Source organism: Phascolarctos cinereus, unplaced genomic scaffold (genome assembly GCF_003287225.1).
Source record: "Phascolarctos cinereus isolate Bilbo 61053 unplaced genomic scaffold, phaCin_HiC Scaffold_5;HRSCAF=322, whole genome shotgun sequence".
Lineage (NCBI taxonomy): Eukaryota > Metazoa > Chordata > Mammalia > Diprotodontia > Phascolarctidae > Phascolarctos > Phascolarctos cinereus.
In genome coordinates this window covers 135,436,724-135,580,902 of record NW_027555958.1, presented here as the reverse complement: position 1 = coordinate 135,580,902, position 144,179 = coordinate 135,436,724, and the positions used below count along the sequence as shown (strand labels likewise).

The 144,179-nt window shown below is 36.5% G+C and overlaps 1 protein-coding gene across 1 annotated transcript; it reads left to right on the top strand.

Moving 5' to 3' along the window:
* The first annotated feature begins 31,741 nt into the window (after positions 1-31,741).
* CLVS2 (clavesin 2) lies at positions 31,742-133,916 on the top strand. Its single transcript, XM_020986971.2, has 5 exons — positions 31,742-33,674; positions 66,074-66,248; positions 118,525-118,635; positions 122,552-122,772; positions 127,358-133,916. The coding sequence occupies exons 1-5, from the start codon at positions 33,286-33,288 to the stop codon at positions 127,443-127,445; spliced, it is 984 nt and encodes a 327-aa protein (XP_020842630.1). The 5' UTR covers positions 31,742-33,285; the 3' UTR covers positions 127,446-133,916.
* The last annotated feature ends 10,263 nt before the right edge of the window (positions 133,917-144,179 follow it).

Here is a 144,179-nt window from a genome sequence, read left to right as displayed (position 1 = left end):
ACATATAAGATCAAGAGAAATATAAAGACTCAGGGACTCAGTAAGGACAAATTATTTACTTTTTATATGTGGAACACCACATGTCTAAAATTGTTATTAGTAATTGGGTAGTTTGAAAGGAAGAGTGGGTAAGGCCAAGTATGATATGATTCTAAAAATCAAAAATGATGTAGGAAAAGGTAAAAAGAGTAATTGTCTCATACAAATGAGGTGCCAGAGGAAAAACTGATACAGAGGAATTAGGTAGGGGAGAAGGGTGGATAGTTCTGGAACCATACTTTCATTGGGAATGGGTTAAAGAGGGAATAATACATATATATCTAGAAGGGTATAAAAGTTTTCTAAATTCAGAAAGAAATAAGAGGGTAAGGCAATAGGGAGAGGGGAGGGGATAAAGGAGGGATAGGGAATAGCATAAAGGCGGGGTAGGAGAGCAAGGTAGTGGGTAGAAGTAAAGTAGAGGAGTGAGGAGGGATAAGAATAGGATGAGAAGGATAGTGAGGAAAAGAGGACGAAGGAAAATATACAAGTAATTATAGTTTAAAATGTGAATGGGATAAATTTACTCATAAAATAGAAACTGATAGCAGATTAAAATTTTGAATTCAACAATATGTTACATTCAGGAAAAGCTATAAAAATAAGAAATGGACACAAACATCAAATAAAGGTCAGGAGTAGAATATTATGTAAAAAAGCAGGAATAGTAATAATGATCTCATACAAAGTAAAAACTAAAATAGATTTAATCAAAAGATAAAAATAGGGAAACTACACTGTGTCAGCCATATTAATCAATAGCCTTACACCATACAAAATAATAAAACAGTATAAAAAAATGAGAATATATTTACCAAAACAGATACTTTGTAGGAACTATATGAAAATAAACACAAAATACTTTTATACAAAATTAGATCTAAATAATTGAAGTAATATTTATTGTGCATGGATAGGTAAAACTAATATAATAAAATGACAATTTTACCTTATCTATTTATATAATGTCATCCTAATTAAAGTATTAAAAAATTGATCTTACTGAGTCAGAAAAAAATAATAACAGGATTCATTTGGAAGAGCAGAGGGTCAGGAGTCTCAAAGAAACCAGAGAAAAAGATGTGAAGGAACTAGATTTAGTAGTATCAGACCTTAAACTATATTATAAGATGACAGCAGTGTTAAAATGTAAAATGGATAATTTTGATTATTTTAAATTAACATTACTTTATATAAATAAAACCTGTGTAGCCAAGAATAGAGGGAATGCAGAGAATTTAGAAAAAAACTCTCATAGACAATCTCTTAGATAGAATGTGATTGTATTGGAATATTGTTGTGGTGTAGGAAATGATGAGATGTTGGCTTTAGAAAAATATTGAAAGACTTGGACTTATGAAGGAAGATGCCATCCATTTTCAGAAAAACAGATGACAAGTGGAAGTAAGCATAATACGGTCTTATATATATGCATTTGAGTGTATATATGTATAAACATGTATGTTTGTGGATATCTATATATATGTATGCATATATGTATGTAGTTGTGTATATACAAACACACACACACAGATATATTCACCTGTGCTTAATTGTAACCTTCTGAGTAGGGGAGGAAGGAGAAAAATAAAGTAAAAATGCACAGTAAAGGACAAAAAGAAAATCTACAAGATAGCAAAGAAAAGATGGACAGCTTTGAAAATAATGTATAGTATTTATTATATAGGTTTTCTTGAATTGGAAATTTATTGCTTTATATTGAATCCTCTCATGTTCTGTTGTGTACATGGCATTTTTTTTTCTTTTCCTATTTTGTATTTAAGTTTAAAATAAATTTAAAAACTTAAAAAGATGTGGTGGGGAGAGAATAGTCAACAAACTTTAGGTGAGTGAGTTTAGCTTCAATCCTAGAAAGTTCTAGAACATATTAAGAATGGCTTTATTAAGAACAGATTATAACAAACCAACCTGATTTTCTTTTAGAAAATAGTTAACTTGGATTTTTATTAAAGTATTTCATAAAGTCTCTCAAGATATTCTTACAAGGATATGTGAAAGACATGGGCTTCTCTCAACATGTTGACCAGAAAAGGTACTTTTTTTTAAATTTATGTTTTATATTTTTTTAGGCAATTGGGGTTAAATGACTTTCCCAGGGTCACACAGCTAGTAAGTGTCAAGTGTTTGGTCTGAGGCTGGATTTGAACTCAGGTCCTCCTGACTTCAGGGCTGGTGCTCTCTCCACTGCACCACCTAGCTGCCTCAGAAAAGGTATTTTTTACATTAGAATATATTCAAAACCATACCTCCACAGATCTTACAGACCTCCTTCCTAGGCTTCCTTTTTAAATCAAACCAGCTTTGAAACTCACACCTTCATATTTGTCCCTGCCCTTGGGCTCCTCTCTGCCTCTGATTGCAAAAAGTAGAAGGTGGACATAGGAGAGCTCCTCCTCCTAGATCCTTCATTTAAAGAGGATACTAGGGCAGATACCTCATGATATACCACTTGACTATAATATTTCATCATGCCAGAGTACTAGGTACCCTGCCTTCTCTTCCTCAATCCTCTTCTTATTCCCCATCTCAGCTTCTTTTGATATGTTCTTTTCCCGTTAGAACACCTTGTGGGTAGGGATTATCTTTTGCCTTTCTTGTATCATCAGTGCTTAGTATAGTGCCTGGCATATAGTGGGTACTTCATAAATGCTTATGGATTGACTAACTTTTATCAGACCAAGGCAGCCAGAGGACATACTAACTGAAAAGACATTTTATTGACAGAAAAGCGAGATATATAGGGAAGAATCTTCCTTTCTAATCTACCAGAATCTGGACAGGCTTCCACAGACTCCCATGCTTCTGTTGGGAGAGGAAATACTCATAACTTGAATAAAGCCCACTTTTAGGGTTTCTTAATAGTTGTAACACCATTTTCTGGAGCTATTGCTTGCTACTTTTCTTCAAAGCTGCTGATGTCATCAGCTGGGCTGCTTTCTTCACTGAGCTTCCATCTATGACTTTGGACTGAATTGTTGCTAGGCTATTTCTTTCTTCCCTTCCTTTCTACCTCTTGCCTTTTGTCCCTTCTTCCCTTTATTTCCAGACTCTTTCTCTTTTTTTTCTTTCTGCTCTCCCTTCTATTCAGTACATTTTAAAAGGACTTGTCCTTAGGACAGCAGACTCTATGGAAAAAGAGGAGAAAAACAATAATGGCAACCAAACACATGAAGTTAAACTTGGGAGAGGAAAATACAGTTAAACAAAATGACATTTTCAAACTACAAAACAATGTTTCCTTATTTGGACAAATTGCTAGGAAGATCAGTTTTAATTTGGCTAAATGTTTGACTTACAGAATATTCATTACAGAAATGTAATATTTTCCAAGTATGCAGAGTAACAAGTTAAGCTAACAAAGTGTTTCCTAGTGGAGGCCATTGGGGGCTACATTAATTAATACATTATAGCGTATAATAATAACAATTTGTATAATAAATGAATGCTTGAAAACAATTTGTTCTAAGTAATTTTTCCCTCAGTGTTTACACCATTTATTTACCTAGCAAACACCCTTACATTTTTTAAAAATAATTTTATTAATGCCTTTTATTTTTACCTCACATTTGTTTCTGAATATATTCATTTTATTTTTCTGAATCAGTAACTCACCTCTTACATCATATTTTAAAGGATGAGTAAAAAGCAGTTCAGCAAGAGCAGTGAAGTGTCCATATTTAACAGCATATACTGTATTCTACAACTGTACTTCTCACCTCTTTAATGAAGGAAGAGAAGTATTTTTTCTCAATTTTTATCCTAATGGTAATTATAATTATATAGGACTCAAGTGGGCTTTCAGTCTCTTTTTTCCCTGGGCACAGATACTCTTTTACCTCTCCAGCTGGCTGTTTGTTGTTTTGAACCCTTTCCCCAAATCATTTGTTCTTCCTTTGTTTCTTTGACTAGGTAGATTTAGCATCTGCTTCCCCTTGTAGGTAAGAAGAACTTTGGGCTTATTTACTACCATTGGCAAACCAGGTAGGGACTGTCATAGCCATATTCAAAAGTATAAGACTATGAGATTGCCTGTACTTGCTACACTTGGCATGTAGAACTGGTTGGGAAATAGGAACATAAAGTGTGATTTCTGTAAATTTTCATATCATTTAATTTTTAAACCTACTTTCTGTTGTGAATTCAGCTTTAATTACTCGTTTCTGGTATACAATTTCTTTTTCTGTGATTTTTGGGCCAGAGAGTTTTGAGGAAATTGACTCTTCTGCTATCTTGCTGCTTTTCACTGGAAGAGGAATATTTACAGATTTTAAAAATTTCAAATTGTTGGTGAGACCTTCTATAGATAGGCTTTGAGTATTTTCAGCACTTTTGTGAGTCAGACCCATAGCTGCTCTCTACCAACACAAAGAAGAGTTCAAAAGGACATTTTCATTTTTAATGACTTGCTTACTTCTCAATGGGAACTCTTTTAGACCTAACTGACATTTGGTTTGAGGTGAGTAAATCCTTTCTGCTGTTATCATACCCCTGGTCACTAGTGCCAGGGTCAAACAGATTAACTTGAATTTTAATTTACCCAAACTGGAGAAGTGGGGTATCTTGCAAATGCACTTAAATTATTGTCTTCCATACACTCTCCTTTAAGTAACATATTTATAGGCCCCACAAATCACATTCTGTTGTACAGGTACAGTTTATAATTGTATATCATAAATGTTAATCAATTGATGGATAACATGGGCACAGGAAATTACATAAAACATATGCAACATATGTAGGTAAAGATCAGATAACATACATTAAAGTTGCATTTAAAAAACTGGAAAATGCAGTTATATACAGTTATATACTGTATACTGAATATGTAATTCACACAAAATAATGTATAGCAAAGTAGCATATTATAAACCAATTGCAAAGGAGCTCCTCTCCCCAATCCCTTAGTGCCAAAGCAAGCTTGTCTAATTTCTCTGACTACCCAGAAAGATAGCAGAACACAATTTTCTCTTCATACAAATGAGTTCCTAGATATGGCCCACATGAGACATTTTTTCCCCCACCAATAGTTTCTCTGTGAATGGTAAATGGGAACTTTTTAACATCTGTGTATATAATTCCAGATAATTTCTGTTCTTCTGACTACCAAAACATTTGGTAGCAAATGGCTGTAATATATTGGGTTTTTTTTAGGCAATTGGGGTTAAGTGACTTGCCCAGGGTCACACAGCTAGTGTCAAGTGTTTGGTCTGAGGCCGGATTTGAACTCAGGTCCTCCTGACTTCAGGGCCAGTGCTTTATCCACTGGGCCACCTAGCTGCCAGATATATTGTTTTAATAAGTTCATGACTGTTTTCCATGACTATTTTGTAGAGTTTGGGCAGAATACATTGTGACTGTCATCTTCTTATACTGGGAATCTTTGCTTATTTTATTTTATTTTACTTGGTTGTGCTTTTCTATTACTATTATTTTCAATCTTCTTGGAAATGTTTACAAACAAGGGCATTTTGTTTTTGAAAAAAGGACAATGGGGCAATACTGCTGGCCCAAGTGCTCCCCAGAAGGCACCTCCTACCCCTGTAGAAGTGAGGGATCACACAATGCTTCCTCTCACCTCTCCCTCCTCAAAAGTATTTTGTTTCTCACATCTCCCCTCCCCCAATCTTCCCTCCCTTTTTTGACTCCTCTCCTTCTCTTATCCCCTTCCCCTTTAACTCTCCTGTTGGGTAAGATAGATTTTTATACCCAATTGGGTGTGTATTTTATTCCCTCTTTGAGCCAATTCTAATGAGAGTAAAGTTCACTCACTCCCACTTACCTCTTCCCTCTTCCCCTCTACTATAAAAGCTTTTTCTTGCCTCTTTTATGTGAGATAATTTATCTCATTCTACCTCTTCCTTTCCCTTTCTCCCAGTACATTCTTATCTCACCCCTTAATTTTATTTTTTTTAGACATCATGCATTCATATTCAACTCACACCTGTGCCTTCTGTCAGATTTTCTATTCATATCTGGTCTTTTCCTCAAGAATGCTTGAAAATCTTCTGTTTCTTTGAATGTCTATTCCACCCCACCCTCCCACCCCCACCAAGGATTATACTCAGTTTTGCTGGGTAGGTGTTTCTTGGTTGTAATCCTAGCTTCTTTCCCCTATGGAATATCATATTCCAAGCCCCGCCCCATCCTTTAAGGTACAAGTTGTGCTATCCTTATTGTTTCCACAATACGGAATTGTTTCTTTCTGACTGCTTGCAATACTTTTTCCTTGACCTGAGAGGTCTGGAATTTGGCTATAATATTCCTCGGAATTTTTGTTTTGGGATCTCTTTCAGGAGGTGATCAGTGGATTCTTTCAATTTCTATTTTACCCTCTTGTTCTAGAATATCAGGGAAGTTTCCCTCAATTTCTTGAAAGGTGATGTCTAGGTTCTTTTTTTTGGATCATGTCTTTCAAGTAGTCCAATAATTTTAAAATTACTTCTCCTGGATCTATTTTCCAAATCAGTTGTTTTTCCAATGAGATATTTCACATTATTTTCTATTTTTTTCATTCTTTTGGCTTTGTTTAATTGTTTTTTGATTTTTCATAAAGTCATTAGCTTTCATTTGCTTTATTCTAATTTTTAAGGAATTATTTTCTTCAGTGAGCTTTTGTACCTCCTTTTCCATTTGGCCAATTCTTTTTAAGACATTCTTCTCCTCATTTGCTTTTTGAACCTCTTTTACCATTTGGCCTAGTCTGTTTGTTTTTTTTTTTTTGTTGTTGTTGTTGTTGTTGTTGTTTTTGTTTTTCACTTTTTGCTGATGCCGTCAGGGTTAAGTGAGTTGCCCAGGGTCACACAGCTAGTTAAGTGTCAAGTGTCTGAGATCAGATTTGAACTCAGGTCCTCCTGACTCCAAGGCTGGAGCTCTATGCACTTCGACACCTAGCTGCCGTAATCTGTTTTTTAAGGTGTTATTTTCTTTGGTATTTATGTGTGTATATCTCCTTTACCAAGCTGTTGGCTCATTTTTCATGATTTTCTTACATCACTCTCATTTATCTTCCCAATTTTTCTTCTGCCTCTTTTACTTGTTTCTCAAAATCCTTTCTGAGCTCTTCCAGGGCCTGAGACCAATGCATATTTTTTCTTAGAGGCTTTGGATGTAGGAACTTTGATTTTGTTATCTTCTTCTGGTTGTATATTTTGATCTTCCTTGTCGCCATAGTAACTTTTTATGGTCAGAATTTTTTTTTTCAGTTGTTTGTTCATTTTCCCAGACTATGTCTTGAATTTTAACTCTTTGTTAACGTTGGGCTCTGCTTCCAGGGTGGAAGGTGTACTATCCCAAGCTTCAGGGGTTTTATGCAGCTATTTTCAGAGACACTTCTAGGCTGTATGTTTTCAGCTCTTCCAAGGTGGTATGAACAAGCACTCTTTTGTGCCCTGGAACTGTGATAAGGGTCTCCACTCTACTGTGCCTACAAATTTTTGTGTGCTAGTGTCTTCCTGACCCTGGGACTGCCACCCAGTACTGGGACCCTGATCCAAGTAAGGGCAAAGCAACAGAGTCCTGCCTCAGTGCTAGCAAAGAGATCCCTGTAATCTCCTTCTGATCAGTTGTTTGATCCCCTTACCATCTGTGGGCTGAGTTCCAGAAGTAGCTGCTGCCACTGCTAATTCCTTGGCTCCCAAGGCCTGCTCCTGGTTTGTTTTGTCTGTGTCTGTGCTGGCCAGGCTTGCACCGGACTGTGCTCCACCCTCACCCAGGTGTGACAGACCTTTAATGCTGACCTTATAAGTTGTCTTTGGCTGGAAAAATATTTCATCCCATCCTTCTGTGGGTTTTGCTGCTCCAGGAATTTTTTATGATATTATATAACATGAACTCAAGGGCCTTTACCATTACAATTGTCTCTCTTTGGACCAGTTCCAGTTTATCAAAGTCCTTCCTAAATGTGGCACCCAAAACCAAACACATTATTCGTTATATAGCTTGGCCAGAGCAGAATACAATGGAATCAGCACCTTCTTATTCCTGGAAGGAATGCATACTTTACTTTAAATCAATTCTTCCTACTGTTTTCTGAATTTATTATATTCATCCTTTCTTACAACACAGTAATAGTCCATTACATTTTTGTACCACAAACTGTTTAGCCATTCCCCATTCTGTGGACATCTACTTTGTTTCAATTTCTTAGCTACTTAAAAAAATACTGCTTTGAACATTTTTGGTAAATATGGGCCTTTCTTTTTATTGTTGATTACTTTGTGCTATATGGTTAGTAGTGAAATCTTTATGTTACAGGATAAAAATGTTTTAATCACTTAAGAAAATATTCTAAACTACTTTCCAGAATGGTTTGACCAACTCATAGCTTTATTAACGATGCATTATTGTGCATCTCTAGCTCTTGTTTGATGAAGAACTAACCCTCTAGGTTGAGCTATGAATAGTATCTTCTCTGGTTCTTTTCTAATGGTTTATGATTTTTAATATTCAGGTCACATATCTACATTGAGTTCATTGTGGCATTTCAGGTAAGATGGTCTAATTTCTGCCAATTTTCCCAGCAAATCTTGTTGAATATGGAATTATTTCCTAGGTAGTTTGTGTTTTCAACTTTATTGAATGCTGTATTAATGAATACAGTCATTTCTGATTCTTCCTTGTCCAATCTGTTCTATTAATCTGCTTTTCTATTTTTTTAACCATTACCACAAAGTCTTAATGATTGCTGCCTTATTACTGCTTTAGTTTGAAATCTGGAATGTGTAATTCTCTCTCCATTTCTACTTTCTTGATTATTTTCTTTGATATACTAAATCTTTGTTCCTCCAAATGAATTTTGTTATTCTTTTGTCTAGCTTTATCAATATCCTCTTGGTAGTTCATTGTGATAGCACTAGATCTGTAAATTAATTTTGGAAGCATTGTCATTTTAATTATATTGGCCTGGGTCAAGCAGATGCATTGAATATTCCTGCAATTATTTAAGTTGTTCCTTACTTTTTTAAGGAAAATTTTATAATTGTATGTATACCGGTATTGAATGTGTTTGAGAGAGTGCATCTCAGATATTTTATACATTTTTAGTTACCTTGAAGACTTACATTTCTATTTTTTACTCTGAGATTTTACTATTGGTATATAGGAACACTGATTACTTTTGTAGGGTTATTTTTTTATTCTGCTACTTTATTACACTCAGACCAATAATTATTGATGAAGGTCAAGTTCACCACTGAGTGTTCTCTAATAACTGAAAGCCCATTATCACTTTTAAAAAAGGGCAATGTACAATGACAGTTTCAAGAAAAAAAAACTCCCAACAACAACAACCCCAATAACTCTTTAATGACATTTTGGCACAAAACAATGTAATAGCTATTTTTAAATAATTTATCTGGCCTTTAAAAGTAACATTACTTTCCAATCATAATCTAAGAAAATACAAAATAAGAAAAAAAATTCAATTAATCCCTGAAATAATGGGATCTAAAAAAACCTATAAAAATCTGGAATAAACAAATCTGGTCCCCCTGATTATCCCCAGGGAAGGATATGAAACATTATCCTCAGAAAGCTATACTCAATTTGAAGGCACTGTATAGATTAGTATCTATTTAAAAGCAGAGCTTGAGCCTCCATCCAATATTTATCTTTTATCAGTCTAACAAGAGTACAAATAACCTCAAAGTAAAATCACTTAATCAGAATACCAATATAAAATAAGAAAGGTAAAATCTTATTTTTTTTCTACCCCAACAATCAAGATCACATTTTAAAATATATTCTCTCGTCGCTGGTGAGAGAAGGAATATTTGTAGTCCAGATAATCCATATTTCTAGGATTGTATATCACTTAGAAAATCTCTCTGTTTCTGGAGTTTCCATCTACTACTTTTCCAAAGAACTTTCATTCCTATCTGTTGCTTCTCCACTGAATTGCTATTAGGCTCCTTCTTCCTCACTACCTTATTTTGTGAGCCAAAAAGCCCTATTGACAAGGGAATTTTAAAAATCTCTTTTGTGCATTTGACACACAGATGCACTCAGCCAGCAGAATCAGTTCAAATTTATTTAACTACTTTGCTTTCCCCTCACTAGTCATTCCCACAGGCCCCTTTAATATTTGTGTTAAAGTGGAGAAATTCCTTTTAATTTCCTTCATATACTATTGACTAGAGTCAGGGACATGAACTTTATTTCAGTGTTTTGTTTAGGTAAACTGGAAAGCTAGGATGGAGTTTGTGATTTTTGTCCCACTTTTTTTTACAGGACATCTAAATTAATTCCTTCTCCATAAATAATAAAATCAGGCAGATTGAGAATTGGTGGAATAAACCCCAGTGGCTCCCCATTGACTCCAGGATGGAATATAAACTGCTTTGTTTAGCATTCAAAGACCTTCATAACTTATTCCCCTCCTAATTTTCTATTCTTCCCATACCTTACTCTTCATAACATACTCTTCAATCCAGTGACACTAGTCTCCTATCTATTCCACCAATATGACACTCTCTGGTTGTCCTCCATGCCTGTAACACTTTCTCTTTTCAGCTCTGCCTACTGACTTCCCTGATTTCCTTTAAATACCAACTAAAATACTATTTTTTTTTACTGGAAGCCTTCCCAAACCTCTCTTAATTCTAGTGCTTTTTTGTTGTTGATTATTTCCTATTTATTTTGTATATAGGTTGTTTTAGACATATTTGTTTTTATGTTGTCTCCCTGATTTGATTGCAAGCTCCTTGAGGGCAGGGACTGCCTTTTTCCTGTTTTTGTATCCTTAGGACTTAGCACAGTGCTGGACACATGGCAGATGCTTTATAAATGTTTGTTGGTTGTTTAATTGGATGAATAAATGGCTGGAGTCAAATACTATTGGAGATGACACAAAGTTGGAAAGGCTAACTAATGCCATGGATAACACTCAGGATCCCCAGCAAACGCCACAAGCTAGAAAATTAGGCCAAATCTAATAAGATAACATTTACTAGGGATAAATGTTAAGCCTTACATTTGGGCTATAAGATTCAATTTCATGAACGCAAGATGGGGGAGGCATGCTTAGACAGCAATTTGTTTGAAAAGAATCTGGGTATTTTAGTGTACTGTAAGCTCAATATGACTTAGTGATAGGCTATTTAAACCAGAGAAGCAAATGCTGCTCAGCAGAGGTCAAGGTAATGAGTGGTATAGATAAATAGCAGTTTTCACATCCTTCCCTTCGGGGAAATGAGTAGAATTGACCAATCTATCTTCCACTCATGGTGAGAGGCTAAAAATGTGACCCCTTGAGATCTCTACTTCTCCTTCCCATTTTCTTCAGAAAGTAGAGAAAAACCTAAATACTGCCAGAGTGAAGTATCCTATCTGCTTAGAGATCAAGAGAGTGGTTTTTAAGACTTTTAAAGGACCTCATATAAAAGGACAACATTTGAGCTGGGATTTGAAGAAAGCCAGGGAAACCAATAGAGAGAGGTGAGGGAACAGAGCATTCTAGGTATGGGGGAAATGTCATGGGAAGGCATGAACAGTGCTTATGTAAAGCTACTATACCTGTGTGGACCCAAAGTATAAGCAAATTGGAACTGTTGAGGAAGGGCCAGGTTATAAAAAAGCTTTATATACCAGAGCACTCTATATTTGATCCTGGAGATGATATGGTACCACTAGAGTCAATGGAATAGAGGGGGTGACACATTTGGGCCTATAAGTGGCTTCCATTCTCTGCAAAGATAAAAAAAAACAAACTTAAAAAATATAAATTGTCAATAGATTTGGCAAAATGCTCACAATAAATTTTACAAAAAATCTGTTTCTTAATTGCAAAGTGGGAGGAGGTAATCTCCTAGTTACATTAATTTAGAGTAATCACTTTTCCACAGATTTCTCTTTTCTCACACACTCTACAGCATGATGCAGTTAAACATGTCATTTTTATCTAGGAAATCATTGTTAAAATGCAAATAACTAATCAACCAAAGTTTTGAATAGTTGTGAAATCATTAGTAATGAACGCTTTTCTCTCCCATCCCCTAGCAATTAATCAAAAAGGAGAATAGAGAGTACATTCACCAATTTTTCCAGTTGTTTCTCTTGAGAAGACAAAATTCAGTCCTTTTCTGCTGGTTTTTCTTAATAAAGATTGCGGAAAAGAAAAGGCTTATAATAGTCTCCTGGGATGAGTCCTTCATCTGCTGCTGCCACTGCTACTGCTACCTGTCACTACATTTTCTCTCCAGCTCTTCTTTCCAAATTTTTTACCATGGTCCTCTCCAGAGAGATTTTTAAAAGTGCCGCTATAGCAGAAAACTCAACCTTCCTTTCCCAGTCCCAGGATAGAGCCTTCTTTTTCCAAGTTGAGAAGAAATACAACTCCTGGAACCTTTAGCAACTATACAGTATGGTTAATGTAAGTATTATTATCCTAATTTTATAGATGAGGAAACTGAGGCTCAGAGTGTTTCAGTGATATACATATGATCACACAGCTAGTACATGTCAGAGGTAAGATCAAACCCATGTTTGCTGACTTCAGGGCCAATACTCTATCCATAAATAATATGTTACCTATCAGCCAATAATCAAGCAAAGTGAACTTCCAGATCAAAAACTTAAGGCTATGATTGTCTTTTCTGGTCATTTTAAAGGAATTAGGTCTATCTTTTCTATGAATGGTTCTTGATGAAAAAGTTAATATGCTATTGTTTCTCACACATACCACAAAGAAAGCATACATACATGCATATATATGCACACACACATATATATATATATAATATATATATACACATATATAAACATGCATACACTTGTAATCTTATGTTCTATATACATACCTAATTTGTATACATTTTGCACACATGCTTAATACCCTTACAGGGTTTTTGTAAGGCTTGCTTAAATGAAATAATTTACATAAAGTATTTTGCATGTTTTAAAGTGCTTATGTAATTGAAGATTATTATTATTAATGGCATATTAGTTTTAGGTGATGCCCAAGTTGTTACAGATAGATTAATTCTGGCCTAAGCTAGACAATCTAGAATTTTTAGTAAATAAATTAAACTTTTGAGATGAGCTAACACTTCTGCCTTGTGTGATGTACCCAATCCTTCCATTTCTTGATTTTTTAAAGGCTAATAATCTCTGATATTCATAATGTGAATTCATTTGTAGGTTATTCTTTTGTACTGGAACACTTGTCTTGCTTGTGAATTGGACAATTAGTTGTTTGGAGAAGCACACAGAATGATTAAGATGAGTCTAAAAATTACATTGGTCATGCTTATGAGGTAGTGAATTTCCTGTCCTTTCCAGTCACCTCACCTGATTTTCTGGACTTTGTTCACCACTCTACCAAAGCCTCTCCATGCTGGAAGTACTCTCTACCCCTGAAGTCTCTTTCTCTAATTGGTCTATGGATCCAAGATCCTCCATTTTAAAGAAAGTTCCCAGGCTAGACATTTCTTTATTCCTTTCTGAGTCTGGACTTTGTCCATTCAGATAGATAAATTTTCCCTCCTCTCCTCCCTTTTCAATCTCCCTTTGTGTGTTGTCTTTCCTCATTAGACTGCAGGCTCCTTAAAGGCAAGGACTGTCCTTCCTACTTGTATTTGTATTTCCAGAGCTATCAGCACAGTGTCTTGCATATAAGAAGTCTTTAATAAATTCTTGAGGGGATTCTCATTCTGTGATTTAGGTAGGTCTGACACATTTATTTTTTTAAAGAGTGCTACATGATTAGCTGTAGAACATTAAAAGCCCTATAGTAGGGGTTCGTAACCTGGGATCTATGAGCTTGTTTTAAAAATGTCTTGGTGACTATTTCAGTAGAATTCCTTTGCAGTCTAATGAAATTTATTTTATAAACTTAAAAACATTATTCTGAGAAAGGCCTGTAGACTTCACTAGACTGCCAAAGGTGTCCGTGACACCAAAAAAGATTAAGACCCTCTAACCTAGAAGAAGGCCTCCCTCCAGTATACTAAGTTGATCTTATATGGAAGATTTATGAGTAGCTATGGGCAAGAATTGCACAGATTGCAGTGTGAAAGATTTGCATTCTGCCATTTCTAGAAGTACCATCATAAATAAGATCACAATCCATTGAAGAAATAATAAATAACAATATCTAACATCTCTATAATGTTTAAAGGTTTGGACATCCTTTTGTTTATATTTTTTCATTTTAATTATAAATGAGGTAGGATCACAGTAGGATTTGAATACATTTGGCACCATTTAAATTCACTGGAATTCAACAAACATTTATTCAGTGCTTACTATGTGCAAGGCTTTGTTCCAGGTCTCTTAAATGGATACCATCAAGACTGTCCTCACACTCCTATGGGGAGACAACACATATGCAAATAAACTCACCAAAAGGTACCTTTAGGAGAGAGAGAGAGAGAGAGAGAGAGAGAGAGAGAGAGAGAGAGAGAGAGAGAGAGCTTCAACAATTGCAAATATCAAGGAAGACTTCATGGAGGAGGTGTCCCCTCAAACTGATCCTTGAATGCAAGGATTCTAAAAGGCAGAAAGGAGGAGAGAAGATTTTTGGTCATGGGAAAATTCTTGGAGGTGGAAGATGGATTATCATATTTAGGGAACATTTGGGTTGGAATATAGAGGTCATGATGGAAAGTAAAATTTGGTTAGAAAGAGTGGAAGGAGCCTGTTTATGCAGGACCACAAATGCTAGGTGAGAGAAATGACTATTAATAACCAATGATTTGGAGAGATCCAGAGTTCCCCCATTTTCAAAAGTCCTCATTTCAAAAATTCAGTCTCTGTAGGACATTGGTGATAATGAGATTGAGTTGACTTTCTTAATGATCTTGTTCAGACCCCACCCAAGTTTGGGTGGAGATAAATTCTTTGAATAGATTGCCCAAGGCTGGGCAATTTAGAAGTAAATGACATAATAAAAATTCATTAGAATGTGTCCAGCTCCTCATTGTAATATTTATTTTGTCATTAATTGTTAACCAATCAGAGTTGATTATCACCCTAAGAACACCCCTCTTCCAAGGGCATACAAGCCTTGAGCCTACCACCATGAGGGTCTTTGGCATTCAAGTGTGCCATTGATATCTTTTTATTAATAACATATCAACCTTACTAATAAAATGATTAAATTACCCAGAAACTGTTTCCCAAACTTTTTAAATGTCACATAGGCTGAAGTTTGTATTTTATCATATAGGCCATGGGGAATCTGCTGAAGGTTTTTGAGTAGAATGACAGGATTATACTTGGGCCTTAGGAAAATTATTTTTTAAAGCTGTGTGGAAAGCAGGTTGGAGAGGGAAGAGACTAGGATCTGGGATGCCAATTAGGAGGCAGTCTATGTTAACAAGATTAGGGCCTGAATAACGATGGTGACTATGTGAATAAAGAGAAGGATATTGGTATGAGAGATTCTGTAGATGAATTATCAACAAGGCTTAGCAACTAATCAGAAGTGGGAGGGGAGGAGGAAGAGGGAAAAGTCAAAGATGACTTGAAGATTGCAAACTTGAATAATTTCTATTCCTTCAACTGCCACAGGTAAATTTGGATAAAAGGAATTCCAGAGGGGAAAGACAATGAGTTCTCTTCTGGACATATTGAGTCTGAGATACTTCAGGACATTCAGATAACTACTAGGCAGTTGCTGATGTAGGTCTAGCATTCAGGAAAGAGATTGGAGGTGAAAACATATATGCTTAGACATGGGCACTTGAATCCCTACGAGTATATGGGATCATCAAGAGATGGTCTAGGATGGAGCCCTTAGGTTATTGATACTAAAGAGGCAAGAGATGGATGTTGATTTAGTGTAGTAGATGTTGAAAAGAGCATTTCCCCAATATCTTTCACATCCAACTTCTGCATCTTTGCACAGCTACCACTTTCATTCATACCCTAAACATCTCTCCTCTTTACTTTTGTAATGGCCTTCCAATTGTTCTTCTTGCCCCAAAACTCTTTCCATTCTACTCTATCCTTCATAAAATTTTGAAAATAATTTTATCTAAATGCAAATCTGACTATGTCACATTTCTATTTAATAAACAATAGGGGTTCCATATTGCCTCTAGGATAAAATATAAACTCCTCTGTTTAGCTTTTAAAGGCTTTCATTACCTGGCCCCAATCTACTTGTCCATTATATATTATTCCCCTATTGTACTCAGAAATTCATTCAAACTGGCCTTCCCCCTGTCCCTCGCACACAGCATCTCATTTCTTTTGGCATTTCTCTCATACATGGAATTCTCATCTCTGCTTCACAAAATTTCTCTTCTTTCATGATGCAGCTCAAGCATTACTTTCCAATCTAAATAAAACCTTTTCTGAACCCCCAAACACAACTGCTCTCTTCAATAAATGCTTGTTGACATTAATTTATGGAAAGATAATTGTTCATAATCATTCCCATTTTTACCAACAAAGATTTATTGAGTACATATTGTGTACAGGGCACTGTGCTAGTTAAGAGGAATATGAAGACCATGGATTCCATACCCTTAGGAAGCTTACAGTCTAACCTGGAATGTAGGTTATATAAATACAAAAAAAAAATGACAGCAACAACACAGAGCAAAACATGGTAAGTGCCAAATAAGTCAGAAAAGCAACAAACATTATAGAATGTTTATATATGGCAGTGAGCTGGGCTAGTTAGGAAATATACCAGAAGGACTTGAGCTGAATTTTGAAGAAGAGGAGGGTTGTTCAGTCATTCAGTTGTCTGACTCTCTGTGATCTCAAGGACAAAGTCCATGGAGTTTTCTTGACAAAGATACTGGAATGATTTGCCATTTTCTTCTCCAGAATGTCCCTCTTTTACAGATGAGGAACTGAGGCAAGTAGGAGTGAAGTAATTTACCCAGGGTCACACAGCTAGTAAGTCTCTGAGGTCAGATTTGAACTCAGGTCTTCCTGATTCCAGGCCTGGTTCTCTATACACTGCACCACCTAGTTGCCCCAAAGGGGAGAAGTAGCACTTGCCCCAGCGGGGGAAGGGAATTGCCAGCAGAGGAAATGGAGTGACCAATGATGTGGAGGTAGAAATGTCTGTTTCAGGGACCTTGAGAAATTCAATCTGGCTAGAGTGAAAGGTATTCCTCATTTTGATACCCTGAAAAAGCCAGTTTCTCCATCAATTAAACTTAATCAATTCTTTCTTTTCTTCTCCATTGAGAATATCTGACTCTTTTCATATTGTTCTATAACTTGTATTGTGAGAATTTGCAACTATTATTATTGTCTTGTTTTTAAGTTTCTCAAGGACCATGGGATCAAGAAAACAGAAAAAAGGGCATTGTTTTCTACAATTAGTGTTCTGGCAGTAAACCATTTGTAAACTCAAGTAGGAGAAAATTGCTTCCAGGAGTTCATTGGTGATATTTTCTTAGTGATCTTTGTAACCTATTCTACCTTACCATCCTTAACATCTGAGGAAATACCTGTGCATAACTTGTTCCACATTCATTCAGCAAGAGTGTGCTGAAAAAATTTCCTGCAATATGAACAAGTTATTTTTATGAAATGTATTTATATGAAATGCTTTTACACCTGAGCGCTGTGAAACATGCCACAATAGTAGACTCCATGGAAGCATTGGTTGCCACTTTGTTAAATAATAAAATATCCTGGATTGAATGTTACGGATGACTCTCCATATGTTAAACTTCAGGGTTTCAAGTCAGACATGGTGGCACACACCAGTAATCTCTGCTGCCAAGGATGCCAAAGCTGACAGATCTCTTGAGTTAGGGAATTCTAAGCTTTAGTGGTTTAAACCAATTGGGTGTCTGCATGAAGATGAGCTTTAATATGGTGAGTCCTTAGAAATGGGGTAAGGAGGGGGCCAAGTTGCCGTAAGGAGGGGAGAACAGGCCCAGGTCAGAAACAGAGCAAATCAAGTCTTGTAAGCCAATCAGATTGGACTAGGCTCTTGAGCAGTTCTTGAATTTCTAGCTTAGGTGATATAGAAAAATCTAGTCTTCAAAAAACATTAAAAAACCGAACCAAACAAAACCCCATAAGACTCTTAATCAATTAATTAGTTAATCCATTAATTAAACATTTACCAAGTACTTACTTCCTGCAGAGCACTGATCTAGGCGTTAGGAGAAATGAAGAGTTTAGATAAGACATGGTCTCTAACTTCAAGGAAATTTTAGTGTAGTAGGGGGATAAACCATAAAGGATTGCTACAATAAACAGTATTCCAAAATAATTACAGAGGAAAGACACCATTCTCTGAGTAGGGAACAGTAAGAGCCAATGTAGAAGAGAAAAAAGCATAGGATTTGATTGTTGGGGGAGGAAGGAGAGAGTGTCTAGAGCAGAATTTTATTTGTGTCATAGATCCGTTTGGTAGTCTGGTGACATTTATAGACCTCCTTTGTAAAATAATGTTTTAAAATAATTGAAGGAAAAAGTTTAGAAATTTGATTTTATTACTTCACCCAAGAGTGAGCAGTTCCTAGGAAACCAGTTCATGATAGTCAAACTAACAAGAGACTGATTTATAAAATTCAGAGCCAATTTATTATTTTACAATGGTGCTACACCTGGCAAAAGAACTAGCTTTGTTTATTAGCAGAGGTCACTCCTTTCTGGTGAGTAAGTTGGCTCAGGTGAATAAATTACCAAAATCAAAAGATTGGTTAGAAATAAAAGAACTAGAGCAAAGAGGAGTTGGTTATTTTTTAAGAGATATTTTCTTTAACCTGAAATAGTGTGTAATGAGTGTGTTATTTTTAAGAGTCTCCCGAATTTTCTAGCTGACGCATTCTGTAAGTCATGAGGGCCTCAGTAGCAAAAATCTCTGAAGCAAGTATTTCCTTTTTTATTTCATATATTAAATTTCTAGGTTTTTTTTCCTTCTCAAAACAATAATTTGAAGGAGGAGCTTTCAGTTGCCTTTTTTCATGCTCTGAGGTAATCATTTGAGGGAATACCTCTCAGTTGTTTTTCTTCCTTCTATAACAATAATTTGAGGGGGAGACAGCAACTGCACTCTATAAAGCATAGATACTTGTTAGCAAGTAAAAATACATTTTTGTATTAGCCTAATGCTTATAAGTCAATAATGATATATGCCTACACACACACACACACACACACAAACACACAAATCCCTGCTTTAGTTAAGAGTTTTCTTTTGGAAAATTGCCTAAAAATTCAAATGCACTCAGAAAAGAACTTTTAAGGAGATCTCTTTGCTTTTCTGTTAACCAGACTAATCTAAACTTTGAGTAAAGCTTTCCTCTTTTAGAGATTTTGTTTTTACTAGCCATCACTAAAAATAGGTAAGCACTTTGCTAAGTATACTAGTTAATTTTGTTTGTCCCTTATATACATATGATATGTGTCATATATGATCTCGAGCAGACTTTGACTTCTGTAGTATTCCAGATCTTGATGTCATCGGTGGAATGCCAACCCTCCAAAAGAACCAAAAAGAGAATCTCACCATTTATCAAGAAAGGTTCTCCATTTGAACATCAACTATTCTTCTTCTTCTTCTTCTTCTTCTTCTTCTTCTTCTTCTTCTTCTTCTTCTTCTTCTTCTGCTTCTTCCTCTTCTTCTTTCCTCTTCTCCTTCTCCTCCTCCTTCTTCTCCTCATTCTTGTTCTTGTTTTTGTCCTTGCTCTTGTTCCTATTTCTTCTTGTTGTTCTTTTTCTTATTCTTTTTGTTCTTGCTCTTCTAGCAGAAGCCCCAGACCCCTTGTTGAGATTTAGAAATGTCCCTTAATGTTATTAGCAACACATTTACAAACGTCTCTTAGGGTTGGTTCCATCTTCAGTTATCTGATCTCTATTTTATGTTGATTCTTACTAGTTTCAGTTTCAGAGGGTGAAATTTTCTAACCTGGTCCCCAAACTCTGGACATTCATTCTACTATAAGCCTGCAGTTCTTTTTACTTATGGATCATAATAGGCAATGAATATCCATGTCAATCTCTGCTTCTAAGTTAAAATTTTTTTTTCATTATTTCATCATGATTATTGTGTACCTTGGTATAAAATTAATCAATTAATCAATAACTTTGTAGCATAATAATTAAAAAAAAACTTTTGTAACACTATCTAAGAATGTTATCTTGTTAATTCATTCATATCCAGCCGGGTATCTTTCAACAGCAATCCCTTATCACATAATCCTCTTTAGTAAACCAGAAGATAAATAGTTTTGAAGATTACAGACAAGGATGCCTGTAACTATAGCCAGAGATTGCATGTACCCAAGGAAATCTAATTAAAGATGAAAGCAAGAACTTAACCCAAGTGGCAGAAGAAAATAAAACAAATTCAAAGGATAGGGGGTTATATGGCTAGAACAATGATTATTCAGAGTTTGAATGTATGCATTTGGACTCTGTCTTCTGAGTTGGCTTGCTGAGCTGAAGCAGAGTATCTATCACAACAGTTTAATAATAACTTCATTCTATTTCCTTGCTTGGCTGAGAGTAGAGCTCCTACTTTGACCTTAATGAAAAACCACTGCAAGTGAGAATGACAAGATGTACACAGACTAGGGTTTCTGTTGCCCTATTTGAAGAGGTTTGATTTTAGTTCCAATAATTTACTCAAACACGATACCTAAAAAATAAATCCAGGCCAAATGAGAATCTAGATATAAAACTGGGCATGCCAAATTACCAGTGTGGATACAAAGAGGGAATTGTTCCTGAGAAAATGAAATAGAGTGAAGTTTGAGCAGTTGGCCTGAAAATATGTTATGACTGCATATCTGTGCCTCAAAACTAGAGCAATGAGGCAAAGCTGAATTCATTTTTACCCACTGATAAGCCATTATGAACAGGATAACATTTTAGTCATAGACTGTTTCCAGGACATTGATAAGCAAGTCTGGCTGCGTCTGCATTTATGTAAGAGAAAACCACGCTAGGGGATTCAGAAAAATAAAAATGATAGCTTTCCAAGTGTTAGTCAATTGCAGTCTCTAATTAAAAACAGAGCCATCTCTAGACTACTACTCTAGTTGGATGGTAGTTTAAGACTCAAAATATTACTATTAGATTGGTCCTAATACTGGAAGATTTGAATAGGTCCCCTGCAGTCACAGGGTGCACTCTGATCAAGAAAATCCCTTGAAGAGTCCATAAGATTCATTTGTTTAGATGCTGTACTGTAGCCAGCAATTTGAGAAAACTTTGCTTTATATAGCCACAAAACTCACATTGTGGAGATCTTATCTCACAGAAAAAGAAATCTGAACTTTTACCTGCTTGGAAATATTCCTAAAAAAGTACCATTCTGAATAAGTTTTCCCAAGGCCATGTGATCTGTGAAGGTACCATTCAGTAAGAAAGGCTATGATCAGTTAAAAGGCTGAAAGATCACACAACTCAGATGTAGAACCAAGAAGTGGAAATACCACCTTGTCTACATATCACTGCAAACACAATAAGGTCCAAAATGTATTATAGATGAAGAAGTAGCATTCAGATATAATTTTTTTTCTCCCAGAAGGAAGTATAAAATATCAGAGAAGGGTAGTTAGATGCAACTCTTCTCTATTCATGGATTTGACTCAGATGCCAGCAAAAAACTATATACAGGCTTCAGAAATATGGCCCCGGGGAAATGAATTGGAACTTATGAAAAGACCAAAGGCAGCTGTGTCTGATTCATCCTGGGATCAGTCAGTTGTGAAATGGGTAAGTGTGAGTATCACTGGATGTACAAATGTGTATGTGTGGTGGTATTTCAGTGCTTTGAGGAACCCAGAATTTAGCTAGAAGTAGATTCAAGGGTGGGGGGTGGAGGTCACCCCTTTCACCTTGACTTAGCTTGACATAGTTCTTGACCTTTGCCTAATTGCTATGAACTAGTCTGTCACTCCTCAAATACTACCTGCTCAATCTGCAACCTCCATTGTCTAATGGAAGGAAAACAATACCTTAAGAGCAGAGTGTCTAGTCTAGTATAAGCTTCAGTTTTTCTGGTGGTGCTGTGTTGACTGTCCTATTCTTTAGTAAGAGATTTCCCTCTTGTTTACCAATGTTCTTTACTCAATGGAACCACCTCAAATCAAGTTCTCATTTATTTTCACTTGAAGTATAACAATCACATAAGAATAGGTGTGGTTACTCTGAAAAGTGCTGGAATTTCGTTTTCCATCAGCAGCTCTGCTTCACTTGACTCCAGAGAATGATATACAGCTCCCCAGGATAAGCTGATCACACAAAATTTCATCATCACAAAGATTGACCCACGTTTTGATTCTCAACATCTTCTCAACTTACCCTCAGTTGCCTCTCCACTTTGATTAGAAGGCTGTAGGGTGGAGAACTAAAATTTCCCCAAAACTTTCCTTTACAGAGGGCTCACAACCTTTTCACTCCATTTGCCATCAGCAGCTCTGCTTGGCATCCACTTCAGTGAACAACTTGCCACCTGTTGCCCCTCCACTTCCCTTCCCTCTTTTATGCTTCCTTTTGTAAGTTGTCTTACCCCATTAGATTGTAGGCAAGGACTATTTACCTTTTTTTTAAAATTTGCATTACCAGAGTTTAGCACAGTATGTGGCATATAGCAGGAGTTAATTAATGTTTATTAACTTGAATTGGATGTGGGGATAAAGGATTTGGGTTTGGATCCCATTTCTTCTACTTGGATACTATGTGATCATAGGAAGATCACCTCAACCCTCTGGGCCTCAGTTTCCTCATCTGTAAAGTGAATGGAGGCAGATGAGATGAAATCTAAGCCCCTTCTAGCTCTTAATCTCAGATTCTATGATTATCTAAACAGTCTTCTTCTCTGTTCCTTCCAAAGCTTCTTACCCCCCACTTTCTGATTAATGTTCCTAATATTAATTCCTCAGTGTCCCTGTATTATTTAATATGGTCAAAACTCCTTATCCTTACATTTCCTTGCTCCATTCTGTCCCTCTAGTTTTATCTCACTTGATTTCCTTTACACTACATTCTCAAGATGACTTAGGCTACTTTTTTCAATCTAAGGATCATAGCTTTAGAGCTGGAAACATCCTTAGAAGTTATCTAGCCCAACTCTCTCATTTTGCAGATAAGGCAGCTGACACCCATAGAGATTAAGTGACTGGTCCAAGATCATAGAGATAATAACTATCAGAACCAGGGTTCAAACCCAGGCCCTCTGCCTCCAAATTTAGCATATTTTCCACTGCACCATGATGCCCCACCTCTGAACACATTTTATATTTTCTTGACTTTGTTTTCACAGTTCATTGAACTTATAATGCCTCCTCCTAATCTTGGCAGTGAGATTCTTAAAGAAAGACTCCAAGCCCCAAAAGAAGGACCCTAAATGAAAGAGTCTGATCCCAGATTACAAAAGTGCAAATTGTCTGAGAAGAACTTGTGTAGTAGAGCTTGAAAGGGAGCAGAAAAGGAGCAAGAGTTCTCAGCTGCTCAAAGAGGGTGTAGAAAAGTGGTGAGATATTAATAGTTTCTACAGGCTTTCCAGCAGGGAGTAGGGGAATGGGTGTTAAGGGAAAGGGAATGTCTGTAGACACAATAAGCAGAATGTTTAGAAAGTCCTGAGAAAGGTTTTGAGTCTGTACCTGCTGCAATCTTGAGCTGGAAAATAGATCTGAGAGATAATTTAAAAATTATTGGACTACCTGAAATCCATGATAAAAAAGGAGCCTAGATGTCACGTTTCTAGAAATTATCAAGGAAAACTGCCCTGATATTCTAGGAACCAGAAGGTAAAATAGAATCTCAAAGAATCCACCAATCATCCTCTGAAAGAGATCCCAAAATAAAGACTCCCAGGAATATTATAGCCATATTCCATAACTCCTAGGTCAGGGAGAAAATATTGCAAGCACCCAGAAAGAAACAACTCAAGTATCATGGAACCACAGTCAAGATAATACAAGATTTAGTAGGTTCTATATTAAAGGATCAGAGGGCTTAGAATATGACATTCTGGAGGGCGAAGGAGCTAGGATTACAACCAAGAATCACCTACCCAGCAAAACTAATGTTGGAGTGGTTGTGGTAAAAAGGAAACACTAATACACTGTTGGTGGAGCTGTGAACCAATTCAACCATTCTGTAGAGCAATTTGGAACTATGCCCAAAGGGCTGTAAAACCATGCATGGCTTTTGACCTAGCAATACTAGGTCTATATCCCAAAAGAGATTAAAAAAAACAAAACAAAACAAAGGAAAAAGAACTATCTGTACAAACATATTTATAGCAGCTCTTTTCTGGTGACAAATAATTGGAAATTGAGGGAGGCCCATTAATTGGGGAATGGCTGAACAAACTATGGTAGGTGATTATAATGGAATACTCTTGTACTATAAGAAATGATGATCAGAATGCTTTCAGAAAAACCAGGAACGACACACATGAGCTGGTGCAAAGTGAAATATACTGTGTACAAAGTAGCAACAATATTGTAAGATGCTCAGCTGTGGATGATTTAGTTATTCTTAGCAATACAATAATCCAAGACAATTCTGAAGCACTTATGATGAAAAATGCTCTCCATCCCAAGAGAAAGAACTGATGGAGTTTGAATGTAGATTGAAACATACTTTTAAAAAACTTTTCTTATTTTCCTTTTCAAAAAAATTTTAATTAATTTATTTTTAGTTTTCAACAAACATTTCCATAAGCTTTTGAGTTTTAAATTTTCTCCCCCTCCCTCACAACCTCTCTCCAAGACAGTGTGCAATCTGATAAAGGTTCTACATATACGTTCCTATTAAACATATTTTCACATTAGTCATGTTGTAAAGAAGAATTAGAACCAAAGGAGGAACCACAAGAAAAGAAGCAAAACAAAACAGAAGAAAAAAAGAGCAAATGGTATACTTCTATCTGCAGTTAAACTCCATAGTTCTTTCTCTAGATGTGGATAGCATTTTCCATCATGAGACTTTTGGAAATGTCTTAAATTCTTGTGTTGCTGAGAAGAGCTAAGTCTATCAAAGTCTATCATGTCATTGCACAACATGGCTGTTACTGTGTACAACATTCTTCTGGTTCGGCTCACTTCACTCAGCATCAGTCCACACAAGTCTTTCCAGGTTTTTCCTGAAGTCCACCTGCTCATCATTTCTTATAGCACAATAGTATTCTATTATATTCATATATCACAACTTACTCAGCCATTCCTCAATTGATGGGCATCCTCTCAATTTCCAATTCTTTGCCACTACAGAAAGAGCTGCTGTAAATATTTTTGTACATGTGGGTCCTTTTCCCATTAGCATGATCTCTTTTGGATACAGCCCTAGAAGTGGTATTGCTAGGTCCAAGGGTATGCACATTTTTATAGCCCTTTGGGCATAGTTCCAAATTGTTCTCCAAAGTGGTTGGATCATTTCACAACTCCACCAACATTTTCCCACCTCTTCTCCCACATTTATCATTTTCCTGTTTTGTCATGTTACCCAATCCGATAGGTGTGATGTGGTACCTCAGAGTTGTTTTGATTTGCATTTCTCTAATCAATAGTGATTTATAACATTTTTTCATATGACTATAGATGGCTTTAATTTCTTCATCTGAAAACTGCCTGTTCATATTCTTTGACTGGGGAATGATTTGTATTCTTATAAGTTTGACTTAGTTCTCTATATATTTTAGAAATGAGGCCCTTATCAAAGACACTGGTTGTAAAAATTATTTCCCAGTTTTCTGCTTCCCTCTTAATCTTGGTTGCATTGGCTTTGTTTGTGCAAAAACTTTTCAATTTAATGTAACCAAAATTATCCACTTTGAATTTCATAATGTTCTCTATCTCTTGTTTGATCATAAATTCTTCTGTTCTCCATAGATCTGATAGGTAAACTATTCCTTGCTCTCCCAGTTTGCTTATAGTATCAGCCTTTATATCTAAATCATGAACCCATTTTGACTTTATTTTGGCATATGGTGTGAAATTTTGGTCTATGCCTAGTTTCTGCCATACTCTTTTCCAGTTTTCCCAGCAGTTTTTGTCAAATAGTGAGTTCTTATCCCAGGAAGCTGAGGTCTTTGGGTTTATTAAACAGTAGATTACTATAATCATTGACTACTGTGTCTTGTGTACCTAACCTATTCCACTGATTCACTACTCTATTTCCTAGTCAGTACCAAGTAGTTTTGATGATTGCTGCTTTGTAATACTTTTATGATCTGGAAGGGCTAGGCCACCTTCCCTTGTATTTCTTTTCATTAATTCCCTTGATTATTTGGAAGAACAAAAGGTCCAGGCACTGAATAAGTTAATTAGGTAGAACTGTTCATTTTTATTATATTAGCTCAACCTACCCGTGAGGAACTGATGTTTTTCCAATTATTTAGATATGACTTTATTTGTGTGAAAAGTGTTTTGTACTTGTGGTCATATTAGTTCCTGGGTTTGTTTTGGCAGGTAGACTCCTAAATATTTTATAATGTCTACAGTAACTTTAAATGGAATTTCTTTTTCTATCTCTTGCTGTTGGGCTTTGTTGGTAATATGTAGAAATGCCAATGATTTATGTGGGTTTATTTTATATCCTGCAACTTCACTAAAGTTGTTTATTATTTCAAGTAGTTTTTTAATTGATTCTCTAGGATTCTCTAAGTATATCATCATATCATTTGCAAATAGTGATAGTTTTGTTTCTTCTTTGTCTATTCCAATGCCTTCACTTTCTTTTTCTTCTCTTATTGCTAAAGCTAACATTTCTAGTACCATATTGAACAACAGTGGTTATAACGGACATCCTTGTTTCACCCCTGATCTTATTGGAAATGCTTCTAGCTTATCCCCATTACATGTAATGCTTGCTGAAGATTTTAGGTAGATGTTACTTGTCATTTTAAGGAAGATTGCATTTATTCCTATGCTCTCTAGTGTTTTTTAATAGGAATAGGTGCTGTATTTTGTCAAAAGCTTTTTCTGCATCTATTGAGATAATCATGTGCTCTCTGTTGGTTTTGTCATTGATATGATCAATATGCTGATAGTTTTCCTAATGTTGAACCAGTCCTGCATTCCTGGTATAAATCCTACCTGGTCATAGTGTATTGTTCTCATAATAAGTTGTTGTAATCTTTTTGCTAATATTTTATTTTAAAATTGTTGCATCTATATTCATTAGGGAAATTGGTCTATAATTTTCTTTCTCTGTTTTGACTCTTCCTGGTTTAGGTGTCAGTATCATATTTGTATCATAAAAAGAATTTGGTAAGATTCCTTCTTTGCCTATTTTCCCAAATAGTCTACATGGTATTAATTAATAGTCTATATAGTATTGGAATTAATCCCCACCCTAATTAATTTGATAGAATTAATTGGTAATTAATATTTCAATTCATTTGATAGAATTTGATGAAATTCACTTGTAAATCCATCTGGCTTTGGAGATTTTTTCCTAGAGAGTTCATTGATGGTCTGTTCAATTTCTTTTTCTGAGATGGGGTTATTTAAGAATTTTACCTCCTCTTCTGTTAATCTGGGCAATTTATATTTTGTAAGTATTCTTCCATTCACTAAGATTTTCAAATTTATGGGCATACAATTGGGGAAATGTTTTGCATGACTGCACATGTATAACCTATATAGAATGACTTGCTTTCTCAATGATGGCTGGGGGTGGGGAAGGAGGAAGAGAGAGAATTGGGAACTCAGAGTTTTGAAAACAAATGTTAAAAATTGTTTTTATGTGGAACTGGGGAAAAATAAAATACTAAATAAATAAGGAAAAAAAAAAGAAAACCCCATAGACAGTACAGTCCATGTCATGAAGGTAACATGTGGCCCTCCAGGTTCTCAAGTGTGGCCCTTTGACTGAATCCACACTTCATAGAACAAATCCCCTTAATAAAAGGATTTGTTTTGTAAAAGTTGGACTCAGTCAAAAAGCCACACCCAACAACATAGGAGGCCACATGTGCCCTCAAGGCTACAGGTACCCTACCCCTGGATGGAATACAAAGACCATGAGACAGAAACCTCTGCTTTCAAAACCTTAACATTGTAGTTTGACTGGGGTGGGGTGGAGGGATATGGAGGGGGGAGAAGATAGGCGGAGATAACACTTGGATAAATGAGAAAACAATGAAGTGTTAAATTTTATTGTGTGGATATCTAACTATAGTAGTTTAGAGAAGCTCAAAAGCAACTGGAATAGTTAAAAAGGGCTTCCTGTTTTTTACCCAGATAAGATGTAAGGTTTATGAGGGCAGGGACTTTTTTTAAATTTGTATCCCCATCACCTAGCACAGTCTCATACTTAAATGATTTTCTGGTGGCTGGTTGATTGATTGAAGTGGAACTTGACCTCAGCCTTTACAAATTTGTGTAGGCAAAGAACAGGAATAAGGACTTTCCAGGCAGGAGGGCTAGCATGAACTGAGGCACTGATTGGGGAACAAGGGTATTGCATTCAAGGCATGTTGAGGAGACTTGTTATCATGAATTGTAGGGTACGGTTTGGGGATTGGTGAAAAAGAAGTGTGGTCATATAAGGTGAGACCAAATTGTAGAGGACCTCAAAAGATAGGCAGAAGAATTACAAAAAATAATTCATATTTTTAATAATTTTTTAAAGTGTTATGAAGCATTTCCCTCACATAGTGCCAGTATTATCTCTCTTATTTTACAGATGAGGAAACTGATCCCAGAGACTGACATGTCATACAGCTAAGAGGTGTGAGAGCTGAGATTTGTACACAGTTTCCACAGTCTAAGTGGGATATTCTTTCCACTAAACCATGTTGCCATTGTAGGCTCTTAAACTGGGAAACCACACAGAGAAAACAGTATTTTAGAGAGGTAATTTTATTTTTTACAACCCAGATATGAAAAAGTAGAAAGCTGTGTATCAAGGCAATATCACTTAGCCAGGTTATCTTTGAATAATAGAACCAATAGATTAAAAAAAAAGATTAAAAATACTTCATGAAATAGTTGCAGACTTGTTTTTGCAGAGATGCTAATTTGTATGGAGAAAGATTTTTGTATTCTGAGAGATGTTGAATTGATAGCTCTGCAGATACCTGAGATGGCTTTGTTATAATGTAGTTTTGATGAATCCAATTTACATATGGTAGTTCTTCTGATGCAGGTTTACTGGGCTCGATTTTAAAGTTCTTCCTCTGTCGATAACAAAAATGAATAAAATCAAATTTTGCCTGAGTAGAAACTGTATAGTCAGACTTAAAAAGCAATTGGCTAATGAATATTTCATCAATACCTATATAGCAAGGTAGAACTACAATTGTTGAAAGTTATTTTAATTTTCATATGAGTCTTCTCTAATTAGATATGAAAAATTTGAGTTATGTTACTTTAAATAATTTGTGCTTGTCAATAACATGGGAATTTGGAATTGAGTTCAAATGACTTTGCACATTTAACTTTTCCTTTAAATTTGCATTAATTATTCTCTCCATTTCCAATAGAGACATGAGTCAACATTCAGGTTATATGGTGTCACTAAAAACTTTGGTTTTTAATTACTTTTACATATGTTTTTAATTAAAGCTTTGTTTTTGTTAATGAATTCTTATATTCCAGTTCTAACATTATTGTGTTATCTTTGGGAAATAAATTAATATAAAATAAGAACTAAGTACTCTGATGGCATCTTGGTAACTACATTGGCTTAATTTTTTCACATATTTTTGTGCTCATTCCAGTTTTGGAACTGATTTTCTAATGTACAAAATGCAGATGAAAGTAAAGATAAGGACATCTAAGTAAAGCACAACAGTGTATAAGTGAAGTGAAAAATATTCTTAGATTTACATAATGGATTTACTCTACCACCCCTACTGTTTCATAGAGCAAAATCCGTGTGCACAATAAATAATTTATACAACACCATCAGTATCCTACATTTAACTGCATTGGAAGCAATCCTTTTCATTGCTATTAAGATAGAGGAAAAAATTTAAGTTATATGGTTTATCAAGATGGCTCTGGATACATAAATCTAATTTTCCCAGAAACTCCATTTTTAAAGTGTTGAATTCATTTTTTTTAAAAGAAAGAGTGCTTTACTGCTTTATAGATGATAAGGATCCAATAAAGCAATTTGTAATTAAATGAAGATGCTGTACCAACTGATGGAAGGGAAGAGTCTTTCTGGAGCTCTATTTTGGAAATATCTGGAATTGAATTAAATTTAATAAGTATTTTAAGTGCCTATTATGTGCAAGACTTTATGCTATGTATTGGGGACATATAGAGACACATTATTCATATTTTATTAAATGAGAGTCAAATTCTTGAAACTTCATTATCTGGCTGCATGCAGAATGTTATTTGGGATATAATTACATTAGGAGGATCATACACATATCTGCAATTTCTCCTTTCTCCCAGCTCCAGCCTGTTTGAAAAGACAGAACCTCTCTCTTTCTCTGCCTTCCTACATTCCAACCACCAGCATCACTATCACTTTATAAAACCCAGAAATTTCAATGCCTAAAATCAGGGATTTATAATGGAATTTTAAAAATAATAATTAAAAACTCTCTTCTTCAACTCCACATTTTATTGTATCACCCTGTTAATTTGCCTATGATGGTTAATAATAATGCTTATGCACTCTAAATTGTGCTTTTAAAATAAACAACCCCCCCCCTTGGCTTATTTTAATTAAACATCAGTGCTCATTGACGTCCTGGTTACTTGCCATTATTCCCACTAGACAGATTTGTCAAGTTGAGGCAAAGATTGAGGTGTCTCATAGCTTTGCCAATCCTATAGGTTGGCTATGAAATAAATATAAGGTAAACTAATGATAAATCCATGAGTTTGAGGCTGGTCTTTCTCAAAACACTCACTATTTTCCCCGTGCCCTATTTCCATCTCCTTAAAAAACAGGTTAGCAGTCAGGCCATATGGTTGAAATATTGGCTATTTATACAGCTTTTGTGTTTTTTTTTTTTTGGCAACTGTGTATCGTAATATATTTTGAGAGGCAGCATTGTGGTAATGAAAAGTGCTGAGGTTGTGTGTGGAAAACCTAGGTTTGAATCCAGACTCAGACACTTATTACTGTGTGACCCTTGGCAAATCACTTATCTGTCTCCTTATCTATAAAGGGGGGTTACTGTATAATATTTGCATTTCCCTCTACTTGGTGTTGTTGTGGGACTTAAGGCTTTATAGAAATGTCAGCTATTACCTTGGTTAGTACTAAATTAAATAGTTCCAACCATAATGGCACTGAGGGGCTGAAGGTACTTAACTCTCTCCCCCCTACCCCTGCCCCCGGCCCAATCAACTCCAACAGGAACTAAGAAATATGTGTCAAGAAATATGATTTCTCATCTACACACCAAGTCACTCCCCTAAGCTTGAGCTCTAGCACACAAAGGGTAGGGAAGAAGGGAGGGGAAGTAGCTGATAGGCGACCCTCGCTTGCCCGAGGGCTATTGCAAGTGGCCTACTGGCGTGCAGAGGGAAGCAGGTGCATGATTAAAGTTGGGGGCTAGGAATTTGTGAATGCTTCTTAAAATTCTTCTGTCTTCTGGAGAAAAACAACAACAACACTGTAGTGCGTGTGTGTGTGTGTGTGTGTGTGTGTGTGTGTGTGTGTGTGTGTGTTGTGGTTTGGTGGGAGGAGGGGGAAGGAAAGGACTATGTGCCAGAGTGAGTGCGTATGTTGCAGCAACAGCAGTACTGGGCAAGGAGAGTTGGGCTGAGTCGGAGTCTTGTTTTAGAAGCAGCAGTTGCCAGCAGCAGAAGCAGGACCAGGAGCCCAGTCTGACGCAAACCTGCCAGCAAGTAGCAGCGCCCGGAACACGAGGCAGGCGCCCCGGCGCGCGCGGTCGCAGCTTTCTCTCCACCCCAGAAGCCCCGGGTTGGTCCAGGAGAGGGAGCACAAAGGAGGCGGCGGCGGCACAGAGCGGACCACTCGATCTCTGGTGCCACAGATGCGCTGCTCCTTCCCAGCGCCCCACCTGAGAGCGCGCCTGGCTGGGCTGAGAGAGGACGGCAGCATCAGCAGCAGTAGCATCAGCAGCAGTAGCATCAGCATCCTTAGCACTGCTCCTCGAGAGCCCCTCCCCCGCCCTCTTCGCCACCCACCCGCTGTCTCCGAGAGGCAGCCGGGCTGCAAGGGAACCCATCGAGGGTAATATGTTCCCGCGGCGACTCCTCCCGTGCGTGTCCTTGGCCCCGGCTTCGGCGCCGCAGCTCCTCCTCGTTTCTTCTGCTCCTGCCGCCGCCGCTTCTATCCCTAGCTCTCTCCATCTCCATCCCTGCCGCTGCCGCTGCTCCTGATGGATGCCGGGGAGTGCTGCATTGCTTAAGCGCTTCTCCCCCACCTCCCCTTTTTGCTGGTAGGGTAGAGGCCCTGGGTGCTGCTCTTTCCCCTCTTTTCATTTTTTTGGGGGGTTTATTGCCTAGCCATATTCATTTCTGTTTTCTTTTTCCCCTTTCATTCCTTTTCTTCTTTCTCCTCCACCCTGAGACCATGTAGATTCACTGGGGAGAGATCCCACCTAGGCGGGAGTGGGGGATAGGCGGCTTAGATAAAAGGCTGAGAGGAGGAGGTAGTGGAGGGGGAACCCACGCTGCTGCTGCTGCCACCGCCACCACCACCGAAATTTTGCTGGTACCGTATGAGATCACTGTATACCAAAGGGAGAGGGGGAGATAATCAGCTTTACCGGATCCCTCTACTTGGATCAAAGGAATTTTAAAATACAAACCTATAGCTTTTTTTTTAAATGAAATGACAAAAAAGATATATCTTTGAATAAGCAAAGAGATAAGTAGGCTCCCTCCCCCTCCTCTTTTTTTTCCTTTTTTTTTTCACCCTCTAAAGATTCTCTCTCCCCGCCCCGGAACTCTGCTGAAAAGCCACTTTATTATTAATCAGAATTCCCATCTTTATCTAGGGCTCTTCCTTCTGTGGGGACTGCAGCAGCACCAGAGTACTGGGTCTGAGATGTGCGTGGGGGTTGTTTTTATTATGTCTTAGAAGAGAAGAGAGAGGAAGACAGCAGCAAGATAGCAAGGTCTGTTTAGAATAGTCGGAGGGAGTAGAAGAGTGCTGGAAACTACAGGGGGACACATCCCCTAAAGGGAAGGGAGCAGGAGTGGGACTTTTTTTGGGGGGGGCGGAGTGTGGTGGAAGATAAGCTGGAGCAACAGGGTACCACATTTGATAGGAAGACAAATTGTTTCCCGTAAAGAAAAGGGAGGCAGCAGTAGTAGCAGCCAGGGTTCAAGGGTGTAGGTAGGGTGTGTGGCAGAGGCCAGACTGGTCAACAAGGAACAAGGGGAGACAAGGAACTGGAGCACAATGACTCATTTACAAGCTGGACTATCTCCAGAGACACTGGAAAAAGCCCGACTGGAGCTGAATGAGAACCCAGACACCTTGCACCAGGACATTCAGGAGGTGCGGGATATGGTCATCACCAGGCCAGATATTGGTTTCCTTCGCACGGATGATGCCTTCATCTTACGCTTCCTGCGGGCCAGGAAGTTTCATCACTTTGAGGCTTTCCGCCTCCTGGCCCAGTACTTTGAATACAGACAGCAGAATCTGGACATGTTTAAAAGCTTTAAGGCTACTGATCCTGGCATCAAGCAGGCTCTGAAAGATGGCTTTCCTGGAGGACTAGCCAATCTTGACCACTATGGCAGGAAGATCCTAGTCCTCTTCGCAGCCAACTGGGACCAGAGCAGGTAAATCTTAAATCCGGTCCTTGCTGTAGGCCAAACTTTTCAAGGGAACTGGGAGAAAGTCTCTTACTAACCCGTTTCCTGGGGCTTAAATTGAACAGAGAACATAGGTTCCGAGATCTGATAACTTTTTTTATGTAGGCACCAGAAGCTGGGGTTAGGAAAGAAGCTTCCTGAAGTCACAGGGGGAAAAAGAGCCAACTCCTTTGCCAATTCAATTTAACAAATATTTATTAAGAACCTACTATTTGCAGAGCACCCTGGCAAGAAATATGTGTATGGGGGAGGAAAGATACCACATTTAGATAAGATATGGTGTCTGCCCCTGACATGATTACTAGCGAGTCCCTATTGGTCAGTAGGATTATGGCCACGCTTGCATAACCATATTGTTGAGGGGTAGCCAAGTAGGACCACAGAGGATATCCTTATCCCTATCTTCTATTTCATAACCTCCTAAGAAAGTTCACTATGCTCTTGAAAAATGAGAATAGAAACATACTTTTGCTTCCTTACCATCTGTTTCTAAAATGTCTTTAAGAGAGATTCTTTATATATCTTGTGTGCTTAAGCATTTTGCTTTTAAGGAAATATTCAGCCAGATGCAGGTAGTTTCATTACTTGGGGACATTTCTGCTTAGTGATGTGTAGATGAAGGGATAATATGGTGTATCACTTGAAAAAACATACCTTTTGTATGCTAAGGATGCCTTAAAAACATTGAAAATGAAACGTGATTGGTGTGCTTATTCCTCCATCTGTCACTAATATTAAACAACAAAACAATGTGCTTCCTGTTCAGTGATGTTGTTCAGAGAGGTGGGGGAAAAAAAGCAGAAAACATTCAGATGAATTCATGGGGAAATTTGTTAAATATTTGGGTGTTTTAAAAAAAGAGTGATGTATCACCACACTATTTAGATTTTGATGCTACCCAAAAGAATGCAAACCACTTCTTTTTTACTTTCTTATTCTGAAGTGTTTTCCCAGGTGAAAAATGTGTAAAGTTCAAAAAGACTCAGCTAATCTTCAGAGTTGAATGGGAGACTTATATGCTATACTCAGTACTGTTATTTATAATGATTTTTTTTCTGTATACAAAGATGTATTTTAATTTTTTGACAGGTGCTTTTTAGACAGCTTAAATCTATCTTTGACTTTTATGAAATATTTTTCACATTAAGAGTTCTTATAGATAACCTTTTTTAGTCCTGAAATTTTAGAATATAAACTTTCATTTTCGAGAACAACTGATTTTCAGCATGGGTGTGTGTGTGTGTGTGTGTGTGTGTGTGTGTGTGTGTATGAATCTGTATTATTAAGATGTGGTAGTTTGTACCTGTTATGTCAAAGTAAACTCTGATTGTTTTTCTTAGATAAACATGGTGACAAACTCATACCTGAAGAGAGTCAAGAATCATTGGGTAGTTGGTGAGGTGGATTGTGAAGCATGTCTGGGAAAGTGATTTAGGATGAAAAAGTTCTGCTCAAATACGAGGCACATATATGTGAAGGTTTGGGGTTAAGATGACAGTCTTCAAATGGCATTAGTTACTTTTCTATCTCTTTTCTTTTTAATGAGGAAAGAAAGCTTAAGGTGATCTATTGGATGCCCTATTTTGAATTCTATTTCTTTCAAAAGTACCATAGCTACTATACTTGAAGAAGCAAGTTGTGGGAATATGTAAGCCATTAATTGGACAAATCAAAATGTAAAGAATTTGCTTAGCAAGAAATTTAGCATTTTATGTGCCAGTTCAATGGAGAATATGGGTTTTATTTACCTACAAGAAATGGGAAATGGGAAAATTTTTAATTTAAACGCCATACAAGGTGAGCTGTAGGCAATATTCTAAAAAGAATTTCATTCACAGTAACACAAATACGTAAGAAACTTACTTTCTATTAATTCTATGTGTGACCTAATGTTCTTCCACTGATTTATAGATTAATCTGAGATGGCATTACGGTTTAGTACAAAGAGCAAGGGATGTAGAATCAGTATAGCTGAGTTGTAGTTTTACCTGTGCTGTTAATTAACTCTGTGACCATGGGTAGGTCCCTATAACTTCTCAGGGCTTAGTTTGTTCATTAGTAAAAGGATATTGTATTTAATTCTCTTTTAAGAGCTTTCCAAACTTTGGATTTTTATGAACATAATTTCAGTTTTACATGAGAAGGTAGCAACTCTGAAATGCTTCAAAAAACTTATATTCTGTTAATTTTCTTTCACTGTATAAATAAAAAGGGCACAAGTTGTAATTGTCAAAATAGAGATTTTTTTTGGTGATAGAAAGTGATTTGTTGATTAACATGAAAATTGGTTTCATCTAATTAACCCAATGTATTAATACTTTTTCATTTGAGTGAAAGTAGAAAGATTACAACATATAATTATATAAATTATAGAATTCATTCAATAGAGCTTTTTTTGAGAGCTGATTATATGCAAGGCCCTTTGGAAGTTTAGAATTGGAAGAAACCTGAATTCTAAATAAGAAAAACAACTTTGGGACAAGCAAGAAAGTCTGGAATATTAAGGTCAGTTGGTGTGCTATATTAGATATTAGATCATAGATTTCGAGTTGGATGAGACTTCAGATGTCATCATTTTACAGATAAAGAATTTGAGGCCCAAAGAGATCGTAGAATCATAAATCATACATAGACATAGAGCTGGAAGGGATCTCAAAGTTTTTTTAGTCCCATTCCATTTTATAGCTGAGGAAACTGGAGTGTGAAACGGGGAAGTGAAGTAAGTTTCCCATATCATACAAGTAGTAAGTCACTTGGTGGAGCTACAGTTTAAACTTACATCCTCTGACTCTATGTCCTGCTCATCCTACTATACCATGCTGCCTTAGTTATGTCTATAAGATGGAAGTGATTTAATCCGAACTACAGTTTTACTCAAATTTTTTCTCTCACTTCCCTCTAGTCCACATGTAAATCTGCTGGGGAGAGGTGACATTGATCAGTAGGTATTTGGTGTTCAGTTGTGTAGCAGTGTCTGACTCTTCGTGACCCTATGGACCATAGCACACCAGACCCTTCTGTCCACTACTATCTCTCTAAGTCTGTGCAGTTTCATTTCATTGTTTCCATGGCACTGTCTATATATTTCATCCTCTGACATCCCCTTTTCCTTTTGCCTTCAATCTTTCCCAACATCAGGGTCTATCCCATCTTCTCATTATGTGACCAAAGTGTTTAGCTTCAGCTTAATTGAAGGCATTGCTTCCATAGTGTTCAGCTTTCCTTATAGTTCAACTCTCATAGCCATACATTGCTACTAGAAAAACCATAACTTTGACTATATGGACCTTTGTTGGGAAGGTGATGTCTCTGCTTTTTAGTATGCTATCCATTTTTGATATAGTTTTTCTTCCAACGATCAAATACCTTTTAATTTCATGGCTGCAGTTGTCTTCTGCAGTGATCTTTGAGACCAAGAATATAAATCTTCTCCCTCTGTTTGCCAAGAAGTGATGGGACCGGTTGCTAAGATCTAGTTCTTTTGATGTTGAGCTTCAAGCCAGCTTTGACACTCACCTCTTTCACCCTCATCAAGAGGCTTCTTAATTCCTCTTCACTTTCTGCCATCAGAGTATAGGCAAATAGTTTATTTAGGGGTCTGAATGTATAGCAAAACTAATTCACTTAAATACTTGTACCCTAGACACGTTTTTTCTGGTCTAGGAATTGTGAAGAACACCTTCCCTTCAGTTCATCTCATTCTCATCACCAGGCCCACCTCATTGCCTCTAACCTTCAGCTTTTTCCCCAGCCTGTTGCACCTGACCTTTTATACATTTACCATAGCCTTCAGCCCTTTAAAGTTTCAGTGTTTCCATTGGATGCCCAATATTTCTAATTCTGCTTACCACCTTCTTCCTCTTTCCCTACCTCCCCTCCAAAAACTCTTTACTTTCCTATTATTGTTTCAACTCACCAGAAAAATTCTCTACCCTGCTCTTCTCTCCCCTTATTCAGTTCTTTGCCTGTCTCATGTCTTTGTCTAAGTCTCATGTAACTGGTCAAACCTTCTACCCAAGTAAAACTTGACCATGAATCTCTTACCTTGACCAAGGATAAAGCCAGCATCCTGGTTGGACATTAGGAGCTCTCCTTATGGTAGCTTTCATGGATTTCTTTAAGTTATAAGGAAGCTGGGTGATTGGTAGATGTAGATGAGAATCAAGAAGCAGAGTGGAATAAAGGATTCTTCTACTCCCCTGCCTACCCCAGTCCCTGTAATGTATTGCTTGCATCCTTTGTTATGTTTTCTAAGAGGTTTGTCAAACCAGACTCATTGAAGAATTGATCTGCTTAACAGGTCAGGAACAGTGTCATATGTTTCTTTTGTATCCTCCACAGCTCCTAACACAGTGCTAGCATTTTGCTCAATAAGAACTGGCTGAATTCAGCTGGTTTACATATGAGTAGGAAGTTAGCTGACACCCATTTTCTTGAATTTTAGATTTGGAGAATTAGCTGGTGTAGCTGCACAGGAGACTGTTGGACAAAAGTAAATATGGGGGAGGGGACACCAACCATCCATAAATGAAATAGGATTTGTTTCTGCAGTAGAATGATGCAAAGCCAAATCCAGTTATTGTGAAACACTGGCGTGCTTCCAGAGGCACTGGAGGACACTTTTGATAGGTTTTTTCCCACAACAATACCAAGGTAAAAGTACAATATTCACACTATCCCCCTTTTCCTCCCCATAACTGGAATGCTCAAAGGCATTCTTGTCAAAATGCCTTTCTGTGTGGTCTCTGAGGGTGTTTTTTCTTTTCCAAAAGGAACAGGCACATGTGATTTATTACATTTATTGAGCAGACTGTAACTTGGAAAAGATCAATAACATTTTTGCTTTTTTTATTTGAGATTGACTAACATAATTTTTAAAAACAGGAAGAAAACTGAAGAATGAAAAACAAGTTATCTGACTTCATATCATTCTTTCATTGTCAAATTATATGTACACCATACAGTTAAATATATACATGCATATACATATATAAATATGTATGTGTATATATGTGTAGATATACATATATACATGTATATGTGTGTGTATATACATATATATATGTATATCTAGAGAAAGAGAAATTTGCTTCATAAACTCTGAACAACTCTGTTGTTGTTGCTATTCAGCTGTTTTACTTGTGTCTGACTCTTCATGACCCCATTTGGAATTTGCTTGGCAAGGAAACTGGAATGATTTGCCATTTCCTTCTCCAGTTCATTTTATAGACGAGGAACTGAGGCAAACAGGGTTAAGTGACTTACTTAGAGTCACACAGCTAAGTAAGAATCTGAGGCTAGATTTGAACTGATGAGTCTTCCTGACTCCAGGCCTGATACTCTATACACTGTGCTGTGTATTCTTTGTGACCCCCTATGGACCTTAGCCCACCAACACCCTCCATGGGGTTTTCTTGGCAAAGGTACTAGAATGCTTTGCAATTTCCATCTTCAGTGGATTGAGGCAAACAGAGGTCAAGTGATTTGCTGAGGGTCATAAAGGTAATAAGTGTCTAAGGATTTGAACTCAGTTCTTCCTGACTCCAGGCCTAACACTCAGCATCAGACCGTGTAAATCTTTCCAGTTTTTTCTGAATTCTGCCTGCTCATCATTTCTTATAGCCCAATAGTATTCCATTACATTCATATACCACAATTTGTTCAGCCATTCCCAAATTGATGGGTATCCTCTCAATTTCCAAATCTTTTATAGGCTATAATTTAATGTAATTAAAATATTTAAGATCATGATTCCCATGATGAAAGTGATAGATGACCAATCGACAATTCATGTACTTTATTGGATTCCTTGAAATGTTAAGAAAAAGCAAGTAAGGCCCCTGAACAATTAACTGGGTCCCCTTTGCCAGTGTTATAGGAGGATGAGGAGAAGAATTACATGGGAGAAATAGGCATGGAAGCATCTTCATCACTGGAAGGAGTAACCATATTGATAAGACTACAGATCCAGTTGAATGAGTAATTCCATATATATGTACCCTAATACACACTAATTAAAAAGAAAATCCTTGATATCCATTTATGTGTAACATCTCTTTTCCATAAAAATTAAGATAATAGTCAAAGTTCAACTGTTTGAGCTTTCTGGGCATTTGAATTTTGTTTTAGCCAGAATTTACTGAAATAGCCAACAGTCCTAATTCTTTTCTTTTCTTCTTTTTTTTTTGGGTGGGCTATTAGGTTAAGTGACTTGCCCATGGTCACACAGCTAGTAAGTGTTATGTGTCTGAGGCTGAATTTGAACTCAGGGCCTCCTGAATCCAGGGCCGGTGCTCTATCCACCGCACCACTTAGCTGCCTCCCTAATTCTTTTCTACAGGTTTACTGAGAGACATACTAAGCAAGGATTAAAAGAGAATTAGGCAGTCATCTGGACAACTAAAAGAAAAAAAATAGTTTGAAAGTCGCAGAAAAGTAAAAAAAGGTTTTTTTGAGTTTTTTTTTGGTTGCGTTTTGTTTTGTGGAGAAGGGGGACTGATTTTCCGTGTTCTATAGTGATTCAAATAATTTCTCAAATGTCCACTTTGTTATAAACAGATGAAAAGGAACTCATAATTAAAGGGCCACGAAGTTTACCCACCAAGATTTGGGGAAGAGGAGGATGATAACTATATATGTATGGATCTTGGGCCAGATTGAAGCATGAATTCATTGTCACCTGGGGCTCCATCCCAGTGCAGCTGCCAGACTTTTCCCAATTGGATTGCCTTTTCTGCAAATACAGTGGGGATTATTGCTTGTCAGAGCTTTGCAGTTCATTCCTAGACTTGGCCTTTAGTTCATTCCATGAAGAAGAAGAAAAAAAAATAGATCTAATAAGTGTCCTGAGAGTTGCTCTTAGAATCCTGAAACAAATTCTTGAAAAAAATGGGAAGGTCTCTTGAAAAGGGTTGCTGCTGGATATGTTGCTAGGACCTGAAGGGGCTTTGTACAATCATCAGGTAAATCAATTGATGCTGAAAACAATAGGCACCCAGGGGAGCAATTAATAGGAAATGGGCTAGGTATTAAGCAAGGTGCTAAGGCAACATATACCTCCTCACCTAGCCTAGCAATTGATGCCTCTAAACTAGGGCAGTGGCTGACAGCTATGAACTGGGACTTTCCTCCAACCCTCAGCTGGAGACCAGAATTCACAGGGCAGTATAGGGAAGGGGAGGTAGGAGATTCAATCAGGGATACATCAATCAGTCCATAAGAATTTATCAAACTTCTGCTTGATGGAGGGGAGGGGCAGGTAGGTGGGTCAGTGGCTAAAACACTCTTCCTAAGTTCAAATCCCACCTCAGATACTTGCTAGCTTTATTCTCAGATACTAGCTGTATGACCCTGGCCAAGTCACTTAACCCTGTTTTTACCCCTGTTTTCCTCAGTTCGTCAACTACAAAATGAGTTGGAGAAGGAAATGGCAAACTACTCCAGTATCTTTGCCAAGAAAACCCTAAAACAGGGCCACAGAGAGTCAGCCACGACTGAAATGACTGAACAATACCAACAAAAATGTGCCAGGCACTGTGCTAAGCACCAGGGATACAAAGTCCTTTCTCTCAAGGAGCTTACAATCTAATGGGGGAAACAGTATACAAACAACTATGTACAAAGAGATATATACAGAATACATTTGGATGGAAGGGAGACATGGAAGAATTGGAAATAGCTTCCTACAGAATATGGGACTTTAGCTGAGATTTGAAGGAAGCCAGGGAGGCTAGGAGGTAGAGAAGAGGAGGGAGAGTATTCTAGGCTTAGGGGACAGACAGCAAAAATGCTCAGAGAGGAGATGGAGTGTGCTGTGTGAGTAACAACAAGGAGTCCAATGGCACTGGATTGCAAAGAATATGGAGGCGAGCAAGGCTTAAGAAGATTGAAAAGGTAGGAGGGGGTCAGATTTTGAATGGCTTTGAAAGCAAAAGTGTAGGTGTTGCCAGGAATCCTTGGAAACAATGAGTTTAAAAAGTGTCAGAAGTGATTTTCTCATGATCTTGTGAGAATTTGGTGCTCTTGTGGAGGCTTTGGGGTCCATCTTCACTGCATCCTTCAGGGCAGTTCAGGCATCATGGTAGCTGAGGTGTTTAATAGGGAAGAATCAGTCAGTTCTGAATGGTCTCCCATCTCAAAGGTCATAGGCAGGCAGGAATAAATCATATATAAAACTTTCCAAGAATAGAAGAATCTGAATATTGAGGGATTGGGCAAAGATCCCAGAAAAGGGGCAGGGCAAAAAGAAATGAGTATCAAGTAGGAAGAGGGCATGTGGCTAGAACATATACATCTTGTTTGATAGAGCAGTACTAGATCCTGCCAAAACAAAGGTTTTTTTACCAGCCCTTTATAAAACAACTGATGGGATAACAATAAAAATCAAGAATGTCAACGTTCAGTGGCCCATCATTTAGTATTTGCTAGGATCAGGATGTTTCCAGGTTCACATGGAACATTCTCAGACCTAACAGAAGATCATAAGATTATCCATTTATAGCTAGAAGGGACCTTAGAGACAATCTGGTCCAACCCCTTTATTTTACAGATGAGGAAACTAAGAACCAGGGAGGTTAAGTGATTTGCCCAAGGTCAAATGAATGTCAGGTATTACAGGTAGGACTTGAGCCCAAAGTCTTTGACTCCATAGCAAATACTTTTTCTACTGTACTGCATCCCCACAAAGGATTTGTTGGGCAAGACTGACCAAGATACAATTACCCACCAAAGAAATACATCTTAATATTTCAAGGTATTTTAAAATATGTAGTGTGGAACTTAGTAACTAAACTTTACCTGGAAATCTAGATTAAACAATTTAGGAATGGTTTTAGTTCTTTAAGTCCCAAGGGTAGATATATTTTACGGACACTACAGTTATTTGAATTACTCTACTAGTCTCAAAGAGCCAGTGGCTCTTGATGCTAGGTCTTTATGGCACCAATCAACCAGCTGAAGAATGAAACACTCAAGTCAATTTGGTTATTCATTATAAAAATCTTGTTTCCCACCTTCTCTGTTGATAGCATTAGGCATGAACTCAGTTCCTGATCTCAAGGAATTTACAGTGTGACTTGTGAGAAAATCTGTGAAGAGCTGAATAACAGCATAAAACACTGCATATTCATCACAAGGCAATGTGATGCCAAAGGTGCCATGCAAGTGCTGTAGATGAGAAATGCCAGAAGTGAAGTCACTGTGCTTGATTTAGAGTCATTTAGACAAAGAGGGATGCTAGCAGAGCTGGCCTTAAAGCCAAGAAGACCTGGATTCAAGTCTTGCCTTTGTCACATATTGTCTGTGTCTCCTTGGGCCAATTACTTTACCTTGCAATGCTCTCGGCAACTCTGTAAGGATATTAATTTCAAAGTGATGATTTGTTTCATATAGAGTGTTTCCTCATCTGAGACTTCTCTGTGCCTTTCGTCTGATTCCTGTCATTACCTGGAAAAACAAAAAAGCTCAAATGCACTATTTAGGTATATTCAACTTTCCTCCTGCTGAATTCATTGAATTGTTTACATGGTCAGTGCCTAACTTAATGGGGAGAGCATAATCTTAAATATAATTAAAGCATCTTGGGTTTTATCACCATGATATACCCGCAAGAAATTCCCATCTCACTGCACCTTGATACGTAGTCCTTAAGTGTTTCTGTGCCTGAAGAATTAATCTCTTTGTGAGCAAATATTTTCAGACTTTGTGACTTGGGGAGGAGGGGAGGAGAACAAGCATTCATTAAGCATCTACTATGTGCCAGTCACACTGCTAAACACTTTACAAATATTGTTTCATTTGATCCTCATGCCAAGCCTAGGAGGTTAGGTGCTGTTATTATTCCCTTTTTACAGTTAGGAAACTGAGACAGATAGAAGTTAGTGACTTACCAGTGTGGTCACTGAGTAATGACCTGCCCAGGGTCATACCTGGTAAATGTTGCAAGTAGATTTGAACTCAGAGCACTCTGTCTCTAGGCTTAGCACTGTACACAGGTCCTCTGGTCCTCAGACCATCAATGTGCAGTCTGTTGACAAGCCTATGCTGAGAGCCTTTTCAGCTTGCTGTAACCTTATAGGGCCTGTGCCACAGACATAGATTTTGAGAACCTAGGGTCGACCTCCATGCCATAATAAAAATCATTGCAAGAGGGCACTATTTCTGTTAGTGGAATGTATGCTTCAACATAGGGCAGCTAGGTGGCACAGTAGATAGAGTGCTGAGCTGTCAGTAAGGAAGACTCATCATTATGAGTTCAAATCTGGCCTCAGACACTAGCTGCATGACCTTGGGCAAGTCACTTAACCCTGTTTGCCTCAGTTTCCTTATCTGTAAAATGAGCTAGAGAAAGAAATAGCAAATCACTCCAGTATCTTTGCCAAGAAAACCCCAAATGCAATCATGAAGAGTTGTGTAGGACTGAAAAATTACTAAACAATAACATATTTTAATGTAATGTAAAAAAAATTCTATGTTTGAGGGAATTTCCTCAACTGAGAGTTCCCCATACCAATGAAATCACAGGTCCAGTCCCAGTCACTGACCCTTATAGAAAAACAAAACAAAACACTTCCCCTAAAGTTCTTTTCTTAAGAATTATTGTGACCTTAAGAGTTGAGGGACCTTGAATTCTCAAAGGCCATAAAGCTGAACGTGTGGTTTAGCAGGGCCTGACAATATGAAAAATTCTTTGAGCCTGGGCCAGATTGCAGATGTCTGTCATCTGAGGACTAGTCTAGGTATCTTCAAAAAGTCCCATGACCAGGTTGGCCACAGGGTGACAGATTTTTTCCACTGTAGCTGCTCTTAAAGATCATTCTTGTATAAATTAATACAGAGTGAAGTGAACAGAACAAAGAGAATGATTTATACAAAAACAACATTGAAAAAAGAACTTCCAAAGCCTTAAGAACAGTCATCAACACAATGACCAACCAAAATTTCGGAGGTCCATGAAGCATGTTACTTATCTCCTGACAAAGAGACGGCTTCTAGATACAGAAAGTTGCATACATTTTTGGTCATAGTCACCATGGAATTTATTTTCCTTAACTGTTTGTATTTGTTACAAGGGTTCGGCTGTTTTTATTTCTTTCTCAGTTGTCAAGGAGAGTATTAAGAGAAAATAAATGCTTTATTATTTGAAAAAAATTTTAAAGTTTCATTTAATTTCAACTATTAAAAATTATCTTGCAGGGTTGATGTGAGAATCAAATGAGGTAATGTCTGTAAAGTGATTTGCAAGCCTTAAAACATCATCTACATGCCATCTATTCTTTTTATCTTCACCTATTAAGACACAGAGTAGATGCTGTTTATTTGGGTGAATAGAGCACCCATACTGATGAAATCATGGATCCATGCAGTGTTGAAAGATAAGTATGAAAACATGCAAACCTGTGTCAGGCAGAGTGAGACTTCTGGTTTATTTGACAAGAACACTGGGAGACATCTCAACTGGTAATCAACCTTGAGAAGAATTCAAAGGGTAAAACACAAGTAATATTTTCTTTGGTACACAGGTAGTGCTAGTGTACCAAAGCATACACAGATCCTTTAATATGATAAGGTTTGAAGTTTATCAGAAGTAATAGCAAACAATTTAAATAGCAATTACTTGAGTAATTTTCAATCATTAATGTCTTTAGAGATATAGACTGGTAATGGTGTGTGTGTGTGTATGTGTGTGTGTATGTGTTTGGAGGGTGGACAAGGAATAAATAGATTAAAGGGAAAGATATTAGACAGACATTTGCTTCAAGGAATTTTGTGTTCCATCTCAATAATAGAGGGATAGAGTTTTCTTGCATATGGTTGTATTTTTCCACCATTATAGAAGGTTCCTTCTGGCCACAGTGGCACTCATTGTCTACATTTTCTTCGAAGAAAGATGATTTTCTTTCCATGTTTCATCTCTGACATTTCCTTCAGTTGTATTCATCTTCATTCCCACAAAAATAATAGCTCAGATAGCTAATATGCTAAGCTTGGTGATAGGAACCAGATTTTTAAAAAAGTGCACACTTTCATCATTGTTTTTGCAGTAGATTTCTTCCTTTCCCATCCTGCCCCAAATGTATGTATGACTTTGCTATTTCTTTTCTTCCAAAATTCTCCCTGCTGTGACCAGCCAGGTCTGAAGAGTTCAGTAAGACATGCCATCTGGGCTCAATTTTATGTCAGTATTGACTTTATAATCTGTCTTGTGAAACACACGTAATGCCTGTGAGAGATAGAAAGGCATGTTCTATTTCTCCTCATATCTAAAGTCTCTTCTAGGAAGAAGTGTGCATTGGTGTGTAAAGAGCATTGGATTAGGAGCCAAAGGACTTGGGTTGGAGTCTTGGTTTATTATCTATGTGCTTCTGGAAAAGGCACTTAACCTCTTTCAGGTTTAGTGTTTTATTCTGTAAAATGAGAGGATTGGACTTGACAATTTCTGAGGTCTCTTTTAACACAAAAAAAATATGATCTAACATAATTACATCTAAGAGACTGAAAGAGTTAATGTTCTTTCTAATGGCTAGGTGATGCAGTGAATAGAGTGATGAGCCTGAAGTCAGGGAGACCTGAGTTCAAATTCTAGTTGTGTTACTAGTTGTGTAACCCTAGGCAAGCACTTAATCACTGTCTCCTTCAGTTTATTCAACTGTAAAATGGGGGTAAAAGTAGTATCTACCTTTCAGAGTTGTCTCATTGAAGACAGAACAGTGCCTGTCAATGCTAAGCACTTAATAAATATTTTATTCCTTCCTTCCTTCCTTCCTTCCTTCCTTCCTTCCTTCCTTCCTTCCTTCCTTCCTTCCTTCCTTCCTTCCTTCTTCCTTCCTTCTCCATAGTGGACAGAGTACTGGATTTGAAGTCAGGAAGAAGTAGGTTTGAAACATACTTTGAACAATTACTAGATCTAGTATGATCTTTGGTGAATTATGTCACCCTTCTCATTCCAATCTGTAAAATGGGGATAATAATACATGACAAAGTTTTTGTGTGGATCAAGTAAGATAATGCATATAACGTTTTTTGGTACACTTTAAGTGATGTATGTGAAATGATGATGATGATGATAATGATAACAGTGATGGTAATAATAAAATAATAAAGCAAAATACTCAGGCAGTAGGAGTGTCCAGTTTATTGGAAGCAAAAGATTAATATGATCTTGCAAAATGTAATGAGAAATGAACTAGCAGTTGAATTGATCTGGAGAAAAAGAGCATTTCAGCCTTTTTAGCTGTTTATTAAAATCAATCTCTCTGAACCTCAGCATCCTTAGCCGTAAAATGAAGTGCTTGGATTAGATGACCTCTGAGGTTCTTTGCATCTTTAAATCCCATGACTCCATGAATCTTATCCTTACCATTTCAGAAAGGAGGGATGGCAGGAGGTTAGAGACAGCACTAAATAAAGAAGGGCATGAACATCAGATTTTGGGCAGACAGCATTACTTCAGAGATTTCAGGAGGGAAAGACAGGATGTCTCCTTTACACATTACTAAAGCCCCTGAAAGAAAGCCTAATGAGAATTCCTTTAAATAGGGAAAAAGAGGGGACCAACGGCCAATGTACTTGCCAATCTGATATTTCTTGGGGCTGTGCTTGATGATCCTACCTGTCTGTACGAGGCTTTCAGGGTGAATTGGTTTGGTTTTGGGGTTTTGGTCTTAAAGTGGACTACAAACTTTTTTACCAGCAGCTTTCCAGAGTTGTGTAGATTCTGAGTAGGTTGTGGATGGCTAATTCTGGTGAGTGATTTTCTATGAGCTTGCAAGCGGTAATCAGTCTGGTAAGGGTCCTGAGGGGTGGGGTCTTGCCCACCTCTCTAGTCCAGAAGGAATATTGCAATGTTAGTCTGAGAGCAGAGAAGAGAGTTGATCTAAATCTTGCTCTCAGATACTATTTCCTGTAATTTTGCAACATTGTGCTTCTTTCCTTGGTCAAGTTACCAAACATGCCTGATGGACCAGCTGGCCTCTGAAATCCCTTTCAGCTCTAGCTTTATGATCTTCTGTGTGTATCATTAAGTTGGAGAGATCAGATGTGTGCATACACACATTTGCTAATGATATCACATTTATGTAGAGTTTCCAAAGCACTTTTTCATAATAACCCAGTGAGGTCAATAGAACAAGTACCCCTAGTTTACAGATGAGAAAACAGGAAGTTAGAAAGGTCTAATAATTTGACTAATATCAGGAAACAAGTAAGGATCAGAGCCAGTATTGAGAGGAAGATTTTTGGACTCTAGGTCTGGTGTTTTTACACTTTTTTACACCGCATTTTGTCTGAAAAGACAAATAACATTATAAAATAACAAGCTAATGTCAAATGAGTAGTATAGGTGATGCATTCAGTTGACATTCAGAGTCCTCAAGTCAACAAGCATTTATTATGGGCTAGGCATTGTTCTAAATCCTGGGAATGCAAATGCAAGCAGGAAGAAGGACAGCCTCTCCCCTCAAGGAGTTTACATTCTAACGTGGGAATGTAACAGATAAGTGGAAGCTTAAAAGCCAGTAGGATGGGGGAGAAGGGGAAGAAATGAAAATACACAAGTATTTGGCATGAGGGCATGGCAGAGAAAGTCCAGAAAGTTAGAAATGCAGCCTACAGAGTAATGAAGGTAGGACCGGCCTAATCTTCCTCCTTAAAATGGAGGTTCTGAGAGGAAGCAGCAAATCAGAGGCAGAGGACTCAGGAATTGAGGGTACTTCCAATGTGTGAAGTCCGGGGGTGGAATGATCTTCTGAGTTGAAGAGGTGTCTGAGGCATAGTACAGTAAGGGTGGAGAGTCAGGAGGGCAGTTTGGGAAAGGACGTGATTACTGAGGGGTAATTGAAGGAAGGCAAGACAAATAAGTGGAGAGGACAAGAAGAGTAATCCAGGTAGAGCAACTGGTGAGCAAAGGTGTGGTGGTGGTAATATAAATAGGATATTAAGGGAATACTAAGGAGATTGGACTAGTCAAGTAGAAATTTTATGTAATGGGGTAATGGGAGATAAGACCAGAAATGTAGGTTGTTGTTGTTCAGTTGTGTCTGACTCTTTGTGACCCGTTACAGGGTTTTGTTGGCAAAGATACTGGATTGGTTTGTCCTTCCCTTCTCCAGGGATTAGGCAGAAGATTCTTTAAATTCAAACAGGCACATTTTCAAAAGCTGTATAATGTCAATTATTGCTACATCCTCATTTATTTAAAGGAAGAAGTGGAGCCAGAGAGGCAAAGTAGGAGTTGCCAGAGAAGTAGGAGAAGTAGGGAAATAAATATCATGGAACTCAAGAAAGGACAACATTTCAAGAAGGAAGTTGTGATTTACAATATCGAATGCCTCAGCTAGGTCAAGGGAATTGAGGACTCAGAAAGACGTCCTGGTTTGGGGTGTGAAAGTTCTCTGATAACTTGAAAAAAAGCATTTTCAGTACAGAGTTCTGAATACAAGTGCACTAAAATGGATGGTAAGAAAGCAGAAGCAGCAAGTATGGACCGCAAAATTTGTGTTCACCCATGTTTAATATTTAAGTGCTTTGATTTCTCCAGAAAAAACACCAAAACAAAACATTGGTCTAATAGCCATGGTTATTAATTTATTAATACACACAACAATTCTGCAACAAAAACTAGATTTTTTTATGGTCACTTTATACAGGAAAATACTTCAGGAGGATCAGGTTGTTTTCCCCAGGTTCCTCAGGAAGCAAATAGGATAGAAGGAAATTTGTCTGGATATCCTACTTCACCTCTTTTATATATTAGAACATCTGTGATTTCTCTCAAGGAAAACCTTTTAGCAGTTTCATGCCAAAGTGGTAAGATGCCTTACCAAAGCCATTATTGCCTCTCACAGATACGTAAAGTGGTCTTTCTGCTACTAATCTTAAAGTCAACAATCACTGTCAATATTTTTAAGATGTACAAATTGGGGTTCAAGAATTCTTTAAATGTGATAACTCCTTCCTTGCAGCTTTTCCTCTATGTATAAGAGAAGGGTAGTTATAGAGATGGGTCATAGAGTGATCTTGGTGTGAACTCCAAATATAATGATTATTTCTTTGAAAATATCTCTGATTTATTAATAATAATAACTAGCATTTATGTAGCACTTTCAAGTTTTCAATGCACTTTATGAACATTATCTCATGAGGAAACTGAGCCATGTGCAGCTAGATGGCACAGTGGATAGAATGCTGGGCCTGGGGTCAAGAAGACTCAAAGTGAAGACATTGTACAGAATGTGTTAAATTTCTTGAACAAAATTGTTTATTTGTCTTATCATTGTCTGTAACTTATCTGTAAAAGGATATACATGTGTAGTAATTAGGTTGTCTTGAAACTTTATTTTGGAAAATTGATCAAGTAAAATATGTCGTATGTGGTTTACTCTGGATATATCTAAGTCCTTCTGCACATCTAAACTTAGATGGAGTTGGTCAAATGAAGGAACATTTGAGTTTTTCTTTTCTTTTCTTTTCTTTCTTTCTTTTTTTTTTTTTAAAGAAGTAGTTTTCATTAGGAGCTGTCAGCATGTTATTGTTGATGAATTGTAACTCTGTGTGGGCTATGGACAATTAACAATATCTACTTAAAGTTGTATTATTGCAAACCAAGTGTATTATCCAGGTACTTATACACTATTTTTTGCAGTGCTGGTCTTGTCCCAGAAAAATATTTTCTTCTATTGTTACTTGCTTTTAAAACTTTGTTTAGCCACTTATTAAAACAGCAGCAACAACAAAAACAAAACATCTGCATATGGCACAATTCACCTTAAATCCACTCCAAGTTGCATATTTGTTTTCCAATAAAAAAATATTTAGAATTTAAAAAAAGATCAAAGCTGGTCTCAGGAACTTACTAGCTGTGTGACAGGGGGCAAGTCACCTTGGTTGCCTTAGTTTCCTCATCTGTAAAATGAGCTGGAGAAAAAAATGGCAAACTACTCTAGTACCTTTGCCAAGAAAACCCCAAATGGGGTCATGAAGAGTCAGACAGGATATAAAGAAGTGAACAACAACAAACTTAGCCGGACGGAGGTGAAGTGACTTGCACAGGGGTACAAAGCTAGTAAATGTCTGAGGTCACATTTGAACTCGACTCTTCCCAACTTCAGATCTGACACTATAGCCACTGTGCCACTTAAGCTGTCTCTAGCTGATTTCTAGGTTTTAACTATTAAAAGAGCTTTCAAGGCAGAGAATGGTAAAAGGAATCTGGGGGAAGTAAAATGAGCCAAAATTCCATAATAGTAGCTTATAATTGTGTGCCTTTCCATAAATTATGTCATTTGAACTTATAATAACCATGTGAGCTAGTGCAAGTATTATAATGGCCATTTTATATATGAGGAAACTGAGATTTAGAGAGATCAAGTAACTAACCCAGTGCAACATAGCTAATTAATCGTGGTACTGGCATTAAAACCCAGGGCTTCTGATTTCCACGCCTATGCTCATTCCATGACACTAGACATTCTTATTGCCATGGAAGATACCTTTCAGGCTTATTCAAGATTCTGGGTAATGATGTTCAATTTACAAATATCCTGCTGTGCTGCTAATAGTCATAAAGTGACATGTTTGACAACAGAGGACTGGAGTGAGTCAAGATCAATTTTGACCTCATGGAGAATAATTAACCTGCAAAGTCTCTTCTGAATTATAGTCTACAGAGATTTATTCATTTCCTCTTTTAAAACTGGAGAACTAACATGATCCATCTGAGAACAAGGCCATCTTTGTGATTAAAAAAGTAAACTTATTTTTAATATTAACCTTGCAATTCTGCTTTTCTTTTTCTTCAAGATAATGGTTCTACCTGTCTTTTAATTTTCCTTCAGAAATAGGGATGACTCATACACTGGAATTTTTTTCTATTTGTGGGTACATCTAAGAAAAGCGTTCTATATGGTTGAATCTTAGAACAAGTCAGGCAGTTTCCTTCAAGAATACTTAGCATGCTCCAACAGGAAGTTCTTCTAAAACCTTTCCTATTCACATTGTCATATGGATTCAGTCATTTCAGTCGTGTTCTAGTCTCCATAACCCTATTTGGGGTTTTCTTGGCAAGGTACTGGAGTGGTTTGCCATTTCCTTCTCCAGCTCATTTTACAGATGAGGAAAATGAGGCAAACAGGGTTAAGTGACTTGCCCACTGGGATCACACAGCTAGTGTCTGAGGTCAAATTTGAACTCAAATCTTCTTGACTCCAGTGTTCTATCCACTGCACCATCTAGCTGCCCTTCCCTTTTATTAGGATTATAGATATCTTTGGAGTTTCATCTTCCTTGATCCCTTGGTATTTGACACTGAATCAGTATTTGACACTGTTCACCCCTACTTCTTGTTGGATTCTCCTTTGACTTCAGAGATACCATACTTTCTTCCTACCTCTCTGATTATATTTCTCTTTGTTTTACTGACTTCTCTTCCTCATTTTTAAAACAACCCTATAAGGTACCTTTGTTACACATCTGTCATTGGCCTCTTTTCTTCTCTCTCCATGTTTTCCCACTTGGCATTCATTCCCACTGCTTCACTTGCTCTTTCCATATCAAATGATCTCACTCTGTATTTTCAGGCCTGACCTTTCTTCTGAATTCCAGAGTTTGATTTCTGATTGGCCTCAGCATAGCATATCTCCATTTCATACCTCATCTTGCTCATCTAGTTCAATGTTGCTAAAGCTGAGCTTATTATCTTTTTCCATTAACCTGCTACTTTTTCTAACCTAATTATTTCTGTTGTTAGCAACACTATATACTCAGTCTTCCATACTTGAAACTCTGTGGTTCTCTATGACTTTTTTTCTCCCTCTCACCTCATATATAGGTTTTCACAAATTCATGTTTATTACACCTCCTTAATATCACTTATATCCAGATTTTTTTCTCTACTGCCACTTAGTAGAATCCACCTTAGTACAACCCCATATTACTTTCAGCCTGAACTGTTATAATAGCCTTCTAATGGATCATTCCTTTTCCATTCTCCCTGACCTCCTTTCCATCCTTCTCATTGTGAGGTTAATCTGTTTGTGGGATAAAATTTGTAAAGCACTTAACACAGGGCCTGACACATAATAGATACTCAATAAATACTTATTTCCTTCCTTCTTCATGTATTGATCTAATTATGTCACTATTCTGCTCCAAAATTTTCAGTTATTTCTTCTCATTGCCTACCAAATAAAGTTCACATTTCTTTGCCTGACATTCAAGAGTCTCCACAATCTGCTGCCATATTCCCTCTCAAAGTTTATTTCATCTGATTTGGCTTCCAAGTACTCTATGTTCTATCTAAATTGTAGGCCACTTTGTTCACTGAACATGTCCTTTGTACCTCTGCTCATGCTGTTCCCTGTGTTTGGAAAGTCTCCCTCCTTCTCTTTGCCTACTGAAATCTTGCCCCTCCTTTTAAAACACAAGTCCAAAGATATCTTCCACATGACACTTTCCTGATTCCCTTCTGTCATTTTATTTCTTTGCAAACTTCACATAACAGTTAATATATTCATTATACAATATTTTTACTATAATTTTATGTTTATGTCTTATCCTACTTAATCTAGACTATTTGCTCCATGAAGGTAGGAGTTTTCTTATCTGAACATTGCATCTGCCTTAGTACCTAGTTCAGATCTTCATATATAGTAAGTACTTAATTAATGACCATTGAATAAATGAGTGTCATAGAATCTTAGAGCTGAAAAGGAACTTAAAGACTATAGTGCAGTGTTGCTTTACAAGTGAGAATCCTAGACATTTAGAGATTTAATGACTTGCCCAAAGTTAGATAATTGTCATCATAAGAGCCTATGATAACAGATTTAGAGCTGGAAGGCACCTTAGAGGCCATTTAGTCCAATCTCTTCATTTTACAGATGAGGAAATTGAGGTTCAGAGAAGTTACATGACTTGCCCAGAGTTAGCCAGGTTGAAAGTGTCAGAGGTGTATTTGAACTCATGATTTCCTGAAAGCAAGTCAAGCCTTCTGGTGTAGTGAAAGAGCACTGGACTTAGAAATGGAAGACCAGAGCTTGAGTCTTGGACCTGCCACTTTGTCAAGGGAATCCTCTCACCTTATCTCTCTAGGACTTAGTTTGCTCGTCTGTGGGAGGAGAGAGTTGAATTAGATTCCAAGTTCCTTTTAAACCCTAGCATTCTGTGATTGTAGGCACCAGTAAAAGCATTTCTACAGTGATTTTTCCCCCATCCGTCTTGTGTGGCCTGAAGAAATCCCCATTCTCATTCAGAAAGAGAAATTGTGGTCTGGTGACTTTCATAATGACATGACAATGAAGGCCTAATGACAGATTCTATGCCTATCATATAAGGACCAGCCTAGCTAAATTCTGAGCCACTTATCAACAGGTTAGCAACAGGGTTATGGCTTTTCCTTCCTGCCACAGTAGGATGATCTTAAAGACTATCTACTAAGTTGTAGAAGGATTGTGATATGAATCAGTAAGAGAGTACTTATATTGATGAAATCATGGATCTTTGAAATTATGATGTCTAGTGGTGTCAGTATAATGATAGAGGCTAGATCTGTCAGGAAAGTTCATGACTGGGAGGGGAAAAAACAAAACAAAACAAAACAAAAAACCTCTCAAGGTATGCACATGAATACTTTCTTTGCAACCTCAAGCCATCGGAGAATGGCATGGGACACTGAGAAATTAAGCAACTTGTCCAGGCTCACAAAGCCAGTATATGCTAAGAGTGAGACTTGAACTCATGTCTTCCTGTCTCTAAAGCCCGGTAGGTCTCTTTCCACTACATACCATGTTGCCATGAACTTTAGAAACTGTAGATGATATTTGGGGATAATAGGAATAAGAAATGCTTATGGTTTTCTGTATTGTCTATAATATACCTAGGTAACTGTCAATATTATTGGAATGTCCAGTGGCTATTCCAATAGTGAAGCATGTCATCCTTGAAATGACTAAAGCAAAGTAGTCAGTCAGGCCCAATTGGAATTTCCAAAGGTAAATGCTCGTTGAAAAATATGAAAAGGGTTCCTGGGACATGTTCCATGAAATTATTTTTCTCATACATTGCCTTTAACTCAGACAACTTGTATAATTTCTGAAAGTTATCAAGTATATTGCAACACTGATCCTAGTAGCACACATGAACTACCATAGGGATCACTGTTTATGCTGTTAGCAAAATACTCCTGTGTTCAAACACAAACACAGTACCACTTCTATTTCTACCTCCATTATTCCTTACCCAAGTGTCCTCTGTCTTGCTTTCCCACTCTGTTTCCTGGATTTCATAATAGTAAGTATCCTTTTTAAATATACTATGTTAATGCCTATTCCTCTCTTAACCATTCTTACATATCCTGTGATTTTTGCATAAGCTATGCTTTTCCATAACCATATATCAGTGATAGGTTTATTTTACCAAACGTCAGTTTATATATATAATGTACATATATTTATACACATACATACATACATATATACATATATATACACACACACATGCATATATATATATAGTCACATTTCACCACTGTGTTAAGATTTCAAATTCACCTGGTTTCTTTCCCATACTTTGTGTGTTTGAATACAGCTATCCAAAATCGGAATCTTTTAAAAATAATTTTTATTCATGTATGTTGTATTTACATCACCTTTATTTCCTTTTTAAACACATTTTGTTTTTTCCCAATTGCATGTAAAACAAGTTTTAACATTCATTTTTTTTAAAAAAAATTGAGTTCCAAACACTGTCTTTCCCTCTCTGCTTCTCTGAGACAATAAGCAATTTGATATAGGTTATACATGTACAATCATGCAAAACATTTCCATTTTAGTCCGATTGTGAAAGAAAACACAGACCAAAAAATAAAATGAAAAATAGCGTTCTTCAATCAGCATTCAGACTACAACAGTTCTTTCTCTGGAGGTGGATTGCATTTTTCATTGTGGTCCTTTGGAATTGTCTTGGATCATTGTATTGCTGAGAATAGCTAAGTCATTCACATTTGATCATCATACAATATTGCTGTTACTGTGTACATTGTTCTTCTGGTCCTGCTCATTTCACTGAATCAGGTCATGTAAATCTTTCCAGACTTTTCTGAAGTCATCCTGATTGTTATTTCTTATAGCACAATAGTATTCCATTACAATCATAAACCACAACTTGTTCAGCCATTTCCCAATTGATGAGCATCCTCTCAATTCTTTGCCACCCCAAAAAAGAGCTACTATAAAATTTTTTAATACAAATAGATCCCCACCCACCATTTTTTATCTCTGGGATATAGACTTAGTAATGGTATTGCCAGGTCAAAAGGTATGCAATTTAATAGCTTTTGGACATAGTTCCAAATTCCTCTACAGAATGGTTGGGTCAGTTCACAACTCCACCAACAGTACATTAATGTCCCAATTTGACCACATCCCCTCCAACATTTGTCACTTTCATTTTCTGTCATATTAGCCAATCTGATAGGTGTGAAGTGGTGGTACCTCAGAGTTTTAATTTGCATTTCTCTAATCAATAGCATCACCTTCATTTTCCAATATATTACTCCCCTCCCATGTATCTCTTGCATTAGAGAATAAAAGAGAACCAAAAAAAGTTCCATAAAACTAACCAAAACATCAGATAAGTCTGATATTATATGTAAATGTTCTACCTATAGTTCTCTGCCTCTGCAAAGAAAGGAAGGAGAACATGTTCTCATTTTCATTTATTTTGTATTTACAGTATTATGATCATTATATATACAGTTTGCCTAATTTTTAATTCCTTCTGAATCAATTCATGTAATACTTTCTATGCATTATAAATTCTTCATAGTTATTGTTTTTTCCAGGCAATTAGGGTTAAGTGACTTGCCCAGGGTCACATAGCTAGGAAATGTCAAGTGTCTGGTCTGAGGCTGGATTTGAACTCAGGTCCTCCTGTCCCCAGGGCTGGTGCTGTATCCAGTGTACCACTTAGCTGCCCTTCATAGTCATCATTTTAAAAAATGCACTTCTTATCTTTTGTTTTTACATTACCTTTTCTTCCCAACTCACTCTTTTTCCCCATCCCCAGAGATCTGGCCCTTATGGCAAAGAGTAAAAACAGAAGGGAATGAAGTAGTTCAATAAAACAAACTACACATAACTGATTTGGACACTGTGCTTTATTCCATACCCACAATCCCTCACTTCTGCAAAGAAGTGAGGGAGGTGCATTTTCTACCACTTTCCAAGCTGGATTTGATTGTTCATTATAATTACATATAGTTAAATACCTTCCCTTGCTCATTCCTCTTTCCTTCCTTCCTTCCTTCCTTCCTTCCTTCCTTCCTTCCTTCCTTCCTTCCTTCCTTCCTTCCTTCCTTCCTTCTTTCTTTCCTTCCTTCTGTATTTCCCTCCCTCTTTCCCTCTCTCCCTTCTTCCCTCCCCTTTTCAGTCCCTCCCTTTTTCTCCCTACTTTTGTCTTAGCTATGTGACCTACATACTTTCTTGACAACTTCTTTCTCCTTTAGACCCCTACTACCTCTAATCCTTCTTTTTACCTTGTCTTGTTCCTCCTTCTCCTCAGGTCCATCTACTTTAGGACTCCTTTACTCAGAGCCTTCCATCTCTTTCTCTTCCTTGAAATTGTTGTTTTCTCAAATTTCCCTTCTTCAAAATCAATATCTGGACTTTTACAGTTTCCAAACCCTTCAGATCTCTTTCACAATTCCTTTCTTTCTTCTCCTTTTCTTTCTTCAGGCAAGGCCCTTCTTTTGCTCCATTTTCCTCACAGCCTCCTCCCACCAAAGTTAGTTAAAGTAAACAAAAAATTATTTTTTTGGATTAGAGTTTTCTGAATAATTGACTGACTTCTATAGCATACATTCTGAACCAGCCTTATTGCTTTCCTTTTATTTGACATTTAATATTTTAAAAATTGAAAGGGCAACTATATTTGTAGAGAGTTTTTGCCTCTCATGTAGCTTAATGTCTCTGACATTCTAGGCACTGCATTTAAATATATTTTCTTAACTGATGAATTTTTTTGTCTAATAATAATGCTAAAACCTGCCATATGCTGTTTATACCTTTTCCCTGAAATATTTCAATTTTGTTACAGTATACATATGTGTATATGTATGTATACATATGTATATATGTTTATATTTGTATATGTGCATATATTAGAGTGATAGAGTGGAAAGAGGACTGGTTGAGACATCCAGAGACCTTGATTCTGGTTCTAATCTGATCCTAATTAGCTGTCATTTTGGACATGTCACTTAACCTCGGAGTCTTAGTTTCCCCATAATATTAAGTTGAAGTAGATAATATTAGCCTAATAATAGCTAGCATTTACATAGCACTTGAAGGTTTGTGAAGCACTTTCCAAGTCATTTCATTTTGCCTTATGACAATCCTGTGAAGTAGGTACTACTGTTACCCTCCACTTTACAGATGAAAAAACAAAAATGAGGAGAATTCAAGTGACATACCCACAGTCAGTGTCTGAGGGTAGAGTTGAACTCTTGTCTTTCTGACTTAGGTGTAGCACTCTACCTACTCTGCCACCTAATTGCCAATTGGTTTCTTCTAACTCTAAGATTCTAGGATGGTATGATTCTATATTTTGCTTGTTACACTCTGCTCCTTTGAATGTGTCAAAGTATGATGCCTTATTTGGATTTGTTATTTTAGTAATTGATAATTGACACTACTACTTAACAGAGAATCAAAACAGAATCCAGAAAAATAAACAGCAGATGTCTAAAGTATATACCACCAAAAATATTTAGTTCCAAGAGATGTATAGTCAGAAAAACAGAGGACAGGATTTCCTACATTTATATGATTGCTCTCATTCTTCATTGTTTAGAAAATTAATTATAATTACTGACATATATTGGCTTTAAAGTTTACCAAGCACTATAAGTATGTGTATACATATTATATATATGAAAATCATATATATATATATACATATATACTATATGCTTATATACACACATATTTCACATTTTGAAATTTTATACAATATATTCCTATATGAAATTCCGATGTCTGTACTTTATATAGTATATATGCATATATATATATAATATATATTTCATATGTGTGTATACACACATACATATGGCAGTTAAGTGATGCAGTGGATAAAGTGTTATGTCTAAAGTCAGGAAAACTCATCTTCTTGAGTTCAAATCTGGTCTCAGACACTTACAAGCTGGGTGACCCTGGGCAAGTCACTTAACCCTGTTTGCCTCAGTTTCCTCATCTGTAAAATGAGATGGAGAATGAAATGGTAAACCGCTCCAGTATCTTTGGTAAGAAAAGCCTAAATGGGATCACAAGGAGTCAGACTCTACTGAAAAATGACTAAGTAACAACATACCACATGATACCATTCTGCTTTTTTAGAGTATGGCATAGTTAGATAGGACCAAACTTAACCAACTTGATGAAGACATGGAGTATGGTTGAGGAACTTAACAGGAATTGTGGGAGTACGTGGTTCTGTTTCTTTGCCACTTAGTTGTTCTAAGTCCTGAGTCTTTTCTTTCTTCCTTCCTTCCTTCCTTCCTTCCTTCCTTCCTTCCTTCCTTCCTTCCTTCCTTCCTTCCTTCTTCCTTCCTTCCTTCCTTCCTTCCTTCCTTCCCTCCTCCCTCCCTCCCTCCCTCCCTTCTTTCTTCTTTCTTTCTTTCTTCTTTCTTTCTTTCTTTCTTTCTTTCTTCTCTTCTTTCTTTCTTTCTTTCTTTCTTTTCTTTCTTCTCTCTCTCTCTCTCTCTCTCTCTCTCTCTCTCTCTCTCTCTCTCTCTCTCTCATTCCAGTTCTCAGCAGCTGCCACAATGACAATTCACACAGGATATACTAAATACAAGATACTAAAGAGAATTCATAAAATAATCCATGCAGCATTTAGATGTATGTCTCAGTAACAGTAGACAAAAGCCTCTGGCCAAACTGTATGCAAGCCTTTTCCCCTTAATACTTTGTGTCATTTTACTGAGAAGAAAGAGATGGTTACAAAATTCCTTACGTTTCAGTTTTGCTCTGCTGGAAAAAGGATGAAGTAGAGAGCAGGACAGGACACAAAAGGCAAATGTGGAGCAATGAAATTGATAGTTTGATTTGGGAAAGTGGATTGGTTTGGTAGAAAAGAATAAAAGGGAGAAAAAGATGGGGCAGTGAGGATGGGGATCATAAGATCATAGGCCATGGGGTCATGGATTTAGAACTAGAACAGAACTTAGAAGTTATGGATTATACCCCCCTCATTGTACAGGCAAAGAAACTGAGTCCCAGTGAGGTTAAATGATTTGCCTTGAGTCACATAGCTCATCAGTGTCTGGGGTAACATTGGAAACCAGATCTTTATGAGTTCTAAGTCCAGTACCATGTTATAAAATAATTTTTAAAAGATGAAGTCCTATTCTTTTTTCTTTGAAATTATATTTTTACATTTGAAGTTGCTAATATTTTGGTTGAGTATATTAGATACTCATATAGATATCTAAACTCACTGATATGACTGCTCCCTCTGACAACACGGATCCATATTGTAACCCATACAGGTCCTTCCCTCTTGTTGCATTCTTGTTCATGTCCACCGATAAGTTAATCACAGGGGTGCACCAGATATGCTACTATTAAGTTACTGTTGTATGTTTCTCAGTCCTTTATTCTAGCTCTGCTTCATTTTTTCCATCACCAAACACTTAAGTCACTCAGGATAGAGTTCTTTTAATTGCATGCTACAATTTTTCTTTCTTGTTTCTCCCCTTTATTCTAGACAGATAATTGTATTACCAGAATCTATTAAGTGCTATTAAGGTACAGTGCTAAGAAAGGAAAAATAAAATAGTTTCTGACCTCAAGGACTTCACATTATATTGGGAGGTGACTATCATGAAAACAAAACATGTAGGTAATACAAAATACATCTAGAGAGAGTAGATGGAAGGTAATCTCAGAGGAGAAAGCAGTTGATGGAGATCAGAAAAGGCCTGGAAAAGGTGGTTTTTGAGCTGAGTCTTGAAGAAAGCCAGGGAAATTAAGAGGCAGAAATGAAGAGAGAGCAGCATGGGGGATAGCCCATATGAACATTCAGAATTGGGAGTTGTAGTGTCATGCTCATAAACCAGCAAGGAGGCTAGCATGGCTGGATTATAGAATGCATGGAAGGAGGTAAAGCAGAATCAGATTAGAAAGGTGGGAACTTTAATGTCAAATAGAGGTGCTCATATTTGATCCTATAGGCAACAGGGAGCTATTGAAATTTGCTGAGTAGAAGGTATATATGGCAGTGTCAGGCCTACGTTTTTAGGAAAATAATTTTGGCAGTGGAGGTTGGATTAGAGTTAAAAGAGATATGACACAGGGAGACTCATGAGAAGGCTATTGCAATAATCCTGGTGAAAGGTGATGGGGGCCTGAACTAGGGTGTAGACTGTGTGAGTGAAAAGAAGGGGACATAGAAGAGAGATGCTGTGAAGGTAGAAATGATAGAATTTAAACACAGATTGGATATGTGGGTAAGAGTGAGGTATTTTTCATTTTAAAATTGATTTTATTTTTAATTTATGGAATCAAACAAGCATTTCCATAACATAGTATAATTAAAAAGATGGTTGCACATGAAACTGCAAATCTATTATGTATAATTTGTTATTCCTTTTAAATATATGATAAAATTATCATGCAAACTTTTTTCTTTCTTTCTACCCCCCCACCCTAGAGATGGCTATCATTAGACACACATATGTATGTGTATGTATGTATGTATGTATGTATGTATGTATGTATGTATGTAAAGGTACTGAGGATAAGAAATTTGCTAACAACTGTGCCTTGGAAGGATGACAGGATCCCAAACATCAGTAATAAAATTTGTAAAAAAGGAGATTTTTGAAGAAAGATGTATTCTGCTTTGGCCAGGTCAAGTTGATATTTGCTTTAACAAGAGAGTAGTCTGACTCTTTACAGACTGCTGATTCTGGAGTGACTTTTATGTCAATAATGAGCCATTTCCTATCTGTTAAAATAATTAAATTCTTTGTGATGTTATTCATCATGTCTAGTACCTTTCATCTTTTTTTTCTTAAATATTCATGAACTTGAAGCAGGAGTGTTCTTTGGTCTCTCATGTTCTTTATTACTGATCCATTACTCTTTTTTCAACTTTTGTGTTGAAGAGACAGTGTGGAATAGTGGATGGAACACTGGGCTTGGAATCAGGAGGACCCAGGTTCATTGCATATTCTATACTGCCTCAAGATACTTACTATCTGTGGGAACCTAGGTAAACCCCTTAACCTTTCTGTGCTGTAGTTTCCTCATATATAAAAATGAGGAAGTTGGACTCAGTGATCTCCAAAGTTCCTTCTAATTTTAAATCTATGATGCCAAAAGTTACCAGGCATGAGAGGGATACTGATTGGACCTGTGACTTTCTAGAGATTTATGGAATTACTAGATGAGGAAAACTCTTCCACCAACCCAGGTCAGAGTTGTCTAAACACTGAGAGGTTAAATGACTTTGCCAAAGGCCACATAACTAGTATATGCCAGAAGTAGGTCTTCCTGCTTCTAAGGCCAACCCTGTGTATTATTCCACTGCTGACTCTAAGCTTTAATTTTTTTGGGGGGGGGGAATGGGGGTTAAGTGACTTGCCCAGGGTTACACAGCTAGTAAGTGTTATGTGTCCGAGGCACTCAGGTCCTCCTGACTCCAGGGCCAGTTCTCTATCTCTATCCTCCACCTAGCTGCCCCTCTGAGCTTTAATTTGGAGGATTTTACTAGTTTCTTTGGGCAGATAGATGGCAAAATGGGTATAGTGCTGCACCTAAAGTCAGAAAAACTCATCCTCTTGACTTCAAATCTGGCCTCAGATACTGACTAGCCATGTGACCCAGGGCAAGTCACTTAACCTTGTTTCCCTCAGTTCCTTCATCTGTAAAATGAGCTGGAGAATGAAATGGCAAACCACTCCAGTATCTTTGCCAAGAAAACTCCAAATGGGTCATAAAGTCAGACACAACTGAAAAATGACTAAATAACAACACTGACTTCTTTGAAGAATTTATGTATCTCTGCATATTTTACAGAATGTGTTTTATATAAATTAAGATATTTTTGATCACAAGCTTCTCCAAAAACTTACCATGAGCACTAGGATTTGAGATGAGTAAATGCCCCATAAAATGAAATTTCTTTTTGCTTTGGGTAGCACAGGATACAACCAACCCCATAAACTCTTTTATGTTGTTTTTCAAGGAGAACCTGACACTCATCTTTTCAGTAACTTTTTTCTTCTGGTTGTTTATTCTGAGAATGTCTAGTTAATATAATTCAGTTCTTCCATTGGTAAAAACAGCAATACACTTGCAAAGCAATTTACATGTATAACCTCATTTGATGAGTGAATCTATTTATTACTCACTGGATGTGGATTTCACAGAGTACCAGTGTGTGTGTGTGTGTGTGTGTGTGTGTGTGTGGTGTGTGTGCATGCACCCACGAGTACACAGTTGTTTTTCAGTAGTGTCCAACTCTTACTGACCCCATTTGGAATTTTCTTGGTAAGGATACTGGAGTGGTTTGCATTTCCTTCTCATTTTATAGATGAGGAAACTGAGGCAAGAAGGGTTAAGTGATTTGCCCAGGGTCACAAAGCTAGTAAGTTTCTGAGATAAAATTTGAACTCAATTCTTCCTGACTCGAGGCCTGGCACTCTATCTATTGCATCATCTAGGTGCCCCTACACCCACAACTAAGTTAATATTTATAGAAAATATGAGGTTCCTAGATCTCTCTGCTCTCATTTCCTTTACTCTACCACCATCACTATAGATGGGTAAGGGACTTGTGGGTATTGAGGGCCATTTTGGATTTGTCTTTATTACATGGTCTGCCATAGCCAATGTATTCATCACCAAGTAACCAGCTTACTAGTGATGAACCTCTCCATTTATAGCCAGGCTGGCCTTCTGAAATTATATCCAATCTGTTGATAGGGCCATGCTCAAAGCTCTTCCACTGTAGTAGAACTTGACAGAACTTTCATTCAGTCAACAATCTTGGAGAACCTAGGGTGATAAAGCAGGCACCAGTGTAGCAAGTTGTAGATGCATAAAATATCCAATAGAAACCATCTATTTACAGCAACTGTCTGGTAAATCACAACTCCAAAGCATGACACATTCTGATTTAATGAAGTTCATTTATTATGCTTTCCTATTTGATCCATTAATTTTCAGACATTTTTATTTTGTTTTATTATTTTTTTTACTTTTGCTTTGATTTTTTTCAGGTCAGAAATTCAGGAAAAGAATGATGAAAATAATAATAATTATAATAAAAATTGCTGACATTTACATAACCCTTTAAGGTTTGCAAAGTGCGTGCATGTGTGTGTGTGTGTGTGTGTGTGTGTAACTCATACATTATCTCATTTTAATACAACAATCCTGTGAGGTAGGCACTATTATTATCCCAATTTTATAGATGAGGAAACTGAACTAAGAGGTTTTAACGTCTCTGCACTTAATGGGACTAAAACCTAATAAGTTACATAACTAAGAAGTGTCTGAGGCAGCATTAGAACTCAGTCTTCCTGACTCAGAGTTCATCTGCTATGCCACCTAGTTTTCTCTGGCATGGAATTATTCTGTGATATTTTACTGCTTTTTTCTCCTAAATCTTTTCCCCTTTTTTCTTTTCTTTCTTTTTCTAAAAATTTTACTGTTTTTAAAAAGAATTCTTCCTGTTCATATAATTTATTCATATATCTCACATTTTCATGTTATGTAACATAATTGTAGTGTCTCTTTTCCCTGTGTTCAAGGTTAAAATGCATTGTTCTAATGATATTTAAGGATTCCTAGGGTAGCTTTACACTTACTCCTTGGGAGGGAAAACCAGTTCTTTCTTCCTGTAAAAGTGACATATGCCATGATGACTAATGCTATCTCCTGGCTGTAAAATCTATAGAATCTCACTAGGTTATCTTAGAAGGAGGATAGCAGAAATCCCTTCAATATTACTACCATGTTTCACTAGTTCTGGTGGTAGGTGGTTACTGATGGTTCCCCAGAGGGCAATTCAAAATACAAACAGCAACGAGCAAAGTTGAGCTCTTTTTCAAGGCCATTGTGTTAGTAGTATGAGCTGAGATAGGATGGCTGCTATGACTGTAAGGAAAGGACAGAGGAAGGAGGGGAATAAACAATTGGCTTACCTTTAATTCGTGCCCTGTAGTGCCCACTCCAGTTCCTTGCACATAGTATGTATTTTGTGAATTCTTATTGATCACATGCTTACAAGATTGCTTAGTTTATAGTGCCCCTCTGGTATGAAGGGAGAAATAGAACCCAACAACTATTAAGTAATTATGTAGGGTGTTTTCTTAAAGTTCAATATGCTCAAATATTAGAAGAAAACATGGTCTCCACAATTAGAATATAATTATATTAAAGAAGGTTGAATTTTGTATTAAAAGTTCATATTTATTAGTTTTCTCTCTCTTTATTCCCCCCTCCCCTTTTTTAATTTTTTAAGAGAAAAGAGAAAGTCAGTTTAGGCAATAAATTCAACCTCAGTAAATATTACCTTTACCACAGATATTTCTGTGTGATGGTCTTATCGTTTATAGAGGTGTCCCTCTTACTCTGCATGAGGAGATTCTAGAACATGGAGTCAGGAAACATCTTCTGTGAGAATGATGGGATTCTTTTAGAAGTAGCATCCTCAAGCAGGTTGTGGTAGTAAAACAGAGAACTACCAAAGATGAGTGGGCAGTCAAGTGGTTTGGTGGATAGAGTGCTGGGCCCGAAGTCAGGAAGACTCATCTTCCTGAGTTCAAATGTGGCCTCAGACACACTTATTAGCTGCGTGATTCTAAGTAAATCGCTTAACCCTGTTTGCCTCAATTCCTCATCTGTAAAATGAGCTGGAGAAGGAAGCAGCAAACTTTTCCAGTATCTTTGCCAAGAAAACACTAAATGAGGTCGTCAAGAGTAGAAAATGACTAACAACAACACGGTAGCTAAAGACTGAAAGGTTTGCACAATATATGTAGATTATTCTATAATTGTAATTAAATAGATTATATAGTGTGCAAACCTAGTAATTTAAAGATAATTCATATTTTGCAATGTAACCAATTATGGCTTTTTCTAGCTTGTCATAGATTTTTTTTTTGTCAGATGTATTGTGGAAATGTAATATTTCCCTTGAGAATGTATCCACCAGACATATTTTAATGGCTTTTTAAAAGCAAAGCCTTCCAAATTTGTTGAGGCATTTAAAAGGAACATTTCAAGGTATGTTGTTGACTTTCTGAGGCTTCTGTTGTAATAGTGCTCTGACTTAATTAGTACTTTTTCTGTTGCCTGTAGGTACACCTTAGTGGATATTTTGCGTGCCATACTTCTTTCTTTGGAAGCCATGATTGAAGATCCAGAACTACAAGTGAATGGATTTGTTCTGATCATAGACTGGAGTAACTTCACCTTCAAGCAGGCCTCTAAACTCACACCGAGCATGCTGAGATTAGCAATAGAGGGCCTCCAGGTAACAATTTATGAAACACACACTCCCTAGTGCTTTCAACTCACTGATTCTGTGCTTCACATCTGTAGTCAAACCTAAGGAGGAAGTACAATGTTCTCATCTAATCCTACAGCTAGATTCTCAGTCTGTGTAACTCAATAATGTAATTCCCTGTGGAAGTCTTTGATAGACTTAGATTGAAAATATGGAGCTCAATTTATCATTGAATGTAGTTAGCTCCATGGGAAGGAAGTATGGGGGAACAAATAGCATTTGGAGTTCCTGTGGCAAAGAACCTTAAAATTTGGGCTGCATTTTTCCTTTTATTATGTTAAGTGTTATGTTTGGTTCTGCTTGTATAGAATCAATACAGAGCTCACCAATTTACATGATGGTCATCAAATATGAATTGGTAAGGCAGCTAAATCACAGAATGTCTTAAAATGAATTCTTCTGTAATTCTCACATACAAATTAACATCCCCTTGAACATCTTTGTACACAGATAAAAAAAGGTAAATGCCATCATATTTTCAGTCCAGATATTGTTTAAAGTAGTGGTTCTCTACTGTTTTAAAATGTTTCTGCACGGAAACTTGACTTATTTTTCTGGTTAACCTGATGTTTGTTAGGCACTATCAGCTGTGTTTTGGCACTTCCTAAATGGATGACTATTAAATCAGACTTTAAGAAAACTTAAAACCTCTTAAAACTGAATATTTACCTTTGTGATTCCCAAGCAATTTGACAAGCTACTTTTAGTTATGTGGAGAAAGCCTTCCTCAATGTTTACATAGGCATGGCTGCTTACTTAGGAGTAAGATCAATTTTGCCTGATCGGGAAATTATAAAAAAATTATTGGTTAATATCCAGCAAATATCTGTTAATATCAGGCTTTTTCATTTGTATAATGTCTCTTTGATTTTTAGAAAAGCTGTTCCTTCTTAGCATAAACTTTTTTCTAGTTGAGATGATCAACTCTTTTGAACATTTGTAAAGTGTTGTGAATATGTAGAGTGCCTTATAAATATTTAATATAAGAGCAAAGTTTTAGTCATGAAAGTGATTTTAACAATAGCATTCTGCATTTATTCTCTGTATTTTACAACTTAAATTTACCCATTTGAAAGTTGTTTAGCTTCCTAACCTTTGCCACTGCAGAAGCCAGTTTTTTTAAACTAGTCAGTCTTTCTGACACACTGACACCACTAAAATATGTTAAGCTTTTTTTTCATATTATATGAACCAAAGAATAAACCAAGAAGAATTAAGATTACTGCTCCACAGCAATCAGAGACTGTCTCTAGGATATTAAATAGATGTTTAGAGACCTCTGAGAGGGGTCAGTTCTGACTGTGGAGAATCTTCTTTGAATAAAATTTACCCCTTGGTTTGATGACCCAGAGTTAGTCAAATAAGTTGATTCTTTTTGCTCCTGAGGGGATTTTTCCAGACTCAGTTCTCCTTATTGGTTTTCCAGTGAGTCGGGCTTGTAACTTGCCTTAGCACCCTTTTTAATTTTGAGGAGACAGACAATGGTGTAAAAATTGAGAGAAGGTAATACTTATCCTTAAATCTGCCCTCTTGCTAGCAAGGTGAAAATCCTCTTCCGTCACCAAAACAAATTGTCTTTATCTTTTGGAATTATATGTGATTCATTATGGAATTACACAGGATGATAAATGACCTATCATTCTTGTTATAACTCAGCTTGATTCCCTACCCTTACATCAGAAAGAATACCAACAATGTGTCTGTAGCTGCAGATAAGAAACTTTGATTTTCTTCTTTAGCTTTTCTTTTTTCCCATGCAAACTTAAAACCTCTTTCAAGAAGAGATCTAGCTAGTAGGTTCTGGCTGCTAGTATGATCTCTCACAGAGATGCTACCAGATGGCGTTTCACAGGTGAAAGGAAATTGTCACAAGACAGCCAAGAAACAACTGTGATATGGTTGGAAGATTGCCAGCTGGGTAAGGCCACAGCCATGACAGTAGCTCATTGGAAGACTGAGGATGGTACATAACAGGAATAGCCTCAGTGTTCAGAAGCCATGCTTATGCTCTCAGAGAGGAAGTGATTCAACCCCCATCCAGAGATTTACACGGGCTCTTGAGCTTGTATGTTGGGAATGACATCACTATCTGACTTCAACAGCTCTTCAGGGAATAGTAGTAGTCTGAGTGAGAGTATACCTAGCCATTGTGTGACTTACTTTGATGTCTCTCATAGTCCAATTCAGTCCTTCTCTAGTTTAGAGTTTGTTTGCTTAAATGCAGCTTAACTTTGGGAGAGTGAGGAATTGACTTTCACGGTAGATAGTCAAGGAGTTGCCCAAGTGACCTTAGCTGCTAATCCCGTAGAGCTAAGAACTAAAGTTAAGTCAGGTCCCTCATGGTAACAGATAAATGCTGAACAAATTACCTGTCCTACACATTTCTTCCAGGGCTACCCCTTCTCTTTGGTCTGCATTACCCTAGTTGGGATCTTACAGCATAAAAAACCCTTAGAAATTATTTACTTCAGCCACACTTATTTTTATTTATAACCCACCAGCTCCTACCGCTTCAAGGATTACACATACATGTGAACAAGTGATCTTGTCCCTGTCCTTGCCCTACATGCCCACACCTCTAAGCTCATACCTCTAAGAATTATGCAGGAGAGCTTACTTACCTGTGGGAAAGACATGCTGTTCCCCAGCAGACCAGAAGTACTTAGCCTTTTGGTAAGAGTAAAACTTCTTCCTGCTCTGGTTAATAGAAACTGACTTCTCTTTCTAAGCTGCTGATGTGTTTGGTGCCGCACAGAGATCTATTAGAACTTGGGAAGCAGCATACATAGTATAGGAGGAATACCATAGTTTCAGGACTCAGAGAACCTGGATTTGAATGCTACTTCTTACTACTGGCTTAATCTAGAATAGGCCCCTTAACATCTCTTGCCCCTAGTTTCTTCATTGGGAAAATGAAGGGTTAGAAATCACCTCTGAGGTTCCTTTCAGCTCTAAATCTATAACTCTATGCACAGATTGAATATTTTATAGTTCCGCCCCCCACTTGGTCATCATCTCCCTTGGTGAGGCAGTGAGCCTCTAATGACATCCGTGCCTTTCTAACCAAATACAGCCGTTCTAATCTCATTATCATCATACATGGGGTTTGATACAAACAAATAATATATATGATCAGGTTTGTCTTTGAGCTCCCAATTGTCTCTGTCCTAATGATCATGAGCCTTTTAAAATTATTAATGGGTGCTGTTGTTGGTCTGTATTTATAAATTCTGCAGATTATAGCTATTTTGTTAGTGACCAACAGAGGCCCTTTCACCTTTTCCCCCCTTCACCTACTGGGCCAATAATTAATGTGTCATTCATTTAGCTCTTTTTTTCCCCCATGACACTCTCAGGTCACCATGGAGTCCCCTTGCAGCATCTGGGTCCCTTTATTACTCCTCTTTATATTGTCCTGGTCTTAGCTTACTCTCTTTAGTATCATTAGAAATTTTTATCTTTTTTCTTTCCCGTCTCCTCAACCTCTTTCTCCACCTCGATGTGCATTGACAGGGAAATGAACCTGGGTCAACTTCTTGCAAGTCAATTAAGTTCACCAATATACCACGCTGTGCCCACAGGATATTCTAACAAATGCTGAAAGAAATGTCACTCTAATGGAAACACTGAGTATTCTCAAAATTGAAAGAAGTGGACATCATAGGTCATGAAAGTGTTCCAATGTGATATCTATATCTATATCTATATCTATATCTATATCTATATCTATATCTATATCTATATCTATATCTATATCTATGTCTATGTCTATGTCTATGTCTATGTCTATGTCTATGTCTATGTCTATGTCTATGCCATCTATATCTATATCTATATCTATATCTATATCTATATCTATATCTATATCTATATCTATATCTATATCTATATCTATATCTATATCTATATCTATATCTATATCTATATCTATATCTATAATCTATCTATATCTATAATCTATCTATATCTATATCTATATCTATATCTAGGAAGAAAAGTATGAAATTTCAGTTTGCTTTCATCTACAAATTTTGAGAAAATTATGTATGGCTTAGTAGATAGAGTCCTGGACGTGGTCAGGACATCCTAGGTTCTTCTACTCTTGCCTCTGATTTTATTTGCTGTATGATCCTAGTCAAGTCAATCTCTTTGTGCCTCAACTTCCTTTTTTTTTAATAGGCATAATAACTTACATGGTTGTTGTAAGGATCAAATGAAATAACAGCATTTTATGTTATTAGACAGAGATTTACTAAAATGTCCCAAAGTTAGCTCCATAATCATAATTTATCGTCAGTAAAAAATATGCTATTACTATTGGGTGACACTTGTATTTTGGGGAAAAAAAGGCTAGATTATTAAGGGAATTGCATTAAAGAATTGAAACAGTAGTCAAGAAAGACTGCCAGTAGGATGGAGAAGAGGGGCCATCACTCCAGCACTCATGGTATTGGGCTGTTCATTTTCTAAATATGTTATTATGCAGAATATATACTGCTTTTGTGAAAGTATAATGATACAATTAGAAAATTATCATTATCAATTATACTTTAGTTTAATAAGGTGGGGATTTAGTATCTTCCCCAACATAGCTCCAGTAATTCCCCCCCCCATAACTCCATACATTGCCATAGGGAGTCGCACAAGTAGGGATGGAATTTAATTCATAGCCTTAGGGGTACAGAAGTGCAATGACAGGGAAATGAATGTGAGTCAATGGCTTGGAATTAAGATCACTGGTATACTGCACTAGACCTGTAAGATATTTCAACAAATGCAGGAAGACATTTGATTTATTATCTGTGATATTTTATTTGTATATAACATAGAGCCACATAATATAAACACAAAATCCTTTTAAAAAGTCAATGCCATGAAGTGTGAGGCTTTTAATTAGGGCATTCCCGGTATCTGTGGGACATAATTAAGGAACCAGCATCTGAGATTGTGATTGGAGAATATGAGAAGAAGCAGGGAGTCTTGAGGCAAACTTTGCCTTTTTCACAATATTGCCTGTGGTTAGTCTTGGCAACAGCTTCTTACTTCCCAGCACCATGAAGTTCCTGGGATTTCTTTATCTCTGTACCCAAGGCTGTTTTTCACATCATCCTATATTAATATTTGCTAACATAACAGTTAGAATTTATGTAGGACTTTAAAGTTTTCAAAGTGTTTTTTAAAAATAGTCTATCACCTTATCCTCTTGACAACCCTGGGAAATACGTGATGTTATTCTCATTTTATAGATAGGAGAAGGGACCAGACAGAGGTCAGATGACTTGCCTAAGGTCATATAGTTTGTAAGTAGCTAAGGCCGGCCTGTGAATTCCTGACTCCAGGTCTAGCACTCTATCCACCATAAAACCTAGGAATTTCAGTTTTTGGCAAAATGAAATCAATTCCTGAGGCTCTTTTCCCATCACCTCACTGTGTAATCTTGGTGAAATCACTTAACTCCTTAGAGTTTCAATTTCCCTGAGAAGTAGCCTGTATGAATGAAAAGAGCATTGGATTTGGAAAGATATATGCAAATGCACATATAGATATTTGTGTAGGTATGTGCGTCTGTATGGGGAAACTAGGTGGCACAGTGGATAGAATATCAGACTTGGAGTCATGAAGATTCTTCTTTGTAAGTTCAAATCTGCCCTTAGACACTTATTAGCTATGTGATCCTGGGCAAGTCACTTAACCCTTTTTGCCTCAATTCCTCATCTGCGAAATGCGCTGGAAAAGGAAATGGCAAACCACTCTACTATCTTTTCAAAGAAAACCTCAAGAAGAGTTGGATATGACTGAAATAACTCAACAACAATAAAATATGTACATGTATATATGCATATGCATATATGTATGTGTCTGCATATATGTGCATATATGCACACACATGCACACACATGTATCCAGGAAATATTAGATCAGTCTCTCTGTCTCTCTCCATAAACACACACACACACACACACACACACACACACACACACACACACACACACCCAAAGATGATAGAGTGCTTTCCAGGTGTGGCACCTCTCACAATTACACTTTATTGTAAACATATCCATTTGCTTAATAAGAAGTCAAAAGAAATTATAATATCTGTACTAATATATTAAATATATGTATACATACACATCTGTGTGCATATACACACAATACAAACACATGCAAATATATACACATATACCTGTCTATATGTGTATGTGTGCATGAATGTGTACACATGCATACATGTGTATATATGTATGTGTGAAAACACACATTTGTACACATATGCATTTACGTATGATTTAATATATTCATAGCAATATTATTATTTCTTTTGACTTCTTGCTAAGTACATGTTTATGCTTAAGATAAAAAAGTATCATGAGAAGTGTCACCTGGAATGTATTTTATCATCTTTGCCCCTAAGATTCCTTGTCTTTTTTTGATATTCATTGCAGGTATAGTTTCTTCACAAAACCTTCCCTCATCCTTCCATTTCTTAGTTCTCTTTGTCTCAATTTGCTTCATACTATAATTACTCATATACATATAATATCTCCTTAGTAGAATGTAAGCTTCTTGAAGACAATGACTATTTAATCATTTTTCTTTATTCCTGTAGAGTCTAGAACACTGCTTTGTACATAGTAGGTACTTATTAAGTGTTTATTAAATTGAATTGAATGAAATATAGGTCTCCCATGTGCTGCTTTTGGTGCTCTGCATCAAATTTGTTTCATGCATGTATTTGGATAATGACAATGCTAATGTTCACAGTCACTGACTCACTGTGAAACATTCTTCAGAGAACCAAATTTGTCATGTTCACCGCTGTCACTGGGGTTGCCCTTGGGTGACATCAGGCCCAGGGCCTTCAAAAGGTCTGTGATTTAATTTATGAGGATTCTTCCTTCATTAATGCAATGAGATCTCAAATTACAGTCTCTCCATGGTCTTAAGTTGCCAGTTTAAATGAATTGCTGTAGATCATCTACACATACACATTATATATATATATATATATATATTATATATATATATATATATAATATATATATATATATATATATATATATATATATGTGTGTGTGTGTGTGTGTGTGTGTACAAAAGCATATATATAATATATAAATACATACATATATACACTGTGTATATATGTCTGTATACATACACACAATACACACACATGCATATATCCTATATGTTAATGGGACAGTCTGTATATCAATTCCATTGTTTAGAACCTTGGGTTCAGATTTGTACTCTGATCAAGGCAGAATTCTGTGGGATAGGAAGCAACTTTCTTAATTCCTTTGACTCTCTCTTTCCTCCCTATAAAATGGGAAAAAATAATACCTGACAATGTTGTTGAGAGGATCAAAAGAAACTATGTATGTAAAATACTTTTAATAATAAAAGCAATAAAATAAAAAGTAAAAAAATAAAAAAATAAGGCAAACCTTAAAACATAATATTATATATCAGGTATTAACCTTATTCCCCATTGGTTTGCTGGCAAATCCATCTCCTTCCCAAAAGGTACCTCCTTTGATTAGAATCACAGAATCAACTTGAGAATAGTATAATTTGAGACCTGGATTAGCCCTGTGCTTTAGGAAGATTATCTTGGCAACTGTGAGGAGGATGGACTAGAGAAAGTATAGACTAGAAACAGGGAAACTATTTAGGAACCTAGTGCAATATTTCTGAGAAGTGATCAAAGACTGAACTTAGATGGTGCCTGTGTAAAAGGAGAGAAGGGGATAGTTGTGTAATTTACTGCACAGCTTCTGGGTTGCCCCAGCAGAATGGAATCTGGGTGTAGAGCAATTACTTCAATTTATTAGAAGAACAATTTTGGTTTTCCCAATCAAAAATTGATATCAATACTTTGAAGCTGTGTGGGGTGTCTCACCAAAGAATATCAGGAGGTTTTAGCAGGTCATTTTAACTAATGTAACTTAGCTCCGTGTTTGTGGAAAGAATATTGAGCTTCAATAGAAAGAGAAGAGAAAAAAAAATCCAAAACACCATTGATATTTGTCACATTTGTTTGATTAGGGTAACCATGGGAACTGGAAACATCTAAGAATGTCAGTATAAGCAAGGATTGTGTTTTCTTTTTATTCATTTGGGGAGAATTTTTTGGAAGAGGAGAGTGGAGCTAATGATAGTGTTGTCTCCCCCCTGCAAAAAAAAAGGAAAGAAAGAAAAGGTCAGTGAAGAATTTACATAAATGAACAGAAGAGAATAGAAAGAAATTCAGATTCAAAAGATAATGAGCAGTAGGTAATAAAGATATGTGGTTCCATATAAAATCCTCTTTTTCTGTTTTTTTCATATGAAAATGTTCTTTTTTATTTGTGAAATTCAGAATTAAGAAAAAAAAGAAAAAAGAAAGCCCATCAGGATGTCAAACAGTTGTAATTAGCACACTTAATTATAAGTTAAATCCTTGTGAATAAAAATTTCAATGATAAATTTTTAAAAAGTCAACACAAGATTAAGTAAATATGACTTTTTGATCCTTTATGAAAATAAGTCTGTGAAGCTAAGTAGAACAAGAAATATTTGCTGATGCCTAGAATAGCTATGACTGGGTTTTATTTATAGTGAGTACAAGGTTAAAAATCAAAGCCTAAGGAGGAGACTTCTAATTTTTGATCCCTATTAGTATTATTTTCTTTGAGAGTTGTCATATTCTTTTTCAGAATTCTTTAACAGCCTCCAGTTCCTGATCCAAAACTCTAACTATGAATTTTAAAATTTATGACCTTTTCCTATCACCACCCTAACTTTTCTGCACTCAGATATGTTTATTTATTGGTCTCTGATTATTTTCCTGACCCGTTCTCTGTTTTGACTTGTACCACTTTGCATGATTCCCTAAACTCCAGCTGCCCCAAAGTACCCAATATGGAGATAGCATGGTCGCTACTGGCAGAAGATTTGACTGGAATGAAACTAGCTTTGGGAACGTAATGAGTTGGCTTTTTAACAGGCTGTATACAGGCTCTCTGTCATGCTTCCATTTCCAACTGCCTAAAACAGCACCAGATACTGTCAGCACCTCAAATGAATGAACAAAGGGATACAGCCATCAGCAGGGAGATTTTGCTTAAGAGCAAATCTTTCCCTTTACAGAAGGCCCCAGAACCAAGCTGTTGGATGTGGTTACATAGAATGCAGCACCCTCTGCAGGGCCTCACTTCTCACTTGGCTGGCTCCGTTGAACTGATCTTCAATGACATCAAGGGAGAGTGTGTGCCAAGGACTTAAGAGCATGGCCACGACTTGGGATACTGTTTTCTAGACCAAGTGGTGAAAAGCTCCATCCTCTTCAATACCTGCCTAAACTTCTTAAGGCTCGTTTTCTTACTTACAGTTTTTGCCATGTTTGAATAAAAACTCAAATCATTATAGTGCTTTCAAGCCTCCAATGTGCTTTCCCAACAATATCGCTATGAGGGAGGTAGCATATGTGGTTAAGGAGCAGTGTGGAATAATGGATAGAGTGAAGGACTTGGTTTTAGTAAGGAAGACCTAGTGTCAAATCTAACCTCATATATTTACCACCTATGTGTGTCATCCATAAACATTTATTAAGCTCTTACTGTGTACCAGGCACTGGTTTAAGCTCTGGGTACACAAAGAGGAAAAAGACAGTCTCAGATCTCAAAAAGCTCACAATCTAGGGGTAGCTAGGTGGTGCAATGGATAGAGCACCAGCCTTGGAGTCAGGAAGATCTGAGCTCAAATTTGGCCTCAGACATTTACTAGCTGTGTGACCTTAAGCAGGTAACAAAAAAAAAAAAGCTCACAGTTTGATGGATCTATATGACCTTGGGCAAATCATTAACCTCCTTGAGCTTCAGATTTCTCATTTGTGAGCTGGAGACAATGATCACATGAAGTACCTCATAGGGATGCTGTGGTCTTCAAATGAGATACGGTGTGTAATATATGATCTCTGCTCTTATTACTAACACCTCCATTTTGCAGTTCAGTCAATCTGTCAATCAACAAATGGTTGTTGAGTACCTACTATATGTTAGGTACTGGGGGCACAAAGGAAAAATAGGAGTTTAATTCTAATTAGGATGGAGGAAGAAACATGCAAATATCAGGATATACAAAATCAATGCGAGGTAATGTTGGGGAGGAGGAAGGCACTAGCAACTGGAGGAATCAGAAAAGGCTTCATATAGAAGGTAGTATTTAAGCCGAGTTTTATTATTTGGGGTTTTTTTTGGAGATGATCAGGGTTAAATGACTTGCCCAGGGTCACACAGCTAGTTAAGTGTCTGTCCCAGACAAGATTTGAACTCAGGTCCTCCTAATTTCAGGGCCAGTGCTCCTTGTGCTGAGTTTTAAAGAAAATAAGGGATTCTAAGTGTTCGAAGTAAAGAAAGAATACTTTCCAAGCATTGGGGGACAGTGTAAAAGCAAGCATTGAAGGTGGAATGTTTGTGTGAGGAACAACAGTAAGGTCAATTGGCTGGCATGTAGAATATGGAAATGTGTTACAAGGTCAGAAAGATAGGCTGGGACCAGGTTGCAAATGGCTTTCAAAAACAAACATAGAATTAGTATTTGATCCAAATGGCAATAGGGACCCACTGGAGTTTTTTTGAGTAGGCAAATGACATGGGCATGCCTAGGCAGCTAGGTTGTGCACTGGGTAGATTATAGGACTTTCAGTCAGGAAGACCTGAATTCAAGTCCTGTCCCAGACACTTATTAGCTACATGGCCTTTGGCAAGTCATTTAACGTGTCAACTTCATTTTCCTCACTGGTGAAACAAGGATAATAATAACATCAACCTCACAGGGTTGGGGGGAGTATTACATAAGATATTTGCCAAGTGCTTTGCCAACCTCTGTAAAGTACTTAGTTATATGGACAGATGTGTGCTTGAGGAAAATCAACTTTAGTGGCTATATGGAGGATGGATTGTAGTGTAATGGGATTTGAGGCAGAGAGACCAAATTAAAGGCTAATGCAAAAGTCCAGACAAGATGTGATAAGGGCCTGAAACAGGGTGGTAAGTCTCAGTCCAGGAAAGTAAGGCTGATTTAGGCTTATTTTGCCAGCAACGAGATGCCAGCATCCAGATTTGAATCCAACCTTGCTGATTCTATGTCCATTGTTCTTTCCAGCAGACCACAATGCTGCCTGTGCTGTGTGCATTATTTGGGGAAGAGGGAGGGAGGGCAGTGAGCAGTGAGACAAGGCTCATTGAGGCACAGAATGGAGAAGAGATTAATAGGAAAGTGAAGGAAGGCTGTGCCTCACAACAGTCCTCTTTTTGATGTCTGCTCGCCTGCCAATGGTTTTTGGCTTTTTATATTTTGGACAAGCAGTAGCAACGTAGAGCATAAAAGATACTGTGTGAGTCCACAAGTAGCATTATGGTGCCTAGATGGTGGTTTGCGCTAACAATGAGCATCTTTTCTTTTGAAAATGAGCACACAGGCTCATGAACTGTATTCATTCAGACAGCCTGGAGGCAGGTGCTTTTGTTTCCACCTTGTATATGCACAGATAGAACCTTATTTCAGAAACAGTGACAAGGGCAGTGTGTTTAAAAAAAAAGTGGCATTTTGTTCATCACATGCAGAGCTGGCTGAGCTAAGTGTGCTTCCTTTCCCATGCAGCTTAAATAGCTTACAATAAAATGGGTGAAAACTCCAAAATTGCTTCGTTTATTACATGGGGCCAGAGATCTACTTGAGTTTATCTCCCCTGAAATAGACTTATTCGTATCTTTCCTAAAAGCTACCAACAGATGTGCTATTGCAGAGGAGAGCCATAAAAACACTTTTCAGTAGGCAGACAGTGGATACAGGAACTTTGGTAATGGGATAAATTAATTCTGCCATGGCTACATTTGTTTAATGCCATTTAGAAACAATTTTGGTTACATTAAAATTGCTCTTCATTCTCTCATTCAACTCACTTAACAGTCAAAGTCAATAAACATTCATTAAGTTCTACTCTATGTTAGGTGTCAGGGATACAATAATGAAAAGTGATAGCCCTGTCCTCAAGGAGCTTGTAGTCTAATAAGAGCAGTAAAGTATCTGTACGAGTGCTATACAAGGTAGAATATGATAATGGCAAAGGAGAGTTCTAGACAAAGTGCTATGAGACACTTGAGACTTGTCAGTTTTGCCTTTGTAACACTTCTTGACTCCCTCTTCTCTCCTCTGACACTGCTGGTACCCTGGTGCAGGCCCTCATGACCTCATGAGTGGACTATTGTAATAACATGCTGGTTTATCTGTCTGCCACAAGGATCTCCCCACTCAAGGCCATCCTTTGTTCATCTGTCAAAGTAAGCTTCCTAAAGCATAGGTCTGACCATATTACCTCCTACCCCATTTAATAAAATTCAGTGGGTTCACATCACCTCCAGGTTTAAACAAATATAAAATCCTCTGTTTGATGATCATAATTCTTCATAATATCCTCCTTCTCTCCTCCCCTTCACCATTCTCCTTTCTGGTCTTCTTATACCTTACACAGTCTTCCCATGTGCTTTGTGATCCAGTAACATTGAACTCTTTGCTATTCCTCATATGAGACATTCCATCTCTTGACTAAAGTCATTTTCTCTGGTTGTGCCCCATGAATGGAATGCTTTCTTTCCTTATCCCTGCCTCCTGGATTCTTTCAAGTCCCAGCTAAAATCCTACCTTTTACAGGAAGCCTTTCTCAACCTCCCTCACTACTAGCACCTTCCCCGCTAATTATTTATACTTTATCCTGTATATAACTTGTTTGTACATAGTTACTTGCATATTATTTTACCCATTAGGTTGTATGCTCCTTGACAGCAGAGTCCATCTTTTACCTTTCTTTGTGTCCCAGCACTTAGCACAGTGCCCTGCACGTAGTAAGGGCTTAATAAATGCTTATGAACTGACTGACTTAGTTGAGAGAGCATCGCATTATAATGGAAAGAGAATTGGTCTTGGAACTCAAAGACCCTGAGTCAGAAACCTGGCTTTCACACTTAATATGTGATGGTGGTGAAATCATTTAACCTATCTGAGCTTCATCTTCATGTGTAAAATGAGGACAAAAGTACTCACTTGTTCTATTTGCCTTGGTGGGCCATTTTCGGTCTTTGTAACCGAAAAGTGCTTTGTCAACGTGAAATACTGTGGTGGAGAAGGTGATTCTTGAGCTAGCACTTGAAGAAAGAAGAGGAATGGAGTTTGGGAGGCGTTGCATTCTAGGAAAAGAGACCAACTTAAATAAAGAAAAGCAGGCAAGAGAGTGTAGGGAGGGAGCCCATGGATTTTGGTTGGAATGGAGAAGAAGTGAAAGACTATAGAGTGAGACAAATCTGGAAAGGTAATAACACAGAGCTAAACCTGGAAGGGACCTCAAAGGTCATTTAGTCTGACCCCTTCACAACTGAGGAAACTGAGGCCCAGAGAGGTTACATGACTTTCCCAAAGTCACACAAGTAATGTAAGTTTGAGCCAAATTGCAGGTTGAATGATTAGTTAGGGGGGATTTATAGTTTATCCTCTAGGCAATGAGGAGCACCTGAAGATTTTGAGGTCAGACTTTTACATTAGGAAAATTAATCTGGCAACTGTATGAAAGGTCAATCAGAAAAAAGAGATACCAGAGGCAGGAAGAGGATGTTATGATGATAATAAAGAGGGCCTAAACTAGGATGTAAGTGGAAATAAGGAGACATATTTAAGATATTTTAGCATTTGGTTCAACATGATTTGGTAACTGACTAGATATGGGTGGTGAGGAAGTCAGAGATGAATTTGGTTTTGATTAAGAGGATGATAGTATAATTCATAGAAATAATTGTTAGTGTTTTCTTCTTTAAATAATGACATATTTGTTTATATACTGTATTTATCTCTTTATATATTGTATTGTTTCAGTAGACTGTAAGTTCCTTGAGCCCAGGGTCTGTATTTTGCTTTGTTTTTATATAACTAGCTCTAGGACAGTGACTTACACATAAAAAATCCTTAATACATGCTTGTTGGATTGAATTACCTTGGAAGTTGAGAGAAGGGAAAGGTTTAGGGTAGAAGATGTTGCATTCAGATTGGAATATGTTTTGGTTGAATTGTCAGCTAGACGTTCCAATGGGGAGGTGCCCAGAAGGTAAAAGGCAATGTAGGCCTGGAGTTCTCTGCCAAGAAATTGTGGGTGTTGGGGGGAGGGAGTTTGGAGATGTAAATTTAGGATTCACCTGCATTTTCAGAGGCCATGGGACTGAGTGAGATTCTAAGAAAAGAGTGTAGAGGCACGAGAGAGTCCTAAGGACAGAATCTAAATTTGAGGGACAGGTGGAAGGACAGGAACTAGCAAATTGAGTAAGGAGTAAGTAGGCATGTAACTCCTACTCATTAGCCACTGGAACTACGAGGTGCATATGTAGTATGTAATGTGAATTCTCTTTCTGGTGATGTCAGCACAGATAAGGAAAAATATAGGATATAAAGGAGATGCTCAGTACTTACAATTCTGGATTTTAGCATTGCAAGGGACATTAAAGATCATGTCCAACCTCTCCTTTTATAGCTTAAAAATGACAACAACAAAGGCCCCAAGAGGGGAATTGACTTGCCCAGAGCCAACTATTTGAAGTGGCAATTTGAAGCAACTATACAAATAATTTATAAGCCACCCTCCACATGGCTCAAGCAACACATTTTCCCCACAATATTTACCTAAGTAAGGAAAAGTGTGTTTTTATGCCTTTTGAATTATTTGGAGTATAACTTATTTTTCAATCATATCAGTCATGTCTGACTCCTCATGACCTCATTTGGGGTTTTCCTGGTAGAGATGCTGGAGTGGTTTGCTATTTCTTTCTCCAGCTCTTTTTACAGATGAGGAACTCAAGCAAACAGGGTTAAGTGACTTGCCCAGGGTCACATAGCTAGTAAGTGTCTGAGCCAGATTTAAACTCAAGAAAATGAATCTTTCTGACCCAGGCCTGGTAATCTATTCACTGCACTACTGAGCAGCCCTAGACTGTTACTTTACTTTTCCACTAATTTTTGCCTGTATAGACATAGCCTGACAAGAGAAGTCACTGTACAAATTATAACCTTCTGTGATTTGCTGCAAAATGTTAACATGTTAGGGAGGCTATGTGGAAGAGGGACCAGATTTATTTGGTACAGTTGCAGAGGGCAGATCCAGGGTGGTAGCTACAGTGAAGATTTTATCTCATTCGGGAATGACAGTCAGAGTTGTCCAACAGTGGAAATTGCTATACTGTGAAACAGTAAGTTCCCCATGCCTTGTGCCATTCAGATGGAACCTAGCTACCCATTTGCCAGGATTAGTGAGTATTCCTGCAAGGGGAGGGAGATTAGACTAGATGATCTTTGTGTTTTCTTCAAGTTATGAGTCCAGGATCCTGTGATCTTATAAACACCATAATTCATAAAGCACTTTGCATCTCTTTAGGAAGAGCTGGAAGGGAACACATTACTTAAGTGAAGTTTGAAGAAATATAATGAAATGTAACAAGGCCTAAAAACCAATAACCCCCACATTCCAGATTTTCTATAATTCTTTGATACACAGACTGAGTGTTCCACTGATATCTTCCCGATGTCAAAAGAAAGGGTGGAAGGACCTAGCCCTTAAGTGAATTTACTTGAGAACATGGACTGGGGTCCAACAAGATGGGTAGAGATGAATGAAGAGGTATTCTGGAATCAGCTCAAACTGACTTTGGAGAGTCAGTTGTTAAATCTTCAGTGTGAGAATTTACATCCCAGAAATTAGCAAATACTACAAATCAAGGCTTGATTAATTGCTTTATTGATTGCCTAGACTTAAGAAAATGATGGTAAAAATGTTAATAATGCAGATTTAACTTAAAAGAGTGATATGCATAGTTTTTTTTTCCTGGAGAGTTGATTGTTAAACATTTATCAGCACACTATTGGATGGCTGAATTGCAATCTGCATTGTGGGAAGGAATACCCACATTGATGATATAGATCTTGTAGGCGTATTTGATTGTACCAGACTTGCATACACAAACAGGTATTGTCTATCAAAGTAATCAGTTTGAAAGATTTTTTTATTTGTAAAGGCTCAAAACAATTTTGGAATTCATTAGAACTTGCCTTCAGAGGTTTTAAAAAGTAGCAAAGTTTCATTCTTTGAGACCAGATGTAAGTTTTGGAAGTAGTCCAAAGGTAAGCCTAATAAATAAGACTGATGATCAAGCTGAGCAATATCATTTTTAGTCAAAAAATGAGCTAAGCAGTAAAGTAGATTCAATTTATATTATAATAGCTTATAAATAGCTCTGCTAGTAATTTCAGAAGATTTACAAAAATATTTTGAATAATGGCAGCATCCTTGTAATTAATATATAACCTCTCTAAGGACAAAACTTTTTATATGAAAAAATTCTGTTTGTTGAGTACCCCCTTCCTCCGGTGTTTCATTGTAGGAGTACTCCACCTGCTGTTGAATTAATCAGAATTATATTGCAATAATGTCACCGGTATATTTTGCCCAAATCCAACCAAACTCTACTGAGAAAATTTAGACCTTTAGATATGAGTTTTTTCTTCTCCCCTTCTGTTCATCTCCTAACTCCTTGACATCAACCCACTCTTTTCCGTTCCTTAAGTCTCTGATAATGAAGTGGCTTTATCATTGCCAAGTCCAACTCTTCCACATGTGCCTTTGAACACAATCCCTCCCATCTTCTCTGGCAGATTGGCCTTTCAATCAACTCTCCTCCTCCATCTTATCTTGAACCTTTCCCAGTCTATTTGTTCCTTCCTTACATTCTTCAAAAATGCTTATGTCTCCTTTCCTTTAAAAACCTTCTTAGATCCTACCATGCCTTCAAACTATTGTCAAGTTTTCTTTTTCAGCTAAGCTCCTAGAAAAATCTTTCTACAATCATTGCCCCCACTATCTTTTATTTCTTCTAACTATATGAGCCCTACTCCCTTCTCTCATTCCCTTCTGCATAGGTTTGAGGATTCCCTATTTATTCTGGGCTCTACCTTCCCATACCTGAGAGTTGAGCATTCTTAGAGGCTTTGGGGACTGTGGAAACTTGCAGGGAGGAGTTTGTAAAAATTGATGAGGGAATAAGCATATAACCTTTTATTTATCTATTTTTTCAAGAACTATTATTTTATGGAATTTAGGGCTGCAAGGAACCTTAGATGTCATCTAATTTAACATCCTCATTTTATAGATCATAGGGATGATAAATTTAGAAGTAGAAATGGTATTTTAAAAGCATCTAAACCATCACCTTCATTTTACAGATCATAAAATTGAGTCCTAGAGGTGTTAGGTGACTTGTCCAAGGTCACAAATGTAGTTAAGTGTCAGAACCAGGATGCAAATGATTTCAGGGCCAGCACTCTGTCAACTGCTCTATACCATCCACACCCATACAAATGGGTATACAAGTGAGAAAATAGCCTGTGATTTATAATATGAGAGCAGTACTTGGGGCATCCAGAAGCTGTGACTTGCTAGCAGTTACATAACTAGTATGAGTGTAAGGCTGAATTTGAGCCTAGGCCTACCTGACAGTCTGTTAATGCCTCACTCCCTCTTTGAAGTTATTTTGCAAGTACTTTAAAGGTTAAACAGTTTGAAATCTCTGTTAAAACCTATTTTCAGCTTCTACAGTCTGAATTTTGGATAACCAGGAAGGTATTCCCATTCATAAAATTATTCTTATGGAGCTGCTCCTGCAGCATTATTTTGTCTCATGACCTGTTATTGCTGGATATTAGGGATGGAATACCATGGGCTTTCTGGTCACCCTTGGTAGTTTGCCAGTGCTAAGCTGGATTTGATTACTCATCAAGAGCTTCCATGATATCCTCTGACCTATTTTTGCCATTCTACAGTTGATCTCAAATGTTGACAAGTACAGACATGTATAGACATGTATTGAAACATAAACTTGACTACTTAAAAAACAAAACATTATGCTTATATGTGAAAATTCTTTCATGATTGCTTTCTCCAATCAAGTACTGCTCTTTAATGGAGATGAATCTTGTTAGCCAGTGGTTCTCTCCTCTGGGAACTCTCATTTTCTGCAAGTACAGAGCATGAACATTCACTTCCTCATTTTTAAAATTTAATCAAGGTTCTGGTGGCTAATTATTTTTTTTTAAATTCTTACTCTGGGGCTCTGGTATTTTTCTTTGTCACCTGCATGGTGGTTTCACTTTCATAAATGTCACCTCGTAGATGTTGAATCACATATCCTGTGGAATCCCAGTATGAGAGTTTTCACTTCCTTACATTTTCAAATTCTGGAACCAATATCTTTCTCAACAGAGGAAAGCAACAGAACCTTTGTTTCATTCATAAACTTTAAAGTTTATGAAGTGCTTTAAAATATGATTTCACTTGTAGATGGCTTCTGAGGTCTCTTCCAGCTCAAGACCTAGGATTCTAAAGTGTTACGTCTTCTCCATGGTATGATCTTCACAGAGGTAGCTATGGATGTCATTATACCCATTTTATAAGTTAGAACACTAAGGTTCATACATGTCTGATGTCTTTTCTATGGCTACACAGCTAATAAGTCCCAGAGATGGAATTGGAAACTAGGACACTCCTAGAAGCATTGTGTTCTGGCAGTAAGAACATGAGGGTTAGAGGACTTGAATGTGATTCTCAGCTCTGCCAACTTAATATTGTCTTGGGTTTTGGTAAGTCACTTACCAAAGTGTCTATATATTGTCCTCATCTATTAATGAAGCGTTTAGGCCAGCTGACTGCTAAGGTAGCTTGGAGTGCTAAGACTTTGACATTTTGGCTCCTTTCCAGGATATCACAGAAGAACTGCATAGTGGATAGAGCACTGGGTCTATGATCAGAAGAAAAGACTTGAGTTGAAATTTGGTTTCAGATGCTTTCTAGCTGTGTCACACTGGGCATGTCACTTAACTTCTCTGTACCTCAGTTTCCTCAACTGCAAAATGGGGATAATAGCAGCACCTACTTCTTAGGATTGTTTTGAAGATCAAATGAAATAGTATTTGTGAAGCATTCAGCTTAGTGACTAGCACATAGTAAGTGCTATATAAATGCTTATTCCCTTCTCTACTTCTAAATGAAACATATTCATTTTGTTGACTTTTCTGAAGATTTTTCTGCAAATTGAATTATTCTGCCTCAAAAGCATCAATAGTAATTCCACATTTCTAAAGATGCATTCATATTTTATCGCATCTCTTCATACAGTAGACAACACATTTGTTGAATGGGATAGAATAGAGTAGAATAAAATGCAAAAAAAAATCACTCCTTGTAGCCTTTTACTATCTATATTTGGCCAAATTCTCCTATCAGTACATAAATTCTGATACATATCCCCTTATGGACTTATATTACCTTGGTCTCTAATTTTTAGATTGTAGAAGAAACATTAGTAGTTTTTTTTTTTTTATTAAGACCCACAGATTTTGCCATTAATACACTATTGACTCATTCACTGACTGACTGAATGCTTATTATGTGCCCAGCATTAGGAATAAAATACAATAGTAAGGCCTTGTCTTTAAAGAATTTACATTTTATTAAAGGGAGACATAAGATAGCAGTGCCCCATGACCTAGAAAGTCTAGAAGTATCACCTTTGGAATTGTTTCTCATAACAAGATAGATCCCTATTCCCTAACTATTGTATGTGAAAACATTCCTTTGCTTACTGGGTAGATTTCCCTTCAATAGTGTTTTACATTTAGTCGTTTCTAAAGGAAGAGAGGCCCTGATTTCATTCAGTGTGATGATGCTTAGGGCAGGAAGTAAAAGAGAAGCCACATATTGTTCAGTCATTCCAGTCACGTCCAGCTCTTGGGGTTTTTCTTGGCAAAGATATTGGCGTGGTTGCCATTTCCTTCTCCAGATCTTTACAGATGAGGAAACTGAGGCAAACAGGCAAAAATGACTTGCCCAGGCTCACACAGCTAATAAGTACCTAAGGCCAGATTTGAACTCAGATTTTCCTAACTCCAGGCCTGGTACTCTATCCACTGAGCTACCTAGCTCCCCTATCTAGGGGACCAAAGTTTGGCTCCCAGATCAAATACTAGATGTATGAGTGTGGACAAGGGAACTCAGTGTGACTCAGTGGTTAAAGCATTTGTTTGGACTCAGAGCTCCTGGACTCACATTGGCACTCACACATTTACTACTCATGTAACTTAGCTCAGGTCAAGTAATAACAACAGGCATTAAGTTCCTACAATGTGCCCAGCACTGTGCTAAGCACAAATCCTTTTGCCCCTTTGATCCTTAGCTTCCCTCATCTGTAAAATAGGGAAACTCTAAACTTGTGATCCTTTATTACTTAACTTTTTAGAGCCTCAGTTTTCCCAGCTATAGAATGGGGAAGGAGGAGAAGGACCCCATTCTAGTCTGTGATTCTCTTATTTAAGAGCACAAAAGGATATGCCAGGCCACTTGTTGGTCCTACAGTTCATTATCCAAACAGTCGCCTTGGCTCCCTTTCCTATAATACAAAACTGCAACCTTTCCTTATGATATTCTTTCTAATTAACAGGCCATCCCTAATCACTTTCATTCCTGACTATTCTATAATCGATTCACTTATGTAATATAAAAAGTGCTTCCTATCTATGTTGTGGCCAACACAGTTTTAGGGAATAAATGGCATATTTATATTATCTAATTCTGAAAGACTATGCCTGGTAATTTGCATCTCATTCTTATCTTAGTTGTGATGTTGTGGCAATATTTATTACTGGATACAAAGGATCATAGATTTGGAACGGATGTTGTGGCAATATTTATTACTGGATACAAAGGATCATAGATTTGGAACTGGAAGGGACCTTAGATAAATCAATGTCTCAATCAATATGCAATTATTGGTATTCCAGCTTAGGACCTGCAGCCATTGATCTTTGGAACCACTAACAGCAACCTGAGCCTAGATGCCACTGATGGTCAGGTAACCCCAAGAACCAAGAATAGCATTCCCACACATACACACATCATAATCCTTCAAAACCACCCACTCTGCTTCTAGCACAGCTCAAGGGGAAATTTGATCTGAAAACTATCCCTTTAGATGCCAAAGTCCTGCCTCCTTAGTAGCCACAATTAGTAAAAACTCAACAAAGAAAGTTCTTAACATTAAAGTTCTTGACACTATCAAATGGATCGTTATCAGAATGGATACAGTTTTATCAATGGGATTGTATTAAAGAAGATGCATTATTATCTGCTTTGCCACTGTACCTTAAGGACCATTGGGCTTTTCCACCTCACTTGAGCTAGAACTTTTTATATGTGCCAGAGCCAGGATTCCAACCTAGTTCCCCTGACTCCAAATCTAGCATATTTCCCACCCTACCATGTTTTCTACCTCAATTTTCAGATAGACATTTGGTTCACTGACATAAAAATGACATTTTGTTCTTGAAATTTTTTTCAAAGTTTGATGGTTTTCTAGTAATTTGGATTTTAGGCTTTATATCTTCCAGTATCCAAAATAAAACTAGGTGGAAATATCAACTCCCACCAGGACATTATGAGGAAACCACTTTTTTTTAATTGCTCTCATGTGAACATGCAGATGAGTCTGTATAGACCTTTGTTCTACCTATTCTTTTTATTTAAGAATTATTTAATATAGTTTAGATTTCTTCTTTGTCATGGTGCTGTAAATGGGCAATTTTGTGCCTTTTATAATGTGGACTGTCAGAGAGGGTGAGGATCAGAAAATGGTTGAGATATTTTTAGAAACAATGAATAAAAAAGCAAGAAGCATGTTCTTCTTACATTATAAATTTGTGGGGTGAATTAGAAGAAAAGCTTGGAATAAATCAAACAGAAACTCAGTTAAATATTTGGTGTCTTGAGTAACAAATCTTTCCCAATGAAGCCTGCCAGCCATATGCTTCAGAAAAAAAATATATATATGAATTAATAATTAGAATATATTACTTGTCATCTAAACCTAGGAATTTCTTTTATCAACTAATTTTATTTTTCTGTGATTTGAAGTTTATATGAGGCAAGCAATCTAAATTTGTCACTCTTACAAATATTCCTCAGTGTTAAGATAGACAGCTGTAATAGTTCAGGGATATGTCAAGATCATATAGGAAATTCATATCAAGATTCAAGGAATAAGAAATAGTAGAGGTCTAAGTATGCACTAGAGAGATGGTAAAAGACCTTGAAAAAAAAATAATGAAGCCGTCAAGCTGGGCCAAGTAGAAAAATGATAAAAAAAAATACTGCAAACAGTGGCAAAAAGAGAATGTGGAGTAGGGGCTGAAGGACAGGAATAAATTCAGTTTAATAACTAGCTGATAAATGTCTTTTAAAAAATTTGTTTTAATGTGTAATAAGATAGCCACATATAAGATAGAGAAGATACCAAAAGAAAAATAATAAATTAAAATAACCTCAATCTATATAGTCAATCCCCTTCAATAAACATCCATCAAGTTCCTATTATGTAGATGCTGGGAATGAAAGGACAAAAATGAAATCAGTCCCCACTTTCAAGAAACTCTCTCTCTGTCTCACTGTGTGAAACAATAGGTACACATATAAAGAAGAACAAAATTAAAGTGTTTTGACAAGAGGAAAAGTGGTATTTTCAAAGGATTAATCTGGTGTCAGTATAGAGTACAAATTGCAGGGTAGGGAAACAAAGAGATAAAGATGGAAGACTAATAATAATGATGGGGCTCACCATCAATATCATCAACCCCATTTATGTATTAGGTGTGGGCAAGTCCTTTATTCTAAGATGGTGTCAGTGAAAATAGAAAGGAAAAGATAGATGGATGGGAAATGTTTCATAATTAACTTTGGTGTTTTGAATTATAGGCAGTCAAATGTATCTTAGATAATTAATTTATTAGTTTTTAAGTGGATTTGAGTCTGACTTGTTATTAATAACTTCCACTATCAAGGTGAATGAGGCAGCTAAGGTGAGAAAGAAGTGAGAATACTGGAATTGGAAACAAAGGACCTGGGTTTGAATTATAGGTTCCACAATTACCTTCTGTGTGTCATTGAGCAAATCACTCCCTTGCTCAGAACCTTGGGTACTTCATTTAAAAAGTAATGGGGTTAGAGTAAATGATCTCAAAGATTTTCAAGTTCTAAAAATCAAATTAATTCCCTACTAGGGATATTATTTCACTTTAGATGTCTCCAAATTGCTTGCATCTAATTTATGTATATCATTGCTTTACAAACACAGGAATATAAGCTACATTGAGTGTAAAGTGATTGAAAACAGTGTAATACTTTTAGTCAACACGCATGTTTTTAAACTAATTTCTTTACAAACTTATTTTTCTTTTCAAATTAATTTCCAAAGCTACCCCCTTTTAAATCACACAATTTGAGGAGCTTAACAAGCTCTGAAATTTAAAAACAAGATTAAAAAAACACCCAAAAAACTTCTGCTAACCTTTCCTTTTCTGCAGTCTACAGGCACACCCAGGTGTGTCTTAAAAAAACCTTCAGCTAGGGGGAGCTAGGTGGTGCAGTAGATAGAGCTCTGGCCTTGAAGTCAGGAGGATCTGAGTTCAAATCTGGTCTTCAGACACATAACACGTATTAGCTGTGTGACCCTGCAAGTCACTTAACCCCAATTGCCTGGCCAAAAAAAAAAAAAAAGACAAAGAAAACCCTTCAGCTGACCCTGCCATTCTATCACATGTATGATGTGCTGTCTTTCACTGCTATAATTCTAGATTCATTTGCACTCACTTCCTTATTTGCTACTCATTTCTCAAACCCTTGAAATCTGGCTTCCCAGGTCACCACTTTACTGAAGGTGGAATCTCAATGGTTAAAAATCTCTCAGCTGTTACACTTGGTAGTTTTTCTTGGTTCTCATTTAACCTCTTTGACCTTTCTGCAGCTTTTGATATTGTTGACCCCTTCCCTTCTGTCTTCCATTAGATTATAACATCCTAGCTCTCCTTCTATTTGGCTGCTCCTTGCTCATGTAACCAAGCATTTGATATAAGCACCTCCCTATTATGCAGATGATGCAGTAGAGAGAGCCCCCGGCCTGAAGTCAGAAAGACTCATCTTTCTGAGTTCAAATCTGGCCTCAGACACTTACTTAGCTAACTTACTAACTCAAACACTTACTAACCCTGGACAAGTCACTTAATCCTGTTTCCCTCAGTTCCTCACCTGTAAAATGAGCTGGAGAAGGAAATGACAAACAACTCTGCTATCTTTGCCAAGAAAACCCCAAATGGGGTCAGGAAGAGTCAGACACAACTGAAAAATTACTGAACCACAACAAATTCTTCAGACACTGTGGTAGGGATTGAGGATACAAATTAAAGTCTCTACTTCTGTGCTTCATTACTATACATATCTTGTCTCCTATTTATGGGTGTAATGAACTCTCTTCTTTTTTATCTTCATACTCTTGCTTAGTGATCTTAGCTGCTTCCGTGGCATTATTTATTACCATTGTGAAGAGGACTTTCAAATCTCTCCTGATCCCTAGCATCAAACCTGTAACCACTGGACTTTCCAGCCTGAATGTTCCAGTGACATCTTAAGCATCACATATTCAAAATGGAACCAACCATTTTCTCCCTTTAAATAGCCTCTCTTCCAAACTTTCCTTTTTTGTCAAGTATACGACTATCCTCCCAGTTAATAAAATCTCCTCATGTCTGTCTCTCACAATCCTCAACTTCCTTCAAAATTTACCTGTGGAGCTAACTCCTCAAGGTTCCATTTAAAGTTGCCTCTAAATAATGCAATTTGCTTTTGCCAGTTAAACATGGCCTTTATGTAATCTTTTCCCTGAGCCACCACATCAGCAACTAAATCATAAGATTACAGATTTCATGCCAGAAGGGATATAAGAGACCATCTAACCCCCTCATCTATAAGATGAAGAAGCTGAGGCCTAAAAGGATTAAGCTACTTGTTCTTAATTTTTTGCACCCTTTTGTAAAGTGCTTTCACATATGTTACCTTTTTAAAATCTTTACAACAACTTTGTGAGGATGGCGCCATGGGGAGTATTATCTCCATTATAAAGATGAGGAAACTGATGACTCAGTTGCTAATTTTTTTCTCCTTTGCATCTTATTGTATTGTTTATCTAAATGCATACTGTATTCATCCACTAGAATATAAGTTAATTAAAGGAAGGAACAGTTTTATACTATTAACACATAGCACAGGACCTCTCATATAATAGGTGCTTAATAACAATTTGACTAATGGAATTTAATTGACAGTATGATGTAGTATGGTTGAAAGATGGTTGGGTTTGGAGTCAGAGGTCTGGGTTCAAATCCTAACTTTGTAATTAGTTATAAGGTAGGTCTTGGGCATAGAATATTACCTTTCTGGGCCTAAGCTTCTTCATCTGTGAAATGATGGGATTAAGCTGATTATTACTAATGTCTCTTGCAACTCAAAAATGTATAATTTTATGAATTATTCCCTGAAATGATGTTTGGTCATAAGATTCAGTAAAGACCTCTTTTAAATTAGAAAAAATAATTATATTATTAAAGAAATTCAAAGCTATGTTTATATGACTTCAAAATAAATTGTTCTATCCAGTCATTTCAATCTAATAGCCAGTTCAGTAAATAAAAGCCGTTTAAATCTGCCATTTAACTGTAGTTTACAGCTGTTTGGTTCAGCTGGTCATTAGTACAGTAAAAAATGTCCTGGTTTAGAACTGAAATCCCTGAGCTCAAAGCCTAATTCTGCCATTTTATCAGTTGTATGATAATCCCACCTGCTACAGGAAGCCTTCTTAATTCCAATGCCTTCCTTCTGTTAATTATTTTCTATTTATCCTCTGTATAGCTTGTTTGTATATATTTGTTTGCATGTTGTTTCCCCAATTACATTGTAATTGACAGCAGGGACTTGTCATTTGCTATTTTTGTATTCCTCGTGCTTAGCACACTGCCCAGCACATAGAAGGCACTTAATAAAATGTTTATTGAATTGAATTAAATTGAATATTAGTATATACATTGAACTTAAGTTTACTCATCTGAAAAAAGGAGATAATAATCTTTGTACTATGTGGCACAGTGGATAGAGCACTGGGCTTGGTATCAGATAGACTCATCTTCATGAGTCCAAATCCAGCCTCAGACACTTACTAGCTGTGAGACCCTGGGCAAAGTCACTTAACCCCTTTTCCTTCAGTTTGTCATCTGTAAAATGAGCTAGAGAAGGCAATGGCAAACCGCTCTAATATCATTGTCAAGAAAACCCCAAATGAGGTCATGAAGACTGGGACATGACTGAAAAAATGATTGAAAAACAACTCTTCGCCTCATAGGGTTGTTCTGAGAAATAAATGAGCGTATATGAAAGAACTTTGTAAATATTAAGAACTGTAAATATGTAAGTGTAGTGCCCTCTTGGGGGTATGTTCCAAACTGTAGTGTGGGTTTCCTGGCAGATGGCTTTCCCAGGTATAGGTAACCCTCTGAGTCTGCACTTCTAAAACTATAGCTCTTAAGCTCCCACAGCTGAGAATATCTCTTGTTCGTTAGCCAAAGTTAACTGAAAATACAAGAATTTACTGAACCATCATAGTAAGAAAAGATTCCCTGTCATAAATTTAGGGCACATTCTCTTGCAAACATATACACCATCAATGAGGAAAGGAAGCAATTATAGATGTTGCAGATGCATGAGGAGCCTATATGTGATGAATGTATATGAATGGGCAGCATACACATCTCTAATACTACTGGATCTCTGGTATTCCTGTGCTTCTAAATGGGTGAGGGATCTTTACTAAGTGTGTTTCTCTGAGTTCTCTTGTTCTCATTTGAATGTGTTACTTGACTGGAGTGACAGGGCCTAATCTTTTCAAGGAACACTGATCTGCTGGTTTACTACTATGTTTAAAGCCTCCATTTTTTGCTTAAATTGAAATCTGTGGTTAGGGCATTGCTAATTTTTTTTTTCCAGAAATCACCAAGAACACTTTCAGAAAGAACCACTGAAAAACTACCCAGTTCAGCTTCCTTAAAATCTTGGTTTTGGAGCTTGCTGTCTCATAAGCTGTAGAATCCTTGATCCAAGCAACAGCCCTTTGTCTGTGAACCTTTCAACACAGAAATTTGAGGTTTAGGAATCAATGTCCTTGAACTACTCCTAAGGTTGTGTGCAATTACTGTTTCCGAAAATCCTATGTTTCTGCCACAGAATTCCATTCTGTGGCTGAAGGGGAAGAGAGGAACCTTCTCCATTCTCCTCTTTATTGCAAGAGGAATAATCTGGTCCTTAAGCATTTATATGTCCTCAAGAGATTTGTACTTCTTCCAGAGCTGACTTCTAAAGCTGACTGTTTTCCTGATTCTCTCCTTAGCCAACTTGACCAGGTCCTCATTCCTAAATTCCATCTCTTTTGCTTGCCCACAAAAATAAGTGGGAGGAAAAAAGTTTAATTTAAGGCACATTTTGAAAAAAGGTCCTTTTAAAATAAGTCATCAACAGCTAACTTCTGGTGGTGAAATCTCTTGAGGAAAAGATTTGCTTGAGAACATTTTCATCTGCTGCTCAGTATATGATGCTGAACTAACTTTATATTTTTAATGTCTACACAGATCTCTGAAGGGAACATAGATATTTTAATAATAAAACATTTAATATGAATGATTTTTATATATACATGTATATAAATACATCTCGTATCATAACATACAGACAGCTATATTTACAATTAAACTTGTGGTCAACTACTAGCAAATATTTTCTGATGATGAAATTCATATGTAGTAAAAATTCCTGCCATTAGAACTTAGATGGATGAGGCAAATTTTTTCATACATTCCATGAGACCAGCTCCCATGAATCATACCACATTTAATGTTCCTTAATAGCAGAAGATCTATGACCTTTGCTTATTGAAATGTTTATAACTCCCTTCACATTGCACATTTAACAAACCATTCAGAGAGAGAGCATAGAGTCAAAAGCCACACAAATGATGACTCTCAAAGAAGATAGGAAGGACATGGCTCATCAGAACTGTTTTGTTTTATTGCCCAACTTGCATTTGACATTTTCTTTCTTTTCCTTGCTGCTTTGAAATACATTGTTAATAATGAGAAGACTAAAAATAATTAATCTCAAGCTTATATTTGGATCTTTTTCTTTGTAAGTGAATTTGCTTTAGATTCGATGATTGCACTATCGCAGGAGAGAGATAAGTGCCTGAATGCATTATATAAAAAAATTCAGCATTCACTGGAACTCTAGTTTTCCTAACCTCTATTATGCAGAAGTCTCTTTTATCCCTGGTAACAGTGGTAGTGATGAGTGGCATTGCACTGAGGTGAGGACTTCCTTTCACACATATCTATGTGTTATGTCCAATGAGAATCAATGAAATATCCTTTCAAAGAAGAAAAAAGGCCGGCACTTTGTTTTCCTACTGGAACTTCTGTATCAGATCAATGGAATCTATAATATTGGATTACAACCAGGCCTATGTAAATTTTGTCCATATCCTTTTATAGATTTGCCACCAGAGGCCTCTCTGTCTTTCTCCTGTTATCAAATAGATATCAATGCACTGCACAAGCATTCTCTTAGTTATCCTTCACTCTCACCAAGTGACCAGCCCATATTTTTTTCAATCATATATTTCCCTGATAACATCATTAATTTCAATTCTCTCTCATAATTCCCCATTTATAATATCTTGCAGCCTGTTCACATATAGCATGTGTCTCTTCATTGCCTACTAGATAATATCAGTTTTTAATACTTCAGAGACTATATTAGAGAGTCTTTTTTTTGAGACTGAGTTTCACTATCTCACCTAGGCTGGAAGTGTAGCAGCCACCCAAGCCTGATCCCAGTACTGATCTGTGCAGAAGCTTTAACGTATTCCATTTTCTATCCTGGTCTGGTTTGCCTCTCCTTGGGCATCTTGGTGGCTCTCTGCTTCTAGGGGCTCACCATATTGGTGTTGGACTTAGTGGGAAGACTTGAGATCAGCTTTAGACTTGCTGTAGCTCAGAACTCCTGAACTCAGGACATCCACGAGGCTAAGGGTAGCAGGGATATAGGCACGGGGTACCATCCTTTATAAAACTGACTATGATGATACATTCTCTGATCCTAATTCTCTCTGTCTCTTTCCATGCCTTCAAATCAAACTTTGTTTCTGGAAAATGTTTGAATGAACTTGCCACAGCACTCTGGCTTTGTGTAAAGGGTAAAACACTCTTCTTTCACCTCCTTCTCTGTGTGGATACCCAAGAGGCATATTTCAGTGGGTTTGCTAACAATCAGCTCTTCTCAATGAAGCACAATATCTCTACTAAAATGGCAACCCCAGCATGTGTCCTATACAAATTTGCCTTATCTTAACCTACTTATAAACTGTCATAGGATGAGAATGCTGGTTGTGACAGGCTCTGAGTTATGCTAGTGCTATGGAGTTATGTCACTTGAAATCTCTTAGTATGTCCCTATTCTATGACATAATATGCCGCTTTTAGTTTGTCTTCCCATACCTATGAATAGGGAAATCCTGATTCAGAGACTTAAGTAGCAACTTGGAAACCAAAGGGCATTGAATACACTACACACCAAATTTTAATGATAGCTATAGCCCTATTTGTAATCCTGGGGAAAGTCATCAATATGTCACTGCTTCTATTTCTTTAGTTACAAAATGAAGACAATGAAATAGCATCCTTTCTGAAAGACTGAGAAATATTCATGTAAACATATAGGTAATCACAAGTTTATTTTTTTTTTCCCCCCATACATTTTTTTCTTAGCTTTCAAATACAGATCATTAATGCTACAATCCTGTTTGTCTTTTACATGTTGGCATGTTGAATTCTTGTGGTTTTGAAGTGGAATTTTTCAAACTGATATGTTTTGGGCCTATCCAGCAAAAAAACTTAAAGTGACATGTTAACACCACAATTTCCTCTGGGAAAAGAATCCTTTCCTACAAGGTCCCATAAAAACAAAGCAAAACAAACACCACCCCCTCCACCAACAACCATGAAGCAACTGTTAAGAATGCATTTTTTTCCCTACTTTTGAGCTCTTGAAGCAGATGTTTTAATAGAAAGATAAAATTCCCTAAATGCAAGTAACATCTTGCCGATCAGATTGCTGCCCTGGCTAAGTGGATGGAGAAAGGCAAAATTCCCTTAAGTGAAAAACCACTTTGTTACTGTACAGATTTGAGAAGTTCTCTTCAGACTTCAAGTTACAGACAAGAATTTTCTGCCATGGGAAATGTACCAACCATACAGCAGAACTTTTTTTTTTCTGTAAATGCAAAGGCAATGCAATAGTGCATATGAAGGAAAGGGAAAACCATTAGATTCTTGAAACAATAAGAAAGAGTAGTGGGATTTACAGAGGTAATAATTTGGATAGAAAGCATGTGTGTGTGTGTGTGTGTGGACACAGGGCATGTGAACACAGGCATTCACACACACATATGATTTTGATTCAAATTATTACATATATACTTCCATATGTATATATGTATAAATATATATGTGTATGTATATATATATATGCACATACACACATATCATATATGTACATATGTATATATTCATCTCAATGATGGCTTCAAAATTTCAAGAATCTACTAATGCTGCAAACATAAGATATGCCTTCTTTTGTGGCCTGGGTATGGGAATGAGGGCTCTTTTAAATGACCCACATTTAAAAAAACCATCTCCATCACTTGAATGCATTGTATTATACAGCATTTGTGTATTGTTCTGAGTGCATAAAGCTGGCTGCTGAACGATTTTTTCTTATTAGCCATTTTAGAATAACTGTGCACATTCAAGTATATTGCCTTTTCCAAGCTTATGCCCCATGGTGAGTCCCAGAAGGAGATGTGTGAAACTTGGCAGCATATTGTTACTTTGATTTTTTCCATAATATTCCCTAGCCTTAAACTCTGGGCTTTTTATGCAGCTAGAACTGTATGTGGCATAGCAGTGAGGTTTGGTATAGCAGTGAAGTATGGTATGCTTAACACCAGTCTAGAAGCATCAACTTTGAGATTGTCTTTTTTTTTTCTATCATAGTATTAATAAGCCCATGGAAGAAAGTATTGCTTTCACTTATATTCACTGGAATAGTTATAAAGACTCTGAAAGGCATTTCTAGACAGGCTGAATGGCTTGTGGAATCTTGAATAATCCGTGCATTCAAATCATCCTGCAAAGACTATCATAAGCTTACCAGTGTATTTGGAGTACTGGGTTGTTATCTCTTCGAGTGAAAAGAGTTTTCTAGCCCTTTTGTATACTCCACAGATGGTGCTCAATAATACTGATTAACTTCATTACTCTAATGAAGTTTATCTAGACCAGGGATTCTTAATAACTTCAAGGAATTTTTGAATTTGGATGGGAAAAATTATGTCTTTATTTCATTAGCCTTCATTTCCCCTCATTCAGTCAACAAGTACTTATTAAGTATTTACTATATTATAGGCCAGGCTCTATGCTAAACACTGGAAATACAAGTACAAAGATAGTCCCTGCCCTCAAGGAGTTTGTATTATAATGGGGGAAGACAATACATAAAAGAAAGCTGAAAGGGGGGTTGGAGGAAGGAAGTAGACAAAGGTACCTGGGTTAGGGATGGTAGAAGGAATCCAGAGTACTGTAGACTGCAGGGGAATGAGACATGGCTGTCCAACCTTAAAATGGAGATTCTGGGAGGAGTTATCCAATCAAAAGGAGAGGGTGCAGGGGCAAAGGATACTTCCAATTTGTGGATTCCAGGAGTGGAGTGAGGCTTCTGGATGAAGAGCTGAGGTATAGTAGGGGAAGTCCAGAGTGTAGACCTGGAGAGAAATATAATAAAAACATTATAATGACAAATGGTTTCACCAGACTGCCAAAGAAGCCTTTGTCCAAAAAAAGTCAAGAAGCCTAACTTTGATCTAGATCATGGAGTATATTGGATTGTTTCTTAAAGGGCCCTATTTGAAGGAGGATGGGGCTGAAGCAGCATGAAGAATGACTGCTACACACACGGTAGTGGAAACTATTGGTAGTAAATACATAGAGAGAAAAGAGAGAAGAAGAAGGGTTCCCAGCACTGCTACCACAAATTCTACCTCTAAAGCTTTTTAAGAGCACATGAATTTCCTGGATCTATATGTAGGAATTTTCCTTTTCACTCCCACCACCACCTTTCCCAATCAATACAAATCAATGAATCTATCTATAATTTCTATAATATTGCCATGACCAATAATAGAGCCTAAGAGGGATGTTGTTCAGTCATTTTGCAGTCATGTCTAACTCTTTGGGACCCCATTGGGGTTTTCTTGTTGAAGATACTGGAGTGGTTTGCTATTTCATTCTCCAGCTCATTTTACAGAGGAGGAAACTGAAGCAAACAGGATTGAGTGACTTGCCCAGAGATATGCAACTAGTAAATGTCTGAGACTGATGAATCTTCCTGACTCCAGGCCTGGCACTCTATGCACTGCATCACCAAGTTGGTCTGGGTGATACTGAAAACTGAGATAATAAAGAGAATACAGTCCTTTTCATATGCAAGAGAGAATTAGTTAAATGCATTGAGGATCTGGGAAGGATTTAGACAATTCTTTTTCCCTCTATAAAATGATCCCAAGCCAACCCACTTCTGCTGTTTCTCAGCATAATTATCAAAAAAGAAATCAATTAAGAAATTAAAAGGATGCCCATTAATTGAGGAATGACTGAACTAGTTGTGGTATATGAATGTAATGGAATACTATTGTGCTATAAGAAATGATGAGTAGACTGATTTCAGAAAAAAAAACTTTGGAAGACTTACATGAACTGATGCTCAGTGAAGTGAGCAGAACCAGGAGAACATTGTACACAGCAATAATAACATTGTATTGTGATTAATTATGATAGACGTAGCTCTTCTCAGCAATGCAATGAGCCAAGACAGTTCCAAAACACTTGTGATGGAAAATGCTAACCACATCCAGAAAAAGAACTATGGAGTCTCAATGCAGATTGAAGCATACTATTTTCACTTTTTTTTCATAGTTTCCCCTTTTTGTTCTGATTCTTCTTTTACAACATGACTAATATGAAATATGTTTAATATGATTGTAAATGTATAACCTATATCAGATTGTAGTCTTGGGGAGGGGGGAAGAAAAGGAAAGAGAGAGAAAAATTTGGAACTCAAAATTCTACAAAAATGAATGTTGAAAATTATCTTTACATGTAATTGGAAAAAAATAAAATATTAAAAAGGAGGCAAAAAAAAAGAAACCAATTAAATTGGAAAAGAGTTAGGAGGATATACTAGCTGTAATGTCATGTGGAAGAGGGGTTAGCCATGTTCATCAAAGTTCCCTGTGGCAGAACTAGGAGCATAGTGAGACAAATCTTAATAAGATGTAAGTAGGTGATAGAGGAGCTCCCCTAATTGGCTGGAAATGGGGGATCTCCTATGGGTCTAGTCATACACACTCTGGCTCCATGGGGAGGGTCATGTGCTGTGTCTCAGTTCTGAAGGACTTTTACTTAGAGATAATGTAACAATGGCTTATTGTTTCCCATGATTCGGGATTGTGTCAGAGATGGCTGGCAATTTAGCAAAGAAAGGAAGGAAAACCTTCCCAACAGTCAGAACTAGCTGAAAGTGCAATGGGCTTCCTCAAAACATAATGGGTCCTTCTTCCCTGAAGATGTTCAAGTAGAAGGTGGATGACGACTTGTAGGAGAATCTCTCAGGTCCCTTCCAACTCTTAAGTTTTCTTGCAAGGTGGGATAGTCTGACAGCGGTGTGCTGGAACTGGCTCAAATTGGTTCCTAAGTATTGTTGATTTTTAGTATGAGCCTTTGCACCTTGGAAAATAGAAAATACCACAAATTAGACCTTGATTTATTGCTTTGCTCATTGTCTAGACTTAAGAAAGTGATGGAGAAAATGTTTAATAATGAGGATTAAACTTAAATGTATGTCATGAATAACCCCCCTCCCCTCCCACTTTTTTCCCCTGAAAGACCTGGTTTTAAACATTTATCAGCACATTAAAGGATACACACACACACACACACACACATACACATGTATACATACATAAATATGCACATGTGTATATATTTAATCATTTAAAATTTTAATTTAATTTATTCAGAACTGAAGAAATAAAATAAGCATTTCTATAACATAGAATAGGAAAAACGACAATTGCATATGAAACTGCAAATCTATTATGTACAACTTGTTACTTATTTTAAATATATATAATAAAATTATCATGTAACTTTTTTCTTTTATTCTCCCCCACTCCTACGCTAGAGATAACTACCATTAGATGCAAATATTAATATATATGTAAAATCATTAGATAGATAGATAGATAGATAGATAGATAGATAGATAGATGGGTTTTTTTCATTCTGCAAGTAGCTTTAGAAATCCAGTGGGAGATCTGTTCTAGCATCCTCCAAAAACAATGAGATTTACCTTGTTGTGAGACTAAGTATATGTGCTTCTCTGTTGGTCATGTATCCTATGTATCCTTAAGGTGTCTCAAGATACTCATGTTCTCTTCCTCTTGCTCTACTTCTGCCCAGAACCTTTTCCTCCACACTGCAAGTGGGGGAAGGTCACTTAAAACATTATATCACATATTTTCTGATTAAAATAAAGGTCTGTAGTGAGATCTTTTTTCTCAATTCCTTTCTGGGAACCGTTCCATGAAATTGGGAGAAAGGATTGAAATGGAGGGGGAAAATGTGCTGTTGATATTATAAAGTATTTTGTAACATAGCCAGTTTCCAATAATGCAGCATTTAAAAAAAATCCTTATGAATCTTTAAGGCGGTCTGGTTCCTTATAGGCAGCATCCACCCTGGAGACATGGACAACAGGGTTGGACCAATCACTGCAGAATACTTTCCAAAAAACATCTTTTACTGCCTAGAGAAAAAGGAGTGACCCTAAATAGCCTCTTAAAGCCATTTTCAGACTCAGAATTCTTATTACTATTTGTTAGTCTCCATTCTCTGGCTAAAATCCTTCTCCTTAGGTGCCCCTCCATGAACCTGACCATGGTAAAATCTGATTTCCTGAGTGCCCTGTTATCTGAAATGGATTAAAAGTCAAGTGGGAGCGCTGATCCATTATTGATATGTTGGTTTGAGGAATACTAACCCATCCTGCTGCTACTTACATTCAGATGGGAGCAAAACCCCTCAGGTTTATCCTGATTTCCTGGAATCAATTCAGGTTATTCCATATTCTTCTTCCTTCAAGAATAGCATAATTATTGTTACATTGCCATATATTCATGTTTAAAAACAGAGACCATGCCAAAAACAGTGTGTTAGAAAACCCTTGTATGGTGGGCATTTTTGGTTGGGAGTACTCTCTTGCTGCTATTACTTGACTGAAATGGTTACTTCATGAATTTTGTGAAGGTGCATAGAGAGTGGCTTTGTATTCTGTTTTTGGGGCAGCTGCTGCCATCTGCATGTACTGTGCACCTACAGTAGACTAATTGAAAAAAGCCATGCCTATTCAAGTCAAGGCTGAATGGCTATGATTTGATTCAATCCATTACCAGGCTTTTCTGATGGAGGAAGCAGCTGGTGAGTATATACCACTTATCTTGCTTGCCAGAGAGAGTCTTGCCCAATCAGTTATAAAGATGATTAAACTTGTTCAGAACTTAGTGTTTAGAATCAGTTTCACTTTGGGGAACCATTTCATCTAGTTTCTTCTCTTTAAAAAGCTGAATACAACTAGAAACTGAAAATACTTGTGTCACCCTGTACCTTGACTCAGAAATAACATGTGATTTTTGCTGGACCTGACTTCTTGGTTAACTAATGTACTATTCTTTTCACACAAAGATGCTTCCAAAGCTCTACATCAACAGTATATATGTTGAGCTATTTTTCCAGAGCTAGGGGTTATTTGTTTCTAATAATCACCTGCTTCTCTCCCACCCTTCCTTTGACAAGAGGCCAGCATTTGGAATACCTTTGCCTAAGATTTGGGGTAGAGTCTAGGAACATAGGACTAAGCAAAATTAACTGGCTTATCTTAGAACTGAGTCTGGTTCTTTGGGCCTAGTTTACACAATTAACCAGCTGTCTACCTTACCTCTGCTGTTTACAGTCATGTTTCAACAGAACATGAATATCCTAAGGAGTAATTACCTAATACAATCCAGTCCAATATAAACTTATTAAGCATTGTACAAGATACTGGGAATACAAAGATAAAAAATAAAAACAATTCCTGCCTTAAAGGAGTTCACATTCAAATCATGCTGTTTACATGACATTTGAGGGGAAGACAAAGTCCACTTCACTAGTCTAGAAATGTTTCCCATTTGGCAGCAGTGATTATTTATGAGATCTGAATTCAGGGAAAGTGAGTGCTGAAAGTGAGGCAAAAAAGTACTAGTCTGCATTATAGTAAATAATCAAAATGTATTTTCAGAAAAGTAGTGGGATAGAATTATAAAACGTTAGAAATGGAAGAGATTTTAGAGGTCAGGTAGGGAAACCATACCATTTAACAGAGAAATAAATTGAAACTCATAGGGGTGAGGTGACTTGTCCAAGGTCCCACAAGTAATCACTGGCAGATAAAGAATTTGAACACAGGTCTCTTGACTTCTGATCCAGTGTACTTTAAGGGAAAGAAAAATTATACCCCCATGCCCCCTCTATAAATTATATATACACATTTGTATATGTGTATATATAATATACATATAATATATATGTAATATATAATATAGTATATATATTTTATGTATGTGTATATATATACATATATACATATGTATATATGTATATATATATATGTATGTAGAGAGAGAGAGACAGAAGAGTCAGAAAGAGAGACAGAAAAAGGTCACTTAAATATTCTAATGTATTATATATATATGTCTATTTACATACACAAATATATATCCTATTACATCATCTTTGATTAAGTTTGTACTTTCATGATGAGGTCGCTATTTAACTGTGTGTGTGATTTATCAAATAAGGGAGGAAATTGGGGGATGGATAATAACAAAGTTGATTTTGTTTTGTAAAAAAAAAAGATCTCTATACAAAATATGTTTGGATTTTTATTGTATTTTATTTAAATGTTTTATTTGTTTTAATCAACCAAAATCTACCTTCTTACCCTTCCATCTCTCCCTACCCACCCTTGCCACAAATTGAAGACAGAAGAAAAACAAAATCCATCCCAATCATGTATAGTCAACCAAAACAATTTTCTACATGGGCCATGTTAAAAAAAAAGCCTCAGTTTGCATTCTGAACTTTCACTTCTCTGTCAGGACATGGGTAACATATTTCCTCATCAAGTATTCTGGAATCCTGGTTTGTCATAATGCTGATAAGAGTTTAGCACAATGCTATTCCATCACATTTATATGTGATAACTTGTTTTTTCTATTCCCCGGTTTTTGAGCACCCCCTCATATTCCCATTCTCTGCCACCAAAAAGAGTTATCAAAATTTTGCACCTATTTTGTAACTTTTTTAGGGTTTATTTTGCTGAGATCAAATTCCTATAATTAACCTACCCTCCCTCTGCTTCCGAGTCCCCCCACTTCATCTCTTTTCCTCCTAGTTTGTTGTTGAGTTAAATGGATTTCTGTACCCAACTCTGTGTGTGTAACCAGTTCAGATGAGAGTGAGTTTTAAGTGTCAGCCACTCCTTATTACCCCCTGCTCCTTGTTTGTATAGATGTTTGTGTGTGCATCTTAAATATATAAGTTAATTTTCCCTAACCTTCCTTTCCTTTCTCTCTCACACTTTTTTCTCTCACATTCCTCCCCCCAACCCAGGGTATTCCTCTTACCCTCTCTTTCCATTTTTTTCTTAAGATCATCAGGACATAACAGAAACACTTCCAGGCCTTGTTTAATTGGACTTCCTCTATGAACTGAGATGATAATAGGGTTCAGAGGGGATACATTGTCCCCAGTTTGAATGTATAATCTTCCCATATTTTAATATAAGCCATGTGTCCTTGTTTAGTCTTTTATCGTTTCATTCATGTTTACCTTTTTCTCTTAACTCCTGTGTTTGAACTTTAAAGTTTCTCCACAGGTGTGGTCTTTTCATCAGGGCTGCTTAGAAGTTTTCTATTTCATTAAAGGTTCTTTTTTTTTCCCTCTGTAGCATTATACTCATTTCTACTGTGTAAGTCATTCTTGGCTGTGAGCCCATATCTTTGGTCTTCTGGAATATGATATTCCAAGTTCTCTATCCCTTATAATGGTGACTGCCATATCATGTGCGATCCTGACTGTGGGTACTTAACTTTCTGTCTGCTTGCAATATTTTTTCTTTGATCTGGAAGCTCTGGATTTTGGCTGTTATGTTCCTGGGAGTTTTCAGGATTTCTTCCAGAAAGTAACTAGTGGATTCTTTCTATTTCTACTTTGCCCCTTGGTTCCAAGAAATCTGGAAAATTTTCTTTTCAAATTTTTTTTGAAATATGATATCTAAGCTCTTTTTTTTATCCTAGCATTCTGATAGTCCAATGATTTTTAAATTTTCTCTTTTTAACCCGTTTTTAAGGTTAGTTATTTTTGCCATGAGATAGCTTATATTTTGTTTTATTACTTTAGTCTTTTAACTTTGTTTTAACATTTCTTATTGCCTGAAGGAGTCATTGACTTCTATCTTGTTTATTCTAATTTTCAGGGAGTTTGTTGCTTGAGTAAGGCTTTGCATCACTTAGGTCAAGTTGTTAATCAGTTTCCTTTCTAATTTGTTATTCCATTGCTCTCATTTCTTTTCCAACTTTTCCAAGTGCTCTCATTTCATTTATAAAAAAATATTTTTAGCTCTTTTAAATAGAACATCTCACCCAAAGAGAGGCTTATACTCTTGGTGGCTGGGAGAAGATTTTTATGACATTGCCTCATTGTGCACCTGGCTAAATCATCAACCTATTGGAACTACTTCTAACTTTCTCAAAAATCATTCCATTGAGAAAGGACTATTTATTTCTGTTCTTAAAGAACCAATCCATCCATAATTGAAAGAAGTGCTTTTCTATCAGTTTTATAATCTCACAGAAGGATATCCAGGATGTATATAACCTCTAAAGGTTTGTAACATCTCTGCTTTCTCTCTAGAAAGCTTCCCTTCATGAATCCATGAAGGAAAGAATCAAATAATATGTTTGTGCTTGTGTGTCATTTTAAACCTCAACCCAACTATGCTCCATGATGGAATAGCAAAAACTGCAATATCTAAAGTTATTATGCAACAGAAATTGAACCCTGTAAGGAAACAGTGACAAGAGCAACAGAGAGATTAACTGAAAGTCACAGTGTCATTAGATCCTCATCATCTGGAATGAAAAAAAAAAGGTTATTTTTGTAAAAATGCCAGAAATGATATATGCCTTTGGGTAGAACATACTTAGTTGATTACTCAAAACAGAAATGAATGATGACAGTTATGTATTCATTAAAATTCACTTGAGCAATGGTCTGAAATTTTGCCAAAGATCACACAATAAAAGGACATTTTTCAGTTATACATCCCAAACGTAGAACCTTAGTTTTTTAAAAAAGAAGGATTTTAAGTGGAAATTTATTCCTACTTTTTATGCCTAATGGGATAGGGCTTATTTCCTGTTGGTCTTCAACCCCTCAAGACCCTCCCCTCCAACATACAAACATTTTTCTTTTTTCCCCCATATTTTGAACAACAGAACACAACTCCTGGGCAGAGGAGAAAAGGGATTATTAATCCATTTTTTCATGCAGAATATCCCTCAGTATGACATATCCAAGTTGTTGCTTTGATTTTAAATAATCCACTTTAGGAATGATGAATTATTTCCTAAAAACACATCTTGGAATTAACATTTCATTTTTTGTAGAGACTATGAGGATTTAAACTTGTAATTTACATGTTTTTTTTTGTTTTGTTTTCAGATATATCCCATTAAATGGAAAGGCATATAAAATGTTCATTTTGTAATACAATGTGATGTGTCTTTGCAGGCTGACTTGTTTCCTATAATGTGAATTGATTATCTATTCTTCAGACATTCTATTAAAATCTTTCCATTCTGGGAGATGAAGAGAGATGAAGTATTAAATTAACTTATTTTAGAAAATGTTATTCAATGTTGGCTATCTTCATAGCAGGGCAATTAGCTGTTTTGTGGGGAATCTTTTCTTAAGGCACCATTTACATAAGACAGACATTTCTTGTGTTATTTGAATGAAAATGGTTGGTTCCTTTTTGCTTAATCACCTTTCTACCTTATTTATACTACATCAGTAAAATATAAGCTTGAGGGTGGGTACTCTGTGTGTGTGTGTGTGTGTGTGTGTGTGTGTGTGTATTTATGTCCTTAGATTCTAGCACAGTGCCTTTCCCATTTTACACTCTTAATAAATGGTTGTTGAATTTTAGTTTGAGTGGAGAGAGAGGTATATTACTCCAAATTTATTTGAATGGGCAACCCGGAATCCAGATGAGGAAACCTAATTTATGCATAACAGCCTAAATTTAAACACTTATCTCTGGTCCTGGGTGAAGGTCTTTTGTTTTCATCAAGTAACTTAATTAATTTAAATATGGCTTTAAAGAGTCATGAGGCAGACACAAAAAGGAACATGCTGATTAACTGCTAATTAAACATTTTCCTGTCTGCCTCCTTTCATTAAGGCAGAACCCACCACTTTGATTGCTTTGGTATTTTCAGAGTGTGGATCAAGGTCCCTCATGAAAGTAGTTGACTCACCCATTCTCAACTAGGAACAGTGACATTCAACTTGTAAAATCACAGCTGTAGTTGCACATACTAGCTATGCAAGTGTCATAATTCAAATTAGTTCATCTCTGCTGAATTCAACAAACATTTATTAAGTATGCAAAGCACCGGGCAGAACATTTAATTTTTTAAAAAATCTTATGATATGTCTTCAAGGAGCTTAAATCCTATTTAATCAGGGTAGTGACAGTGAGCAGATTTAAAGGGAAGAATATTAGAGATACTGTAGAATTAGAATGGACATATGCTGGCAATTGATTGAATGTGGGAAGTGGGGTAGGTGAGAGGGAAGAGGCAAAGGTAACTTTCAGGTTTAGAGCTTGGATAACTGAAAGGATAGTGATGCTACCTGTAGAAATAAGGAAGTTGAGCCAGGCTTTGTGGGGGTAGGGTTGGGGGAGGAAGATAATGGGTTAAGTTTTTAACCTCTTCAGTTTGTTATTGGTAGGTAGGTACTCAGCTAAAAATATGCACCCATTCTGTGTTTACATTATTCTGTGTCTATAGGGCAGCCTGGTGGTGCAGTGAATAGAGTGATGAAACTAGAGTTCATGGAAGAGATTAAAGCTAGATACATAAATTCATACATGTCCGAATAGACACACATCTAATACACTCTGTCTCTTGCTGTCTTTCTGCATGTCTCTGTCACTCTCTCTGTCTCTGTCTCTCTTTCTCTGTCTTTCTCTTTCTCTTTCTCTCTTTTCCTCTTTCTTTCTTGTCATAACCTTTGCAATATGCAGGGCTCAATTTCTTGTTAGGTATATCTCTTATTTTCCCATTTCATTCATCTCACCTTGAAAATATGTGTAAATCACACAACAGTACAGTGTGCTAACATTAGTTGTTTTTATAAGCAAATAAAATAAGGAAGGCAAGTTTGGGGCAAACACTGGACCAACAAATAGTACTCACAAGACAACTCTGGTAAAATGAAGGCACTCATTAACCTTTGCCCCAAAGGTATATTCAGTGCCTTAGTCAATGACTATGAGTTAGGAAGATTCCCAGAAAAAACTCGCCCTCCTATGCCTTCATTGGTGTCCATTATTGCTCCTTAGCACAGTTTCTTTTGAATGTCTGTACAGAGCCCAAGAGGCAGCATAAGTTGTGTCCTTCCTTGTTTTGGCTTCATGGTGCTCAGCAGGCAATAATGGATGTTACTGTCAAGAATCATTCCCCATGCTAACTTCTCCACAGTTCCCTACCAGCCAGCATTAGGCACTAGTCTTTAGGTCCAAGTTGATGCAAAGAAAAGTAGTCAAGGTTCAGTGAGTGCAAGGGGATGGAAGCAATGTGAAGGGAAGAGATCTGTAATTGAAAAGGGGGGTTAACAATAATGCACAGCTCTATTTGGTTACTATTTCTATGTTTATAAGGAAGCTAGGTGGTAGAGTGAATAGAGGGATGGCCTGGAGTCAAGAAGATTGATCTTCCTGACTTTAAATCTGTTCTCAGACACTTATTAGCTATGTGACCCTGGGCAAGTCACTTACCCCTGTTTTCTCAGTTTCCTCACCTATAAAATGAGCTGCAAAAGGAAATGGCAAACCACTCCAGTATCTTTGCCAAAAAACCCCAAATGGGATCACAAAGAGTTATACATAACTGGAAAACAATTGAACAACAACAATTATGTTTATAGAATAAACTTTGACATCCAGATTTGGTTGATGATTGACTAGTTAACACAATGCTTATAAGCCATGGCACCACAATTCTGGGGTTGGAAGACATTTGGTGCCCATTTAATACAAACCTAATAGGACTGTATGCCTAAACGCATACCTAATAATCCAAAACATACTAATAAGAATCCCCACTGTAAAAGGCTCATTAAACAGTGTCTGTCTAGGCTGAACTTGACCTGTGCTGAGGGAGAACTCATTCTCTCCTCAGGAAAACAAATGTACTTTTGGATAGCAGTAATTGTTTAGAAGTTTGTCCTGCTATCAAGCCTAAATTTCCCTCTTTGCAACTTCTATCTGGTTCTGCTCACAGGACCAAATAGATCACGTCTAATTTGTTTTCCACATGGCAACCATTAAAAAACTTGAAGATGACTTTTATGCTCTCTTTTCCCTGTACATTCTCCTTCTCTACCATCTTCTTGTGAGACTAATATCTCGTGTATAATTCTTTCATGGACCCTACACTTGGCTTGTTATTTTGCCATTCATTCTGTTAGTCCCTTTTGAAGAACAGGAAACTAGTGGAACTGAGATGAGTTGAGTTAACTCTCCACACCCCCCATAACGCTAACCAGTGCTGTTGTAAGCCAGACCTGGGGCAGTTTGAGTTAACTTTGTCCCCTCATGTATTGATGTGGGACCTAGCTGTGAGCCCTATGGGCAAGAAGGACATAAAAACCATTATGAGACTTTTAGTGAACTACTCAGACTCCAGGAAATTTCCTTATTGTGGCTTTTAGTCAACTTAATTGAATGCTTTGTGCATAGTTTGTTTTTTCCTTAAACTGCTTAGCAGATTGCTTTTATTTAGTGGTTGCTGGATATTTTCATTAAAGGATTTGTTTATTTTGACCTTCAGCTATGAGTGATCCATTGCCTCAGATGTGCAACTGTGAATGGGACAGTCACAAATATAACATGATTCTCATTCTTCTGATGGCAAAGTCAGAAATATAATTCTCATAGGCATGCAACAATATTGCTAGTGGCTGTGAACACAGAATTAAAATAATATCAATAACTTAGTACTCCCAAGGGATTTTACATAATCGAACCAGAAAATTAAATTTTTTGTTTATTTTGATTATATTGAGAATTGATTTCTTTCTAAAAGATTGCTACTGTAGTCTTGAACTGAGCTTAAGGAGATAGGCACATCATGGAAAACACATTCTGAGGGAGTCTAATAAAATCAGCTAGCATTTATCAAGCGCTTGCTGGGCACAGAGCTAAGGGCTGAGGATACAAAGAAAGGAAAAAAACAAACAAACAAAAACAGTCCCTCCTCTCAAGGAGCTCACAATTTAACGAGAGAAACAGCATGCAAACAACTATGTGTGTATGTACAGAATAAATTGAAGATAATCTCAGAGGGAAGGCACTAAATTTAAGGAGGACTGGGTACGTCTTCTTACTGAAAGTGAGACTTTAGTTGAGATGCCAGAGAAGCCAGGGGACAGATATGAGGAAGGAAAGAGTACTAGACAAGGGAGACAACCAGTGAAAATTCACAGTCAGGAAAGGGAATATTTTGTGAGAGGAAAAGCAAAGAGGTCAATGTCACTGGATCATAGAGTGTGTTGAGGGGGTTAAAGTGTTAAAAGACTAGAAAGATCAGAAGGGACCAGCCTATGAAGGACTTTAAAGTGAAAACAAGGGATCTTATGTTTGATCCTGGAAGTTCTAGGGAGCCCTTGGAATTTATTGGGTAGTAGGGATGTGACAAGATCACACCTGTGCTTTAAGAATATCACTTTAATAATTGAGTTGTTTGGTCTGGAGTTGGGAGAGACTTGTGGCAGGCTGACCAACTAGCAGGCTATCGCAATCACCCAGGCATGAAGTGTTAAAAACTTGTACTAGGGTGACGGCAATGTTAGAGAAGGGTAGATATATGTGGTAGATGTTGTTCAGGTAGAAATGAAAGGATTTGATGATTGATTGGCTATGGGAAGTAAATGAGTGTGATATCTAGGTTCTAAGTCTGGGTGACTAGGAGGATGATAGTATGCTTGATAGTAATAGAGAAGTTAGGAAAAGAGTGTTGAGGGAGAGGGGAAGGTAGTTAATTCAGTTTTGGACATCTTGAATTTATAGTTTGAGATATCCAATACTTAGATAAAGATGCACAACAAGAGGTCATGAGAGAGGTTAGGACTTGACAAAATGATCTAGAATCTTTTGCATTGAAATGATAATTGGATTAATGGGAGCTGATGAGATCATTACCAATGAAAAAGTGTAGAGGGAAAAGAAAAGAAGACCTAGGACAGAGCCTTGGGGTACATCCACCATTTATGCACATGACTTGGATAAATATCTAACAATGGAGACAGAGGAGTGGTCAGATAGAGGAGAAGAACCAAAAGAAAACTGTGGTAAAAAACCTAGAGATGAAAGTGCCTCAAAACAAATAAACAAACATGATGATTGACAGTGTCAAAGGCTGCAGAGAGGTTAAAAAAAAGAAAAGATGAGGTTTGAGAAAAGGCCATTAGATATGGCATATAAGAGATCATTGGTAACTTCGGAGAAAGCAATTTTAGTTGAATGACCAGGTCAGTAGGCAGATTGTAGACAGTTGAGAGGAAGAGGTAATGAAATAGAGACACTTATTGTAGATGTCTTTCTCGAGTTTAGCCACAAAAAGCAGGACGGAATGAATAATAGCTGTATGGACAAATCAAATGAGGTGTTTTTTGTTTGTTTGTTTGTTTTTTGGGTGGGAGAGACATGAGTGTGTCTTTAGCAAGCAGTTAGTAGAAAGGGAGATAAGTGAGAGAGTGGGGATGCTGATGGGGTTACTTATGCATGTGGAAGGGTTTGCTTTGGTGAAGAGAAGAGCCACTTCATTATGTGAGATAAGGAGGAGAAAGTAGCAGAAGGAATATATGGAAGATTGAACCAATGTATATGAGATATAGGCATTGACTTTTTAAAGACATTTGTGTCTCTGGTTTCTAATAGTTCATAAAAGATGATGTTTTTTTTGATTGACCCTCCTGGTACAATAGTGAATTTTTATATGTTTATTATGCTATGCAACATTAAAAAGAGTAACTTAATTCATTCAAATTATTTGTTAACTAATCAGTTCATGTACCAGGAAACCCTGATAGGGTTATTTCCAAATTCATCCACTTCCAAAGGGGAACCTTTATTTGACTGTGTGCTTATCAAAGATTGGGATAAAGGAGTATAAGCTCAATATTATTATCACCAAAGTATTAGCAAAGTATTATATTAAGAATATGAAATATAGGAAGAACTGGGGTAGTGGTCATTGTACTGTCTGCTTACTTGAATGAAGGAATGACAGGGAGCTGGATGTGTTGGGAACAACTGATAACTGTTTTTTGAAACATATAAGTTCCATCGAGTTTCTTTAGTGCATCCTGGTTTGATTTTTCTTAATCCTCTTGAACACGGATTACCTTCTGCTTTATTCTCTTTTGTTGTGGAGCTTAGTTGTTTAGTAGAATTAATAAAAAAGTTTTTCTTTTATAGATCCAGATGGTGCAGTGATCATTGGAAAATACATTTAGAGCTGGACCTGTGCCTTAGGGGTAATCATTTGACAGAGGGGAAATTACAGACCAAAGAATGGCAAATGCCTTGTGTCGCTGCTCACTTTTTTTGGTCACATGATGTAATGTGGGATTTTTTTTCCTCCCATTTTTCATGATGTTTTAGGAATATAGCAACATTGTTTTCAGCAGTGTCAGTCAATTTAATTAGTCTGTTGTACCACCTTGTAGCAGCACTGTCTTTATATTTAGAAATGGCCTCTAATTTTGGCTAAATTTTCTCAGGGGTCCTTGAATGTAATTTTTTTATAACTGTATTTTAATGTAATCGGTTTCCTTTTCCAATCCTGTTGTTTTAATTTATACATTAAAAAAAGTATTCTGAGAAAGGGTTCATGGACTTCATTGGATGCCGGAAGTATCCATTACTCCCTTCTCTCTCCCCCTCTCCCCAAAGTGGTTAAGAAACCCTGCTCTACAGTCTTAGTGTTATGGAGTGCTGTAGTGTCTGAGTTATTGGATAGCTAAAGAACTTTTCGCATCTTCTATATTTTGACATTACATACTCTTCTTTTACGGTCATTGACAGCAGTTATAGCTCATCAAACTGGACAAGAAGATCTGGCTAACATAAGAAACTGCAAATTAAATGGTGGCTACCTTGAGTAGTAAGGAGCTGAGTGAAACATAATACCCAGGCTAGTGAACTCATTAAAATCCTCTTCTTTGATATAGTACTGCACATTTTTCTTATCATTGACCTGTAACTTTGTAGCTGAGCTTGAATTTGGCTCAAGCCTTTCACAAAGGTAATATTATCTGATAGCCAAATCTCTAAATCTTTCTTAGTTTCCTAAGCAAATTGATCAACTTCTGGTGGTTTGGGCACCCAATTCAGTACTGAACAAGTTTCATGTCTCTGCCATACTTCTACTATCAACAAAATTTCACTCCTTATGCATATTGACAGCAATCCTATAGTGGAGACCAATTGGGCTCCCCATATAACATGATATTACCCTGATTCTATTTGAAAATGGAGCCAGGTAGACTAGTCACTATTGGTGACTAGTTATTTTTTGTATTGGTGTCATCTTGTGCTACATTCAGTTTATTAGAAACTGTTTGGGCATATCAGCTACTCAAACCATTGCTCATGAATCCCCATTTTCCACTGAATCTCTTCTGCCTAGCTAAAATCAAGCATATTGACATCATAATATGGAGAAGAGATTTACTTAAAATACATGTGGTAAATAATACATTGCGATAATTAAATAGCAAACACTCTCAGTGCCATTTCCTAAGGCTACTCTTTCCAAAAACATCTGGGACTGGAGGTTGCAAGTCTACTCCCTTTTCACTCTCCCTTTCTTTCTTCACCATGACAGGAGGGAGGCACAGGTGGATTTTCCATCTCAGATTTAATCTTTCCTTTTCTCCTCAATGAAAGGGAAGTGAACTACCTCAAGTATTCATAGGACTTTGTAGGGGACCCTACAGAACCTCTTGGATGTGCTGAGTTTCACATATATATGCCATTTAATTACTGACACCACACCATGTGATTTCCTGCCTGTTCTTATTTGCCCATCCCATTTAGATTCCAACCTTTAGTCTAATTGCCTTTTGACTGTCACTTCCCCACTATGTCCCTTCCATCCAAAAAAAATCTATTCCTCGCTAGCCTCTTTTTGCGAGACCATCATAGCTGGCTAAACAACACCACATTTTAACTTATTAAACATGCTTACTGGAGATGTAATTTCCAAGGAACTTGTGGCATTTTATTTGACTATGAACATGCCCCTTCCCTTTCTATTCCCAAAACTCATATGTTACATAGCCTATAGCCAATCATCTGAAAGAACTCCAGTGACCTTTTTTATATTTATATGTTTTTATTAAAAATCAAATACTATATCAAGAGCAGATCAAAGAAAATGACAAAATTTCCATTTTCATATTATATACCTGACATTGTAATGTAATTCTTGAGAAATGAGAAATTGAATTCTCTTTAAAAAAAATCAGGCTACCTTTGGAAACAAAGGGAAAGCTTCTTTAGTGTTCACTATTCTTATCTATTCTCCTGAAACACTGTTCATTTTGCTTTTTATAGTGTGACGCTTCCTGGGATAAAAATTATCTTGTAAAAAAGATCCATGAGCTCTGAAAGTCATGCGTTAAACCTTTAAAAATTAATTAATGTTTAGAAAATTATTCAAAATATAGAAATATTTGCTCTTATGCCACCATAACAAGATTTTAACTAGATTTTACTATGTAGCTTTAGTAAGAGAAAATCATAGACTAATAGAACTTTGGAATTGGAAGGGACCTCAAGGGGCATTTAGTGTAACCTGTACCTAATGTGTGAATTCTGTTTATGATAACAAAAATGATGATAATAATGATGATTATGGAATCAAACTGTAGCTGAATCATTCTCAAAGACAGTGACATAACATTGGAGCATAACTTTGATCCATGAGACTTCATCCTAATGTTTTTAATGTATATCATTGTACCAAATATTCATACTCTCCACGCTGCATGAAAAGAAGTGCTTTCACACTATAGACCTACTAATATAAATCCAAGTCATTTAAGAAATGGATTTAAATTTGTAGGAATGAGTTATTTGCTAATAGATATGGAGTCAAAAGATATCAAAAGGCAGTTCTCAAGTAAAGACACTTAAGCTATTAAAACCAAATGAATAATCAATACTTTCTGAAGTTTTACATCATGCCCATCAGATTGGCAAAGATGACAGAAGAGGAAAAAATGACACATGTTGGAGAGGTTGTAGGGAAGCGGGCACATCAATGCACTGGTGATGGAACTGTAAATTGGTACTGACATTCTGGAAAGCAATTTTCAGCTATTCCAGGGATGTGCTAGAGACCAATGAGACTGGCTTGTCAGAGATCAGATTGTTAAAATCGCAATAGGAGTATTTATAATTCAGAAATTTACAACTCATAAATCAGGCCTTACTTTATTGTTTTGTTGATTGTCTAGAATATTTAAGAATTGATGAAGAAAACATTAATAATGCAGATTAAACTTAAAAATACATTATGCATACAGTTTTCGGAGAGCTCTTTGTAAAACATGTACCAGTACACCCCTGCATATATACCAAAGAGATCAAAGAAAGAAGAAAGTGACCCTTATATATCAACTCTCTTTGTAAGAGGAAGGAAAAAAAGCCCTGGAATTTAGGGGAGTGCTGACCTATTGAGGAATGACCAAACATATTATGGTATATTAATTTAATGGGATATTATTACAACATAAATTATGAAATTGGTGGTTTTAGTTGGAATTGGGAAGACTTGTGTAAACTATTGTAGAATGAAGTAAACATAAGGATTGATCAATTTATACAGTGACAATGTTATATAGAAAAATAATTTGGAAAGACTTTAAAATTGATCAATTCAATGACAAGCCATGACTCCAGGGGGCTGAAGATGAAGCATGCTGCCCACCTTCTCATTGAGTGATGATGGATTCGAAGTGCAGAATGAGACATGTAATTTTGTATATGTCAAATAAAAGAAGTTGCTTCTCTTCACTATACATATTTATTGTGAAAATTTTGTTTTAGTTTTTATTTAATTGCAGGGGAGGGTAAGAAAGTGGATTGGAGAGAGAATAAAAGTTTATCAATTTTTTAAAAATTCAACAAAAATATAGAGACAGGACAAAAGATCAAAATTGTGGGAACAGAATGAGGTGAATATCATCCCTATTAACTTGTCTACTACTGTACTTGTATGTAACATGCTTCCCATGAGCCTTCACAGGATGATCTTCTATGTCAGAACTTTAGCCAATTAGAAAAAAATATTCACGTGTACAGTAGTATATAGAAATTATTGTTGTTATTATTAACATTGTTGTTTCTATTAACATAGAAACTTGTCCCAGGACTATTGTTGTCCCCCATCAAAAACAAAAAGACAAGAACAAGACAATGATAATCATAAAAACTTCCATGCCCATTACTCTTCCTATTAATTTATTTTTGTTTCTGTTCAAACTCTTGGTAGATTTAAATAGAACATTAAATTAGAGTGTTGCCCTCTAACAGAAATTCCCCTGGACCAGGTCTATGGAGAAATTGTCAGGGAAAAACATTGGTACCTAATTTAGCTCTGAGGTGTTGGACTTCTGAGAGCCCGCTACCATACAACTCTCAGAGTATTTAAAGAAAATGGTGTATATCTATGTGCTATTATAATAGGCTGAAGAATTCTTTTGATATTTTGCAGGATGCACTACATGACTCTTTGGATGATGAAGAAAAAGTATTTCCTCTGCCCTAATTAATATTCATTTTAGCTAAAGGGGAGAATTGCTTTATGAGCATTGTCACTGACAATTAGCAATTAGCAATTACCAGTCCTTCTAATAAGTAAATTTGGGCACATTGTACATATGTATGTATGTTTTCTTTTTGAAGAATGTTATTTCATTTTCCTTCATTACATGTAAAAACAATTTTAACATTAATTTTTAAAGATAATTTTTGAGTTTCAAATTCCCTCCCCCTTGCTTGAGAAGATAAGCACTTTGGTATAGAATATACATGTGCAGTCATGCAAAACATATTTCCACATTAGCCATGTTGCAAAAGAGAACACAGACAAAAAAATAGAAAAGAAAATCCAAGAAAAATAAAGTTTAAAAAAAAAGTATGCTTTGATCTACATTTAGACTCCATCAGTTCTTTCTCTGGAGGTGGATAACATTTTTCATGAGTCCTTTAGAATTGTCTTGTATCATTGTATTGGTGAGAATAGATGTCATTCACAGCTGATTATCTTACAATATTCTGTTACTCTGTGTGTGTGTGTGTGTGTGTGTGTATACATATATACATATATGTGTATATAATATATATGCATATATATATACATATATAATGATCTCATGTTTCTGCTCAGTTCACTTTGCATCAGTTCTTGTAAGTCTTCCTAGGTTTTTCTGAAATCATCCTGCTCATCATTTCTTTTTCTTTTTCTTTTCTTTTTTTCTTTTTGCTTTTTGGTAAGGCATCCAGGGTTAAGTGACTTGTCCAGGGTCACAGCTAGTAAAATTCAAGTGTCTGTGGCCAGATTTGAACTCAGACCCTCCTGGCTCCAAGGCTGGAGCTCTATCCACTGTGCCACCTAGCTGCCCCCCATCATTTCTTATAGCACAATAGCATTCCATCATAATCATGTGTCACAACTTGTTCAGCCATTCCCCAATTGATGGATATCCCTTTAATTTCCAGTTATTTACACCACAAAAAGCCGCTATAAATATTTTTTTGTGTATATAGGTAATTTTCCTTTTTAAAAAAATATATGAGATACAAATCTAGTCACGTTATTACTGGAGCAAAGGGTGTGCACTGTTTCATATTTGGGCATAGTACCAAATTGCTATTCAAAATGTTTGGATCAATTCACAACTCCAACAAGAGTACATTAGTGTCAAAATATGTTTTCAATTATATACATACATACGCATTAATATGGAAATGCATTTTCAAACCTCCTAAAATTGTTCTAATTTTTAAATTTTATTTGCACATTGTATTTAATGTTTTGATTTTTAAGCTTGAAAAGAGGAAAAGACAACTTCTAAAATGTCCACTCAGGTGCTTAGCATGTGGCAGATTCCTGCTTATATTAGAAGTAAAATACATTGATATGTCAAGGTAAAACAAAACAAAACTACACATCCAGCATTGTAGAAATACTTCAAATGCTCTTCATTTATGCTTCATAACCTATAACGACTGACTGCTTAGGAACTTTAGGTTTTAAAATGCCACACTTCTTGACCTTTGGGAATTTATAAGAATTTATTTGATTTTGAGGACACTTTCTTGATATCTTTCATTGCTAATTGACAGTGACAATGCTCAGTAAGGTGAGTTTCTTACTACTCTTGTCTTTTAATAGGCAGGTAAACCACTTCAGAAGAAATTAAATTTATCTAGAACAGGCATCTTCTTTTCAAAAGAATGTAAGTGCCTAAGGAAAAGGACTATTTTTTTTGTCTGTGTCCCCACCACCTAGTATAGTGCTATGCTCATAATAGTTGTTTAATCAATATTTAGTGAACTGAATTACTTAACCTGCTTTGAATAATAAAATATGCATTCAATTTGTTTTGTGTGATACTGCAGGACAGTTTTCCAGCTCGATTTGGAGGAATTCATTTTGTCAATCAGCCTTGGTATATCCATGCCCTGTATACTGTCATACGGCCTTTCCTAAAGGAGAAGACACGCAAAAGGGTATTCTAAATATTTCTTCTTTCCGAATATTATTCACTCTGTGAATGGCATAACATGAAGTTAATGTAAAAAATAGGCTAATGCAAAATATATGGTTATTTACATACTTGTTATAAATTGATATTTTCAGTCTTTTTTTACTCTGTGCCTTAAGCTCAGATATTCATGCTGAAGAATTTATGTATGTAAGTAACATTTCAAAAATAACTCTCCTGTGTTCTAAAGGAAAGCAAGATACATTTCTATAAATATTATTTCATAAACCATATCTAATTCTGATCAAACAAAATATCTTTCATGTTCTAAGATTTTAGAGAAAGCATGGAATGTTAGAGCTGGAAAGGATGTTAGAGATGGTTTAGTCAAATCCCTTGTAGATAAGAAAATTGAAGCGCAACTTTCACAGCTTACCTGCTGCAGAGCCCAGCCAGGGGTGGGGAACCTGAGGCATTGAGCTCACATATGGCTTTCTAGGTCTTAGGTGTGGGCTGTTGATTGAGTCCAAGCTTTACAGAACAAATCCTTTCTTAAGGGGATTTGTTCTGTGAGGTTTGGATTCAGTCAAAGGGCTGCACTTGAGGACCTAGAGGGCCATATGTGGCCTCAGGTCCTCAGATTCCCCACTACTGGTCCAGACTCTGGTCTAGGAATCTTTTTTTTTAAAAGGCAATTGGGATTAAGTGACTTGCCCAGGGTCACACAGCTAGTAAGTGTCAAGTATTTGGTCTGAGGCTGGATTTGAACTCAGGTCCTCCTGACTTCAGGGCTCTATCCACTTAGCCACCTAGCTGCCCCTGGTCTAGGAATCTTGACTATCCTAGTGTTTCCTTTTCACTTTGCTGATATTTACATTTTTAAAATATAATTTAATTTACCATATTGCTATCAGTCTACCCAAAGTAAAATAAAGGGTATTGAACCTATTATATGTATCCATACATATCTACTTATTTATTTTCCTAAAGTAGATATAACTTGGCAAGATCAATTATATTCTGAGCTACCTGACTGTGGTTTCTATTGGTATTAAAATCTTTTGGTTAATAAAATTCTGTTACCGGATTGCTAATTTTCAGTATGCAATATTGCAATTATACTGAGTGTACTTTATTCTTTTCTTGAGTACTAAGAAGACAGTGTTTCAGTGTAACCATGGATATCAAAGTTCCAGGTACTTGCAAAGGTGTCAGTTACTTATAATAACAAAAGTTATAATATGCAGTATAAAAGAGCATTGTGTCATAGTGGATGGAACATGGAATTCAGTCAGTAAAGACTTATGTTCAAATCCTTCCTTGGTCACTTAGTATTTGGGTAATCTTCAAGTTACTTAAACTCTTTTAATTTTAGTTTATATACTTGTAAAGATTAGATAATAGAACAAGTGTCACAGAGTTCTTATAAGAATTAAATAAGGATGTATATGTATAAGACTTTACAAAAATCTAAATCCTATATAAATTTATTGTTATTAATAGTACATTATTAGAAATGTTGTTATAGAGAACAGTATTTGCTACAGTCAGAATCTTGTGAGAACTGTCACAGTTATGTAAGGAATGGTTTCAACATCTATGAAAAGAGAATTAAATCATTTTTCAGAATAGAAAATGGGACTATTCAGTACCTTAGGGACACTTCTTTCATCTTTTTTCCTCTCTGCGTCCCCGAATAGTGGAGAGAGAAGCTTATCATATTTGTTATTCAGTCATTCAGTTGTGTCCTACTCTTTGTAACTCTGTGGGTCATACTGTCCATGGAGTTTCTTGGCAAAGGTACTGGAGTGGTTTGTCATTTCCTTCTCCAGTGGATTAAGGTGAACAGAGGTTAAGTGACTTGCCCAGGGTCACACAGCTAGTAAGTGTCTGAGGCTAGATTTAAACTCGGGTCTTCCTGACTCCAGGTCCAGTGCTCTGTCCACTGAGTCATCTAGCTGCCTTTAGCTTATCACACACACACACACACACACACACACACACACACACACACACACATATTTAGTATGTATACATGTAGTTATATATGTATGCACACATATATCACTTATGTATTGTGTTGAAGCATTAGTCCACACCTCAGATTTACTCCTAGAAAGGAAAGCAGTGGGGATATGGGTAGTACTAGTATCCATTCCAGTATTAAGATCTGATGAATGCTCTTGCAGTTACTGTTATGCTTCTTTTGGCCAGGGAAATTTTAGGCTACACTTGATTTTAACAGAGTCTAGAACTGAGGAAATAATTTGATTAATTTTCAAATAAAATATTCCAAGATAATTTTTTTTTCATTTCAGATGGACCTGATTTTTTTTTGTGGTATGAAATATATATGTATATGTATATATATATATATATATATATATATATATATATATATTTTGCAGTTTAATTTGTTTGTACTGTATAGAAACAGCTTTCAGTGTGTATAGTGTACCAATCCCTTCTTGTTCATTTCATTGTTGAAACACAGAGCCAAGAGAAGACTAGGAGATATTCTAGCTGGACCTTACTGTATAGGAACTTGATGCTAGCCCAGGCTCAAAAAAGAGACCAGAACCTCATTCTTCTATTAAAATTTGTTTAATTTGGAAAACTTCATGTGAGAATGTAATTGTGTGTCATGTCACTTATTATTTTCATGTATGCTGGTAAGCTAAGGAAAACTTCAAAATACCATCCAAATATTTGCTCTTCAGATTCTGGACTATGAACCTTATTACTAAATCTTTCTCAATATTAAGATGCAAACCATGAAGAATATTTTTGAAAGATCTAATTAATTTTGGAAAAGTTTGCATATTATAAACAAATTAAATGGTGGAATAGTTGAAATGCATTTTTAGTGATCACTTGCAGATGGAATTAGTTACAGAGTTATAGACTGGAACAAATTATCTAAAATATTATCTTTTTACGTTTCCTATTTCTAATTTAACATTCATTGAATTTTAAGGGGGCAGCAGATGGCCTTTTTTTTCTCTTATGAATTTATCCTTAGATGTCTCTGACTATAAAATATAAGCAATATAAACTAATCCCTAAATAGTCTAAGATAAGCCTTTCATTTATTTTATGTTTTATCTTTTCACAGTTAATTTTTGTATTTCTCTTTTTAATTAAGGACAAGGTTTAATCAGATATTGCCTCAAGTCCCAATGATGATGAGGACCACTGGGTCGGGGGGTGGGGCAGTGTTTGAGAAGAGAAAGAATGGAAGATTATAGCAATCCTGGGGAATGATAGTGGTATGGGGACAATTCTGAGAATGTGAATGACTCTTCAGGTTTCCATGTTTATAGGAATATTTTTAAAGACCTGTATTTCAAGTATTTTGAATGTGACACACTGGAAATCTGTAGTAAAAAAGGCACCTAGAAACATTGGAATGATCAAGTTCCTTGTAATATAAAATGCTACCCATACTGAGGGAATTCACAAACATTAGATTTTGATTCTATCTCTCATTTTGCATTGTAGAACAGTATTTAGAACTGCTTTGGGCAAGGCACTCTTAGTAGCAGTCAGGAGAAATGTTTTATACCAGTGTCGACTTATAGGCTTAATATATGGGTTGGCAATGTCCAGTTGCTGAGTCCTTTGTGAAGCGGGCTCATTTTCAACAAAGGTCAGTAGGGTATATCATACAAATCATCATTTTGAATGTTGGCTTGGCCCATGGGTTTGTTTCTGGTACACATGATATTTCCTTCCCACTTTTGGATTTTCCCAGATCAGAATAGCATATATATTCTAGCACCTTGGGCAAGGTATGGCCTTGAAAAGGGGCTTCTCATCTTCATAACAGCAGTTATGACAAATTGTTGTCACAGTGCTATATTATTCCTTTTTAGCCAATGTAGTTCTCTTTCATTCATGAGTTATGTTTTGGATGACTTCTTTTTCTCTTTAAAATATAGATATTTCTACATGGAAATAACCTGAATAGCCTGCATCAACTCATTCATCCAGAGATTCTACCTTCTGAATTTGGAGGAATGCTACCCCCCTATGATATGGGTACATGGGCAAGAACGCTACTAGACCACGAATATGATGATGACAGTGAGTACAATGTGGACTCCTATAGTATGCCAGTGAAAGAAGTGGAAAAAGAACTATCTCCAAAGTCCATGAAGAGGTATGTCAGAAGTAATGTGGAGCATCACTGTATAAATTAAAATTTTGGCTATACATTGTAAGCAGTTTTTTGCTTCAGTGTGTGTGTGTGTGTGTGTGTGTGTGTGTTCATCACATGGCAGCCCTACTGTACACTGATGATATTCTCTTTGGGAACTACAGAAAGATGAGTATCTTAGTCTGTAACATGATTTTTTTTCCCTACTTTGAGGCAAGTACCATGAATCTCCAAAATGGGATGTGAAAGTATGTATTTCTACCAACTTTTCTACTTGGGTTAGTCTAAGATGATATGGAGACAGTGTAACATAGAGTATAGAACACTAGACTTTGAGTTAGGAAGACCTAGATGTGATCCTATCTAGGCTACTTTACTAACAGTATGACTATGCACAAAATGTATGAGCCAGCTAAGTCTCATTTCTAAAATGAGGAGAATAATATTATATATCTCATAGGATTATTGTGAGAATCAAATTGGATAATGTATAGAAAATGATTTGCAAATCTTAAACTGTTATAGAAATGTGAGTTATTATTATTCATTACCATTATTAAGAGCAGCTCATTCATCTACCAGCTGGGGAGTTGTAGTTCATTCTCTGCTTATGTAGATTTCAGAAGATCAGTGGGAAAAAGACACTTTTCACTTCATGCAAATTATCAAAGAGGTGCCTTCCATTGCACATTTGTGGATCTCATGTCTTATATTTGAATTCTAGACTCCTAAGACACACATTCATAGAGGGTTCTTTTGTTAATGGCAAAGTATCAGGGACTGCTTGGGTACTTTTTATGTCTATCCATCTTATAAAACAGTCTAGGGGCAGCTAGGTGGCACAGTGGATAGAGCACCGGCCCTGGATTTAGGAGGACCTGAGTTCAAATCCGGCCTCAGACACATAACACTTACTAGCTGTGTGACCCTGGGCAAGTCACTTAACCCCATTGCCTAGCAAAAACAAAAACAAAAAAAAACAGTCTATCTCTTCTCTTGCAGAGATCTAGCTGAATGGCAGTTAATGACTCTGAGTCGGTATCTGTAGTTTCTAGGGGGTGAAAGAGAAATGGAACCAAAATAATATTCAGATTAGGACATAAGCCCATAATCAATTTATGCCTGACTTGTTTTATTTAGGAGATGTTCTACATTTGCAGTGGTTCACAGCAACTCAAAACCAATTCTGACATCTGTAGTGCATAATGAGATCAGATTAAGAACAGAATCACAGTCTGCCTTTAATTTTTTTTATTATGGTAAAGCTGCCATCTTTATATACATTCAGAGGTTGAGAGAAAGAGATAAAGAAGATATAACCTTAAAAATAATAAATATTTTTGAAAGTACTATATCATAATTCTGTGCTTCATGGATACATAATTTCATTGGTGAGGGCACTCTCCTAGCAATGATTCTCAGAACCTTTCCTCAGTAGATAGTCTTCATGAGTTATTGTGGCTCCCTCCCCCCATCCCCAGATCCTTAGCTTGTGACTAGCCTTCTGATGAGGAGTCTGTCCACACTTAAATAGTACTTCCATTGTCGTTGATGACAAATGGTCTATTGCCAGTTCCACCTTTTCTGCTTACTTGGAACTTCCATTGTTTGCCCTCAATACATAGGCATAGGCTATAAGAAAACAAGGGCAAGTCTATGCTAAAATGAGGTGTCATAGTAGGACTTTATAGAAGTTCATGTGGTGCTATAAGCAGGCTCCAAATGGCACTCCATTTTGGTGTATTTGTGTATTTGTACAAGAACATCCTTCAACATAAATACATTACTGTACATGTTCATTACCTGTCTTTTCTTTCATTTTCTCACTGCCCAATAGATATTTGTTTTAAACAGCTTCCTTCCTACATTCTCAATACTTAGTAAATTAAATAGCACTAGGGATCTAGGATCTCCATTTTATCAGCAATACACTAAGAGAAAATTAAAAACTTTGAGAAATTCATTAACTCCTTCAGGACAGTGGGTTAATAATTTTTAAATACATCAAGATATTATTAGTAAATGGTCTCATTCTTCAATTTCAGATGGACTCATAAATTTTCACACCACATTGTACTTAATTGATTTTTTTTGGGTTCAGTATGTGATTTCATCAACACCAGCAACTCTAGTTTAGAAACTCCTGCCTTCATAGGCAATGGAAAATTATAAAGAAACTAATCAATCCATAAGCATTTATCAAGTGCTTACTATATGCCAGGCACTGTGCTTGATGTCAGGTATTCAAAGTACAAAAACAAATAAATGAAGCAACTCCTATTCTCCAGATGCTTACATTCTACTGGTGAAGAAAACAAGTGGGTGTGTGTGTGTGTGTGTGTGTGTGTGTGTGTGTGTGTGTGTGTGTACTATTGCACTGTGAGGTTGTGACTTCCAAGAGGCAGGATTTGAAGTTAGGTCTCCCTAACTGACTGGCTTACAATCCACTAGTCAATTGAACATTACTAAAAGAAACTGGTATATCCCGTTTTTCAAAGAGTTCAGTTTCAGTTGTTTGCTTGTTTGTTTTAATGATTTTTATTTATCATCTTTTAACATAGGCAAATAGTCTATCTTTGCTTAAAACATCTGAGGCCAAGGCATAAATGTCTGTCAACAAGCATTTATTAAATGTCTACTATGCACTGAGCTAAGCACCGTTTCTTTCTTATAATGTTTCCAATCTCTACTTAGTCACCTTGTCTACTTCTTCATTCACTGTCCTGAAGTAAGAGACAACTGCTTATTTGCTATTGAGATGAAACAGTAAAAATGAGTTAGAAATAGTGACTATCTACCTTTTCCCTTATCTTTGGAGTCTTCTGCTCTGCTTTCAAAACCTGTTTACATATAGCTTAGTGTCAGTGTTGAATCAGTTCACTTAATCATTTAATTCATTTTGGGGGGTTTTGTTTTGATTTCAGTTTATAAATGGCTATGCCATCTGCTTTTTTCATCATTAGCCTGTACTTTAGCTTATAGTTTTCCTATCTGAAGTTAATGATGTCTGCTAAGAAGCATATTACCACAGCAATATCCAATTGGCTGGTATAGCAGCAGGGAGAAAAAAAATCATTATGGGTAGAATTTTAAAAGGGCAGCTGCTTTGATAATGCTATAGCTATTAAGGAGCCCATTTTCTGCCACAACACTAGCATGTTTCATTGACTTTTCTCCTTCCCAATTTCACATTGTTTCCCTGTGATGAACTGAAGTATAATTCTCACCTACTACAGTTATGTGTATGTAAAGGGCTCTTGTTCAGATTATTGCTTCTCCAATAATAAAATGATACTACTCAAGCTAGAAGAGATACTGGTTACTTTTAAATAAGAGTTAAATAACTTTAAAAAATTCCAAGAAACAAATTCACTGGATATTAAGTTTTGTTATCATTACATATTCTATTTGGGAATTCATGGCAATATCGTGTTCACATTTTGATATCTTATCTTAATGGATGAGGATCAGTAACATTGAATATCTGAATTTATGGATAATAAGGAAAGTTCATTTAGACTTTATTTGCTTTATAGAATTATTAAGACTAAGAATTTTGTCTTCTGTTTTGGTTGTTTTATAGTTTTGATGTTATCCTTGACTCCTCTTTCTCATTGACTGCACATATCCAATTGGTTACCAAATCTTGACATTTCTATCTTTGCATCATCTCCCTCATACATCCCCTTCTAGGCCTTCACCTTTATTCGCCTGAACTATTCCAATAGCTTTCTAATTGTTTTCCTTGACTTAACTTCCCCACTCCAATTCATACTCCAAACAGTTGCCTGAGTGATTTTCCTAAAATGTAGGCTTGCTTAAGTCACCCTCCTCAAACTCCGGTGACTCCCTGATACCTCTAGTATTAAATATAATTTTTTTTTTGTTTGACACTTAAAGCTTTTCACAACTGGACCCCTTCCAACCTTTCTTTTTACATTTTACTCCACTACATTAATACTGTGATGACACTTCATCTCCAGATTTTGTTTGTCCTGAGAATTCACAGCATTTAAAAAATTGTAGTCAGGCCTCACCTAAATATAAAAAAGCATCTAGAAAATGGACAGCATCTCCAAATTATCTCACATGCACAGAACTCTTTTTTACTTAACACTCCATGCTCCAGATAGATTTAAATCTAGCACTATGCTGTAAGAACTAGGGATACAATGACAAAAATATATCCAAGGAGCTGACGTTCTGATGGAGGCAATTGATAGCATTACTTTGTTTTGTACTGGCCTAATTTGAGCCTCCATTTGTTTCTTTCTCATGCATCTCCTTTAATCTCATATTTCATATCCATAATCTCTTGATTTGGTGGTACTTGGGTATATTAGCTACATGGAGGAATTAAAAGAAAGAAAAGACACAGAAGTGAAGGACATCATCTGCTTAATACTATCAGTAACTTGAAAGTGACAGATGTGCTAGAAAATTGTAATGTGGATAATTCAATTCACTATGGCTTAATTAATTAAGTAATTAATCCATTTATTTTATCTATCTATCTATCTATCTATCTATCTATCTATCTATCTATCTATCTATCTATCTGTCTATCTATCTATCTACTTATTTACAGATCTCAGTCAGTAGTGGATCCTGCAGTGCTAAAACGCATGGATAAAAATGAGGAAGAAAACATGCAGCCTTTACTTTCTCTGGACTAAGAACCTATTAACATCACCAATAAATTAGAATGGAAGGTACTCCCTTTCAGCAAGAAGCAAACCATTGGGGAAGAATGTACCAGCTGGGAATCTATTTATTCATATTAATGTAGCATAATGTAATAAGCAGCAGGTTTTCCCAGTGTGCCTAAAACATAGGTGTCCTGGGTTGGATTTTTTTTTTAAATCAATAATTTATTCTGTAAGTGCCAACTTGTTTGTAAATACCATGTAAGCTCCACTTCAATTTTGTTAGTCTTGATAGCAATGCAGTTTGGAAAAGGATGACTCTTAAGTCCCTGTCACCCTCCCCCCACCCCCACACACACCACACTGTAACCAAAGGGGTAAAACACACATGAAAAAGATCAAAGCTAATTAAATGTAGCCCAGTTTCCTATGAAGCCATATTACAGCTATCATAGTGATTGCTTCATCCTTTTCCTCTGAGATTCTCTTTCAGTATGTTAATATATTTCTTCATGGGAAAAGGTAAACAGAATATCATGGGAAATATTATTGTAAACATAGTTCCTATCTAGGGATTATCATTTTACAGGAAACATACCCTGAGACCCTCACTGGCCTTGTATTATCAAGACAAAGGATTACAGTTGAGCAGGTAAATCAAACTTTTGAACTGTTTTATGTATGAGTCTTTGGGCATTGGGAAGTGGCATTTCCTCTCAGTTAAGATGTAGAATTCAGAAACAGTGTGGACTCTTCTCAGACTTCTGTCTTCACAATTTGTTCTTTGCTCAAGCCTCCACTGTATTTTGTTTAATATACTTGGAGAACTTTTTCTCAAATCTCATCAACCAAGAGGAAGAGAACTCACACAAGCCAAATGTTTTGACAAGTAATTTTAAACACAACACTTTTCACTAGCAGACAAGGGCCTAATTTCTGAATCATGTGAACTGGTTGATTAAAAAATACATATATATTTTTAATGATCTCTAAAGGAGAGGTCTCCTAATTAAGGATCCATACACCCCATGATAGTTGTTCAGTGTGCTTAGAGATGTTATAGATTATCATATGAGGTACTGCTGAAACCTACTTCAACTAAAGGTCAATGTAAACCAGGTGTAGTGAAACAGACTCTCACAGATTGTTTAAGGGTATAGTAATTTTATCTGTAATATAGTCTTGAACATGTGCCATGTTGCTGAAATCTTTTTACCTCAGAGGAACAACAAATCTTGACATATATATTTAATGGCATTTATCAACTGAATTTTTCTCAAATTGACCAATGTTAGGTTTCCATCATCCACTTGAGTCTCCACAGAAGAAGGACAGGAATGAATGGAAAAACTGAATCTCAGAGTTATAGATAAATCACCAAAGCTAGGGTGGGTGATATAGACTTAAACTAGCTTTGGGGTTCACCATTAAAAGGGAACTCTTCCAATATGGTGGCAATATTTTCTTTTAGTTTAAATTCCTATTATCAGGGAAAAGAATCAGTCCCTATCACTTTTTTTGGATTTGGGGCTTAATGGATAAAACCTATATGTTTTGGAATGAAGAGAGAGAAAGAAAGTAATTCACCAAGTTATTGGGAACTGGAAACAATAAAGTTTTATTGCTCCCTCTTATATACTTTTACACATAGTGTCACCTTTCCCAAATCTCACCTAAGTTGGACATCTGAATGAGTATTTGAAACAAATATCAGAACTGTAGCCCAAGCAGAAAAGATAGATGCAGTTTTCTTTTTCATATTGATCACTTAATCAAGTTGCATGGAATATTTCAGATGATAATACCTTGGTACATTAGTCTATTTTTAAAGTATTTGACAATACCTTGGGAATAAAAAGAATACCAGTACATTAATTGGTACAATTCAAAGTATGTTTTGAAATGCTAGTAAATCTGAATTAATGATAATTTTTAAAATGCCAATTTCTCTTCAGTGACAGAGAAAGCAATTACTGTATTAAGTATTCAGCTTAGCCTGCTAATAATTTAATGCTTAAATGATTTGGAAATAAAGGATCATGGACCCTTCATTTCTTATTTAATGATTGTACTGCTAAGTGACCCTGAATGTCTATGTTTTTACATGTTTGTATATGTGGCATACAGTTTGGAGCCTTAGGTTTCGTATTCTACACAATTCACTGTAAGGTTATAAATCATAGTTTCCAGTTTTATAATTTGGGGAAAAAGAACAACAGTAACAAACTAAGTAAAGTCAACTTCCAACAATTTTTGTGTAGATTTTCCTGTGATGAGCCATCTATGATTTAACTTTGTAATCATGGGGTACCTTTCCATTTCTAGAAAACATAGCCCAGTCCCCTTCTCTTATCACTTAGCAACAGTGCACTCAAGTAATGTGAACTCATTTTAATATGGACCTAAGAAATGTAAACAGGATGGTAAATCTTCTAATATATTTCAAATTCAAGTGTTATCCTCCTCCCCCCCACCTCCACTTTGGGACATATACAGTGCTCCACTGCTGCATGATTATAGCATGGAAAAAAATGATAGTTGATTCTATTACTTAAAACATCTAAAAATGAATGGATGAAGTATAATAGTGATGCCTTTTGAAATTACTTTGTTTAGATGATTCAAAAACTAAGCTTATTGGGCAATGACCTTTTTGAAGTTGCTTAGTTAAGAGATGTACATTCAACTTTATGAATCCTTTTCTCAGTATTGCCCAACTAGCAATTTGTTTGGGAGTCCTTTGAGTGGCTTTTCTGTGACATATGTCTTTGTGTACTGTCAAACTTAGTTCCTATTAATTAGCATTCATATCTTCATTTAAAGAAAAAAAATTGTAGTTGGCTGTCGATATTAGACTGTTTTCCCTATTGAAGCTGTCTCTCAATTTCAAGAGCAGTGCTAAGCTTTATGTGGTGGTCTTGTGACTGAAGATGTGTGTACCTAAAAGAGCTTCACTACATTTGGTTTGGAATAAAAGCCAGCAGCTTATTTCTTCTTCTTCTTCTCCTCCTCCCTCTAGCTCCTCCTCCATTTCCTCTAACTTGTTGACCTTCAAGTTGCTTTATTGGCAGCTGGCTAAAGAAAAATAAATAACTTCTCTTCTCAGTTTGTCATTATTTTTTACACATACCTGTCAGTACTGCTCAAAGAGTGAGAATTTTTCATATTCTAAAAAACAAAAAAGTGCCTCTTTAAAGATGTAATAAAGCTGTGCTCTGGTTTAGGAACTCCTATTTTTATTCTCTTTTAAAAAAGCATGTTCTGTCTCTATGTAATAGATCTGAAACTGAAACCTTTTGAAATCTGTAAAGGAAGCAACCTTCTAGACTTTGCTTTGTGCACTTCAGTTACAGTATTTCATCTTTGTTTGGGCTCAAATGATCCTTTATTAAGAGTTATTAAAAAAGCCAAGTCCCATGCTAAATGAAAAAAAAGTATCAAAGAGTTTAGCAGGAAAGTTTAAGAAATAAAAATGAATAGTCCATTTCTCCCTTTATATGGGTTTTTAAGCAAGTGTAGGCCAAGGCACCAGTGATTTTACTGTAAATCTTCATGTGTAAATGGCTCTTTAACTAGTGTTCTGGAAAAGTAAATTTTTATAATCAGAAAGCCAACTCCTATGGTTTATCACTAAAATCATTAACAGGGCAAAATGATTTGAATGAAGCACTTGCAATTTCTGGCATATTTGTAAGACAACAAAAGGTTATTATTATGTAATAGAGAGTTGTTTTAATCTTCATGTGGATAATTGACTATCTAATCACAAAAGGAAATCTTTTGAGCAATAGAAATCTTTCTTGGGTAACATTTTGCTTTTCTACTATACACTTTTTAAAGGTCTTGGGGGAGGGGAATGTTGCCTTGGGGAGACAAATTTTAATTATCACAAATTATATCAAGAAATATTGCTGATAAAGTATCATTACATACACAAAATTCTATTTCTGTTTTATTGGAAAGTCAAAATGTTCTCTATGGTTAATGCTATCTTCCTAATTCTCTATGCATACATTAACTAACAATTACTTTCAAATTTGTCAACATCATGAGAATGTTGTATGTCTGCATGTATTGAAAAATGAAGGGAATTTGACAAAAAAATCTAAATTCTTTCATTTGGTTTATTAAGTTATTAAATTCATGGAGAGATAATTGCCAGTTTTTCATTTCAATAGGCACTATCAACTTTATGGGAAGGCTCTGGACATGTGATGTCATAGGGAATTATCAGTGCAGAAATTCCCTTTACCAATCCAGGACTGTTATTTTCTCTGTCACTTATAGTCTTCAAGAGTTGACCAGCATTGAGAAATTAAATGACTTGCCCATATTCACACAACTATCATGAGTCAGCAGCAAGATTTGAACTCAGATCTTCCTGATTCCACAGCAGACTCTCTGTCCGCTGCTAGCAGCCTACCTATTGCATATTGTATTAAGCATAGCCTTAAAAATTTCATTTTGTGGGATCATCTGAATGCTGAATATTGTTATGATTGTATACAAAAGTCTCTTCTTTTTAGGCAGTAGTGCTATCAATTCATCAAAAACTTTTGAACATACTGTGCCTGTGCTAGAAGCTTTGCCAATCTTTATTTGCCATAAAGAAGGAAAAAAGTACTAACGGGGCTTTTTGCTTTGTAATATCATTATTGAATCACAAGCTCAGTATCATTTCAGAATCTAGAAATCCCTCCCCATTTCAAGGTATCATACCTTAATAGTACTTAGCTATGTGTTTATGGGTAGCTAGGTGACACAGTAAATAAAATGCTGGGTCAAATCTAGCCTCACACACTTAACTAGCTGTGTGACCCTGGGCAAGTCACTTAACCCTGTTTGTCTCAGTTTCCTCATCTGTAAAATGAGCTGGAGAAGGAAATGTATCTTTCCTTCATACAGTATCTTTGCCAAGAAAACCTCAAATGTAGTCATGAAGAGTCAGACATGACTGAAATGTCTGAATGATAAATTATGTGTATGGAAAAATAGAGGATAAAACACCTGTGTTTTGTCAAATATACCAGGAACAGTGTGAAAATCAAGGATAGTCATGAACACATAAAATCTCAGATTTGCCAAAGACTTTGGAGGACACTCTCTCTCTCTCTTTCTCTCTCTGTCACACACACACACACACACACACACACACACACACACACACACACACTCTAACAGGACCTTTCCCTGAAGAATAAATTTATCATATACCTGATAAATATTCATCTAATTTCTGCTTAAAGACTTCCTGTGATGTCATCAGTCACTATTATTAGATATAGTCTGTTCTAATTTTGAGCAAATCTAGTTGTATAGAAATTTTAGTTATATTCATCTGAAGATGAGGTAGCACGTGTAGTGGATAAAGAGTTGGTTTTGCAGTCAGCAAGGTCTGTGTTCAAGTCCTAATTTAGACATACAGTAAATGTGTGACCCTATACAAGTGACTTTTCATGTCTGTGCAGAGAGGAGGCTCATTAATGCTGTAAGTTGAAAAATGAGTGCCAGTTTGTATTGATAATAGAAGTTCCTCACATAGAGCTTCTTTACTAATGCAATTTCAGTCTGGTTAAAAAAATGGAAATATATCTCCCTATAACTTAAACCAGTTGGCCTTGTTCTGACCTCTGGGGTCGAGGGGAGTGTCTAACAACAATTCCTCTGATACTTATTATTTCCCCAAATTTTCCTTCTCCAGGTTAAATATTGGAAATCCCTTTAAATGACCCTTATATGACACAGTTGTGAACTCCCTTGACATTCTAGGTGTCCATCACTGGTCAATTCAAATTTGGCAACGTCCTTACAAAAATGTGGTTACCCGAATGAATATCATATTGTAGGTGTAGACTGACCAGGATAGATCCCAAGGGGATTATCAAATTTTTATTCTGGACACTATATATCTATTAAAGTTGTCTAAATAATATTAGAATTTTGGGATCCATGTTATATTGTTAGTTCATATGGAAATTCCAGGTCCACTAAAACCTCCTATGTATTTTTCACATAACTGGTGGTTGACTAAGTAGACTACTCTCTCTATCCTGTTCTTCCCCACCCTAACTACAAGTGTTGCATGTGTAGGCATTGCATTAGTTTGGGAGATGCATGAGTTTGAGAGGGAATAAACATTTATTAAGCAGCTATTACATGCCAGACCTTGTGCTAAGTGCTTTACAAATAATGTCTCATTTGATGTTTTGTGAGTATTATAATACTCTCTTTGTATTGTCCTAATGCAGAATGTTGCCATGTTTTTTAAAAAAATAATTAAAAATAAGTCACACTACTCCTGTGCTATATATTTTCTTTGTGAATAAGGTATATACGTGAATGTGTGTGTAGTACATGCACACATATTCTTTGGATTAAACAAATATTTCACTTCAGCAATGATTTACTTAGATCACCTATGTGCCTAGTGCTGTGCGAGGTGCTGATGATACAAAGAAAAGAACAAAGCAAAAAAAAATTGCCACCCTAAGTAAATACAAAGCAACTAATTCAGAGGTTCAGGGTAGGCTTAGCAGAAGAGGTGACACCCAGGCTGAGACAAAGGATCCTGAAAGAGAGGAGGAAGGAGAACATTCCAGGCATATAAACTGAATTGTGACATTCTTGGAAGTAAGAGATGATATTTAAGTAGAGTCAGCAGCTTGTATCCCTATTCTTTTGGTACATAGCTAGCATGAACAGTGATATCAACTAAGTATGGAAAGATAGGCTGAGGCCAAATTGTGGAATACCTGAAAACTAAGCTAAAGGGTTCATATTTTATCCTGGAGGAAACAGTGAGCCAGAGCTAGGTGGTACATTGGATAGGGCACTGGGCTTGAAGTCAGGAAGATCTGAGTTCAAATCCAGCCTTAGACACTTACTAGCTATGTGAACACCTGAGTGAGTCATTTAAACTCTGTTTCAGTTTCCTCATCCGTAAAATGGAGGTAATAATAGCACCTATCTCCCAGGTTTCTTGTGAGGATCAAATGAAATCATAATTGTAAAGTGCTCAGCACAGTGCATGGCACACAGTAAGTGCTTTATAAATGTCAGCTCTTATTAATATTAGCTATTATTACTAAAAGATGTCTTTCCTTTTTTTAGGATGCAAAGATATGGATAAACATTTCACCATTTTTTAAAAATAAAGCTATTGTTAGTCTATCTTGAAAATTTACAGTGGACACATTAGGCACACAGTCTAAGACATTTATTTTATTTTTCATCTTGTATATTGAAATGTTCTTATTTAGCTGAAGCGAGAATGTATCCAAACTGTGATATTCTAATCAGATTTTTTTTTAAACTGGAGAAATAGATTGGTTTAAAATTAAGTAAAAACTAATATAAATAAGTCCTGGAGACATTACATCCCCAAATGTTGTCAATATGTCATACCATGATAGATTAGATTTTAATATTCAGCTCTAGAACCATATTATATACATTTTTTGTTTTGTCTTAGAATCTATATAGTTTCTTGTTAATAAAATAAATTGGTTCTTAAACAATGGGGTTTTTCTTTCAAATTGTTATTTATTTGTATGTAAATGAATTTCACTCGAAGTTGCTAGTGCTAAATTGCATTATATGAAATAAACTCTTGTCAAATGAAGTTTTTAAAGAGTGATATGAAGGTAAAGGAATGACTTTATTTTTAAAAAATATGTATATGAAAATGTGGTATTTTGGTCTTTATATCTGGTTTCCTGGAGTGGAAGATATTTGTCTCATAAGGTTAAAAGAATTTCTAAATTATATAAAATATGAATACAGTTTTCTAAAGGAGAGTTTGAAAAATCTTCCTTAAAAGTCATATTTTAAAGAAAATAAGCTTAAATGGTAGAGAAACTAATTAGCTAAATAGCCTTTAATTGGCACCTCCGCTTTTTCACATGAAATTAATTGACAAAAATAACTACATCTTCAGAAAATGGCATACTAAAGACAAGAATGCAAGTTAAATATACTTGTCTTTAGGAATAAATTGCATAAGACAACACAATGATGTACATGTTATATGTAAATATGTATATATGTTGTACGTATAACATATATGTATATATTACACACATGTGTATGTATGTATGTATATGCATGTATGTCTTCAGCCAGGATAAGAAAGTCATGACTTTTGGGGATCCTTTTGGCTACAGTCTGGTTTTTCATATTGTTATTCTAGTCATGGAGACCCAAAGAGATCTATATCAGGGTAAAGGGTCAAAGTAGGATGAAATAAATATGCTCATCTAAAAAAATTAGGTAGATTTTCTGGCTTCCTTAAGAATCCTATGTATTTTCCCCTTCCTGTACACTTTTTAAGTGTATAAGTTTAGCTAGAGGCAATGCTTCATTGTGGCTAGAGAGCAGGTCTCTGACTCCAAACAATATGGACTTAACGTTTATGCTTGGAGACACATTGCCTGTACAATCCTGGGCAAGATATTTTACCACTCAGTTCCCAGACAACTATCTAAGACTATAAGTTTCAGATAAGGTACCAGTCTTCATTGAAAAAGGAAATTTCCTCATCAAGAATTCCCTATGCTAACGAAATCAAAGTTCATTTGAAAAAAAATGTGTGGCAGTGTCAGTTTATTGGATTGCCATATTAAGTCAATGAATGTAGTAAGAGACTTTACTATAGACAATAACTAGCTTACTCTCCTGGAATTGTACATAGAAAAAAATCCAGATACATTGAGAAACCTGAAAAGTGGACAGATGACAGACTTTTCTTTTTTGCACTTGAAAAGTCGAAATTCTACTGAAGGGAAACAGAATCATGCCAAGTAGATATGATGTTCTTGGGTTTTGTTTTGTTTTGTTTTGTTTTTTGATGATAGGAGTCATTCTTTTCTAACTAAATAGTTGTTTCAGGAAGAGAGGCATTGAGCATTGTTTCATCCAGGATACTTGCTTTTCATTTGAAAAGAAGTTCATTAATTTTCTGTTCTGTGACTGATTTATTCCTCTCTTTAAAATATTGACACTCTTGTTTTCTACTGTTGTTTTAGAAGGGCGATGGAAGGCTGAGTAGATAGTAACCACATAGGAATTTAATATCTGTGAAGAAATTTATTCAATAGATAAGTATATATGTAACATGTAAGTGTGTATAATATTGAAGTGATATTTGCATTGCATGATGCTTTATACTCGGTAAAACCTTACTTAAATAATTTTTTAATGTGTATGATATCCTTCTCTCTGAATCAAAGGCAGCCTCAATAATGTCTCTTTGGTAAATGTCTCATTGAAGTTATAACAGTAAGATTATATATTAGTGTGGTATATTAGTAAAAACTCATATTAATAAGAAGTTATATGAGTAAGGCCTCAGTTAAAATCCCACCTCAAATACTTAATAGTTTTAACACCCTGGAAAAGTCCCTTAAACCACTCTGTGCCTCAGTTTCTTTATCTGTAAAATGAGGGGGTTATACTTATTGTTCTCTAGTGTCCCTTTGAGGTCTAAGTGTATGATCTTTTTTTTTAAAAACTATACTCACTTGTACAGCATACTCAACGAGTAGATCATATTCTGTTGCAACACAAGGTTCTTAGTGTCCTTTTTGAAGGATAAATTCTTTTTTGCTCTTTGGTGACAATGTAATTGTGGATTGAATTTCCCCTGGGTGTGTAGACTTCTCCAATAAGGATATTTTCTTGAGATGAATCTCAGAAAAATGACAACTGTAATGTCTTGATCTGAAAGTCACTTAGAGCTGAGAATCACAGAAAACCAATGTTGATTGATAACCCTCTTATATACCCCAACAAGAAAAAAATTCCAGTAAGCTGACAATCTCCAATTCCCCCCAAAAGGAAAGTCAGGTGGTGATTATCTGCCTATGCATTCGTAATTCATTTACAGTGGGGGGGGGGAAAGATCATTACCATCTCTTCTGAAAATTGTAGCAATGGTAACAATGAAAATTTTAGTTGGTTTTTAATTTATTCGTGTGGCCTGAGAATCTTTAATGTGGAACAATTCCAAATATAAAACTTATAAGCAAATATTTCATGTTAATGGAACTAGAAAGTTGTCAATATCAATACCTTTTCAGAAGCTGTCATATGGACAATTTAGACATTAACCAAGATAATTCTGTTTGCAAATGATAAGACATACTCAAAGATGCTTTGCAAATCATTTTCTCTGCATTCCATATTAAGATGTTATTCTTCATGCTTGTTGTATTCTCATTTTGACTTTTCCTCTTTCTTTTCTAATTTTTGTTGATTCTTCAATTCTTACTTTCTTCTATTATTGTTTCTACAATGCTTTTTCCTTTTAACCACCCTACGTTTCTCTCATACAAAGCCTTAGTGTGAACAAATTGTAACTCTTCAGTTGGCATTTGACTTCTTTTCCCCTTCAACCTTGGCAAACATCACCCTCCCTTCTCATTCCTACTGTTGTGCCTTTTTCCTACACTGTATCCATTCTAGCTTTCCAACTATTTTCCTAAAAGCCTTCTGAAGGGCCTTCTACCAAAAGGCCTCCGGAATAAAATGACTGAAAGTAGAAGAAAAGAAGAACTATCAACTTAAAAAAAAATAGAAGACCAAGCAAGAAATGAAACTAACAGAAAAAATTTCAGAAGCCAAATCATTCTTCCCGACCTACCCAATCTCTCAGTGTTTTTTATGAATTTCTTTGTATATAATCTTTAAACTACAAGATTATTGGGTGGGGAACTGGGTTTTTTTCCTCTGCTCCATGTGGTATGTAGCACATTGCCAGTAAATAATAAATGATCGTGTGAAGTGTTAGTTATAGAAATATATGGTAATCAGGGTCAATAGATAATAATGGAACACCTGTTTTTGTCTTCAGAGAAAGGGCTAGAGGACTCTTGCTCAGGGACAGAGCAGAAAATTATTGTATTTAGTACAAATTTCTCAATAGTAACCAATGGAGAGTGCATCAATTTAGGTGGATGACATATCATTTTACAAATTTTCAGAATGTGTTTAAGCATTGTTTTAGAACCAGAGGTGTTAAATTCATATTACATACAATGCTTGTGAAAAACATTTTAAAAAGCAACATAATTTGGATATCTTTTCCTTCCTTCAATTCTCAACAGTATTAGATCCTACAAGCAGATATTTGGCAAATTTGATGACTTAAATGCTTTTGAAATGTATTGTGCAGCTTTTTTGAAACAGATCATTGTTTATTGTATCCTTAAATAATCAAATAATTGTAATTTCTCACCTATTAAGAAAAATTTTAAGTCATTGTTGGTTTCTGAGGAAGAATGCACTGTTCAATAAAATTCAACAATTGAAATTTTAAATGTAGAAATCTGAATGTGTGTGTTTGAATGCCTTTCTCAGACTCTTCACAGAAAACAGTCTTTAATGATATTTGTAACTCATGAGAACTTTGTCAGTATTAGGGTAGTTGAAGGAAAAAAATTATATGTATGTATATATAGATAGATAGAGGGCACAGGGTGAGTTGAAGATTAAGGGGTCATATCTGGAGAATAAAATTAAGGGATGAGAGAGGATGATACTCGGAGAAGAAAAGGAGAGGTAGAATGGGGTAAATTATCTCACAAAAAAACCCAGAAAAGTCTCTCACAGTGGAGGGGAAACGGGGTAAGGTGAGAGGGAATGAGGGAATTTTATTCTCATAGGATTTGGCTTAAGGAGAGAATAACATACATATTCAATTGGGTATGGAAATCTGTCTTATCCTACAGGAAAATAGGGGGAGAAGGGGAAAAAAGAGAGCAGGGGGATGATAGAGAGGAGGGCAGATTGGGAAAGAGGGTAATCAGAAGCAAATACTTCTGAGGAGGGACAGGGTCAAAAGAAAGAATAGAATAAATGGGAGGGCAGGGTAGGATTAAGGAAAATAGAGTTACTTTTTCACAACATGTCTACTATGGAAGTGTTTTACATAACTGCACATGTACAACCTATATTGAGTTGCTTGCCTTTTCAATGAGGGTGGGTGGGGAGGGAGGAAGGGAGAAAATTTGGAACTCAAAGTTTTAAAAACACATGTTTCAAAAAAATGTTTTCACATGCAACTGGGAAATAAGAAATACAGGAAATGGGGTACAGAAGTCTATCCTACTTTACAGGAAAAAAGAAGGGGAAAGGGATAAGAGAAAGGAGGGGGGAGAGATAGAAGAGAAGGCAGACTAGGGGAAGGGGTATTCAGAATGCATGCCATCTTGGGGTGGGGGGAGGGGTGAGAAATTTGGAACTCAAAAACTTGCGGAAGTGAATGTTGAAAACTAAAAATAAATAAACTTATACTAAAAAAGATAAATTTAATAAATTTTAAAAAAAAGAAAGAAAAGAGTCTTTAGAAGTTTACAAATGCCCAAAATTAATTTTACACTTCAACAAGGAATGTTGCATGTATTCAGTAGGAAACATGATAGAGGAATGACTTTTAATAGTCATCATCAAACTTTAAGAAGTGATTTCTTTTTTGGAGGGGAGGGTTTTCTTGGTTTATATCTTCAAGTGTTTCAAGGCTTGTTACAATAGAGAGGCATTGGACTTCTTTTGCTTGGCCCCAGATGCCCAAACTGGGCCCAATGAGTGGAAGTTACAAAGAGGAAATGTTCTGATTAATGCCAAGAAGAACTTTCTAATAATTCCTGCAAAGCCAGAATGGACAGTAGTGAATTTCCCCATCACCAGAGTTCTACTAGCAAATATATGCCTATGCTTCATTCCTTGGAACAGCTGACCATATAACCTTTAAATTCTCTTCCAATTTTAAAATTTTGTGCCTATATTATTCTCTGTCTGACAAAGATAAAGGAAGTAATTAGACTTTGACCAATAAGCAGTGGGAATGTGTGCATAGAACATGTAAATTTGTGTTGAATTCCTTCAAAAGTAGGGGAATGGATTAAATGAAAATCTAATGTCCCTTCCTGACTTTCAGTTCTATTGTCTTTACTTATATTCTAAGGGCTAAAAGACCTTAGTAAGATCTAAAAGAGTACTTTCCTGCTCTTTCATCCCTTCCCTCTCTTCTTCCATTTGTTTCTCCAAGGCACAAGAGATTAGTTTGCTCTTTACATTGTTTGATATATGTATCAAGGCTTGTAAGTCCTTTTATTCTTTTCCCTGGCTTTTTTTCCCCCTCAAGCGCTAGGGGAGATCATTCAAAACTGCTGTTGTCATTGATCCAATGTAAGGGAGCCTAGGACCATCTTGCAATACTAGTTTCATGTCCAGTTTTCTAAGCCATAAAGCAGATTCTACACTTCTTTAATGTGATAAAATGGAAAGTGATGCTAATTTTCTATCAAAGAAATGACAGTGTTGAGCATATAAAACAAGACCTAATTTCATACTTCTCTTATCTTCCCTGACCATATGCACAAATAAATGCATATAATAACACTGTAGAAGAAGAGATATGGTTTTGTTTCATCTCGTATACATCATGACAAGACAAGGAAACTTTGTACATTTTATTTCAAAGAGTTGTCCATTTGGAGAGTACTCAGGATAATTTTTAATAGTTTTTATATTATAGAGAATTTTGCTTTCCAGAAAATGGTCATAACATGAAAGAACTCAGAGAAATCAGTTGGATTTGGATGGACCATAAGAATAGTTACTGATTATAACTAGTATAAGAGAGACCCTGAGAACAAACATGGTTTCTTTTAAGAGATAAACCAGTAAGTCTATATTCTCTTAAGAAGCATGCTGCTTCTGTTGTCAACATTTATAAGAAAAAAAAAGAAAAAAAATCACTACATCAGGCTTTTTAACGATAGCCATATTTTTAAAGAGCCATATTTTAAAGGTATTTACTTTTTCCCAGGCATACTACTAATTCAAGAGTTCTTAACCATTTTTGTGTGTGTCAAGGATCCTTTTGGCAATCTAGTGAAGGCTATGGACTTCTTCTCAGAATAAAGATTTGCTCTGCATTCGTAAATGAAGGAAAGGTTAAATTTCAATTATAGGTTCATGGAAATAAAGGTGTAATCTTTTTCTCATAGAAGTTCAAAGACCAATCTCATCCCTCCCTGAAATCTATCCACATATCCTTTGTTTGTGGATCTTAGGTTAAGAGCCCATGTAGTAATTAATTAGAGTTCCAAAAATGAACTGAATTTAAATCTTTTCATAAACAGAGACAGGAGACAGCAGAGAACTACAGTTTTACATGGAAGCTGAATTAATTTAGAACCAGGTCTTATCAACAGTGACTCCTGTGGCTGAGAGAGACTGTATCTCCAGTTTCTTTTTGTTCTCACAGTTCAGACAGGTAAATAGATCCTTTATCAGAACTCATTGTTCTCCTGAGAAACACTGATAAGGCCCAAATGGATAAATTTGGAGGGCCATACCAATTCCTGCAATATAGGGAAAGACAAAAAGATCCCCAGCTCAAAACAGAGCAGCATTCATCACTATGGAGCTGAACTACCAGAATAAGTTGACTAGTGAAGGGAGGCAAGTGATTAGGCCATATGGCTAGCCTCAGCCTGTGCTTGCCATGGATCTTGCTGTAATAGGTTATGGCCTTGGCAAGGAGGCAAGGGTATTAGTTGATGAGAATCCTTTTTATCTGCCTGGTTCCCGCTGTTTCTCTTCCCTGTCTTGAGTCTGCATATTTCTGCTTTCTGTCTTCTGATGTGTTTTGACAGCTCTCTTCCCCATGGGCCCTTGCAGAGGGAGAACATGACTTTTGCCAGGTGTACATAATCCTTTTTACTAAACTGTCAGCCATTGAAATGTCTACAGATTGAAGGACTACAGGTGGGGCCATGTCAGCAATGTATCCTTGATGCATGGTAACTAACATGCAGGCCATGATTTATTGTTTTACATGCTGAGTTTCATACAGGAATATTCAAAGATGAGCATTGCTATGTAATCCATCAAAAACTACCTTATGCATTTTTTTTAAAGCTAGACCTGTGATTTCATCAGAGCAAGGGAACTCCTGGTGAAGAACTCCCTTTACCAATGCTGACCAACACCCTCTCAGTAGATTATAATTCTAAAGAACTGCTTGGTACATGGAGGCATTACGACTTACTCAGGGTCACATAGCCCATATCGGGGAAGGGAGGACTTGAATTCATGTTTTCTCAATCATAGGCCAGCTCTCTATCCATTCTTCCATGCTGTCTCTTACCTTGTCAGAGTCATGTAAAAGAAAGAAGTTCATTGATTTAATCATATTTTCTGTTTCACCAGTCTGAATATCGCTTTCATGAGCTGATTCAGTTCCTTGTGGCTTTTTGAAGCCTTGGTGACATATATAATTAATAGGTTAGTATCTTACACACACACACACACACACACACACACACACGTGTGTGCGTGTGTGTGTGTGTGTGTGTGTATATATATATGTCATACAATTTTTAAAACATTTTCTAAAAGCATTTAAAAATTGTTGTATGGGGACAAAAATCTTCAACTTTTCTATCAGGATTTTTTCTCCATCATTTAATGCATCAAATATAATTATTTTGTCACTTAAATTTCACCAAAGATACCAAAACAAAATTCAGGAAACCAGGCCAGGAGTTATACAAAACAACAAAAACATCCTAGAGAAGAGGTTCTTAAACCTCTTTTATTGCCATGGAATCACTTTGGTAGTGTTCTGAAGAAAATGGACCTCTTTTCAAGGTGTTTTTAAATAATTGAAAGAAATGCTGAATTTAACTTTTAAAGTAAATGAAAAGAAAAATAAAAACTTTTTTTTTCCATTCAAGTCCAGAACCCCCCCCACCCCCCAATCTTATGGATCCACTGAGGTTAAAAATGATTTTCCTAGAGAAGACTGACCTAAAGCTCTCTTTTTACTCAGCACAACATAAAACAGATATTTCGCAATTATTCAATTTGTTGGATCAATGGAAACTATCAATTTGGATGATTTATAATTCCATACTGGAAAAAAAACCCAACAATGTAGTTTCCTCCCTCTCTTATACACTATTGCCATAGGGAATTATTGTCACAATGGCCCTTTGATACCCAAATCCTTACAAACAGAGACCTAACTGGGGCACAGAAATTGGGGCTTTGTTTGCCCCATGCTGTGAACATCCAGTGGGAGACAGTTTGCTATCCCCCACCATAGGTGTCTGTTCCCTCACCCAACCCTGGATTGATACCTTTAGTTTCTCATCATTGTGATATTCTCCACATTAACTCCTTCCAAGGGTTGAGAGTTTGGGGACCATTGGCTAATGCACAGTAACATGGATGTGATTCTTTGGAAAATAGGCCATTCTTTCCCAGAGCAACTCCACCTAGGGCAAAGTGCCACTGTGCCCCCTTCCCCTACCACTTCCATCTGAATTTGCCAGGATGTAAGAGCTTAAACCTCTGTCTACAAATAATCACTTCCCCCCAAACCCTTTTTTTTTGTAATCTGTCTTTATTTTGGTCCCTTATACTTCCTTGTCACAAAGATTCCTAGTTCCTACAATGAACTACAATGTATTTTTTTCCCTTATTGGCTTTGCTTCAGACTTCATTTGTTTGCAAAAAGCATCCTTTATGGAGCCTGCTAACACTTGGTATGGCAAATGCATACAAGTTCAGGTCCTCTTCATCATTAAAATAATTAAAAGACAGCTTATAGGAAAATTAGGTTTTACTTGAAAAAAAGATTGATGATCTCAGATTACATGTTAAACAGGTTTAAAATACATTGACAAAAACAAACAAACAAAAAAACAAACAAAGGGCAACTAGGCGGCACATCGGATAGAGCACCGGCCTTGA

Excerpts from the sequence above, each read along its gene's own strand:
- CLVS2 (XM_020986971.2), top strand. The coding sequence starts at position 33,286 with ATGACTCATTTACAAGCTGGACTATCTCCAGAGACACTGGAAAAAGCC. Across the intron at positions 118,636-122,551 it reads AGGAGAAGACACGCAAAAGG|ATATTTCTACATGGAAATAA; the intron begins GTATTCTAAATA and ends TTTAAAATATAG. Across the intron at positions 122,773-127,357 it reads TCTCCAAAGTCCATGAAGAG|ATCTCAGTCAGTAGTGGATC; the intron begins GTATGTCAGAAG and ends ACTTATTTACAG.